The sequence below is a fragment of the Tasmannia lanceolata genome, unplaced genomic scaffold, assembly GCF_043159265.1.
Source record: "Tasmannia lanceolata isolate RefF3 unplaced genomic scaffold, GAP_Taslan_0.1 ptg000025l, whole genome shotgun sequence".
Taxonomy (NCBI): domain Eukaryota; kingdom Viridiplantae; phylum Streptophyta; class Magnoliopsida; order Canellales; family Winteraceae; genus Tasmannia; species Tasmannia lanceolata.
In genome coordinates, this window is record NW_027518702.1 from 14,561,419 (window position 1) to 14,671,104 (window position 109,686).

The window sequence follows — 109,686 nt, forward strand, 5'->3', positions numbered from 1 at the left end:
TTCAGCCCACTTAATATGATGATCCAAACCGTTGAAGTATACAAATTGGGCCCCTCTTCAGCCCACTTCATATGAACAGTTTGGATCATCATATCCTATAGGCTATAGTTCGACCTCAGATTTCTTAAATGAATAAGACAAAATCTGGCAAAAAATCAATCGGTGTGGCTTTTCTCACATGCAAAAGCCAGCAAGTTTAATGGCTTTTTATGAAATTGGCTTTTCTGTGCTTGCCTTATAGTCTTTTCTTGTGCAGAAAATAAGAGGTGATGGGCAAGCCCGAACTCGGCCCGAAGCCCGTTGTATAGACATGGGATGAGCTTGAGCACCTCAGGCCCACCCAAGCTCGGCCTGATTGACAGTCCTAGTTGGGGCACAACGTAAATAGGTTGTGCCCCAAAAATCACATCCACGAGCTGATCCTAATGCTCCAATCTATAGAGGGACTTTACATTGTAGAGAGGGTTTGGGTCATCATATGGAAGTGCTTTTTGTGGCACAATGACCCAAGAAATGGACAGCTTAGATCGTCCTATGGAGTGGGTCGTATGGTACTTTTTGGAAAAGGAATTTCCTATGTACCGTCGCTGTGATTGTGAGGTGAGGGGGTCGTTATGTATTCTTGAATATTTTTTTTAAGTATATTTTTAGTTAAGTATATCTTTGGTATGATGTGGAGAATGTGCTGACTTGGAAGGAGTACTAGGCCATGGCACAAATTGAAGGCGTTATTCATCTTTTATACTTAAACACAGGGTCACGTGTGGCCCCTCTTTCTAGGGTTGACCTGCACGACTGCACATGTCACATTGTTATGTGCTTATGTTGTGGGTAGTTTTAATGTAGTAGTTATGTAGATAATGGTATGTAGTTTAGGGTGGTGGGGTTAGTTATTTGTGATGTGTCTTGTTAGTGGGTAAGTGTGCTTGTGATGTGTCACTCTCTCTTGCTTGTATTTACGTAGTAGTAATCCAATGAAATGAAAGAAGAGAGGATTTTTACAACACCAAAGGAGACTTTGTTTTGGAGAGTCATGGCTCCTCTCAATTTGAGCCAGTAGGAGGTCTGATTGCCTCGAATCAACCCCTTTCCTCTTCATTCCTATTTTCTTTTTATTTATTTGTATCAGAGCCGTCGATCCTGCGCCATGGCCATGTCGTCGGAGTTTTGGAAATCGATACGTGAAGATTTGCAAGAAATTAATGCATTGGTTTTGAAAATGATTGAAGGACAAAAACGATTTAAGGAAGGCATGGAAGAAATCCGCAAAACGATTAAGGAAATGCAAAAAGAAGATCAAAAGTTAAAACTTGAGCAAGCTATTGTTCGTGTATAGAAAAGTTCAAGATTTGATGGCGACAAAGATAGTTTTGTTGAATGTTTTTCTAAGAATCTTAATGATTTTTTCCAGCCATTCTATCATTTCATTATTTCGATGCAGTGACTTGAAAGAACATATTTATGTTTGAGTTTGATTACAGCGAATTTTGAAGCCGAGGTTAAATTGATCGTGACCATTAAGATTTGGGACCCTGACGGACTACAATATTTTCTTCAATAATTCGACCTTGAGGACAAGGTCGATTCTATGGGGGAAGGAATGTTATGTGCTTATGTTGTGGGTAGTTTTAATGTAGTAGTTATGTAGATAATGATATGTAGTTTAAGGTGGTGGGGTTAGTTATTTGTGATGTGTCTTGTTAGTGGGTAAGTGTGCTTGTGACGTGTCACTCTCCCTTGCTTGTATTTATGTAGTAGTAATCCAATGAAATGAAAGAAGAAAAGATTTTTACAACAGCAAAGGAGACTTTGTTTTGGAGAGTCATGGCTCCTCTCAATTTGAGCTAGTAGGAGGTCCGGTTGCCTCGAATCAACCCCTCTCCCTCTCATTCCTATTTTCTTTTCATTTATTTGTGTTACGGCCAATTAGGCACGTAACACACATGAGGCCCCCTCTTTTGGGCATGCCCTAGGTGACCAAATATAAAGAGAACAGCAAAAAATAAGAATCGGATACGAGTTCCGATAAACCCTAGCTAGTTTTTTTTATTATTATTATTTGAAAGAGGTGAGCCCTAGCTAGATTTAAGTGTAGTTTTTGGAAGAAAGTTGAGAAATATTGAAAGGAAACATACAGAAATTTCAGAAAGGAGGAGAAACTTACCGATTTTCGCTCTCTAATTCCTCTTTATTGTATTCACCAAGTTTAGGGTTTTTCTGCTTTGCTCTCTCCCTCCAATCCTACTAAGAGCTTTCTAGTCGGGAGATGAAATTTACATGGATTGGGATTTGGGAACCGCCTCGTAGGATATGTAGAAACAAAATTTACTAAAGGGAGATGATATTTTCACCCTTCTGCAGTACGCATTCGCCCCCTGTTAACGTGATTTGACTTCAAAAAGCGTTAAAGTTGCCAACTGCTCACGTTATAAGGGGGCGAATGTGTACTGGAGCGGGGTGAAAATATCATCTAAAATGGGCCCATAATTACTCTCAATGACAAAGCTAGAATTTCAGCATGGAGTGTGGGCGTGTGGCCGTATTGTCCAGTATTTTATAAAAACGTACTGTACGGCCACTCCATAGGATGATCCAAACCGTCTATATGTTGGGCCACATCATACATAGGTTGTACCTAAAAATCACTTCCATAGGATAATCCTAACCCTCCAATCTATAGAGTTCCCACTCCATAGGATAATCCAAACCGTCCATTGATCGGGCCACATCATGAATAGAAACAGGTTGTGCCCAAAAATCACTTCTATATGATGATCCTAACCCTCCCATCTATAGAGGTTTACATGATCTACAGTCCCTCATAGATGGGAGGGTTAGCATCATCCTATGGAAGTGATTTTTGGGCACAACCTAATTCTATTCATGATGTGGCCTGATCAATGGACGGTTTGGATCATCCTATGGAATGAGCTGTACAGTTCTTTTTGGAAAATACTTGACTATAAGGCCACACACCATGTAAAACTCAGTGTGAGCTTATTGTATTAGGGCATACTCAGGAAGACAATCACAGTCATCATTGAAATTAACAGCCACCTTTGAGTCCCATGAAGAGATGTATGTGCAATAGAGGCCTTTGATCTTACAGGATATCATCACCAGACCTAAAGGGTCATGGGCCCATTCCTAAGATAAAGGGCTCAAACTAGTTGGATTCTCATTTCTATACTCTCCCTTTTCTCTTGATTTGAGTAGGGGTGTTAGCGGATTCACCAATATCTCAGTCACAATCCATTCAAATCTCTTTAAGTGCTATTCAGATCCTACTTTTTGCGTCTTGGTCACGATCCATTTCAAATTAGACAGACCATCGGAGTGTCCTAATTGCGTGTGTTGATGGGTCCGGTTATTACATTGTATTAAAATAAATATTTTGATTTTTTTTTCCTTTTTTGCATTATACTTATTTTGCCTTTTTTTTTTTTTTTTTTTTGGTAACAAAGGGTCCCCACCCCCTTCCCTACGGATGCGCGCAATCACCCGGAAACCACGCGCATCGGGTAAGCAAGGGGGGATTCGAACGCTCGTCACTGGGGAGCAAACCCATGACTTTACGCCAAAGAGCCACACCCTTCTGGGTTCACTTACTTATTTTGCTTTTCACCTTGCATTAAGGCAAGGTTTAAAATTTCGGTTTCGGTAACCATTTCGGACCCCACCAAAAACTGAAATTTGGTAATTTGGTTCCAAACTCAGGACCCAAATTTCGAAATTCCGGACCAAAATTTTGTAACACTTTTTTTTTTTAATAAATAATGTCATTAAACCGAAAATTGGTAAAGGGCGAAAAATTGAATTTTGGAAATTTTCGGTTTCGGTCCCCACCGGTATCCGAAATTTCGGATTTCGGTCGAAATTTTAAACCATGCATTAAGGTCATTATTGTACAAGTCACACTTTAAGATTACTCTTTGCCTTTTAATTTCTTTAATATATATATATATATATATATATATATATATATATATATATATATATATATATATATATATATATATATATATATATATAAGAAAAATAGTAAAATAATAAGGCGTGCCTCTTGAAGCAATCTGGTCCGTTGATCGGATGATCTATCCCCTTGATCCATCTAGCCTCGTTGAGGACCGTGTGAATCCAACTGTTGATTTCTGTTCAATATGGTATTAGGACCATATGGATTGCCATATGAAGGTTTTAAGATCAACAGTCTAGATTGCACATGCATGTTCATGGAATTCATATCACCCGTTAGATTGATACTAATGGTGACGCCCACCTAGTCGAATAAATAAGTGTAAATATCAATGTAAAGAAAAATAATGCGGGAAATAGTGGAGAAAAAAGTGCAAGACATGGGGATCCAAGCCGTTCATCTGCTAAGATGATGGATCACAAACTAAAAATCTCATTGCATTGGATAATCCTAGCCCTCCACTTTATGGAGAATTTCGTACTATTTATTTGCTACAATCGGAACCGCTAGTTTTACAAACCATTGTTCCAACTTTTCAACCATTTATGTTTAGGGAAATGATATATTTGCACCTATTTTTTAGGACAGCCGCTGCTAGTCTAAAAGAGTACTCATAAATACACTAGAGGGGGCTGTCCGAAGTAAAAAGGGAGCGAATATATCACTTTCCTTATGTTTATTGGGCATGATTTTGGCTAGTTGTGGTTGCCTGCTGGATCAACGGATCTGATAATGTCCACGTCGTTCGCTTTGGCTTAAGAGATGGCCTCACAAGTCTATTTTTAGCAAATTCCTAACTTGAAAAATCCGTTAGAAATTGCTTTCCTAGCATTGTACGAAATTTGTTTAAGGAATTTTGTGCGGAAAATTTCCCTCTCATTTGTGCCTATAAATAGGCCCTAGTTCTATTTGTTTAGGGTTGGATTTCTAGATTTCGGATATCTCTCTCTCTCTCTCTCTCTCTCTCTCTCTCTCTCTCTCTCTCTCTCGGCATTCTGTTAAGTACTTAAGTCCTTGAGTGGGGGCCCGTCTAGGTATTGGGACTGGGTGGGACCCATCCTGGTATGGGACAGGTTTAAAGGGCCTTGCCTAACGCGTTTCATCAGCTCTGGAACTTTAGGCGTATTGGTAAAGTACCTAACAATATCTTTCACTCTTTTCTTTTTCGTTATACAAGCCTTTTCGACGATGTTGTCGTTGAACTTTCATTCATTTCCTTCAAACAGGGGGGCTCTTCTATCTTTACACCAAGCAAAAGTGTCATCTTATTAAACTTCACATCCATAGAAGCTAAATGCCCTTTTATCTCTCTCACTGACTCATCCCACTAATCCATTATTTCTTTGATTTTCTTGTCCAAGAAGCCTGATCGTGCTACTCTGATACAAAATGTTGGGTGATCCAAAGCTGATGGAACACGTTAGGAAAGGCCCTTTAAACCTATCCCATACTTGGCTAAGTCTCACCGGTCCCATACCTATGCGGGCCCCCACTCAGGACCGTAACACATTCAAGAATCCATGGATAAATCGTAATATTTTCTACTTTAACCGAAAGTAGAGAAATATCACTTCCCTTTTTAAGGCTCTATTCGGATTGCATGAATTTTTTAGAAAACTTTGAAAAGGAAAAACTTTTCCAAAGTATCTTGTTTTTCTTTTGTTTGATCACACATGAAAAAAGATTGACCCAAGCCACAATTCAAATTTTATCTAGCAAGACCTTCGATTATAATGATATCCCTCTAAAAAAACTCATAACTACATCTTTTACCTTTAAATTGCAGAAACCGAAAAAAAAATTCCCAGAGAACATAATCCACAAGAAATATTTTTCTTGCAATCACAATAGAGGCTAAGATATCAAAAATTATTTATAATATAAGTAAATTCTACCCACCATAACGTAAATGTGACCGTGCCGGAGTGGTTATCGGGCATGACTAGAAATCATGTGGGCTCTGCCCGCGCAGGTTCGAATCCTGCCGGTCACGTTTTTTCCCCTCCATATTTTCCTTTGAAAAATGATATTTCCAACCCCTTTTGTTTGTCATTTCAGACCGTTGGATGGCAGAACCTTGAATGGGAAGGGTTGATCTTCTTTTTTTCTTGTCCATTTCTGTTCCTAAATGCTATCTCCGGCCTTTTTTTGTCTGTCTCTTCAATATTAACAGAAAATAGAACAAAAGAAAACGTTGGAAATACCATTCCCATTGTGGGCATCTTTGGAAACCATGAAAAATTATTCCTTGGAATATTTGTGGGACCAGTTGTCAAAGATGGGTGGACAGTAAGAGATTTGAGAGGTGGGACTAGGGGTATCAACGGATCCACCTATGTCTTAATCACGATCCATTCAAATCCCATGTCAGTCGGATCGGATTCGGAGTGTTCTTCGAATCCAGCTTTGCATGTCTTGGTTACGATCCATTTGAAAATCGGATAGTCCATCGGAGTGTCCTAGTATGTCCTACTTATGTTGTACACACTTAAAATTCTCAAAAGAGGAAGAGGGAAAATTACAACAACACAGAGGATTAGGGACTTAAAGTCAATGGTTAGAGAAGGAAGAGGACGGTGGCTCGTGACTTATTTTTATTAGTGACAAAATGCTAAAAATAGAAATCGCTAGGAAAATGAATATGGCTTATTTTTATTAAAATACCATTGAAATAATAAAATGTGACAAAAATGGATGGTATTTTCATAAAATAATATAATAATATCGGATTTAGGACTTTCCCACGGGCTTTTATTAGTTGTGTGGATCTGATCGGAATTTCTTTCTGAACCTATGACTGTGATCCAAAATATGTCCATGGATCCTAGACTCCTAGTAATGTGTCTAGGTCCATTTAACATCGGATTCGGATAGTCCATCGGACTACCTAGGTCCATTGGCAACCCTAAGTGGGACTGTAGGAGGTATGGGAGCATGAAAAACCCTCATAAATCAGGGGGGGGGGGGGGGGAAATGCTCAATTTGAATCAGTGTATTAGTTGTTGTCGTTTTTTAAGGATTTCTCGTGCTCTCTCCACCCATGCCCTAGGATTGCAAGAAATTTCGGGGAAAGTTTGGAAAAGAAATTTATAAAAAAAGCTTATTTTTTTTTAATTTGATCCAGCCCTATTCAATTTTTATTTATAGTGACCTTCAATGTATGATGATTTCCTTCTAAATTAACCATAATTATATTATGTCCCTCTTAATCGTGAAAACAAAAAAAAAATCCCACGAAAAAAAAGGGAAATGATTTCAGCCCTCGAATGTTTTGATAAACATGCGCTCACTTGTTTGTCGTGTAGTAAAGGGCTTTAAGAGCTTTTTGAGAACCGTAATATCCTCTAGCATCCCTTTAAATACTACACGACAAACAAGTGGAGCGCATGTTTATCAAAACACTGGAGCGCAGAAATCATTTTCCAAAAAAATCCCTCAAAAATGTTTTTTCTTGCAATTCAAACACGGCCTAAAGTCTCTCCCCTCACTCTACAACTCTTCCTTCGGATTGGGCCTATAGTCATGGATGCCAAACATGCCCTTTGTGTTAAAATACAGACACACCCCTTCAACTTTCTGACACTTTTAACTATAACCCTGACTTTTAAAAGTCACCAACTACACCCCCTGAGGTTTCAATTTGTATAAGGTAGACCCCCTCAGTTGTTCGTCAACAGATCGAAGAGTTAGGATGATCCTATGGAGCTGATTTTTTTGGGCACACCCTATCTATGCCACGGCCCATCAAATGAATGCTTTGGATCATCCAAACAATGTGAGCCCACTGTGTTTTTGGTAGTGTTTTGATTTGCTTTTGGATTTGGAGAGGGGTTATGTGCCCTTATGGGGTCTTCATTAGCATTGATAGTGTTTCAAAAGAGGGGGTCTACCTTATACAAATTGAACTGAGGGGTGTAGTTGGTGACTTTTAAAAGTCAGGGTTAGAGTTGAAAATGTCAAAAAGTTGAGGGGGTGTAACTGTATTTTTCCCTTTATTATTTTTAGTAGTCAGAAATTCAGAACCACGCCAGCTTTGCAGAAATAATAAGGAATTCAGAATTTTAGAGTTTACAGTGGAAGATATTTAAGAGCATGTGCATCTTTCACTGATTTTTCATCTTTCTCTGACTATTTTTTGAATATTCAAAGTAACATGTACGATCAGTTTTGGACTCAAAATCAGTTCTCAAAATCCAAAACGAAAGAGTGTCAAAGTAATGTCATTAATTTTTCGATCGCACTAAGAGAATAATGATCATTCTCATATATTGCTAAAATTCAAAGACAACGAACAAACTAATGTTATTATATATCTTCGCTTGTATAAGTTGAAACCCTAAACCCTAAACAATAAGCTGAGGACTTCCCGCCTCACCTTGGCCAAGTTAATGCATGGCCATGTTTTCGGCTGTTTTTGGTATATCCAACTATTAATGTACCCAACCAATGCGCCAAAAGCCTCAAGACTGATGTAACACAATAGATTAAGCTCTTTAAATTCGTCCTCTCAGGTTGGGTCCTGCCTAGTAACATACCAAGTGTGTTACTAGGCGCCCAACACCCCAAGGGTGTGCACAGAGCCACCGGTGAAGGCAGCAAGGACATGGGAAATATGCTTTGCAGATTGTTTAGGTGATGTGGTCAACCCCAAGCATGGAGTGTAACAGCAGTTTAAATCACATAACAAAATATCTCATCATATTGATATTATATGGGTGCGCAAGACAACCATCACCACTAACAGAAAGTAGAAAGTACATAAGCCATCAACAAGGCCATCTTAAGGTTCTATCTGAAACAGCAAGGGATGCCAAAACCAATCAAGAGGAAAGAGTTTATAGCGGCATTAATCTTATCCAAAAAGCAGTTTGTCCACTAAATGTGTGAGGAGCATGCCACTGTAGCAGTTGGGATAGCGCCAGAAAAGTCCTGCGAGAGGGGGTCTCCATATGAAACACTGTTGTCGTGCCTTGCTTGATCAATCAAATGATGATTGAGAAATGAGAAAGTAAGCCTCCTGGAAAAAGAAGTGATTACCCTTTGGGTGAAAGATCACTCTCATAAAGGCCGCTTTGGCACACTTGCCACCATATATTATCTCTTTACACAATCCCTGTGAAGATGGCAGAGACAACAGAAAAGTTACAAAGGGAATTTTTATGAGGGAAGACCAATAAAAAGTTTGAACTTCTTATGAAATGCAAGAAGGCATGCAGACTAAAGAAACATGATTTAATTGAAATTGGTAAAATAAAATTGTGACTATTGGGGAAATGGCTTTGGAGATACAGTGAAGAGAAAGATGTCGTGACTATTGGGGAAATAGTTTTCAATCAAATCTCATCATCTAAAATTTGAAGTTTGAAAATAGGGAAAATCATCTGAACTTAGATATTTACTAGATCTCAACATCACATGCATTTCCAAGTACCCTAATAGAAAAACCTATTACCAGCATATTTTAATATAAAGCATGAATGAACACACAGTGGCAACAGAAAAACTTAGATATTTACTAGATCTACGGTTAATGTCCTCTCCGCTGCAATGCAAACATATAGCCAACATAGGTATAAATAAATCCTTATAAACTGTACTTAAGGGAGATTAATTGTAGCCATCTCAAAACAAAAAAAAAGGGGCGATTAAGTGTACATGGAAAGAGAAAAAAATAAGAAGTGGCATGCTTTACCAGTCCATCAGAGGCCTCTTTCTGCGTCAAGCCTACTGGCATACGGTCATTCAGGATCAACAGCCTCCTTGATAATCTGGCTCATTCTCTCCCATCTCCATCACCTTCAGCTGATTCTTTGACATCAATCGTAAAATCATATTCCTGGTCACATCCTAGATAAGAATCACACATAAAATAGACTCTGTATAACTTCTTTCCAACTTCTGTGGGAGCAGTGAAGTCAAGTTTGACTTTAGCCTTGCGTTGCAGGGGTACCCTCTTAATGGCAACTAAGTGATTACTTTTAACATCGCCCACTACTAGCCACCATCCTTCTTCTTTAGATTTGGGATATCTTGGGGCATCCACTGGTCCCGCTTCTGACCGACCCTCAAGGTCCCGTTCGAGGGTGACTTGCATAGTAACATTTTCCCCAGCCCTCACATCATCGCTATCCAAAACCTCATACATGATCTCAATGTTAGGGAAACGGTTGCAGAACCGAACAATATCCAATAGCTGTGCATCAGGCAGTTGGAGAAGCTCTCGCCTTTCATCATCCTTCATCTCCACCAGATCAAAGACATTCTCTATACTTTTTCCTGGATTTTCTTGGCATTTCTTTGCTAACTCCTTTGTGAAGTGCGGGAGTTGTAGAAGAAAAGAATCACGCTCCCACATGCCTTGTGTCACCATTTGACTCACCTCCATTGCAAGAAGTGCTAGGCCAAGCCATCCATTGCTGGAAATAACATCAACCATTGCCAGTAGTAATCTATTGGCTGAAAGGAGCACCTCTCTCTGGTCAACTGCTAGATTCCAAATCGCTCAATGTATTCTCCACAACCTCAGAAAGGTGATCCGAAAGATGCCGGTGGCTCACACCTTGTAGATTGTAATAGTTTGGATGAGCATTTTCTCGCCCGCCATAATATTAGGTTCCCATAACCACCACCAAGTGAGCTGATAATGGCACTCCCCAGCACATTGGCGCAGTGGGGTTTGGACACTCCACATTCTCTTATTGACCATCTTGGACAAATTCAAAGCCTTTTCGGCTAGCTGTGCCCACCCTCTTTTTAACACAATCTCAAAAAGAGCCCGTAAAAGGCGACCAGCACTCTGCAAAAATAATTAGCAGCAATAAGAGATGGTTGAATTGAATCCACTACAAAAACACAGAATACTAAAACATAATGACCCATTCAAAAAATAATAATAATAATAACAAACCTGGGTGATGTACACCATATCTGATGTAAGTGAAAGCCCTTCAAGCTTAAGTTGCGAGATGTATGCCTGGAGCAGAACGTTGATCTTTGCACTAGGCTCTTCCAAGCGTTCTTTAACTGGAATAGGCACACGATCCAAGAGCTTTGCCAATTCCATCTTCTCATCTTGTCTCACCGTCACATATTTAAATTCTTCACTGAGAGAGAACAATCGACAAAGTTCAATGTCACCCATTGTCAGCTTCAAATGCTCATTGTATGTAGATATTGTCCCATGGGTTATATAGTAGTATCTGGCAATCCGACCAAGGTCGGTCACCGGAAAATACCCACTTTTCCTATCATATTTAACCAAATTGTTTTTGTCCAAGATATTTGCAGCCGAATGGATCTGCAAAGAACAACAGATAATCAGGATTTATTATAGATAATGTCTTGAGCCCATTCACAATAAATTAAATCAAGAGAGAAAGAGAATGTGACCACATGAATTTTAAAGGACACAAATGAAAAGAAGGCAATTAGTTGCATGTAATAGTGCTGAGAAGTGAGAACTACTATTCTACAAACAAACAGCCCATGCATGTACATCATCAACACAGGAAAAGGCTTTTGGGGAAAGTTACAAAACATCTGTGCATTTTAATCCAATTTGATACAAGTAGTCAGCAGGTTATTTCTTCGTTTGTTCTAAAATTTAGGTCAAATGATCAGCTAGGTGATGTTCCAATAGACAAAAGAACATCGGCTTAGCTTTTTGGGGAAGTTACAAAACATGTGTGCACTTTAATCCACTGTAAGAATAAATGGACATGCTGGTTGAATAGACTCTTTAGAGGCCAAATAATCCCCAACAGGAAACTCATGTGAAACCAAAATGGAGAAAAAATTCCAAGATAGCGGTGAAAAGATGTGCAGAAAAAAATGGTTGGAAGCTTTAGGAAAGGTTCTAAGTGTGAGTTTTGGTATGCATTTCGAACTCTACAGAAATGAAAACATGTTGGTTTCAGCACTTGACACAAACCCAGATGTAATTGAAGAAGGATTTGTGGAGTTCTTCAAAAAAATCCTTAATAACCCTGATATTGGAGATAATAGACATCTCATTCCTGATCCTCTAAAGAAGCTATCTAATGAAGATGCAGATTGGCTAACAAGGCAGGTCACTGGGGAGGAAATTGAAGAGGCTATAATGTATCAAGATGGAAATAAAGCTCCTGGACCGGATGGGTTTAATGGAGATTTTTTCCAAAAATTTTGGTACCTAATCAGGAAGGACATTACAACAGCAATTCTGCACTTCTTCAAAATTGGAATCCTTCTCCCTGAGGCAAATAATACTTTTATCTCCCTGATTCCGAAGAGCAACAGAGCAGTCTCCCCTGATCAATTTCGTCCAATATCCCTGTGCAATTTCCTCTATAAAACAATCTCAAAAATTATTGCCTCCAGGCTGAAGAAGGTGATAGACAAGATCATCAGTCCGTTCCAATCTGCATTTATTCGGGGAAGATCAATCCAAGACAATATCCTTCTATCTCAAGACTTATGTCATAATTTTCATAGGAAAAGTGCCTCCCCTGCTATGTGCTTGAAAATGGATCTGCGCAAGGCTTTTGATAATGTTAATCATGAGTCTCTCCTTACCTTCATGGCAAAGCTTGGTTTTGGTGCAATTGGATAACCCAATGCATAAAAACTCCTTCTCTGTCTGTCCTCATTAATGGAGTCCCCTGGGGGCATTTCAAAATTTCAAATGGGCTTCGGCAAGGCGATCCCCTTTCTCCACTTCTTTTCTGCTTAGTCATGGAAATGCTTACAACAATTTTGGAAGAAAATCTAGAGAGAGGTGAATTCAACACCCCTTTCACCAGAGAAGATTTAACTATTTCTCACATCTTCTTCGCTGATGATGTAATGTTGTTTGCTGAACCTACCCTGAAATCAGCAAGAGGTTTGAAAAAAAGCATGCTCAGATTAAAAAAATGTTCTGGTCTTGAAGCCAACATAAGGAAAAGTGAAATTTTCTTCTCCGGAACTGACAGAATTTCAAAAGCTCTGATCCTATCAGTCCTAGGCTTCAAAGAAGGTACTCTGCCCATTAAGTATCTGGGTCTTCCCCTTATCACAACCAGATTGTTGATAAAAGATTGCAACCCCATTCTCGATAAATTGAAAAGAAGAATCACCTCCTGGTCCAATAAATTCTTATCGAGAGCAGGCATAATTGAACTTGTTAAATCGGTTCTGTCCTCTTTCCAACACTTTTGGAGTGCAGCTTTCAACCTCCTTTCCTCTGTTCTGGATGCAATTGATAAAATCATTTGTGATTTTATTTGGTCGGGGGCCCTGATCTTACCAGATGCTTCCATTCATTTTCGTAGAATACTATATGCATGCCAAAGCGGGAAGGAGGCTTGGGTCTCAGATTAGCTCGAGATGCAAACAAGGTGGCTAAATGGAAGCAAGTTTGGCAAGTTATATCCAATGAGAATTCCTTATGGGCTAAATTGTTCTTCAGCAAATACATCAAAGAGAAAAATTTCTGGCAAATGAGCACTCCTCGCAATCCATCGTGGGGAGCTAGAACTATCTTCAACAACAGAGATGATTTTAAAAGCCATGTCTGTTATATTATCGGAGATGAGAAAATTTTGAATTTTTGGACGGATCCTTGGCATCCGAATGGGCCTATAGATAGTCAAACTTCGGTCGATTCCTTCATCACGACCATTCCAAGACACACTACAGTGGACAAGCTGATTCATGAGGATATTTGGCATGATTCTCTATCAGGCCCCCCTTATGCATAGCTAATTCCTATTCTCAAATCGGCTATCATTGTGCCTCATGAACCAAATCAGGTAGTCTGGAAGCCAACTATAGATGGGAATTTTACTTACAAAAGTGCCTGGAACGTGCTCCTCTATTTGGTTTAATGGTTTCCTCCCTCGTCATAACTCATGAACACACTAAAGTGGGTGGCCCGGGGAAGAAAAGGGGGCGAGATATCACTTTCCTTTCCCAGGGTCTGCTTACTTTGTACGGAATTTTTTGAGGTTGGGAGCAGCGAAGAATGAAAGCATTAAAAAAGGGTCGTTTCAGTTTCTAGGGCATGTAATGAATATACACTATTTGCGTGTAAATTCTAGTCAAAGTAGACCTTTATTTCTTTGTATTCCAAAGGTTATGAACTGAAGCGATTAACAACAGAAGGACACTTTGCCTTTCCATTTCCATTCAGTGAGATTTGTATCTCTCATTATTGTACTGTTAATTTTATTATAGCATTTTTTCCATACCATCTTGATACTGCTTTTTTCCATTAGATTTTTCTTTATATTACTGTTCTTGAAACATTTTAACCCAGTTTCAAATAAGTATTTTTCTTGGTTTTGCTCAATGTGTATTAGGGTTGAAGCCTTCATGCCCAAAGCTGTAAAAGAGACAAGAAGAGGAGGTAGAGCGAAAGAACGGAGGAGGGAGCATTGGAAAGGTAAAGAAGATACACACAAATTGTGTGTAAATTGTAGTAAAGAAGATATACTTTTTTTTGGGTCAGTCAGGCCTATACTTAACAATTCTGCCTCTCCATCTCCTTTGAGTGAGTCTATATCTTTCATTGAAAAACCATACCATTTTCATGCTGCCTTTTTTATTAGATTTCTCTTCTTATTGCTGTTTATGTTTAGAGGATTTGAAGTAAGAAGAGAGGGAAAATGAGAGAGAAGAAACATAAGAAGAATAGCTACAGGCGTTTACTTGAAAGGTATTGTTTCCTAATTTATTAAAACACACTTCAGTTTGATTCTTGCAATGAAAAAATGATAATTACTCCACTGTTGTTTTGATTGATGCACTCCCTTTCCTTACTGTATTTATTTTTTATCTTGTTATCCGTTGTTGCATTGCCAATAGGGCGGCAAACAATGCATAGAGTTTTAAAAGTGAGGGCCCTCCCTGTGTAACAAGGGGGTGTAAATATCAACCTGTATAGAAATAGAAAATTCAGTAAACAAGGAGAAATTTATGATTAATATTTTATTTTGTACTAAATTTCTATTCTGTAAATTTTACATGTTTTGAGATTGTCTATTTTCCATTCTTTTTTTTGTTTCATTTTTATAGTAGTTTTCTAATATTTCTTCAAATTTATGGAAATGATATCGTGCCCACTTTTTTCGATAACAGCACTCCATACTATGCTCGTTACGATTTACGAAGGTGCACATAATATTTTGGGGTGTCATTATTAAAACAAGGGGGTGTGGAAGTCTTCTTCTTTTTTTTTTATGGGTAATGTCATTTTTAATAGCTTTATGTTTGGGCATTGGTGATCCAAACCATTCATCTGCTAGGGCCCAACAATCTTTATGCATCGGACAATCCAAGCCCTACACTTTGTGGAGATTTTTATACTGTTTCTCCACTTACTCTTAGAACCGTTGATTTTTTTTAACCAAAGTTCAAGAGTTAGCGGCCATTTGGACCTCAGGGGAAAAATGGTGGCTCTTGTTTGAAAAATGAGCCTAAAAATAGCTTCCCGCAGAATTGCCTAGCAAATCCCTATTAATAAATAAGAGGAATGCTAAACGGAAGTTTCCCTTAAAAAAACATCTATAAGGGTGCCTCCATTGGACAGTCTCACCAAAGTGCAATTATTATTCTATGTACTCTATATTTTTCCGTGCCATTATTAATATACTTTTGGTTAGATTGTCAAAGGGCATAATGAGGGTGCCTATTTTTTGCAAGGGTGCCCTTCATTTTAGCATTCCTCTTTAGTAAAGAAGATGGTGAGTAGGTGACAACATAATCACAACTCTTTTATTTATTTTTTTGTCTAGGCCCACTTGTTTCTTATGTGGGCTTCTTATTCTTCAGTCTCAACCACATGTGTTGGTGAAGACAAAAAAGTGGGTTGAAAGAAGAAGCTCTCCCCAAAAGAGAAAAAAATAGGGCAAAAAGTGGTTATTGAAGGGGTTTTGTGGTAAAGCAAAATCCAAAGCTTTATTCTTGGCTGTCATCTTCTTCCATGCTTTGCTTTTTTAGGTTTGAGGCTGATTCGTGGCTGCATAGACGGTTGGATAGAAGGGTTTTTTGGCAGGTTTTACTGCCTGTCTAGGTAATATTTTAAAACTTGTACTATTTTGGTTTTATATAGTGGAATTGTGATGAACTTCGTATATTCTTGTCTTGTGGCTGCTTGTGTTTATTTTCTGCTGCTCTTCTGACCGTGGTTGTTAAGTATATATATAATTTTCTCCATCTTATATGTGCAAGATATTAGCGAACGTCTACTCTTGCTCATCTGAACGTGGTTGTTTAGTACATATATTTTTCTCTATCTTATTTGTGCAAGATGCTAACGAGCGTCTATTCAGATTGACCGGTGTTATTAGCGGTGGATTTGGCCGTAATACAAGAGCTCTCATGGATGGTTCCTTTACAAGGATTGAACCAAACCCATCAATAAAAAGGGTTTAGTTGGGGGCATGGCTGCAGCTTTTTCCATGGTTTTCCACCATGGAGAATGTTTTAAAGAGGCAATTCTCAATAAAATGGATACAACATCAAGTGTGTGCCAACATCTTGGCACTTTTCCTGATCCCTAAATCCTCTGTCTGTACTTCGAAAACCCTAGAGAGAGATACGCCGTTTTTCACCCTTTTTTTCTTGATTGATGTCCGGTTTTGTGTCGGTCACAAAGGGGCGAAAGTGGAAAAATAGGGCAGAGAAATCAACCCTCTTCTCTTCTTCTTTTGCTATATTCTTTCTAAAAATGTTTCATGTGTCATTATAAATAGTGAAGATGACGCTTCAATTTTCTTTTAACCCTAGAACTGAAAAAACCCCAAATACGTCACTCTCCGAGAAAGCCTAAAAGATGATCTTTCATAAGTTATTTTATTTTTCTGATATGGGTTTTTAACGCAGTCTGCAAATATTCTGCCATTTTTTCTGAGTTGGGTTTCTAAGAACCCTTAATTCCAAGCTCTCTCCAGCTTTCTGACTGCATTTTGGTACAGAAATCAACTTTTTATTTTTTTAGCTTTGCTTTTTCTCAGATGGGTTTTTAGAGTTCTTCAATCTGAGCCTTCTCAGTTCTCAGCAGAGTCTTATAGTAAAGCTTCAATTTTTGTTGTGTTGGTGAGATGGTTTTTTGAGAAAAATGGGTTTTTGAGAAATCTTTCAGTCCTAGTTGCATGTTGGTTAGAAAAATGGGTTTTTGAGAAAAAAATGGGTTTTTGAGAAATATTCTAAAGCAGAGCTTAAGAAGTCTCATTGTAGTTTTTTTGCTTGCGTGAGTAGAAATTCTACAATGAAGAGGGGTAGGAAAAAGAAAGAAGAGATTGCAGAGGATTATTGCTTTATGTGCAAAGATGGAGGATTGCTACTTGTCTGTGAATATAAGTGAGTTCCAGAAGTTACAAGCTTTATAAAGTTCCTAGCTTTCTTTATTTATTCATGTTTTGATGTCTTGTCTGCATATCTCACTTGTTTTTTTTTTGTTTTTTTATGAGTAATCTCATCTCACTTGTTTCTGTAAATGGGGTTTTGCACATTTTTTCAGAATTGAGAACTTTTCTTTATTTTTTCATTTTTTGATGTCTTATCTTTATCATCTGACTTGCTTCTGTCAATGGGGTTTTGTACATTTTTGTCAGAGTTGAGTACTTTTATTTTATTTTTCATGTTTTGATATCTTATCTGCGTCATCTCCCTTTTTTCTGTAAATGGGGTCTTGCACATTTTGTCAGAGCTGAGAACTTCTCTTTTATTTTTCATGTTTTGATGTCTTATCTGCATCATCTCACTGTTTTATGTAAATGGGATCCCCGCTCCCCCGTCTCCTTTTAAAGTGAACTTGGTCTGCTTATGAATTTGTTTTTCTGTAAATGGGGCTTTGCACATTTTGTCTTTCCATGACTGTCTTCAATTTTTTTTTGCGTGGTCTTGGTCTAGTAGTAAATTTCATTTTGCATGCTGTCAATTTCAATGTCGGACGTTCTCTCTCATTTTGGTCTTTATATTGGGATGTGGTTATACCATTAAAAAAACATATTGGGATTTGGTTATTTAGTGTGGTTTTAACCTTGATTTCTTTTGATGCTTCTCCCCTTGTGGAGTAATTCGATTTTTGAAGTTCTATCTTCAAGTATGGGGCTTTTTATTACTGGAGTCAGCAAGTATTCAAGGTTGAATGGATTCAGCCTTAGTTTGATACCTAAAGTGGGTGTTTATCTTGGTCAATGAATTTGGTTGTTTGTGATTATTTTGATATTGAAGTCCTTTAAATGTGAGTTATCGGTTCTTGTTCCAATTTTCGAGTAGCCGATGATAATATATTTGATTGCTTGGTCGAACGTGCTTAATGTTTTGGGTTGTGATGAAGCAGATAGCCTTTAATTCTTTTTTATAAGCTCCTTCTTTTCCTTTTCTTGTTTTGCATGTCATCTGAGCAGTTGGTGTTTACAAGTTAATGCTTATGGGTGCTTTGGCGCCCTTGCCTTCGGTTGATAGGCAGAGTGCAGTTAGATCCTCACTGTCTGTCGTGGTAAAGAACATAGGCTGTAGTTCAATTGCACCGTTTGGTACACTTGGATCGGGTCTCATGTAATATTTTAATTCTTAATATTCTGGTCATTGATTTCCTGGTATTTTGGTTAATATAACGAATAAACACTTTGGAACTTAATCGTGAATTATTCTTCGTGCTTCATACACTATGAAGCGGAAAGATATACCCAACCGAGTACGCTCAAGTCTTAGGAACTAGCTGCATTCACTTGCACCATTGACTCTGGAGAATTTATATTGTCATTTATAAATATATAATTACTTACAGATCTAGATGTCTTAATTACGATGCTTGTAATGTGGCCAAATGATTGCTGTAATCAATGTGGCAAAAACATACAATTTGTTTCAAATCCCGAAGACCACTTATCAAAATTCTACTTAGTCTCTATATGACAATCATACATGAATATTGCTACAGGTTAGAGTGACTTAATGATTTTCAAGTTTTTTTCGCATGAATTGCAAGAACGAGAAAAAGTAAAATACCGTGACATACTTTTTTTCTTCTTCTAATGTCTGATTGATCCGGATGCTGTATGGTCTAGATGCTCTGAATAGTTCATCACTACGTAGAAATGTTTAGTGATTTTAGTTAAAGAGTGCCATGATACATTTTAAATTTAATAAATTTGGCATGGAAGGTATTAATGAGTTTGGTTTGTACTTGGACTTGTCTCTTTGTTTTATCCCTGTTCGTAACATTTTTGTATCTTATTATTCTTTAAAAAAAGCATTTATGTATTCTATTAATTTTCTTACATATAATAAAAAAAGCATTTATGTATTCTCGCCCTCTTAATATGATTTTGTACGATTTTCAGTACCTTAATTATGGGCTTGGTTTTGTATTACTTGATGTTAAATCATGATTAGGTTCTTGTAGGTCTATTACCCATGCCCTTTCTTTTATATAGCATTTATTTATCAGGTGCTCAATCATCGAGAAGTGAAAACCTCTTAGTCTTCTCCTGCATTTTTGTGTTTGTGCGCCTTCTCGTCGAAATGCAATCAGAATGGAATGCTGTTGCTTTTTAACTTATGCCCATATTTAATATCATGTTTTATCGTTTGCCAGACATTGTCTTAAAGCTTATCATCCTGAGTGCGTGGGAAAGGATAACACATTCTTGGAGACAAAAGATCGGTGGATTTGTGGTAATCCACTTGGCACCTATTTGTATAGATTTTGTCTTTGTATAAAATGGATTCATTTTAACGTATGTTAAAAAATTAGGCCAATCCAAGTGGAACTCAGCTAAGTTGACTTGGTTTTGTACCTAACCAAGCACCGACAACTTATGTAGTGGCTGAGTTGCCAAAAATCCAGGAAGCTTTTCACTGACTTAGTTGAGTTTTCAACCCTACCAGGTGTTTTGTTGATCCATCCTAGTCAATGAAAACCTTGGCGAAGTCAATAAAAAATCCACCCTTTCTCTCTCTTTTGAATTTTTACCTTTTTTTAACTATTACTATTGACTGGTATGACTCACTGACCACTTCATGCCCTCGTTCATTAGACCTGTTTTCTCTTCCTAAATATTTTTCTTTTCAAGCTTAATCGAACTTTAATTTATTTGACTATTTGCTGCTAACCTATCCTAACATAGTTTGATATGGTGTCTTAATTCTTGTGCAAAATTTAACGTTCCAGCATGAATTATTTTGTTACAGATTGGCATACTTGCTTCATCTGCCATAAAGATTCAAAGTTCCAATGTTTTTGCTGCCCGAGCTCTATATGTCGTGGATGCATCAAAGTTGCTGAGTTTGTGCATGTTAAAAGGAAGAAAGGCTTCTGCAATAATTGCTTAAAACTTGCATTACTTATAGAAGAAAATGTGGATGTTGATTCCGACGGGGTATGACTTCAATCTTTGTTTATCATATGCTCCATTTATTCCTATGATAAATTACTTTGAAGTACTGCGGTTGAACTGGGTTTAGTGCATTGACTGGCTTGAACCAAACAAGTGTGGTTAGAATTATTATTATTATTATTATTTTGAATGGATGCAAATTGCATTAGAAAAAGGGACTGAGGTGGTCAAATACAAAGAAGAAAGAAAGAAAAATACAAAATACAGAAAAGAAAGCCTCAAGGAGGCAGAAAGTCAAAGAGCTCCAAAGCAGCTTTCTGAACCCTTTCTCTAGCTAGCTTGTTAGCCACCTCATTAGCGGATCGATGAACATGCTGGAAAACTATAGAAGATGACCCTTCCGAACAGTAAGATCTTATATTCTGCTCTCATCATCAAATTCTTACCTAAGCACAATCTCGTCAAAATTAAAACCCTTGGATCCATGGTCTTTGGATGAGCGTATTGTCCATTCCTTCCAAGCATATTAATGCACTTTGAATTTACATGATTCGGTTGAGGAAATGAATATTAAGGCAATACTATTGTTAGACCTAAATTCAGTTCATGATGTATCTGTGCTTTCATGCGTAGCTATTGTTTACAAGACTATTATGTTCGGTTTCTCTATGTCCATGAAGTGCCTGGGGTTTGCCATCCACATACAGCAGTTTACATCATTGTGCGAACACATTTCTTTGTGAAAATTCCCGATTGCTTCCGCTATTGAAAATTCTATCTATTAGCCTGTTTGGATAAAAGTATCCACCTTCCTACTGATATTCTTTTCCCACGCTGCTATGTTGGGGAACTCTGCATGTTGAAAATCGCTGGGCATAAATGATTAAGCTTGTTGTTGGTTAAAGTTTATCACAAGAGAAAGCCTCTGATGAATTCAGATTCAAAGACTATCTCAGCCAAAGGACTTCAATTAGAAGTCTCTGCAAAGCAATCGAATTGAGTTGTAACAATCAATCTTGGATAGAAAAAAAATTCACTTGATGTTGTTTTGTTTAAGCATGGGAGAAGTTGGAACTATTTTGACTGCTAATGGCCAAATGAAAAGGTCTTATGGCAGATGATAGTTTTTGTGTTTGATGTTTGCCTCAGAGGGAATGGTAGTAGCTTTCATTAATAGGGAAGGGAAGACTGAGAAAGTCCACCCAAAACCATATGTGATTACAGCCAATTAGAAGATAAAAAAAACAAAAAATAAATAAAAATACACCGAAATAAACACCTCCTATGGAGGCAAGAAATCTATTGAAATTCTTGACTGTTAACTCCTTCCCTTGCTAGCCTATCTGCAACCCCATTTGTTGATCTTCCGACATGAACAATGGAAACAGAAGAACCTTCCACTCTATCTCTAATCTCGTCAAACAGATGAACAAGCCTCCATGGAGGAACCATAGAACCCTTAAGCCATCTTATCACATTGAGAGAACGCCCTCCACTATCAGCTGATCTAAACTATTTCTATTCACAGAAATAATGCCTTTGTGGGCAGCCTTGAGCCATTACAGTTCTTAAATTCGATATTTCATATTGAAGAGTGGAAGTTAAGAGACGCAGGGTGTTGAACTAAATTGGTCATTTGTCTGAACTGTATGCATTAAAATATGGTCATGAATTAGCATCCTGAACTGATATCCTTACAGATAGTTTACCATCCAAAATTGCGTCAAATTCAACTCCTTTTTATTGAAGGAAACCCCTATTCAAGAGTCTTCTTGTTTTAGTCCCCTGTCACTTCTAATTTCCTGAACTTTGTGGCTGATTGCAACCATTTAACCCCCCCCCCCCCCCCCTCAATTGGGTTGGTCTAATATTTTAGGCTCCTGCCCATTGCCCATTGCCACCTGGATCAAATTTTTTTTTTTGACTGGTTGTGACTGAGCTGCTGCCTTTGGTGATTTGGATGGAAAAATCTGCTTGCGTTTCAGGATCATCAGTGGGCTGATAATGTGCGGAAACCAATGTGGAAGGTTGCATGTTGCTGACATACTTGTGGAATCCACTGTGGGTCACATTGAAGATTCAAATATTATCAATGTTGCACTGGTTGTTGGCAGTAAATAGGTTTCAATGGTTTCTATTAGTATTTATAATGGGGAGTTACCAAGGGTACTTATTAAAGATGGGAGCCCATTCAAACTAATACAAGATCATGCTTTAGATGACAGTGCAGAGAATGATAATGGGCCATGCATTGATAATGTCATTCCTCTAAGTGATTCTGAACTTTCAATAAAGTGGCTTGGTGGGCTGTTTGGGTAAATTCATTACAATTTTAGCAGTAGTTAAAAATTCTGGGGAGTTGATGCAGTATTTTTCCTATGGCATATCAAACTTATATGTTTGAACTCCGTTAGCGTAGGATGCCTTGTAGCTACTTTGTGGTTCATCTTGTAATTAGGCCATAAGGTGATGACTTTAGTAGGTCTTAAATCTCATCAAAAGAAACAAGCAAATCTCCAAGGATGAGGGTGGAGGCCCCTTAGCCAACGAATCACATTTAGGGAGTCCCCTTCCACTATAAATTTATGAAGGATATTTTTTATCTATCAACTTGAATCCCTGATGCGCCGCTCTAACCTCTGCTTCATTTGAATCCGCCACACCAATGGGACCCGCAAAGGCCCAAATCACTTCTCCCGAATAATTTCTTAAAATCCCCCCCTTCACGCACGCACGCACTAGCGAGCAAGCTAGACCCGTCAAAATTGAACTTCAATAATCCGTTAGCCAGAGGTTCCCACACCTGTACCACCTTCGACTACGATTCCACACTATAGCACACCTCCCTCCACCCATTACAAAGGTCTTAAGCGGACACAAATCTGAAACCAGGAAGATTTTTTACCCAAGAGATAACCAGAACCTCCACTTACCAATAAAGGAAAAGAGTTGTCTCTTTTCATTGTCGTACGATCACATCCACTAACCCAAAATACATTGCTTTTAGCTGTCAAATTGAAGCTATGCTTTTGGGCCTTTGCAACTGCTTATAGAACACTTGATCTGACGAGATGAACAATTACATAAAATGCCATTGTGTGTTCCACAAAGTAGATAAATTGAATGATGTAATAACAGTCTGTTTTGCGTTTTGTGTTGCATTGATTTCTTTTTTGTCCTTTTTATACCCGTTTCTAGTTTCTACCATTAATTTTCACTATCTTCATCTTATTTTCTGCAGGGTAAGATAGACTTCGCGGACAGAGAAACATATGAATTTTTGTTTAAGGAGTATTGGGAGCTGTTAAAGGAGAAAGAAGGCTTATCATTGGAAGATCTCCATAAGGCAGATGAACTATTGAAGAAGGGCGAGAACCGGGAGGATGGATTCAGTTCAGATAAAGATGAAGAGGCAGTAATATCTGATGTTGATGATATGGATAACGAAATTGATGACCGGGTCCCAATCGTTGAAGAATACGAGGGACAATCTCTTTGGATGAAAAGGACATTAAAAAGGATCAACTCAAGAAAGGAGGCATTTATTGGGTGGGGATCAAAAAAGCTCATTGAATTTCTTACATCTATTGGTAAAAATACAGAAGAACCTGCTTCCCCATTTGAAGTTTGTGAGATCATACAAGATTATATAAGAGAGAATAATCTTATTGATCCTCGTAAAAAAAAGAAAGTCTTGTGTGATGCGAGGTTGCACTCTCTTTTTGGGAGAAAATCAGTGAACCGCCTCAAAATCCCTAACTTGTTGGAAGGACACTTCATTGAAAACCAGATATCGGAGAGTGAATCAGAGGACGAGAATGTCTCAATGGGTCATAAGAGGCTGCGAAGGTCAAGCTCGAATGGTAAAACTCACGAGTCGGTGCCCTATACTCCCATGGAGAAGATTCCAGAAGTTCCAAAATATTGCTATGCCTCTGTGACAAAAAGTAATATTGAGCTAGTTTATCTGAGGAGGAGCTTAGTAGCGAATTTTCTGAAGAACCCTGAGACGTTTGAAAATAACGTGACAGACTGTTTTGTGAGGGTCAAATCTGATCCCAAAGATTACTACTCAAAAAATCCTTTCCAGCTCTTGCAAGTTACAGGTTAGTGGTTTTAACAATAATGCCTTTGATATCCTTTGATTTAGAATTGCATTTTCTGTTTGTGAAACATGTAATTCATGGAGAAATTATATGATGCCCGACCGTCAAACAACAAGGGCGGAGAGAGTGAAAACTCCCCGCCCTTGATTTCCGATCCAGCAAAAAGTCAAAAAGGGTGGATTTTGCTGGATCGGAAATCAAGGGTGTAGGGGTTCTCTCTCTCTGCCCTTGTTGTTTGACGGTCAGGCACCATATAATTTCTCTAATTCATGTTATCTGTTGTCCTTTCAGGCGTGAAAAGGGTTTCAGAGGCTTATAGGATTGGAGATACTAGTACAGATATTGTCCTGCAGGTTTCAAATATGGTGAGGGATATTCGCCTCTCCATGGTTTCTGATGATGATTTCTCAGAGGTAAATTTATTTGATAGTGTCGAATTAGTAGGCAAATATATTTGACCGTTGATGCTAGTTTTCTAGAACTTCTAAAATCAACTTGGAATTCGGTTGTATCAGCATCTTTTGTCTGTCCCTCTTCTCCCTCCTTTTGCTTGAATCTTCATGTTGTAGAAAATTCTCCGAAGCAATGGTTGGCTTGGTGATTTTATAAAAGATTGGCATATTCTGTATTTTTATCTACTTGATGAACTTGAACTAGGGGTGCAACTCGGGTCGGGTTGAGTCCAACCCGAACCCAACCCGAAGTAGCATGTAGCCAACCCTAACCCGAGCCCTTTACCCGAGGTAGAGGTCAATCCTAACCCTAACTCAAACCCGAACCCAACGCGAACAAAGAAAGAAAAGTATGAGTCTGCTGGTTTTTTCCACCAGGCACAAATGTCAAAGGAAAGTTGTAGCTACCATTGTTATGCAAAACAAAAAAAACAACAAGAAGAAAGAAAAAAAAAACCAGCAACATAAAACACTTCCTACAGATCATTGCGATTAAAGAAAAAATTCCTGAAAATAAAAGGAGGAAGAATTCTCAATTCGAATATATATATAGAGGAAAATGATTGTGAGCTTGAAGCTCATTTAGCTTATATGAGCTTGAGGGCCCAAACACATGGGTCCCACATTTTTGGTGGTGATCCAAACCATTCATTTGCAAGGCCCCATCATAGATAGGGTGTGTACCAAAAGTCAGCTCCATTGGATCATCCTAACCCCTCGAAAAGCGGAGGGCAAAAATGGGCAGATTTGTGGCAAACGGTGTCTGTCCATTTTGCCATCCACTTTTGGATGGGTTAGGATGATCCAATGGAGCTGATTTTTTGTACACACCCTATCTATGTAAGGGCCTGTCAAATGAATGCTTTGGTCATCATAACAATGTGGGCCCACATGTATTTGGCCCTCAAGCTCATATAAGCTATGTGAGCTTCAAGCTCACAATCTTATTCCTTATATATATATATATATATATATATATATGAGAGAACATTTCCTACACACTTGTGTAGGTAAGTTACCTACACACTAGCTTAAAATACAGTGGGGGCCCACATTGTTTGGGTGATCCAAACAATTCATTTGAATGGTCCTCACATAGATAGGGTGTCCACAAAAAATCAGATCCATAGGATCATCCTAACCATTCAAACTGTGGAGGCAAAAAATGGACTAATTTGTGAAGGTTTATACACGTCCATTTTACCTCCACAAATCGTAGGGTTGGGATGATCCTATGGATCTGATTTTTTGTGGACACCCTATCTATGTGAGGACCATTCAAATGAATTGTTTGGATCACCCAAACAATGTGGGCCCCCACTGTATTTTAAGCTAGTGTGTAGGTAACTTACCTACACAAGTGTGTAGGAAATGTTCTCTCTCTCTCTCTCTTATATATATATATATATATATATATATATATATATTATTTCCAAAATTAGAATCCATGAAAAATTACCTTTCTTCGATTATTCCACGTTGCATTTGCACAGTGATGCACACTAATTGTAGAAAGAATTAAAAACCGAAAATAAATGCATACCTAGAGTTTGTAGTCGAATCCCACGTAGCGTCAACATTCTAATCGAGAGAATAGTGATACTGCCAGCGTAGCTTCGTGCTCGACATAACCGAAACAACACCAATGTTTGCATATTCTTTTTAAATGATCTCTTTTAAGTCATTCAATTAGATAATGTCAATTGTTGAATCCATGCATATGCTTACCTTCTTGCTCAGGCTCGCATGGTAACTTAGACCATCTTTTTACCTGGATGGCAGGAAGAATGTGAAGATCTACGTCAAAGAGTGAACACAGGCCTTCTCAAGAGGCCTACTTTGGTGAGTTTTATCTTCATAATGAATTTATGATATGAAAATGAAAATTCCTTCTTATTTCATGAAATAATGGTTATCAGACGTGGCCTCTTTATTTCAATTGATTATCACCTCAAGTGACCATAACAGACATTGATTTTTCATATATTGCAAACTTGAACCTTTGCACGTAGAGTTCTGTGAACTCTGCTGATTTTGTACCAAAAGTAAAGCAAGTTAGAAGGAATTTTCGAATGTGCATTTTTGTTATGGTTATTTCATTGTACTATAGTCTCAGAATATCCAAAACATACTTTTCTTTTTCTAGATGCTTTGGACTATTGGATAGAAAGGGATTATTTCTAAAAGCTCTGAACCATTGGATAGAAAGATTATGTTTCTAAATTATTCAAATGTATTGGTATGATTGGATGTATGATGGGTATGGGCTTCATGAGGTAAGCAGGAATTACTATTGCTGCTTGAGCTTGAAGTCATAAACCAATTCACGAGCAGTAATTATGTGCTCAATTTAATGCTCAAAGAAATTTCCGAGCTGCGTTGCCCAAATCAAATTACCGATCAATGTCCAAGGTCATATGTGGGTCCCAAAAGCCCACTTAATCACCTTCCTTTCTTGGTCAAGGTCACCATGTTTATATTAAATTAAGTTGTTTCATATGGTTGATTGAAAGTTTGCTTGTGTCGGGGGGGGGGGGGGTTGTTAATACTCACGGTTTTAAAATTTCATTGAAACCAAAACGAAACAACTGAAATATTTCCATTTACATCCCCACCGAAACACATACTGAAGCCGAAATGCATGCCGAAACCAAAACTGTAAGTTCATTAATGTCATACTATATCGGTATGCGTTACATACTTATATGAATTGCATGTGAAATGTGATGCATATTATGTATAAATGTTTATATAAATTACATGTGAAATGTCATGTGTGTACTGAATTATCAGACATGCGCGTCAAGACATGTCACTAGGTGTTCAATTTTGTTAAACCATTATGGATGACTGCCTTGCTTATGTTATGTTCCTAAGTGTATATTTATGCTTATATTAACATTTCTTAAATTTTCATTTTAAAATCCTATCATTTACATATGTTTTGATATGTTTTCCAACTGAAATTGAAATGTTTCCATTTCTATGCCAACCCGAAACCGACCCTGAAATTTAAAACCTTGCTTAAACTATGTAAGATGAATACAGTGAATTTCTTTGACTATTGGATAAATAGCGGTTTCTGCCCTTGTGGAAATACTTATTGCTCATAATCCCAGCGTCCATTGCACATTTATTTTTTCCATTTAAAAAAAATAAAACCCAATTCTACATGGAAGCACTAAACATATAAAGGTAGATCGGTATTTTTTAAAGGAGAAGTTGAAGGACGGATTGAATTGCACTCCCTGCATCACTACACAACTGCAATTGGCTGATATTCATATTCTTACAAAAAGGGTTTATAAAGCAAGGTTGTATGAGATTCTTGGCAACTTGGGCTTAGTTGTTAATCATTCCAGCAACTTATGTGGGCGTGTTGAGATGTAGTGGTATTTAAATCTTAGTGTGAGAATTTGGTATGTGTTATTTTTCATATATCTGAGGGTATGCTTTTCATTTTAGTATAATTGGAATTACTGAATAGAATAAACAATGGGACATGAGAACATAATTTTCTTATTTTCCCATTTTCCTTTCTTTCTCCCTGTTTTCAAACCGTAAAGACTTCCAACCCCTTTTCTATTTTCAGTTATTAGTTCTATAATTGTCCTTCATAAATTTCGGTTATATTTCACTATATTTTTGTATTATTTTGGCTCAATTCTTTCATCGTGTTCTTCAAAAAGAAGAAATGTAATTCACATTTGGCAAATATTTAATGGTCTACTTTTATGTAAGACTTCTATTCTTTTCTTGGCGAGCAGCTTATATTTGGTCGGTGAATTTGTTTTAATGGGCTAAGAGCCTATGTTTCTATAATTTACTCTTCGTTCTTTCGTATTCATGTCAAATGATTTGTTATATTTTGTTTGCCATTCATGTCCAATTTGCACAAATGGATGAGTGGGTTAAACTCTATACCCTGCATGAATTAATGTCAATTTAAGGGAAGTAAGGTGTACCCTACAATATGTCTTGTTAATTCTTCTTCTGTGGATAATTTTCAAAAAAATAAATAAATAAATTCTTCTTCTGTGGATGAACACTGCGAAAATGCACTGATTTAATGGTCCTAACCATGTGTTCAGTGGCCTTCAAATAGAGATAGTTAAAATAAAAATTCTACTAGGGTTTAACTTTCTATTTGGAGGTACATGAATAGGGTTTGAAAATTACTATGGTTTATCTTCTTGCGACTTGGTGGGTGATTTGGAAAGAGAGAAATTCTAGAGTATTTGTGGGGATAGCCAAATCTCCGTATTGGCTATATGTGAAAATTATTGCTCTCACTATATCTTGGGCAAGAAGCCTTTCGGCTTTCCGTTTTGTATTGGCCTTTGACTTATGGGATGGTTGGAGGGAAGTATGTTTTAGTAGGGACGATTGGCCTATGGTAGTGCAGCGATGGGAGGCTCTACCTATTGGGATGCTCAAAGTTAATTTCGATGGGTCGAGTCTTGGTAACCCAGGCCCAGCTGGGGTGGGTGGTCTTTGCCGTGATGCTTGCGGCAATGTTACTTGGGCTTACTCCGGCCCTCTTGGTGTATGTGATGCCTCGGTGGCAGAGGTGAAAGCGGCATATCAAGGAATTAAAAGGATTGATAGAGGTAGTATGGATTGTACTATTGTGGAGCGTCATTCACTTAATGTGATTTGATGGTTTCGTGGATCGGTGTTGCCACCATGGAGATTTTCTTCTATTTTTTATGAAATAGACGATCTAATCTTGGGTTCTTCTATTTCTTTCAATCATGTGAGAAGATCTGCTAATGGGGAGGCAGAGGGCTAGGGATGGGGTTAGCCGTTAGGAGTTGGAGTGGTTTGACTTTCTTCCTCCTTGAGAGTTTTCTTGTCTTCTTTGTATTTGTTCTTTCTCTTGTATTGTTTTTTTTTTTTTTTTTTTGGGGGGGGGGGTGTCCATCTCGGCCCCTTTCTCTTTTAATGAATTCAATTTGCCATTTCAAAATAAAAATAAAAAATGAATAGGATTGTCTGACTGTGCACTCTTTTCACCATGAACTATCTATGGTAGGGCACAGTAACGGACGGTTTGCAAAATTCCGCACATTTAAGTTTGTAAACCTATTAGGAGTTACACTTTCCTTTTTGGGGTTGCTGTGTACCGATGTGATACTTGACTTCTACCTTGTAACATGGCACGTGGACCAACTTATGGATTTAAATTTAAATTTCGGTCCCGACTGAAACTGATTTTTTATTTCAAATTTCGGCAATTTCAGCCGAATTTTTTTCAATTTCAGTAAAAATGACCCAATTTCGGCTGAAATCCAAAATCTTCAGATTTCGGTCCAAACTGAAATCTTAAATTTCGGATTTTGACTGAAATTTAAAACCATGGGCATACTTATTTTCGGGTTTTATTCAAGATTCTCTTTAGTAACTTGCTGTAGCTCACCATCTTAAATTGCAAAATCTTTTGCAGGTCGAGCTTGATCAGAAGGCCAGGAGTCTACATGAGGATTTAACAAATCATGTATGTATGTATGTTTTTTTTTTTTTGAATGGTTTAACATATCATATATGTGCCTCGATTCTTAATGAAAAATTGAAAAATATAACTATCAGATCTGTTACAATGCTCATCAGCTTCAAACCTTTGATTTCTTTGTTTTGATTGAACCTAGTAAAGGGTTTTTTTTTACTCTTTTTCGTAACTATGAAAATGTTAATTCAGTTGGTTAGATGCTTGAATAATATTTTGAATGTGATGGACCATCAATTTGTTACCATTTTGATAGTCATGATTGATCTCATTTTCTCAATCATAGTAAAGTGTATATCGATTATTTTGAAAATCTCACTATCTTTTGTGCTAGTTTCAACTTTCAAAAGAGAAGTTATTCTTGCTATGGGATTTTCTTAATAATTTTCTGGGCAATCACTATATTATGACTACTCCAATCATCCTATTATACATCTATTATTAATTTTTATTTTTTTAGTTATTCATTTAATTGTATTCCATTTTTATTGTTATTTCCCTTAGATTTTCTTGATATTATCCCAATAAATTTTCAAAATTTGAAAATTTCACACGAAATTCCTGATATTAGGAATCCAACAATGATTTCACTATGATGTGAATCATGGGCATCTTCAGTAAATTCGTTTTTTAGTTTTTCTTGGTTTTTTTGTGCTATTATGCTCAAAATTCCCCTATTGACTTGGACTTGACTGAGTTGACTTGGATGTGTCACAATACTGAGTCCCATCTCTAAATTTTTTGTCAAGTTTGGTGAGAGTTTCATTGACATGGCCATGCCAAACTCTGAAACCAAAAGAAAGATTTAGTAGTTGATTGAGATGTTTAATCTTAAATGTATTTATTTTAACTTGCATTTCCATTTAGTTTATTAGGGCTGCTGACATTTTTTCCCGTTGTTGTTTTTTTGGCTGGCGACTTTCCACAAACCGGCTTATTTTCAGTGGATTGATAGAGAGATCGTGAAATTAAAAAACCAGATTGACAGGGCAAATGAAAAGGGATGGCGCAGAGAATATCCTTTATGTTAGAGGTGGATTGCTCAAGTAGGGCCTTTTTTTGCTTTGCTGGAAATTGTCTCAAAAGCTCACAAGATGAATGTAGCTTACTGAAGTTTCAAAAATTGATGATTCACTCACTTTTTTGGGTGATATATTTTGCATGTTTAGAACAATATGTGCAATATAGATGCCAGAATGTCTCAATGTGGCATTGTGAAGTTACACAGGTCCTGGGCTGTGAACGTTTCTGTGTGATTGTCTCGGGTTTTCCATTTTCCACGGTCACATTTTTGGGCGCCTCATCTCTGAAACCAAAATGTGTAGACGTCTGAGTTACAAACTATGTTGACCCTATTATTTTAATGAATTGATGTGACCCTTGACCTGTTCTTGGTTCTACACTATTTGAATACATAGAGAAAAAACGGTTGCTTCAAACACCAGCAGAACGATCACGGCTTTTGAAGGAGCTTCCGAAAGTAGTTGCGGATACAGAAATAGTACCTGAAGCCACCCCAGATTGTATGAAAGATGCAGAACGAGTTAATGAGGGTATAAATTTGGTTTCTAGACCTCACAATTTTCAAGAATCCATGTAGTCTGCCTTTAACATGACCCAAGTCTTTTACTAACTGAACAATTTTGTTCATATCTTTTAGCAGGGAATGGAACTGTTTTTAATGATATAGCTGGAGAAGAAGATGAAGGTTCACTATGCTAAAACTATACTATCGTTCTGTTTAGCATAGCTTCATTTTTTTACCTTAGGCTTATGCTATTTTGTCTGGTTCGGCAGGAAATGGGGCTGTCCCCCCTCAAAAAGCTAGAAAGAGAGGACGCCCTAAAGGTTCAATGTTTTCAATCTATTCATTTCATTTTGTAGACATTTGCTTCCATTATTATGTGTACGTTCAGTGGGGTTGTGGTGGTGGCTGTGTGGGGTGAACTCGTTTGCAGATTCCCTGCTTATTAGGGTAGTTGGTCTCCCTCAGCTGTGTATTGGAGATGCTAACCCACTTAGATTTCAAGCCCACTGCATTTGATTTCTTAGTAACATGTTAATTTATTAAAAGAAAAAGGGATCTCAACATTTCCTAACAATCTTTTTGGATTCTAACAAGTTGAGTCACAGCTTTAACATGACCCAAGTCTTTTACTAATTAATTAATTAATTTTGTAGCAGGAAAAGGAACTTTTTGGGATGAAATAGATGCTGAAGAAGATGAAGGTTCGCCAAGCTGAAACTATTCCATCTTTCTGTTCGGCATTACTCCATTTTTTTTTCATTAGGACTTATACTACTGTCTGATTTGGTACGAAATTGGGCTGTCTCCCATCAAAAAGCTAGAAAGAGAGGATGTCCTAAAGGTTCAATATTTTCAATTTATTCATTTTATTTTGTAGACATTTGCTTCCATTTGCAAATTGCTCTTTTCTCTTTGTAAATTTCTGAGACTTAGGATTGCCATGATTATGTGTGGGTTCAGAGGGGCGTGAACTCTGCAGATTCCCTAGTTATTAGTGTGGTTGATCTCCCTCAGTTTTGTATTTGAGATGCTAACCCACTTAGATTTCAATCTCACTGCATTTCATAGTAATAAGTTAATTTATTAAGAGGAAAAGGAATTCAACATTTCCTAGCAAACCCCTTGCTCCATATGATATGACATTATTAGGATAGAAAATGCCCAACATCTAATAACTAATTATCTGACCAGTCGTCTGTCCCCAATTGTGTTCAATTTTTTTCAGAGAATGTAGCTTTTCTGACCAAGGCCAGCCCTATTGATGGTGTCTGGAAAATGATTTGAAGGAGCTGGACTTTAGGAATCTAATAATTTTAAACCAGAGGCTCCTAAGTTCAATTCCTTTTTTATAGGCACAATATTTTAATTGGTGGGAATGGTGTGGACCTCTATGAAAAATCCCAAAAAGTATTTGCTTTTACTGTTTCTAAAACAAATATATTTGATTTAGCAGGAAGCGAAGCTTCCTCCAATGAGATAGCTGCTAAAAGAGGAACTAAGGGTTCATCCTACTTAGTTTACTTGTTTCAGCTATATTTATTTCTTAGCTTATGCTTTAAGACTTGTAAATTTGTATTTTATTCAACGGATATTGCGGTTGCTTGTATAATTTCAAGCCACTATGACACGGGTAAGATTGACATCTTGAACACGACATCAATTTTTCTTGATGACAGGGGACGCGGAAATTGGAACTTTCCTATTCATTTACTTCCAAATTGTCCCCCCTCTCAAAAACACAATTTCTCTCTTGATAAATTTTTCTATATCTTGCTTTTCTGTGAGCTAAAGTCGTAAATTGTTTGGACGTGGATGCAGTAATTTGTAATGTAAACTGTTTGGACGTGGATGCGTATTGGATTTTCTAGGGTCAGTGTGTCTGACACCTGTTTGTTTACAACGGACATGTCTGTTTAACTTGCATGGATCCTTGACATTAAATCCTATACATGTTTTGCGTTTATGTTATTCTAATACGGACTTTTAGTCACAAATATCTCTGAATTTATAAAAAAAAAATGCTACCCTGTTGTGATATTTTGATAAAACAACAAATTGAAAATTTTCTGAAAAATTTCAAAATAAGTGCGGTGTATTCCTTGTTGTTCCGATATCATGATATCACTGAAATATCCTGATACATTTTTGAAATGGAATATCAATACATTTTTTTAAGTCTTTTTGAGTTCTTTTCTTAAGTTTATGTTTTTAAATATTTTATTCTTCCAAATTTTGTCCCGATATAAACCTGAAAATAACAAATAAAATTAAAACTTCCCAATATGTGTTCTTCCTGCGATATTCCTGAAATAAACATTTTTGACTTTTACTGATACATTTAGAGCAGCTGAAGGTGTTTCAACAAGTAGTTGCTGATAGATACAGAACTTGCGTCCACCCTGAATACTCTGAAATATTCAGGAAAATTAGATGAGGGTTCAATATGCTCAATTTGTTGAGTCTTGTAAAACATGGTTTCAGAAACTTTTGCGCTACTAGCCTGAAACTTCCATTCCCAATTAATCACAAATATTTAAATGCTTTTGTAACTTGGAATTTATATAAGAACCCACCCCGGGCGGCACCTTAACTTTTATTGCTATGATAAAAAAAATTACAAAGAAGTGAAACCTTGCATTTAAATGCTTGAAACTCTACATTTAAATGGTTGGAACTTAAAATCTAAAAATGATGGGGGGTCCAGTCCGAAATGACTCAAATCTCTGTTTTGTTTTCTTTTTAATTTTTTGAGAGAGCTTACAGTGTAGCCTATTCTTTTAATCTTCCAAATATCAAACCGTGTCTTTTTGGGCTATACTCTAACTATGAAAAAAACCATGTTAGTCCTGTGAGCTCTGTAACACTAGAGATCAAGTCAACTCGGTGAATTGTTTCAAGTATTTGATCAGGTTCCTAATCACTTCTGAACAGGGAAAGGAGCTTGCTTCGATCAGATTGGTGTAGAAAGCGACATTGAAGGTTCACCAAGCTATCCCTTTTTTTCTGCTGAATGTAGCATTGAATTTCTGTTTTAGTCCTAAACTGACTTTTTGATATAGCTGGAAATATAGTTGATTCCCCCCAGAAAGTTGGAGAGACAGGAAGTGGAGAACTAAATGGAGTTGATTCCCCTCAGAAAGTTGGAGAGACAGGAAGTGGAGGTTCTGTGTGTCATATATAGGCCTATTTTATATTAACCTGTTTGTAAATTTCTATTCATATGGGAGAACTACATTCTAATTTAAGTGCTTTGTGAGGAGCTGTTTGCAAACAAGCCCCAAATAAATATGCCTTCTGAAGTTGTCATATTTGATTTAATAGGAAATGAAGCTGCCTTCATTGAGAAAGTTGTGGAAATAGAATCCAAAGGTTCACTTATCTCAAATCTCATTCTTTTAGCTGGGCTTACTTAGTGAACTTTTCTTTTAAGACTAAGATTCCCATGTTTGATTGATAGCAGACATTGGTGCTGCGCTCACAGTTCCGGGATCTCTTGATGTGGGTAAGACTTCAACTTCCTGCTCTCTCTCTCTCTCTCTCTCTCTCTCTCTCTCTCTCTCTCTCCACACACACACACACACATAGGGAAATGTGAGATGCAATTATTGGGCCCATAAATGCCTAGTTGTGTCAACTTTTGGATTATAGGGTCTCCACATTGGCGCCCACCAGATCAATGGTATACATCATCCATAACATCATGGGGTCCAATAATTGTGTCACTCTCACTAGTGCCACAGATAAGTACATTTTACACATGTTTCCAACTATTGATTTGCACCATATTGAGAGACCAACCTAAACCAATTTGATATTCTGAACTGCCAACATGGTGTGCACCACCTTCAAAATTATTTTTCTGATTGGTGTCCCACCTTCAAAAATCCATGGTCCAAAGATCTATTTGATCAGGGGATCTTGACTTTCCAACCAAGATCCAGCAAATGGATGCAAAGGAAATGTATGTCAATGTTCACATTTAGTGGGTAGGAACTCAACTGATTAGATATTAGGATCTGTTCAAATCGAATTTTCAACCATGGGCAATTTCAAGTGGGGCTTATCACATGAATGATTCAATTCATTTGAGGTAGACTCCACAAAAAAGATTGGAGCTAGGCTCCACACAATCATAGCTAGTTGTATCGTCGATATGTAAGATGTTGAAATTTTCATCTCTATATTTCCCTCCTAAAAGACATTAATAGCTCTTAATCCCATGACTCCCATTTGTCCGTGATTATGGGCCCTCAATCCAGCTGCATCGGAAGAGGGAGAATTTATTGATATCATGTGTTTGGAAGAGGAGAATTCATTGACCACTTCTTTCTCTTTAAGGTGGGATCTGCTATTTGGCATTAAGTATACGATTTGTTAGGCATCTGTTGGGTCATTTCGGTGTCCATTATGAATTTATAGGAAAATTTGTGCTCTGGCCGATTTGGTTCATAGGGAGCTGATTTGCTTCATTGTGATGTGGGAAGTTTGGGGAAAGGACTCACTCTTTTGAGTAGAGACTTGGCTTGTTTGGAAGATTAAACTCAATGTGCTTGTTTAGCCCTCCCACTAGGAAAGAGTTTCGGGGATACTCGATTGATCAAATTCTTAGGAATTAGAAAGACATTGTGATTGGAAGGGTGCCTAAGATGAAATTCATGGCTAGGTGGCAACTCCTGTCGCCCTATTCCACCAAGATGAATTTTGACAATTGCTCTCTTAGGTAGAAACAGTGAGGAAAGATTTGATGGCTAGGAACATAATAGAGAACATGACCTTGGATAGGAGAGAATGGAAAAAAATGATACATGTAGGTGAACTCAACTAGTGTCAGGATTAGACTCAGTCAATTTAAGTCGGGTAGACTATTTCACCTTCATGAAAATTTTCTAAAGGGGATTCATTAGCCGACCCCAATGAGTTTGGGACAAAGGCTTAGTTGAGTTGAGTTGAGTTGAGTTGAGCTCTCTTGCTAATCTCAAACCGAAGGGTATTGACAGACCTTTTAGGGATGATGAGGCTCATACTTTATTCTCCTTTTGTGGTTTGATGTCCCTATTGATTCTTCTAAGGCTTAGGTTATAGCCTTTCACTTTAGGCTTACACATTCATTAGCAGATGGAGGGAAGACTTGAGGTATAGGGATACTTTTCCAACATGATTTCATGGGTTCATGTGATCAGTCCCGATATATGAAGGCTTTCTAGGCTCATAAACGAGATTGGTGAGATGGCCAATGGGTGTGAGATTTTGTTTACTCATATTCCGAGTTATAACGACCTCGATAATAGGCTAGCCAAACATGGAGTGGCTAAATCACTTATTTATTTGGGGCCTCTTTTGTCCAATGAATTGCCTTTTTAATCTTGTTTGTTTTTTGTAGAATTTCTGTTATCTTCATCATGAGGAACTTTGAAGAAAAGAGTCCTCTTTGGGTGGACTCTTTCCATAGAAATTAAACAAAGTGTTCTTTCAAAAGAGATCGAACAAAATGTACTATGAGTGGACTTTTTCCAAAGAGCTCTTTCCAATTTGTGTGGATCTTCTCTTATATAGACTCTCCCAAACTACTATCAACAAAGGACCTTCCTAAGGTGCTTTCATCACCAGTCTTACACAATAAAGAAATTGTCTCCTAATGGACTCTTCGAAACTTAAATTCAAGTAGAAGCTCTAACACAGCAAACTCCTTTCTCGCCAAGAGTCAACCTGAAGTGTCCTTCCTGAAGAACCCTTTCTAAAGGTACTGCAATGTAAATCGAAGAGTACTGAGAGTCCTTTTCCAGGATACTTTTAAAGTTCCAATTAAAGTTCCAAAAGAGCTAGTTATGTGAATTGGAAGAGGGACTTTTCCGAGAGGACTCTTCCATCAGTTCCAAAAATCTAAATTATATGAACTAAGTGTTCCTCTTCCTAGAGGACTCTTCCAGAAGATTACAAAGATTGAAGTTATACAAACTGAAAAATCTCTCTTCTAAGAGGAATCATTGGAAGGTTGTGCGTGAACCAAAGTCTCTCTTTTAGGAGTCGTCTTCCAAAGGTTCGAACAAAATTTTGTGAGTTGGTAAGAGCCCCACTCTTAGTGGAATTCTCCAAAAGATTCTAAAAGAGGGTCTTCGCCCCAAAAACTTTTCAGAGAGTCCTCCCAAAATAGGGACTCTTTGGATCATGCAACTTTCATCTTCAGGGCATTCTAGAATCATCCTCTTGAAAGTGGAACTCTTTGGTTTACATGTCTTTGCTCTGTTTCAAAGGTTTCTAAATTTGTCAGCATATAAATCTAAACTAAAGATATCTGAAATAGGGTGTCCCTTTAGATGGACCATTTAAGAAAGTTCTAAGATCATGCTGTTAGAAAGGGGACTTCCAAAGATATGAACTAAAGTTCTCTCCCAATGTGTTCATGCTTGTGCATCGACAATTTCCATTTAATCTCTTGTTCATTTATGTGTGAACTTTTTGGCTTGCGAAAAGCCTCTTGATTAATTCTTTCTTATCTAGAATTCGATTAATGGTTTCAAAGCAGAATTGTAGAGTTCACTTAAATTAATAAAACTTATATTTTAGCAGATAAATTTGTTCTCAATAATTCTCATGTGTTTATTTTATGCATCTTTAGTGTTCTTTTGCTCTGTTTGCTGGATCAAACCGTTTTTTGTGCTAGTTTTAGTTTGCTAGATTATTTCAGTCTTGGTTTCCTTGATTATAAATTCCTTCTGATTTATATTTTGAAAAGTTATAGTTTTCAAATTTTTTATTACAAGCCCAGTTTATCTGTACCAAAATTTTGATTAGCAGCCTTACTAATTTCATTTTTATCTTTACATATGTATTTGAAAAGATATAGGGACATGTAAGCACTTTGTGAACTGTGAGAAGCATTATACATTCATGTCAGCTATGGCATCAATGTACATTAAAAGTATCAAGGATGTCCTGGCATCTGCTTATTAATTTTGTTTAGGGCCATGCAAAAAGGTCTTTCCATTTTTTACTAGGTAGAATTCCTGCTGTTGGTAAATCCCCCTCTTCTTGAATTTTTAGCCTACAACTCAACTCAACTAAGCCTTTGTCCCAAACTAGTTGGGGTCGGCTTGAATTTTTAGCCTAAATGTTAAGAAAATAGAAATGATTGGCATTCTGCTAAGAAATTTCAAAACCAGATATTATGGGCACTACATTTTAATTTATGAGATCTGTGAGGATCTGTGCTTTAAAAGTCCCCAAAATTAATATAGTGCTTCTTCTGAACCTATTATATGTGGGCAGGTGATGCGGAGGCCATCAAAGAGAAAGCTGTTAGAATGGAATCCGATGGTTCGCCTCTTCATTCTACTCCTTGCTAGATTTTCTTCAAAAAACATTTACTTAAAAGACTTCTAATATTGTTTTGGTTAATTAACAGGGATTGGAACTGCCATAGTAGCCTCGGGACCACTCGACACGGGTAAATGCTTCTTACTCATCTGATTATTCTAAATCTCATCTTCCCATATACATCTTTATTTGATTTCTTTTATTCTTCCCTTCTGGGGTTTTGCTTGATTTTTATATTGTTTTCTTCAATTAACAGGGATTGGAACTGCATCAGTAGCTTCACAACCGCATGACATGGGTAAAAACTCAACTCATCTGGTTGCTCTATTATTCATCTGGTTGTTCTAAATCTCATCTTCCCATATTCAGGTTTATTAGATTTCTTTTCTTGTTCCCTTCCAGGGTTAACCTTGGTTTTAAAAGTACGTTTGATCACTGTATGTTTTGTCTTAGTCCTCTGAGTTGACTTTTCCAAAAAAAAAAATAATAATACTTGCATAGAGTTGATGTGATTCAATCGTGTTAGCAGCCATTCGATTTATTTTTTTCCTATCGACTATTGGGAATATAATATGTTCTTTTATTAGTATTTTATTTAGATTATAAACATTTTTTTTGCATTAAGTGGGATCAGAGCCTAGGGTCCATACCAATTTGGTATATGAGCCTCGGATTTGCAGTAATTGTCTAGGATTTAGGCTTGGTTTTTGGAGTCTAACTCAATCACCAATTTCCAATTTTATATTTTTCATGACATTGGGGTTTGAGTTATTAGAATAGACTGGGTATGCATGCTATGTTCTGTGTAGGATTTGATTGATTTGCTGGTAATTTTTCAGATGCCAGGCAATTGTATATCCTATTCTAGTTTTGAGGAAATTCGATTTATTCATATTTGTATGCCAACAGAGGTCGAAGAAACCAGCAGAGGGAAAGATGTTTTTGGGTTATTTGTGGAAGCAGAACATCAGTCTGCAGATATCAAAGACAGCACCAAAGAAAACAATATTATTGATTTGGTTGATAGTGATGACGAAGATTTAGTGTCTGGAGTCACAAAAATGGATTCCAAGGTCAAGTTTATTGACTTAGATGATGACAATGAAGACGTGGAAAACGATAGTGTGGAAAATCATGTTCTATGGCACTATGTGGACCCTTCTGGTCACATACAAGGGCCATTTTCAATGGCGACGCTGAGACTTTGGAAAAGTAAGAATTACTTTGATGAAGAATTCAAGGTGTGGAAAATGGGTCAGTCTCGAGAAGATGCAGTTTTGTTAACTGATGCGCTTAGAATGACTGAATTCAAAAAGTAAGTGTTTTGTTTTTCAGTGCAAAGTTCTGTTCACCAAAATGAAATGCAATGTTTGTTTATCATCTGGGTGTTATTTTGCTGAACAGAATTTTCTGATCCAGGTAACAATGATGTCTTTTTTGTACATCAAGCTTCATCAGGTACAAATTCAAATGTTTTTTCGTGGGACACTATTCTTGTTTTCTTGTTGGAACTTTGTTTATTTTAGTTTGTAATCTCTCCTACTTGCAATTTTCAGCTCAGTTTGGTTGCATCAGTTATGTCACTGAAATTTCATCCCCGTTTTTGGTTGCCTTCCCTCCACCAGTTTCCTTTCCCCATCAGGCAAATTTGGCGACAAATGGGAGTAGAAAAATTAAGAATTGTGTAGGAAAACAAAGGCGTTCACCCTCTGCTCTTCACCACAGGTGGTATTATCTCATATTAGGGTTTTGGCGGATATTTCGACTCTAATGGATGTGTTTTCTCTGGTTTCTTACTTCCTAGGAGCTATTTAAGTTGCAGAGAATCTCCTTAGCCAAAGTATGTGCACTTGTTCAGAGCCTCAGAGACCCGGTTTTAAGGTTTAAGGGGTTGGAGATTGGGGTTTCAGAGACCCTGAATACATGAACAAATTCTACTTCCTAGGAACTATTCTTCTTGTAGGTATTGATGGACTTGAATTTGGGTAATAGAAATCTCTGTCTAAACTGATCTATATCATTCTGATGTAGTGGGATTAGAGGTTGTGGTGGAGCTGGTTGTGAACCTGTGAATATATGGGTTTGGAGATGGATTTTGTAGAAGATTTATAATGGATACATGTAAGCTTATCAATCTTATGGGATTTGCTAAGGATCATCGCAGAAGGCATTTCGCGGATGGGCTGTTGCATGTGAGGGCAGCCACCTCTGGTGAATTAAATGAGTAAGACAAAGTCTCAGCCTGTATGGCTGCTCTCAGATGTAACAGCCCATCCGTGAAATGCCTTCTGCAATGGTCCTTAACAAATCCCCAAATCTTATATAGTTTATTAAGTAGTCAGCTGGAAGTCTTAGGAAAAAGAATGGAAATGATATATTTCCCTTATTTACTTGGGAAAGCCCCCTTCAGTGTAACCAAATTTTCTGTAGGTAATGAATTACACTATTCACCTGGTAGGTTGCAGTTGGATTTTCAAATCAAGCGCTCACATCGGTATCCTATTCTTCTAGTTTTGCCTCGTTATGGCTTTTGGGTTTGAATTGTACACAGGCAACTTAGATGGGGAAATCCCGAAATATGTTTCCAGTCCGATAGGTGGTTTTCTGATACTGCCCCGGTTGGAATTGAATTTTTGTTTTGTATTTTATTCTTTAATTCCATTTACACGGGAATCGGAATATGATTCTAATTCCGATTGTTAGTTCTGGGAATCCAAACATACCCATAAGGTTGAATATGTTGGTTCTGCAAAAGTGATGTTGATAGTAAAAGCACATCAAGATATAACTTAACTTGAGGATATCATTTACTAGTGGGACATGATATCTGCACAACTATCTTTTAATAGCTGCACAAACTGAGGTTGTCTTTTTTGTTTTAATTGGCTTTGGAGGGCTTTTGGGGAATTGTAATAAACTTTTACAGCTCTTAAAATAGTAAGGGCCTGTTTGGATATCAACATTTTAAAGTCTTGGATTTTCAAAAAATCCTGGGAGACAAGGAGGAGCCTGTCCCGTGTTTTCTAATTTCTCACCCCCCCCCCCCCCCCCCCCCTCTTTTCGTCGAGCAAGAGAGTAGGAGATCATTCCATGTTGTAAGGTTTTAGAAATCTCAGGATGGGGGAGAGATTTCTTAAACCTGGATTTCTTACTTAAAATTTAGGATAATGGACTCTAAAATCCAGAATTCGACACCACTTTCAAATAAAAACATGGAGTCTAAAATCCACGTATCCAAACACCGCCTAAAAGAAAAGATGAGTTAGCCTAAATATCCAAACATGGTGAGAAAGCATGAGAAATCCCTAAAAACAATGAAGAAAAATATGCTACTTCCAATTGGGATTTCCCCTCTGCCTTTTAGGGACTATTATGCTCCCCTCAATCTCTCCCTCTGAAATCTCTCTCCCTCCTCCTCGTCTAACAATTGGGTTCATTAATATTCCATGGAATGTTTTTTCATGGTTGCTGAACATGTCCTATTCGCGGTTGCCAAACATGCCCTAGAAGTAAGAAAAATTAGAAATCTATAGGTCTCGAGAATCCCAAGTTTAGTAAGAAGAATAAGAAAACTATAGTTCTCAAGAATCCCAACTCTTTACTCCCAACCAATAAACCAAAATGTTATCTCCCCTCTCTCATTCTTCCACTCATGTTCTCTCTCCCTTTCTCATCTTCCCTCTCCCTACTCAATCTCCCAAAGTTCTTAAATCAAAGATTGCAAACCACTCCTCTCATCCTCCCTCTCTAGTGTTTTGTACCTATTTATAGTTGAAAAATAATTAGGTAGCTTTATTTTTAGAGGAATTCTAGACTGAAGAGAGCCCTTGCTATAAAGAGGTGAAAGGGCTTCCCCATTGGCTGCACATCACCATCATATTTCACTTTTCAGCCGTTATTAATGCATGATGTTAATGTGTAGCCAATAGGAGAGCCCTTTCACCTCTTTTTTGCAAGGGCTCCCTTCAGTCTAGAATTCCCCATAAATGAATCATAATCCTATCATTTACTCTCACCAACCATACGGTTTAAAGTCTTTCCTCTCCCCCACCAACCTGTAAAACTTATCTATTCAGTTTCTTCCCTCAAAAACTCTCAATTTCTTTTGGAAATTAGCACAAACCCTAGAAACCTATTCCGCGACCAATCAAGAGAAGGAAGAAAACCCTTAAACCGATACCCAATCTTCCTCTCCTTCAAAACCCATCTCCCAATCATGTCAATCTTCAAAACCCTAATTGGGTTTTGCCTAATCACCTCTTTTTTCATGGTATCTGCAATAACACAAGATTCAAAAAACCTAACAGCCTATGAGATGCTTGAGAGTTACAATTTCCCAAAAGGGATTCTCCCACAAGGTGTGAAAGGCTATGTATTAAATCAAGATGGTAGCTTTGAGGCTTATCTTGATGGAGAATGTAATTTTGCTGTTGAAGGAGGGTATTCTTTGAGTTACAGAAAAACAATTTCAGGAAAAGTCAGTGTTGGGTCTTTGAAGGAATTGAGGGGAGTGAGTGTGAAGGTATTGTTCATATGGTTGGGTATTTCAGAGGTGAGTAGTGTTGATGGGCAGTTGGATTTATATGTGGGCCCGGTCTCTGCATCGTTCCCGCTCTCGAATTTCGAAGAATGCCCTCGTTGTGGTTGCGGTCTAGATTGCGTGAATATGGTGTTTGATTCTTAGGAAAGAAAAATCAGGTTTTGGTTTTTGGGGCTTTGATTTGATGCATATTGTAACCCTTTTGAATAAATAAAGATGGTGTTTTTCATGTGTTTGTGGGGTTTGATTTTGGTAATGTGGTTAGCACTATAGGAATTTAATGTGTGAGTCTCATGCTTTAAATAATGCAACTTTCCCCTTTCATTTTCTGAAAATATTAAGAATACCCATATTGCAGAAGTAAAGTTTAGGGTTTGATTGTAGGCTATTGGTCTTGGTGGGTCTTTCTTGCTTTAATATTTTATAGATGTTCTTAGTCTTTTAATATGGTACTTTGTTGTGGAATAAAATTAATTGTGTTTTTTGTGGGTTTGAATGTTTGATTTTAGTTACAATGTTTTAATTCGTTGTGTATATAATATTGCATAAATCAGTAGCTTGAATTTTCTCGGAAAGGTTAGATTATTGAATTTTGAAGAAAGCCCTTGCTGTGGTTGTGGGCTAGATTGCGTGAACATGGTGTTGGATTCTTCGGAAAGAAAATCAGGTTTTGGTTTTTGGGGCTTTGATCTTGGTGGATGCTTCTTTCTTTTGATGGATATTGTAACTCAGTTATACTGAAATTTGGTTTTTGAATAAATAAAGATGGTGTTTTTCATGTGTTTGTGGGGTTTGATTATGGTATTATGGGTAGCACTATATGAATTTGATGTGTGAGTCTCATGCTTTAAATAAGGTAACTTTCCCTTTTCATATTCTGAAATAGACTTTGATTGTAGGCTATTGGCCTTGGTGGGTCTTTCTTGCATTTTAATTTTAACAGATGTGTTATAATCTTGCATAAATTAGTATCTTAATTTTCTAGAGATAATTAGATGAATCCTCTCTTCTTCTAAAAATAGTAGGCTAATTTGTATGCTCTTTAGTAGTGTAGTGTTGATGGGAAGCTGGATTTCTATGTTGGTCCGGTTTCTGTGTCTTTCCCGCCTTCAAATTTCGAAGAATGGCCTCGTTGTGGTTGCGGTCTAGATTGCGCGAATATGGTGTTGGATTCTTAGGAAAGAAAAATTAGGTTTTTGTTATTGGGGCTCTGATATTGATGAATGTTTCTTTCCTTTGATGAAAATTGTAACCCAGTAATACTGAAATTTGGTTGTTGAATAAATAAAGATCCTTTTTTTCAAGTGTTTGTGGGGTTTGATTCTGGTAATCTGGTTAGTACTGTATGGATTTGGCTTTAAATAAGGTAACTTACCCTTTTCATATTCTGAAAATATTAAGCATGCCCATACTGGGGAAGGAAAATTTAGGCTTTGGTTGTAGGCTATTGGTCTTCATGCGTCTTTCTTGCTTTTTAATTTTTATAGATGTTCTAATCTTTTAATATGGTACTTGATTGCGAAATAAAATTAATTGTGTTTTTTTTGTGGGTTTATGGGTTTGATTTTAGTTACAATATTTGAATTCGACGTGTGATAATCTTTCATAAATCAGTAGCTTAATTTTCTAGAAATAGCGAGATGACTCCTCTCATTTTCTGAAAATAGTAACTACTTTGTATGCTCTTGAATTTGAAAGTTCCTATTGGTTTGTTAAGTATAATTTCTTTGTATGTTTTGATTTTGGTAAACTGGCTAGTAACTTGTAAATTTGGTGTGTGGATTGTGTTTGAATGGGCTTGAATTTTTGTAGACTGATTTGATTATTGTTTTTTCTCATTTTCTGAAAAATATTAGGGCATACCTGATAAAATTAGGTCCAAGAGCTGTTGTTTGTTTGACTCTTGCAGGAACTTGTGAGGTTTTCTTCAATACGACAAAATTATCAGCATTTTAATTTGATATGGTGCTTGAAGGACCTTGATTGGTTTTCATGAAGTTTGTAGTTTTATTCTAAACTACAAAAAATGTATATGAATCAGAATTTTTATTGTGACAGTAAAGTGTTCTATTTTTTTCAGACTCCTCAGCTGTAGGTATCAAACTAGTGATAACTGAGTTAGAAGAATCGTTTAACTGCTAATTTGATGTATTTTCTTAGGGAAGTTTATGCTGTTCATGAACTAGTAATTGGGTTAGGAACATGTCTCCTGGATCAGTTTCATCATTTGGGGATGCTTCACCTACAGAGAGAATAGAATGAGCCATTATTAGAGGTGTGTCCATTTTGTAGGTTGGTTTAACAGCGTTCACTCATAGTAATTGCCTTGATTGTCTGATATCATTGAGAAATAGATAGGGACTTAGGGAGTGTTCTCCAACTGTTTCAGCAATGAGATACCCCGATATCATGTTAAGAATAGCTAATATCTGTAGAACTCTAGATGTCATTCGTTTGATGAGAAATATAACAGAATATGCAATTTTCAATTGGATGAATCTGGAACAACTAATGTCAAACAGAAAAAAAAACAATGACTGGAGTGGGAAAGTTAAGAGGCAAAAGGAGGATTCATTGCTTCTTGCTCTCCTTCAAAACTCCACAAAACTAAGTGATGAAATAAAACAGAACTTATCTTCTCACTATTTAATTACCTCGCTTGCCTTTGGGGAGAGTTCTCTTTCTGGATTGGAGCAGTTTTAATACAGTATCCTCAAACACCTGCTTTTACTGCCCCCCATTTTAGTAAGGAGCATGATTATGGATTGGTAGCGCGCTCTGCATCAGTCAGCGCTAAATGAGTCAATCCACTTCCTTATTTTTTGAAGACTGATAAGAGGCGATTATATAGATGTTTTTAATGCAATATCCTTAACTAGGGTATAAAAGGATTAGCTGAACTAACTCATTTCCAGATAGATGAGTAATTGATAGGATAATGAACGGGATTTGTGTTGTGACTCGTATCTCTGTATCTAAAGGTTTGAACTTTGAACATATAAAATGTATTGTTTGTATGGGTTTTAAATTTTAGTCCTTCCTTTCATCTTTTAAAATTTTAGAGTTGCCATGTAGTTAGGTTTTGAAGGATCTTATAAATGTGGTTATTTTTTGGGTATTTTTGGGATTGGTTTAATTATAGAAAAAAGTCAATATTTTCTTTAGTTATTTGATTCTTGCAACCAGATTATTTTGATAACATTGTCTAGAATCTACATGATTTGACCAATTGATTTCTCTAATTAATTTATCCTCCCTGTATCTGCTTCTTTATTTTAAAAGGTTTGTTGATGTTAAGTGATCTTGTCAGATGGTTTCTAAAATACCATCTTAATTTGTTCATTTTGAGGAAGTCAGTGTGTTTGGTCTGTTTGGAAAAAAAAATCAAGGGAATTTATCAAGATTATATTCTGATTATACTTCTGAGAGTATGCTAATTAGTTTTAGGTTGCATTTTTGCAAGCATTAACACTTTTTCTCAATATCATCGTTCTTCTTTCTCTATTTCGAGGTTTCGCAAATGATTAATATCAGAATCACTATACAGTAGGTTAGAAAACCACTAATATTTTGGGTCTAAAGGATTATGCCCCACATCCACGTGATGTATTAAATTGCAAGTGATTAAAACAGTTGTTAGAAGCTTTGATGGCCAATCTGAATTTTAATAGATGATTGGACTATTGATGCTACCTTAGCTTTAAGGATTAGGATTTGTGTGTTTCTCGACTTTTACACTACATATATTCATCTTACTATTTTGAGCCTTTGGTGACTGAAAATACCAAGTTGAAGCCACTGCACTACATATATTCATCAAACTATTTCAGCTTTTGTGACTGAAAATACCCATGGTATTGTTTCTGCTTCACAATTCCACGGTGTTTGCTCCCACTTCTGGTGATTAGGGTATAAACACATTCTAAACTACAATTAAAAGTGGAGTACAATAATCTACCTAGGAGATTGGGATCACATAATTCTTGGAAATTTCTCTGAAAAGACCAAAAGAATTATGAAAATCCTATGGGACATCTCTCTCCTAGCCACCATGTGGGTTTTATGGAAGGAAAGAAATGCGAGGCTATTTAAGGGCTATGTGAGAAATCCCGGCTTTCTATTCATTAAAGTGATAGCCCTTACTATACCATGGGTGAAATCTCTTCTAGCCTTTTCATTTGTATCAGTGTATGACCTATGGGAAGGATGGAAGGAAGTTTGTATGAGCATGGAAATGAAGCAAACAATAGCTCTACAATGGGAACCTCCGCCTTTGGGTTTTTTAAGCTAAATTTTGATGGATCTAGTTTGGGAAATCCGAGGTCGGCCATAATAAGGGGAGTGCTAAGTAACGAACAAGGGAATGTTGTTTGGGCATTCACAGGCCTTATTGGGGTCGCGGATGCTTCGGAAGCCGAGGTACGAGCATTTGACTTCGAAAGGGTTGGATAACGTGGTGGTTAAAGGTGATTCCTTAAACTTCATCAAGTGGCTTCAAGGATCCCAAAAGAACTATGGAGATTTGATAGTTACTTTGATGAGATATTAGATTGTACGAGAACCATGGCTCTATCCTTTAAGCATGTTCGTCGATTGGCAAACGAGGTGGCCAATAGTTTGGCTAGATTGGGGGTATCGAAAGAAGCTTTGGCTCTTTTTGATTCTCTTCCCCCATAATTTCTTTTTGCCATTCTCGCTCTTATCTTTATTGTACCTCTCTTTGTTTGTACCATGACCATCTCAGTCTCTTTTTAATAAAATTGGCGATCATTCAAATTTTTTTTTGAAAATATATATCCATCCATGCTTCCCTCTTCCAAAAAGAACAGTACCCAAATAAAATTTCTCGGAGAGATATGGCACTTGAGAGTGTCCAATGTAAACATTGGGAGTAACTAGCTTCATGAACATAGAATCCGGTTCGGCTCCCAAATCAGTAGATTACTGAGGACTTTAGGCTCGACTTTGAAGGATCATTACACTTTCTTCTTTTACCCGGCTTGTGCAATTTAGACATGCTTTAGGAGTCTCCCATGTTGTTAAGCTCTTTGTGGATTTCCCTTTGGTTATCTAATTTGGGGAACTACTACAGGTTTCCTGAGTAGGAGTTCCCCAAATTTGGAGCTCCTCCCACAGGTTGCTTTTATAACTTCAGTTGCATGGAAACTTCTTTCAAAATGTACATATGGAACTGAGAGGCTTCTCTCATAGGATGTATTTCTAACTGCAACCAAATGATTTGTTCACTTGAGTAGAAGCACCGAGTGGATGTTAACATGAATCATTCCTTCAAAGCATTTTTTTTATGACATTGGGTATCCCCACCCCAATTTTTAGGGCGGGACTATTCCCTACAGATGCACACAATCACCCGTAAACCACGCACATCGGGTAAGCCCATGGGGATTCGAACTCGCGACAATGGGGAGCATACCCACGACTTTAAGCCAAAGAGCCACACCTGTAGGCTGAAGTGCACAAGAAAAATACTCTCAAAATCTGTTACTTTCCTATGATTAGTGGATTTGTGGAAGTTGCTATATTCTTTTTTCTTTTTTGAAAATTGGAAGTTGCTATATTCTCGAAATGTAGTTCAGATAATATATAAATTCTGAAGTCTGCACGGGGACATTTATGATGGGTAAATCTCTGAGAACTTTTTCTAGTGTAGACGGTATCTTGGTGGGATCTCAAGGTTGTGTTGAGAGGGGCTGAGATGGTGACTGGTTGTAAAGTTAATATAGGAAAAAGTGTCTTGTTGGGATGCAACCTGGATGGTGAGCGGATTGATATATTGGCTACGGAGTTCGATTGTATGAAGGATAAGTTTCTCATTATTTATCTTGGGGTGCCCTTGGGTTTAGGGGTTCCCAATGCATCTCTTTGGAAACCAATTTTGAAGAGGATGGAGAGAAATTTGTGCGGTGGAAAAGGTTGTATCTTTCTTTAGGGGAGTTGTATTAGCCTAATAAATGTTGTCCTGCCAAATCTTCCTACGTACTTCATGTCATTGTTCAAGATGTCCACATCAGTTGCTAATCAGATGGGAAAGTTGCAAGGGATTTTCTCTAGGAGGGGAAAGAGAAAAGAAGGGACACAAATATTTGGTTGGATGAGACACACTGTGTTTCTCCAACTCTAATGGACCCTTGGAATTGACAAGCTCACTCTTCGAAATGCTGACCTTCTTGGAAAATGGATTTGGAGATTTGGAGAGAAAAGGCAAGCTCTTTGCTGGAAAATCATCTCAGCTAAGTATTTATGTCTACGCGCGCGTGCAGTAGGGTCCATGATTTTAGATTTCCATCGAAACAGACACGAAACGAACAAAATGTTTTCATTTCCATTCCCACCGAAACGATACTGAAATCAAAATGCGTACTGCAATCAAAATCATTAGTGCATTAGTATTTTAGTATATCAGTACATGTTGCATTATCATGGTTATATGAATTGCATGTCAACTATGGTATATGAATTATTTATAAATATTTATATGATATTGTATGTACTGAATTATCAAAAATGTACGACAGCACATGCCACTAGGTGTTCAATGTTATTACACCATCAATGGTTGTCTTGCTTATGTGATGGTTTCTAAGTGTGTTTTTATTTGAGCATTTCTTAAAGTTTCATCTTAAAATTCTATCATTTGCATATCTTTCCATACGTTTCTATGATTTTATAGAATTTCCTAAAATTCTATCATTTGCATATCTTTCCATAAGTTTCTGTGATTTTATAGGATTTCCTCCAAAAATTCCAACCGAAACCGACATTGGGGAGAGGGGGTACAAGGGGAGGAAAGTGTCTAGAAGTAGGTGTTGTGAGAGCTTGGCGGTCTGTTTGTAGAACTATTGTGTCATTTACCCTTGGGATTAAATTTAGTATTAGGATGGGAAACGGGATGAGGTTCTTGGAGGATAAGTGGGTAGGAGTGTGTCCTCTTATCTAAGATTCCTTTATAGGATAAGTAGGGATAAAGAAGCCCTTCTGTCTAGCTGCTATGAGAGTGTGGGGGAAGGGTCATGTGGGGCTGGGCGTTTATCGCATTCTAAAAGATGTAGTGTTAGACTGTTTTCTTAAACTTCTTTGTCTGTTGGAAAATGTTTTTTTCTCTCAGCAGTGAAGAGGTTAGGAGAGAGTGGGCTCCAGATCTGAAAGGGCCTTCTCCGTCAAGTCGTTCTTCAAGTTTTTTTGCAACTAGGAATGAATTGCTTTAAGGTGGCATAAGTTTTGGCATGCCACAGTCTCTCCACGTATCCAAGCGTTCGTTTTAAAAAAAAAACGTTTACACTTTTGATAGGCTTCAAGGGAGGGGTTTCTAGCTGACCAACTGAAATTCCCTAACCTTAGAAGTGGGGAGGAATCTATTAGTCATCAGCTTGTTCATTTTTATTTATTTTTGATGGGCAAGCTGGGGTTAGGCGGACCCCTACCAGATATCTTAAAAAATCAACAGAGATACAGCATGAAAGAAGGAGAGCAAGCCCCCTCACATCTGTAGAGGAGGCAAACAAAAGACCAAACAAGGTGGCCAAGGGACACCCAAACAAGCAGATACAACACAACAAAATAGGAAAAACCGAACAACAACGATATAAGGAGACCAAAAGAACACAACACAGCCTAGACCAGGCAGCCAAATACAAGCAGCCAAATACAAGCAGCACCAGAAACAACACAGCAGGCCAAATCTCAAGATTTCAAACCTCCCGGAATGAGCCCACGAAATGGGACCCGGATTCCAGGGGAAGAGATCGAAATTGATTTTGGAGAGATGGATGGCAGCACACAAGATGAAGGTGGCCGAAGGAGGGAAGCATTTGGTTTTCCTTTTTTATCCTTCTCGTTCTGAACTATGTTCCAAGGACCTTCAGGGGAATGGGGAGCTGATGGGGGGTCATTGTTGGAAGGGGTGAGGTCCGAATCTTGAAGGGCCGAAAATTTATTTTTATGGATCCTAATTTGCGGTGTCCCGATCCAATTTCTATTCCTTTAGAAGATTCTCTGATATTCATTGATATGAGGTTGAGCCTTGCTTTGATATGGGGCAGTAAAACCCACCTTATCAGGCACTGTGCTCGACTTTTTTACATCCCATTGACTCTTTGTGATCTGACTAGCTTGAGGGCATCTCTGAGGGCAAATCAGGGGGCAATTATCAGTGGAGTGACTGAAATCTTCACAAGGGATACATGGATTGGGCTTCCATTCATATTCAACTACTTGGGTCTCATCACCTGTGGGGGTTTGAATATGGATGATATCGGGAAGGGGAGAGGTTGCAGACACTTCAACACATAATCTGGCATATTTAAGCCTTGAGGATTCAGCTGTTTGCGTATCCATATATAGGGGCTTGCCAATGATGCTGGCTAGTTTACCTAATCCAGTGGGGGTCCAGTATTTGAGATGCAGAGCCGGGAATTTTATCCATATTGGAATCGAAGAGAGCTTCAGTTTCTCAAGGGTGCAACCCGGGGACCATTTTTGCAATATCAGAGCTCTCCCACCATATGTTGTGGAAGTTTCCAAGACTTTAGTGCAATCTTCCTCCAAGTTGAATTTGAAAAGGTAGAAAACTGTTGTGAAGGGCAATAAGTTCAAAATCCCCTTTTAACTGCCATATTCTTGAGAGATGGTTCTTTAAAGCTAAGTAGTATGGCCTGCGACCCAAGAAGTACCCAAGGAGACAGTTGTACCATTTAGTTTTTGCTTCATTGAAATCTCCATCCCTGAAAGCTGCCTTTTGGACTCCATCTTCAGAGGTAATGGGGGGAATGAAGGGAACTGAGGTGTCAACTGGTTTGGAAGGACTTTTGCCAAACAACTCTTTCCATTTGCCATGAGCAAGATCTTTCGATGGGGAGGATAGGGGAGGAGAAAAGGTGGGGAGAGTTGGAATCTGAGGAGGAGTGGGATCAGAGCTTCGATCAGTAGAGGAAGCAATGGGGGCCCTAGATGGTGATGGAATCTCCTTTGGTGGAACTACAGCCAGAGGGAGGGCATTAGGGACAAGAGAGCTCCTAGATAAAATAGGAAGGGAAAACTCAGCAGCTGAGTCATCGGCTTGTTCATTGCAGGGAATCGAGCAAGGTGTGGTCTTCTATTCTTAGATGGTTCAGCGTTCAGTGGATTATGCCTAAATTAGTTATTGGTCATCTTGAAGGCTGGAGATGTGTTCATCTTGGATCGCTAGAAAGATGTCTATGGCAGATGTTGGCATATACTTCTTTTTTTGCCTTCGGATTGAAAGAAATATGAGATCTTTCAAAAATTAGTCTGCGAATTTGAGAAAATTTGTTGGAATATAAAGGTGTTATTAGTTGGTTTGCCTCTCTCAAATGAGTTCTTTGGTTTCTCATTTCAGAATTTAGTCTTTATATGGGGTGAGATCATTCACTCTTACATTCTAAAGAAGGTTTTTGCTGCATGGAGTTGTCCCCCAATTTCAGTCATTAAGCTTAATTTTGACGAATATACGTTTCGAAATCAGGACCCTGACAGGAATGCGAGGAGCCTTCAATTCCATTGGGACTTATTTTTTCATTCTCTGGACCATAGATCTGACTCTAATGAGGAAGAAATCAAGACCTTGTTTGTTGGATCGAGAGTGTTCCTCTCATAATTGATAATGATTCATCAAATGCGATGTCGTGAAGATTACTCTCTTTTATTGACGAGATTGTTAACGTTTGTAAATATTTTTTGTTTCCTTTTCTTGGGTCCCTAGATCTTCCAACGATCTAGCGAATTCGTTATCCCCATCTGGAGTTTGGAGGGACAATTTATATGAGGGCCTGCCTCGGCTCTGTTGTAATTTTTCTTTTCTTTTTTGTATTGTATATTTATTATCCAATCAAAAAAAGTAAAGACAAACAGTTCTGTTCTGATGGGTGTTTGTGATTGGTGATGGATGTACTTTATTTATGTTATCTCCATTAGAGATCTTAAGAATTTGTTATGTACAACCATTTTCTTTGGAACGACTGTATTTTGGGTGCTCCTCCTTCTGATTTGAGTAGACTTGTCGGTTCAATGGCAAGTGTTAAATGGGGGATGACAGCTACCATATCTAGTGTATTTTATGTCTACTCTTTCTCGGTTCGATTTTGAAAAAAATATCAAGCCTTTTTGCTTTATCATAGTTAAATGATGGGAATAGAGAAAGCTACTACTATAGTAAGCTAGTATACACGCATTTGCCCACTCGCTTTAACAGCCGCTTTACCTCAAAGGAGAGACAGAGATGGACAGAGTGAGGAGAAGGTGAGAAAAGGGTGACAAATAAGGAAAAGTAAAACTCCACTCAAAATACAATTTATTTTTTCACCATCTCCTCACTCCTGTCCTCTCAATTCTCTCCTCCCACCGTCCCTACTCTTACCTCACTCACCACTTGATAAACTAAGATTTCAAGGAAAAAGATTTCATTATTGCCACCACATGGCCTAAGGACCAGTTTGCTTTGGATTTTGACAATCAATTTTGAGTCCAAAGATGATTATTGGACTCAAAATTAAGGTCCTGTTTGTTTTAGGTTTTAAGAACTGATTGTGTGTCCAAAGCTAAATAATGGACTCAGAATTACTTTTAATTTTGAGTACAGTGATGAGTTATGGACTCATAATCAATTCTCAATATTATTACAACCGATTGTGAGTGTCAAACCTATTATCGGACTCAAAATTGCGTTCAAATTTGAGTCCAATAATCGGTTTGGCACTCACAATCGGTTGCCATAATCTTAAAAGGACAAGGCTTTAATAATTTTGAGTCCCATCATCAATTCTGGATTCTAACTGATTTAACGAGCAATTCACAAAATTTCACAATGTGAATAAGTTCATACTTAATCTTTGAGAGAAGCAAATAAGTAGTGGCAGGATCAAAGAGGTAAAAGTTGATTCATCAGAACAAAACAAAAGAAGAATTAAGTATGCCTCCCTTAATTCTGGATTTTGAGAATCGATTTTGTATTATTGGACTCACAATTGATTTTGAGCCCAGTAATGGGTGTCTCAATGGATTCTAAAAATCCATAACAAACAGGTCCTTAGGTGCTCATGATACAATCCAGTGAAAAAGAGATTTTTTTTTTCTTTTTTCCACTCTCTCTCTCTCTCTCTCTCTCTCTCTCTCTGCCGAAATTCCCTCCCCTTCGCCTTCATCGTCTTCTCCAACTCCACGCCCTTTTCCCCCTCCTATGCATAAAACTCTTAAAATTTCAGGAAAAATCCATCTACCTTTGTCTTCCTCACTCTCAAACCACCCATCTTTAAAATGATTTTGGCTTTGGCAAATCATATACCTTTGTCTTCCACCCAAGGGATCTACGTCTTTTCTCTCGAGATAAATATGAGGATTAACGTCTTTTCTCTGCAAGGGATTTAGGTCTTTTCTTAGCGCCCCCCAATCTCTCTCGGTAAGTATGAGAAGTAGACAAATTTTTAGTGGTATGTTCATCTTGGGTATATGTTCTTTTCTTCTTTTTTTGTATCTTCTTGAAACTCTGCCATAGATTTTATAATTTTACAGACATATTTTCTCGGGAATACTTTTTATTTTATTTTATGCACACCGGGTGTTTGATGGGATGCTTCAACAAGATATTGTTACATGGATTCGAATATTGCAGCAATATTTGTTAATGGATGTTTGGCACAGTTGTTTTATTGGTTTTCGGAGTTGAATTCACTGCAGCAAGTGTTGTCAGCATCCTGCTTGCTTGCGAGATTCTTTTTTATATGATGAAAGTTTTATCCTGAATATGACGTATGTTATTTAAAGTCATTGATGGGATTCACAAAGAGGCAAGGAAAAGGAGTGGTCTTGGTTGATTAGGGCACTCATTTTTTGCTTCTGTTGCAGTGATGGATATCAAATTGGGTATATACTTAAATTAATCCATTTGGTTATTCTAAAGCCCTGTTCATTTTAGATTTTGACAACTGAATGTGAGTCCAGTTATCAGTTTTGAACTGACATTCAGTTGTCAGAGTGATTTTGCAATCAATTTTATGCATAGCATTTGAGTTGGATATGAATTGAATTAATGCATTTTGTTATTTTAAGAAATGTTATATGTTAGGTTTTCCAATGAATGGTCCTGACAAATTGATTTGGGCTTCCCAGGATTTCCAATGGAAGAAGTCCTCTTTCTTTGCCCATTCTCTTTTCTAATGAGATGTAAATTTCAAATGGGGGGTCTTGCTGCAGTTTCATGAGATTTCTTCTGCTTCATGCTATTAATTACGGGAGTCTAGATTCGGACCCAAATTGTTCATTACTTGGAATTATATTATTTTTGTTTAATCTTATTAGTTTATGGGGGCATTAAGTCCTCTGGAAGCCATTAGCTATATTTCCTTAAAACTATTGAAATCATTGTTTGTAATAATCATATTCAACCTCAAAACCATTTGCATTTAAGTGGGCTATTCAGCTATAAATTTAAGACGTGATTATCTATGTATATATTTTTTAAGCTTATAGCAACAAGGCAATGCCCTGGTTTATATAGCAACGTCTTTTTATATCGATGCTTTACAATGCAACTTAACCATACCTGGAAAGAGGTGATAAAATGAATTCTACTACTGTTTTTTTTTGGTAGGTAAGCTGGGATTGAACCTGCAACCTAAGGTTGAGATAGAAAACCTCAACCTTTCAGCTACAGGCCCAACCCCATTTCTACTACTGGTCATTGATTCCTTTTAATATAGATGGCCATATAGTTAGAAACATCTATAGATGCATGGCTAAATGCATGTGATCTCTGAAATTGTTCAGTAGCTCGGCCATAGGTATGTTGTTCTCATTTTTATTGTATCAGTCTGACACACACATGCACAAATGTGTGCATTCTAGGACATAGGTGACAAAATAATTTATACTTTTTGTTGTTTGATTCAGTTTAATGTAGATAGACATATTGATTCAGTTGATTCAATTTTGAGTTTTTGCCTTTAGTTGTAATGTACTTATCTTTTTCGTTTAGCTGGTTTTTGTTCATATTAGTAGGTGAGCCCTAAGCATGGTTTTCTAATTTTATTTAGGTTTGATTTAGATTGATGTTGTCTTCTTATTCTGTTACTAATTACATCCTTTTTGAGTAGTAGGTTTCACGGCAGTTTCATTATTGTATTTTAATATATACACCTACAAAATGTTCGTGGGCAGTTGAATTTTTTACTTTCATTTATTTATATATATTGGGCTTTCACATGTAGATTTTTCCAGTTCAATTTCTTATAGTTTTTTAATTATTTGATTGAAAACTGACTTTCAGAATTATTTTTTCAATTTGGAGCTGGTTTTCACATATCCACGGGATCGGCCGGCGGTGTTTTATCTAGGGTTTTGTTTTTGGGAAAACTTATTTATCTTACTCGGTGAGTAGCCTTTGGATTATTCTAAAACAAATGAAATCCTTTCCTTTAGACTACCCTCATTACCCTTTTACCATCAACCCCTTTGGTGATATTCTAACATCTACATCTATGACAAATTATACCAGGGTAAAATGGTCACTTTAAGGACCTTATCTCTCTCTCTCTCTCTCTCTCTCTCTCTCTCTCTCTCTCTCTCTCTCTCTCTCTCTCTCTCGTGCCTCTCCCCACGCCTCAACCTCGCTCTCCCATTCCACCCTCTCTTTTAAGATATTTTCCTAGGGTTTTATGCTCTAACCATCTTCAATCTTTCCCATCCGAATATTAAGCATTAAAGGATTTGGTTTGACATGGCGAAATATAGACGGATATATAGGATATCTTCACCAGAATGGTTGCATCCTTTCGTGTTATAAGAAATTTTCATATTTATACAAAAATTCATTATGTTATGTTACTGATTATATGATATATTGGAAATATGTTTTAATACGTATTACTATTATTATTGTTATTCATATTCATTTTTTTCTTTCTAAATCGTTTAAATTCATTTTTTTATAATTACATACATTTTATTTATCTCCCGTGCATCGCACGGGGTTTCTTACTAGTTAACATTAATAGTAAGGATCTTGTTTCCTTGGACCTTATCCTACACGCCCATTGAAGGATCGAAAAGACCATAATACCCTCATCTTCCTTACACCCCCAACATTTGCCGAGAGGCCATTTTAGTCACTTCGTAACGACTATTTTAGGATAACTGAAAATCAGGCGCAAGATATAAAGTGGTGCGTACGATTAGAACTCCAGTCTCATCTGCGTATGTTAGAAATACCCCATCTCTCTCTCTCTCTCTCTCTCTCTCTCTCTCTCTCTCTCTCTCTCTCTGGATCTACGGAAGCTACACTCCTCTTTTTTTCCTGCAATGGAATCCGATCAGTTGTTTTTCAGCACATATTTGCAGATCCCGGAATGATTTTTCAACGTGATTGGGGTAAAAGATTTTCCACCTTTTCAAACCCCTTCATGTTTTTCTGATTGGTTTATTATTGTTGGTAAAGGAGTTCGAAATTTACTTCATTTCCAGCTCTAAATCGATTTTGTTTTTAGGTTGTTTGGTATTCAAGATATCGTTAGAGACAAAAAAAATATTGTTTCTTTTTTCAACCCTAGTTCGAAATACAAACAAAATTTGGATGACTTGTGACCTTGTTCACCCAAGAATGGTAAGGTCATGCAACCATTGAGGTTTTACGATTTTGTTTTGTGGCTAACCAAATCCCGAAGTTTTGAAGGTTAGAAATAGGGTTTGATGATAAATTGATTTTGACTTCGATGGTCTTAGGGTATATCTTTATAATAAAGTACCCAGTCCAAAGTGTTCACCCAAATGATGAACTCCTTGGGATGCATTTTCCATATAACTTAAAAATTTAATCGTTAAAAGAGCATCTTACTTATCCACAAAGGTAGTCACGCTCATGATTTTTTGGGCAAAATCTCTCCCTAGTTTTAATTGGGTCTCTGCCTTTGACTTGTGGAATGGTTGGAGAGCGGTGTGTAATAGTTCCGAGTTGAGGCATCCTATTATTCAGGTTTGGGAGCCTCCTGAAAAGGGTTTCTAAAATTCAATTTTGATGGATCTAGCTTGGGCAATCCTGGTCCGGCCGGAATTGGGGGAATGCTAAGGGATTCGGAGGGGTTGGTGAGGTGGGCTTTTGTGGGTCCTATTGGTATCGTTGATGTGCGGTTCACCAAGGTGAGAAGTTTCTAGTGGGAGAAGATCTTAACAAAGTGGTGGTGGAAGGCGATTCTTGCAATGCCATTGATGGGTTTCCGGTTCTCGCATTTTTACTTGGCATTTCGCAGATCTCTTTAATGAGATTAGGGATATTGTGGGCTATTCTAGCATATCCTTTGACATCTTAGGAGGTCAGCCAATGGTGAGGCGGATAAGCTTGCAAAAGCTGGGGCGAATCTGGAGGATCTGGAGCAATACAATTTCCTTCCACCTTGATTGTGGCCTTTTATTTTTTCTCATTTTCTTGTATATTCCTCTATAGCCTCCCTTTCCTGTACTTTTTGACCATCTCAGTCTCGTTTAATGAATTTTTAGTCATCCAACAAAAGAAGAAAAAAAACATTCATATGATCACACATTCCTTTGTTGAGCCTAATGTAACCGCCTCCCTTAATGGGGGGCTCTTCATGTTGAGCTCGATCATAGAAATGATTGAACTATCCTTCCAACTCACCACCGATGTCATGATGTAGTGACAGTTCCTGCCTCATAAGGCATTGGGTGAGTTCGCCTACTTGCCTTTGTAGATCTTCAGTTTCCTCGTCACGGTTATCATAAGGTACATTTTTTCTTGCAAAAACATGTCCACGTATTTGTATTTATCCTTATTTGTATTTTTCCTTCTTGTAATTTGTAGGGGGACTTTCTCGGTCTTCCCTTTCTTTTAATTCAATTGGCTTACCATTTCAAAAAAAAAAAAAAAAACATGTCCACGTACGCTCCAATTAGCCATGAAATAGTAGAAACCACAATATCCTCAAATAGTAACGACTAGGCTCTGATACCAAATGATGCAAATTTAAAGCTAAATGTTTACGAATAAATAAGACTTGGGTAAATAATATCCAAGGAGGGTTGGAGATGAAGAGAATCACAATGTTAAAGATGAAACAACTTCTAACATTATCCAAAAGTTGAATGGAAGATAAGTTGGATGCCCACTCTATATTCCTTCAAAGTACAGGCTTCAAAGCTTAAAGTATAAAATGTTATGTAAATCAAATTTCCCTTACATGAGCTCTCTTTGCATACATACACAGCCATTAAATAATTGAGACAAGTCACACAACATAGGAAAAGATAGAAAATAAAGGTTAGCAACCCTAAGAACAACCTGCAATGAATGGAGAAAAGTATGGTTCATTGTAGCCAACCTTTGGAAAATGAAACTCTCATAACTCTTGATTCGGGCTGCTAACATGTGGTGAAAGTATACGGATCATCATTCTGCCCTCTTTTATTATAATTTTCTTTTATGCACTTTCTTTTGTCCTTTCCCATTTCGTTCCGTTTAGCATGGTAAATGATGAAAAAGCCCTACATGTTAAGTTGTGAACCTTGTTGACTTGTAATTTTTGGACTGCATAGATGTCTTAATCACATATGAATAGGAATCAAATTTACTATTTTCTTTATAAATTGGAAGTCCATGCCATCTTAATCTTGATTTATCTGTTCTGTGCAATGAATCTCACTATTTTGCTAAGGACCTCTTTTATCATGTTTTTTTTTGGGTGGGTAAGCTAGGATCGAACCTCAGACCTCAAGGTTGAAAACCAAAGCCATTGCCATTGAGCTAGAGGCTCAATCCCTTTTATCATGTTTGTACTAGCATATATAAAAATGCCAGGATCTTTAGTGGCTTGTTAAGTTTTAGTTTGTTGTAAGTCAGAATCCTAAGAAATTGGAGCATAGTTGTTAATGAGAAAGGGAGGAAGCTTGGAAAAGCACCTAGATGGTGCTCTCCACCCTTAGGGGCTGTTTGGATACATGGATTTTAGAATCCAGGTTGGAGTTTGAAAGCGGTATAAAATTCTAGATTTTACAATCCATTATCCTGGATTTTAAGTAAGAAATTCAGGTTTTAGAAATCTCTCCCCCATCCTGAGATTTCTAAAACCTTGAAACACGGGATGATCTCCTACTCTCTCGCTCGACAAAAAGAGGGGTGAGAAATCATAAAACGATGGACTGTCTCCTTCTCTCGTCTCCCATCCAGGATTTTGAGGAAATCCAAGATTTTAAAATATTGATATCCAAAAGGCCCCTTAGGGTTGGTGAAATTGGATTTTGACGGGAATTCTAAAGGCAATCCGGGTGGAGTTGGCATTGCCAATCTCTTCAATGATAATAGTAGTCGCACTATATTCTCCTTTTCCGGACCAGTTGCGATTCCAATGAGGTGGAAGCAAAAGCCCTCCTTTGGGGCTTGAGATGGTTCGTGAATTTGATGGAGGGGCCTCTAATTATCGAAGGGGATTCAACAAACGTGTTGGCGTCGACATGCAAAAAGTCTCATGGTACTTGGAAACTGGCTAGTATCCTATCGGAAATCCTAAATTTAGCATCAATTCTGGAAATCCAAAATTTAACATCAATTGTCCGCCAGGAATTCATTCATATGAAGAGGTCTGCTAATGACCGAGCTGATAAGCTTGTGAAAGATGGACCAGACATAGAATAGGTAGTGACGTATGATGCGAGGTAACTTCAGACTATGTGTGATTTTGGTGGGCTGAAGATCACGTTCTTAGGGCAGTTGGGGGGTCTTGCTGTAATCATTGTGGGAGACATCTCGTCCCTGAACATTGTATTTTGGTTTCTCCATCGAATAAACAGTTACTTTTCAAACAAAAAAATGGTTTTAGTTTTGCTGTTATCTCCACCCAATGCCATTTTTTTGGAAAATGGATATATCTGGAAATAAGGAATTTTATGTCAAATTCATTTGTAATTGAAGAAATAATTTAGTTCTGGGGAGACATGGTGATGAAATAATATAGTTCTGTTCGTTCAAGATAAGGGGTATGTGAAAGTAATAATAATATACCTACTCTCTCTCTCTCTCTCTCTCCGAAGAATTATATGTCAATTTTTTTAATTGAATAAATAATATAGTTTTAATAATTCCAGATATGTGGTAGGTGATGCACATTATAGGACCAGTTGTATACCTAGCCTCCTCCTCTGTCTCTCTTTGTATTAATTATATTTTCTCAAATTATGAATGTTAAGTAAATATTCTTTTTCTTCATTACCTTTTCTTTCTTGGTTTTCAGTTTCATCACAATCTTCAGATGTTATATTTGTTTTAATTACCAAATCTGCACACAGGTCTTACTTTTGATCTCTTTTATTTGTTACCAAAAAAATGTCTGAAGACGCTATACAAATGTTAGAAGGTTATGATGATCCGTCGGATCAAAGATCTTTATCTTTGGATGATACTAGCAGCACTGAGGAATCACCAGGGGACTCAAGGCTCTCACTAGAAACCTCAAATGATGCAATTCCATATATTGGCCAAAGATTTGTCACCCATGATGCCGCTTACGAATTTTACAGCGAATTTGCAAAGAGATGTGGTTTCTCAATTCGGCGTCATAGAACCGAAGGAAAAGATGGTGTTGGTAAGGGACTTACAAGGCGGTATTTTGTCTGTCACCGAGCTGGAAATACACCGATAAAGGCATCAAATGAAACTAAACCACAAAGAAACCGAAAATCATCTCGCTGTGGGTGTCAAGCATACTTGCGCATTAGCAAAACTATGGACATGGGGGTCCCAGAATGGCGTGTTACCGGCTTTGGGAACCACCATAATCATGACCTTTTAGAACCAAATCAAGTGCGCTTCCTTCCCGCCTATCGAACCATATCGGAAACCGACAAAAATCGCATATTCATGTTTGCAAAAACCGGCATCTCTGTGCAGCAAATGATGAGACTAATGGAGTTAGAAAAGTGTGTGGAGCCTGGATATTTGCCTTTTACAGAAAAAGATGTGAGAAATCTTTTACAGTCATTTAGGAAGGTGGATCAGGATGAGGACAGTATTGACCTTCTTAGGATGTGTAAGAACATCAAGGACAAAGATCTAAACTTCAGATATGAATTCACGTTAGACGCAAATAACAGGTTGGAGAATATTGCATGGTCATATGCCTCATCTGTCCAGGCATATGAGGTCTTTGGCGATGCAATTGTGTTTGACACAACTCATCGTTTGACCGCCTTTGACTTGCCACTTGGAATTTGGGTTGGTGTGAACAATTATGGAATGCCATGTTTTTTCGGTTGCGTGCTTCTACGAGAAGAAAATGTGCGCTCTTTTTCATGGGCATTAAAGGTAAAAAAAAATTTGGTAGTTCTTACTTTGGCATTGTTTCATACTTCTAATAACGTTTAATGTGTATGGTAGGCATTTTTGGGCTTTATGAATCGAAGGGCTCCGCGTACAATTTTGACCGACCAAAATGTGTGCCTTAAGGATGCGATAGCCATTGAAATGCCGAGCACCAAGCATGCTCATTGTATTTGGATGATCGTGGCGAAGTTCCCATCTTGGTTTAATGCTGTACTTGGTGAGCGATATAATGAATGGAAGGTTGAGTTCTTTAGGCTTTATATTTTGGAATCAATACAGGATTTTGAAATAGGATGGAGAGAGATGGTCAATTCTTTTGGACTTCATACAAATAGACACATCGCCAATTTGTTTGCATCACGAACGCTTTGGGCATTACCTTATTTGAGAAGCCATTTCTTCGCTGGAATGACTTGGACAGGCCAATCAAAGGCGATAAATGCTTTCATTCAACGGTTCTTGAGTGCACAGACCCGATTGGCCCATTTTGTGGAGCAAGTATCTCTCTCTCTCTCTCTCTCTCTCTCTCTCTCTCTCTCTCTCTCTCTCTCTCTCTCTCTCTCTCTCTCTCTCAAAAAAAAAAAAAAAACAAAAAAACACACACACACACTCACAAGTACTCGTATGCTGACCTTGTCACTACCATAGTTAGCCTAACACCACCCATTTTAATGGTTAGCCGTTTAATACTCCATTTAAAACTTTTAGAGTAAAAAAACTCCGTGTTTTGAGGAAAACATTTTAAACAACTTTTACAGTAAAAAAACTCCGGTTTTTGAGGAAAACATTTTAAATGCTTTTTTTGGCCAGTTTTCCAACTTTACTCCTGTGAAACCACCAGTTACTCCAAAAGCTTAAGCTGTTGAAGAATGCGTTATTTAATTCTTTTATACTTTAACACTCCCCCTCACGCGTGGCCACTCTTTCTTTGGGTTGGCCTACACATGTCACATGTGGCCGCACTTTTGGGTTGACCATTGTATCTCGATTTTTGACATCAAGGATGTTTGAACTCAGGACCTTTGATCTGATCCTATGTGAAACTACCTGTTACTCCAAAAGCTTAAGCTGTCGGAGAAGGCGTTAATTAATTCTTGTATACTTTGACAACTCCTACTATATTTTGTATTTTTTTTTTTTTTGAAAATGACTTTTGCAAAGGGAAATGATAAATGCGCCCCTTTTCATCACTTGGGACACCCAGCAGCTGTATCAATGACCGCAGAGGGGCTGATGTACTTCACGTCAGAAGGATTCAATGGATTTGATTGCCACATACACTGCAGTTGGGTGTCCCATGTGATGAAAGGTGGCCCATTTATCATTTCCCTTTGTAAATTACAAAATTTTAATCGCATTTTTTTGTATTTCCATTTTTTTTTAATTAAAGCCGTATTAAACTTGAATTTTCCCATCCCTTTTTTTGCTGAATCACGTTCTGCCAACTATGCTCACTATCTTCTCTTTGTAGGTGGCTGTTGCTGTTGATTTTAAAGATCAAGCAGGGGAGCAGCAAACCATGCAGCAAAATCTCCAAAACATCTCTCTCAAAACAGGGGCTCCAATGGAATCACATGCTGCTACTATTCTCACACCTTACGCCTTCTCTAAACTCCAAGACGAACTTGTCATAGCTGCACATTACGCGTCATTTCAGATGGAAGAAGGTCGTTATCTTGTGAGACACCACACGAAAATAGATGGAGGGCGTGAAGTGATTTGGGACCCACGGGATGAGGTTGTTACTTGCAGTTGCCTTCAGTTTGAGTTCTCAGGGATACTCTGTAGGCACGCTCTTCGTGTCCTTTCAACAGGCAACTGCTTTCAAATCCCAGATCAATATCTACCTATACGTTGGTGTCGTGTCAATGCATTGCCCACAAAGCTTATTCAGTCTACAAGTGAACATGCCGAGCGAGTTCAGCATTTACAGTCCATGGTTTCGGCTCTTATCACAGAATCGGCCAAGACAAAGGAGCGCTTGGATTATGCTTCTGAGGAAATTTGTGCACTACTTTCCCGCATAAGAGAGCAGCCCATTTCCACCCAAGGTACAAGAGATATTGCCCACAAAAGTCGATCCCGCTGAAAACCGAGGCCTTTACCAGTCAATGGTGGCTTGGCATCGTTTACAAAACTATGGCATTGCCGGTAGCGCTGACTGTGCTTAATTTCTGTCAAAATGGTGTGACTCGCAACCGTTGAAAGGATAGAAAGATGGGGCTGGATGGAGTTTTTGTTGAGGGTGGAGTATATTGTTTAGCAGTGGGAGTTGGTTCTAAGCTGATCAAGGATCACTCAATAGCAGTAGAATTGAAACATTTTTGTAGCATTTCACATGCAATTATACTAGTTATGTTCTGCCGCTTTTACCATTATAGAAATCAGTTGAATGGATTTTTGTTTCTCAATTTTCTTTCAATAGGCCAGCTTTTATGAAAATCAAGTTGATCTAAGTAGCAAGGTTAGAAAATCCCATAGAACAGTTAACAGGAGGCTTGTTGCAGCAAAAATAAATAAAAATACAAACAAACAAAATTGATCCAGCATTGCTTTAAGAATGGATTGAAATTGTATTCTAAGATCAGCTGTTCATATTTGCCTTTACAGCTCCTATATTTATTGCTAGAGTTTGCAGAAATGAAGAATTACCTGTTAGGAATGTGCAGCCAAATCTCCTACCTACAGTTCGTAGATAATACTTCTATTTTCAAAAGAGGATGTGAAATTCACGAGAAATTTTAAAAGTCTAGATGATTTAATATGTCACCGGGGCTGAAGATAAACTTCTCAAAGAGTTTGCTCACTGTTATTAATATGCAGACCGAAGAGGTGTTGGGTCACTCTAATAAAGACGGCCAAGACAAATCTACTTGTCTACTTTATGTCTCTCTATAAAATTCCGGTGAAGGTCGAAAAAAAAGGAAGTTACAAAGGGATTTTTTATGGGAATGAGGGGGTCCAATAAAACATGTAGACATCTATTGAAATGGAAAAATGTCCATAGATTAAAGGGGAAAAGGTGGAATTGGAATAAAAAATATAAGAGCACGTAACAAGGCATTATTGGGAAAATAGTAATGGAGATTCGGCGAAGAAAATGATGCCTTGTGACAAAATTATTGGAGATGGGGAGAGTAGGAACTCGTCGTTAGGAAAATGCTCGGATGCATGGAAGTCCATTTGTGTTTCTTGACCCCTAATATGAGTCTCTAGTTAGATTCAGAGTCAATAGTCTTAAGATGAAATAGTCAGCCTCTCCTCTTTACTCGGCCTCCTTAGCTCCTATTATTGTTCTCTGAACCTGCTGGATTGTAAATTGTGAATCCCTGACACTCAAGGTTCATTCTAAGTTCATTCTTTTCTCCATAGGTTGATCGCTATGGGCAGGGAAGATTCTTGAAGGATTTCGAAATTGAGCCTTTGCATGGATGGTGGCGAATAAAAGGATCAACAGTAGTGACCATCTCAGAAAAAGAAAGTTTCACCTTGCCGGCTGGCATGTTTATATTTTTATGCAAGAAGAATGAAGAATCTTTAGATAATTTAATGGTGCATTGTCCATTCTCTCACCGACTATGTTAGCCTACCATTACAAATTTTGTGCTCTCTTGGGTGCTTCAAAAGATCTATCAAGAATATCATGTCCGTTTGGCGGAGCAGGACAAGTTCTTTAGAGATTAGTTCCATTATGTTTTAATTTAGCACATACGGAAGAAGAAGAGTTGCATTTTTAAAGAAAAAAAGACGCGGGGACACATTTTTTTAGAGACTAAAATCGAGGCTCAATCCAGATTACCTAAAAAAAAGGGACATTTTGGTCTTCTACGAGTTAAAAAACAAAGGAAAAAAATCTAGGGAAATAATAAATGCGCCCCTCTTCATCACTTGGGACACCCAGCTGCATTGTACGTGGCTGGAACACTTAATAAGAAATCACAAACCCCTCTCCTGTTCTCGTATTCTTACCATAGACCTCTCAAAACCAGATTAAAAAAACCTTCTTGTTGAGGCTTGTGAAGAGTTTGGATTCTTCGAGGTGTTCGACCATAACATTCCATCAGAATTCATGGACAGATTGGAATCTGAAGCTACGCACTTCTTCTCTTTAACTACGGCCGAGAAAGAAAAAGCAAGCCATGCCAGTCCATTAGGGCCTGGAAATAAGAGAATTGGTCCTGATGGAGATATGGTTTGGGCTGAATGTATCCTCCTCACTCAATGAGAAATTTATTTCTCATAAATACATTTACGGAGAAAAGGCAGAAACATGTGGTTAAGAACCAATTAGACACCCACCTTCTTTTTTCTTGCAAAAACAAACTCAATTGAATTTTTCAGAGATTCTTTGGTTCAGTGCCATGTTTCTTCTACGATATTACATGTATTTACATGGTGGTTTGATATGATATAATCCTTTAACCTTTTGTCTTTTGGTGGGGTTTTATTGCAGGTCTTGTTTGAATGATTACATATAGGCTGTGAAGGAATTTGCTTGTGAAGTTCTTGAACTGTTAGCTGAAGAGATAAGATAAAACCAAGGAACATTTTCAGTAAGGTTCTGATGGACGAAGAGAGTGACTGTTTTGAGGCTTAATCACTACCCACCATGTCCAGAGCTTGAAGCTATGAATTGTAATCTGACTGGATTTGGAGAACACAGCCTCTCTCTATGAATTGTAATTTTCAACACGGTTTTGGGATAATTTTTCATGTAATGTGAAAAATAAGGACTCGCTATAATCGGTTGCAATAATAGCAATCAGTTGAGAAATAATCCCAACCATATAGGGTAGCCTTTTACTCGTGTGGATGACAGAGATTAAAAAAATGGTTTTTAGTGAGAATAATCTCTTCCCTTCACAAATGAGTGAAAAGCTGATTTCTAAGCGCGACGGAGCAGAAACAAGCTTGTTTTTTATGCCTTCATTAGTTATGATCTTCATGTGAGATTTACAACAAATTATTAGTAATTCCGTTTGTTTGGGATTTTGAGAACGGGTTGTGTCCAAAACTAATTATTAGACTAAATAATTTAACACAAATTAGAGTCCAATAATCAGTTTTAGACCCAGTTCTCAAAATGCAGGGCATTAATTTTGAATCTAACAATCAGTTTGATGATAAATTAGCACCCCCTATAGGATAATTCACACCCGTTCTTTTTTACTCCAATTCATGTCAAGGGGACGCGAATTATCCTACAGGGGGTGCGAATTTATTATTACCCTATTCACAAATACCAAACACCCTAGAGAGAGGCTGTCCCAGGTAAACAAAGGGGGTGAATATATGACTTCCCTTATAAAATGCATCACTTTCCGTTTCGAGAGACCGTTTCTTCTCTCTACTCTTGGTGCCGCTTAACCAATCTTAATGACGTAGACATAGAGAGAAAATGAGAGAGATAGAGATTCTTCTTTACATGTCTGATTCAAAACATTTAACGATGAAAAATCATCCATTTCTCAATTTCGATCACTGATTCGTCTTAGCGATCCTTGGAATCCCTCACTTCTCTCAGAGATTTCCATTTCTCTTGATCAGATCTTCATCGAATATCCTAAATTCATTCCGAATCGAAAAGATACTCCAGATTTCCAGTTCCACGATCGGAAGCTTCAATCAAACCGACAGATAACGAGAACGATTCTCTCTTCTAGGTCAGTTTCACGCTCCTAGGGTTTCATTTTCAAAGTTCACTAGCCACTATTTTTTCAGACTTTTTTGCTTTCCTAGGGCTTTTTTTTTTAATATTTTCAGTCGTGAACTCGAGAGTCTGAATCAATTTGCTGCAACGGATTGATTCGAATTCGAATTCGGCCTAGATCGAACGGATAGGGATTTTTATTTTTTTAAATCTCGAGATTATGCTGATTTAGAAGGTAATTCAATCTGCGAGAACATATCAAGTAGATTCGAACTTGACGTAGATCTTTTGGCACGGAAAGTCACTAGATTATGCTGATTTAGGAATTAGTTGTAGTTTGTTTGTCTTTTTTAGAATTAGAATGTTATTTATTGCTCGACTGAAAGCACTCCGTGCAACTTGTAATTTTCAATCTTTATGAGTGGAATCTGAAGTTTGATCTTGTTGATTTGAAGAGGATTTTCGGACGAAATATAGTTTGAAGAGTTGGAGAATTTTTATATAGCAACGAATTTCTATTATCTGTGCTTTCATTTTCAAAGAAGTAAACCTTCCACGGAATGTCTCAGATGTTGATAAGTTTATCGGGATGAGGATTGTGTTTTCATGTGCTATCAGTATACAAGAGTTCTTTCATGAGTGGATTTATTTTTGATGAAATCGGAACATTGATCATGGAATAAACTGCAATAACCGTTCTAGAATTATTTCTAGAGGAAAGGGAGATGAAGCACACGGGGAGGAGTAGAGGAGAAGAAGTAGAGGCAGATAAATTTAGTGGGTTAATAAAGGCTGTTTCGTTTTTTGTTATTTTCGTAGCTGGGGTTGTTCTAGGATTGTCGGCGAGTACACATGTTACTAGATACCTTACATCACAAACTGAAGCAGAGTTGTTCTTCCCCACGACTCGTTATGCAGCAATTCCTCAGAAGGAGTGTGAGAAAGAGGATCTTTTGAGTATAAGGAATTTCATCAACCCTGGACAACTGAAACACGAGATGGCAGACGAAGAGCTTTTCTGGAGGGCTTCAGTGGTGCCAAAGAAAGAAGAGTATCCATACAAGAGAGAGCCAAAAGTGGCATTCATGTTTTTGACGCGAGGACCTTTGCCGCTCTCACAATTCTGGGATAGGTTTCTTCAAGGCCATGAAGGGCTGTATTCTATCTATGTTCATGCACTTCCAGGGTACAAGCTCAATGTCTCTAATACCTCTGCTTTCTATGACCGCCAGATCCCTAGCCGGGTATGATCTCATTTCTTGGGTATGTTTTTAAGTTTGTTGATATTAGGCCATGTTCTCTTGAAGAAATGTTTGGGATAGTTATTTTATATTTGCATTTAGTCTACTTTTTTTGGATTGGGTTAATGAACTGAAATAAGGAGCAGCTCAAAAAAATAAAAAAAAATGAATTGATGAACAAAAACATCCCATACTATGTAAATTGAGATCATAATGCATGTATGGGAAAACATCTGGTCCAACAATGCCACTTTTAATCCTTCTAATGTGAAAAATCATGATACATCCAATTGATGGAACTAACTTAAATGTAGATGTCAAACTTGTTAACATTCCTCTGTCTTACCAGAAAAGGTGCCATTTTGTATCTCAGAACATACCCCCATCTGAAATGTGATTTATTTTAGAACTAGAAATTTTATTGCAATTGGGAGCATACTCAAGAAATACCTGAAATATATAAAAGCTACCTCCGTATCCCAAATTCTCTTTGATACACAGGTCTTCTGATCAATAATCTATGCTGAAGAACCCATGAGGAATCTTCTTACATATTGATGCAAAGCCTCCTAGGCATTTACACATGAAAGTATTTCCTTTTCCCATGCTCCATACATTCAACAAATGCATGTGAATGTAATAAAGAAGATAGATAGAAGTCCCCAGATTCTAAAAGTATCCACAATACCCTTAACCGTATTTCCATGGTCGTACCATAAAATTTAAAACACCCCTGACAAGTGAAACATAAAAAGGAATAATCGGTCAAATGAAATAATTAATCTTTTGCACATGAACTTCCTCATGGACATTAGTTAGCTCTGGGACCACTGTGCAACTCTGTAGTATTTCAGCTAAAAGGATTAATTTATCTACCTCAGACCCTCAATATGAAGTGTAAGCTAAATTTGGCAGCTTTCATTTGAGAAGTTTATTATGATCTTTCACCGTGTCATTTCTGATGAATATATTTTCAAGATGAAGCTATGAGGGGTGGTAATGCATCTTAAATGACCTCCACCACCACACACACACACAAAAAAAACAAGAAAAAGAAAAGAAAAGAAAATAACCCAACCCTGTCCTGAAAGACAGTCTGAAGCAATATGATTATTAGTGGTGTTACATAGCATAGATATATCGATTGTAACCAGGTCAGTCATGAAGTAGGTAGTAGTTTGGTTTCTTGATGATTAGGAAAATAGCGTGATGTGGTTCAAGAAACAATGTGATGGTAACTAGATCAGTATCTATTGCACATATATCAAAGAATTCATGATTTCTCAAAAAATGTGATTCCTTGTCACTCATAGTGGAGGGACTTATTTTTCAAGATTTTTGTTTCATGATGAGACTGTTGAAATTTGCGAGCAATATGGTTAATGTGATAGCTTTGAGGAGGCAAGTAATGTACTATCACAACTTTGTGTGAGCCAATATTTTGGAATGTGTGAGTTAGCTTTGAGGAGGCAAGCCATCTATTATCGCAACTTTGTGAGCCAATAATTTGGAATGTTTCGAGAAGAGCATGTTCGGTATTTGATAGTTCCTTTAGCAGTCTAATGAGTGATTTTTGTCCTCCTGCTAGGCTAAGAACTTCCTTCAAAGAAAGTAACAATCATATTTTCCAAGTGTTAAGTGAAACATGTTTACAAGTTGAAGTTGTGCACAGAAATAAGGTATCTGATCGATCAACTTACACAAATGAAGTGAGAATGAACTCAAATGCCTAGACTTTTCATTGAAGCACAGGCCTTGAAGTGTGTGATTGGAACTGGCATTATGCAAAATGTATAGAAGCATGATAAGATTTATCAAGCAATGAATAGTTAGATGAATTAGGTTCTGGGATTTGATTTGTTGAATATGTAGGATTTTTAATTGAGTCAACAACCAAATGCACACAAGCTATAGTGCATGATGTCTTGAATAATTCGAATCCCAAATATCCCATTGTAAACATGTACCATATATATGTTGTTTAAGTATATGAAGAAAAAGGTTGCAAGGGTAAGATAACTGTGAACATATGGCAATATATGAAGGAGTGGGAATGGGAATGGGAATGGGATGAATGTCATCCAATATGATCTGTATTGGAATATACATCTCGGCTTTGCCACTACTTGAGACATGGTATAAGGGGTAGTCTGTATACACCCATGTATCATCTTTTATTTAACTTGTTTAATTAGAGGCAGTTTGCATATCAGGTAATAGAGTTTGATATGCCAAAGACTAACGAGATCTCTACACTCCAGTCAGGCCCCCCCAATACAACCCATCTAATTAAATTGAATGTAAGGCAGACCAGGGGTGCTCCACTTTTCTCCCAAACTCCACTGATGCGAAGAACATGCAGAATGCTGCCTCATGTGCACGACTTCACGTAGAGAGTGCATGACCAAAAACTAAGAAGCAAATCGAGTGGTGGTAGGGTGCCAAATCTCACCATGCCTGTGATCCTGCATTCAGAACCCATCCCCCTCTCCCATCGAATTAAATTAACGTAAAGCGGACCCTCTTATCAGGGATGCATGACTTTTCTCCCTAAAGCGGAACTAATCCACTTTATTGTATTCATCATCGATTTCATGGCATGTGACAATTTCACTGGTTACCTTTAGATGAGAAATTACTGTAGGGTTTGTATTTGGTACTTCATAAATCAAGATCTTCTAGTTTGAGATTGTTGAGAAAATCTGCCGGGCAAATCTAATCCAATCGTGCACAAATTAAACGGAAAAGTAAAATAGACAAATCAAGCCACAAGATGAACACCAAGATTTTACGTGGTTAGGCCAAGCCTACTCCACGGGCAAGAAAACACGATCTTCCACTATGAGAAAAACAATATACAAGGATTACAATGGATTAATCTCAAACCCAAAACCCGCAACCCTTTCCTTGCTTCTCTCAAACCCAAGACCGCACAAGAGTACCCTGAGAGAAACCCACAAGAGAAAACCCAAGAAATAAACCCGAGAAGAAAACCCCAAAGAAGAAACCCTCTTTTTTCTCCTCTCTTTCTCTCTCCCTTTGCTCTTTCTCTCTCTCTTCTCTAGGGCAGCTGTACTCACCCAAGCCTCTTGTTGTTTCAAAAGAGAATTAACGATCTCTTTTTTCATAGGTTTTTGCCAAAACCTACAAAAACTTACTATATTTGTGTTTTGCCTTCCCACCCAAGCAACTCTCACAGGTGGGAAATAAGGCAACTTTCCCCAACAGAGATCACATGTTATGGGTCAACTTCTACAGGACGAATATACAGTAAGAGTTGTTTTTTCCTCATGATGATATTTGGCTGTATGCTTTTAGCACCGCAAAATTAGGAGGCAAAACCTTCAGATATGTAATTTATGGACTGTCGCTCTAAGAGAAAACGACAGCTAGAAAGTTTAGAAAATCTACCTTTGATGTAAAACCTGATCCAGGGCTTTCATGCTGCTTGCTATGCTGGTGCGTCGAATATGGAGATACTGGAGCCACAGTGCTAGGGCCTTACCATGTGAGGATCTTCTGATCTAACAAATTCTTTAGGAGTACCAACACAAAACGTCTTGTTCGAGCTCCCTTAATCAGCAACTCATGTACTCCAACCCCTCGCACTTTGCAATTGCTAGTAGTCCCTAATGAGTACACTAATGAGTATAGGTAGTTTGTCCGCCTTCACGGTCGATGCCATTAGAGATTTTTAGGGGTCATTGTGGCTATTTTGTTACTGGATTGCCATACCAATTAAAATTTGAAGCAGTTTTACAGTTGAAATTCTTGCTCTGCAGAGGGGTAACCTTTCTTGTTAAATGGTTTAGTGGTTTACAGTGTATTATAAATGAAAGTGAATTGACAATTGACAGTGAGATGTTCTGTGAAACTGCAACAACTCAGATAAGGTTCAGTTTTAGGAACATGCAGATATACGTTGGATGAGATGCTCAAAGAAATCACATTCTCATGTTTATAGTGATAGGAATGAGAGTATGGACAGTTTTGAAAATATTGGTTGGATTGATCATGTGGTCTACTCTCCAACTAAATGAACGGTTTGCTCTGTTAAGGGTGGTAATGACTGATTAGGTTTGCTATGTTTTTTTCTTTTACAGGGTAACTCACTATTTCTTGACAATTGACTCTTAGTTTCTGCATAAAAATATTTTTTTGGATCTGTAGATTTTTCAAATAATTAACTTTTTCTGGTGAGTTTCTAGACCAATTTGGCCATTGGGCGGGCTCTGCCACATACATTTTAACCTACATTCACTAAAAAAATTAGTTATCCGTGTTTTTATGTATCAAACATTTTAAATGTTTTAAATATTGATCATGGGGATGATTTCTAGGCTCATCTGCTGCTTTCCTGGCTTCCATCTTATCATTAGGGTTTGTTTCTCTCCTCTCTAATCTATAGCAATGCCTCCTTACTAATTTATGATCTAAATGATTTATGAGCTCCAATGAAAAACTTGATTACCGCATGACAACCTGATACAAGTGTATGCCGTAATGAACTGTGCAAGCCAAGAACCTGATCCTCTTTCTCCCATCCCTATATCCATATCTCTGAACTCTTGATCTTGTTTTCTTTTCTTTTCTTGTCTTTTCTTTTTTTTTTTTTTGAAAATTGAATTCTTGATCATGTAACTGCAAAAACGTTGCATCCATAACTTGTTGAGGTTGTAATTTCATATTTTCTTATCATGCAAATGCGAATAAAGGACCAAATTGAATTCTTGATCTTGTTTTGTTGGCTGGAAATTTCGGTGGAAATTCTGTAAAATCACGGAAATGTATGTAAACATATGCAAATGATAGAATTTTAAGATGAAACTTCAGGATGTATTAGAATAAGCACAAATACACTATTAGAAACCATCACATAAGCAAGACAACCATCCGTAATGATTTAATAACATCGAACCCCTAGTGATGCTGCCAATGTCTGATAATTCAGTACATAACACCCATCAGATATGCCATTAAAAAAAACACCTATCAGATATAATTCATATAAATATGTATATGTTACGAACCCAATTTGATTCGTAATGTCATTGATCTTCTTATAGGAAGATCGGCCTCTTGATCCACTTCGAGGGAAGGATCAATTCTCCTTTGTGCAAAAAGCCTAAGATGATTTCTTCTTTCATTGATGTCCATTACAGTAGCATGTGCTTATATAAAGCACTCCAAGATAAACATAGAAAGATCTTATAATAAGAATAAAAATAACTAACTAAAGATTATTCTAATCTAAATTAGTATTCTAATCTTTCCAGCTACTAAATATATCAGATATAATAAGATCTGATCTTATTCTCTAAAATAAGAGAGTAATTTATTCCATTCTAAATGGGACCCATCTAGGCGCGTATCAGTATACATAATACATATATTCAATTTCACTTGCAATTCATATATAAATATAAATATGTAATGCAACATATACTGAGACAATGTACTAGTACCTTATGATTTTGGTTTCGGTAAGCATTTAAGTTTCTGTGTTGGCTTCTGTAGGGAGACAAATAGAAACATTTCAGTCGTTTCATGTTGGTTTCGGTGGAAATTTAAAACTATGAACATGACAATTACCCAAAGGGAAGTCCATAAAACAAGTTTAACAGGGTATAATTAGGATTTTAGTAAAGATTGCAAGCACATTCACTAATTTTTGTATTGATTCACATAGAATGCCGGAATCCTAATATAATTCTCATTTATCTCCTTTTATCACGTACCACTTTTTATATCAAAATCACATTCTTCCTATCATGAATGCTGTCTTAACTCAACTGAACAATTATGTTTTATTCTTTTGCCGCTTTTCAGGATGTTCAATGGGGATCAATATCATTGGCTGATGCAGAGAGAAGACTCTTAGCCAACGCTTTACTCGATTTCTCCAACGAGCGATTTGTTCTACTCTCAGAAAGTTGCATTCCAGTCTATGATTTCCCCACAGTCTACAAATACCTCACGGGTTCGTCTCAAAGCTTTGTAGACTCCTATGACGACCCCACCCGTTACGGTCGTGGACGTTACAGCCGCTACATGTTACCCGACATCAATCTCTTCCAATGGCGAAAAGGATCTCAGTGGTTCGAACTAAGTCGCATTTTAGCCATAAATATAGTTTCAGACACCAAATACTACACTCTCTTTAAGAAATATTGTCGGCCTTCTTGCTATCCGGACGAGCATTATTTGCCAACTTTCTTGAACATGTTCTTTGGAGCTTTGAATTCTAATCGAAGCGTGACTTGGGTCGATTGGTCGAGGGGTGGGCCGCACCCGGCAACATTTGGAGCCGCAGATATTACAGAAGATTTCATACAGTCTATAAGGTACAATGGGACTGATTGTTGGTATAATTCAATGGAGACTTCTGTTTGTTTCCTCTTTGCGAGGAAGTTTGCCCCCAGTGCACTTGAGCCCCTACTCAACCTCACTTCAACGGTGTTGAAATTTTGAATCGTTTAATTTATATCAAAAAGAATTTTTAAAATTTTATCTCCCAGTATCCTTTTTCTCCTTATATTTTGTAGTGTGTTTTTATGTAGCTACTCTATTTTTGGTGGTGGTGTCCATATGATCTTATAGTAGTTTCTCTAGAAGCATTGGGGGATGTATTTGGGTTTTCCACCCTAGAGGAGATTACTGAATCCACCAATTTGAAGAAATCCCTTGGTTGTGAATCCCTAGACTTGCTTTATCTATTTATTAAGGAAGCTTGCCTAGTTTTCGTGTTTTTGGTGTGTGATAGCCTCTCCAGATTAGAGAAGATTGATTTTAGTTGTCAGGCACAAACCACCACCAATTTGGACAAACCCTTGTTTTTTTTTTTTCTGAATAAGGACCCAAAAGTTCCCCACAAAATTGGTCAAGTACTCGGTCGACACCGCTGAGTATTCGGTTGACACGGTCATAATGAGTCGAAATGAGTTTTTATTGACTTTGTAGGGCAAAATGCGGAACACAGTCAAAAGAAAAGGGAGTTGACACAGGGGAGTCCAAGATGACGTGGGGAAGTCCTTATAGTGTAAAATGGTGGTACCCTCGCTTTTCTACACGGCCCTGTGCATGGATTTGGGTGGAGATGGGTAACGATGATGACCCTACCATATCAAAATATGATGCCCCACACATGTTATGCATGAGGTGTTAAAATATCCCCCAGTAGAAAAAATTGCATTTAAAATTTTTCATGAAAATGTTTTCCGACAAAAATTTTCCATGAAAAGAAAACAAAGGAGAAAGGAAAGAAACATGTTTAGTATATAATATAGATAAATAGATAGATTTAACTTCAAAACTACTCGTATTTAAAGATTAAGAAAAGTATGAAATTGAGAATGCAATTTGCTTATTCAAAAATATTCAAATAAAAAATTCAACTTGGTCTGATCGATCATGAAGTATTATGAGGATAATTATATTTGATTATCACGCATTTGTTGAGCGCTCTAAATGCACTCAAATTTAAATATAAAATAAAATAAAATTTCATAATTAATTCTTCAACTTCGATCGGCACATTACAATGAGTCCTAACATGAGCATTCATCACTCTCTACCATGTAGTGTCCCATATCAAAGAATTGTATTACGGTGCATATACGAGAAAACGTATATAAACCCAATTCCGTTGAATTACTTATTGGATCACCTCACGTGTGTGCATTTTCAAATGTTCTAGTGTGGGACACACCAACACTCGAACCTCAAAATACATAGGGTCGACAATCTCTAGGAGTCAATCCCTTTAGAAAAACTCTAGTGCAACATACTAAATCACATTCGGAGCTTAAATTCCATCCCCATCTCCCATAGTCCTCTCACAGTGTGATGTTTTTTGTGGTCTTGTCCCGACACTAATGAGTCAATTCACATTCCTTACACATGACGTGGTCTGCAAGGCAAGGAGTTTTGAAAACTTCTAAATCTCCCAAAAGTATCCAACGTCTCTTTCTAAAATTGGGAAAAGAAAGGAAGCAGTATATTTTTAATTCAAAGCAATTTATATTTGAGTCCGGTTAAATTAAGGAACTTAGTTATTTGTTGCTTTTTTGGACTTTAGGTGGTAGTAGTTGATTTAGAAAGTAGAGTTTTACTTGGAGAACAAGTTAGTGTTTTATAAAAACCTATGTGCAAGGGTTGTTGCACAGTTCATGTTTGTTTTTTAAATCAAGGAATTTTCTTCTTTCTTGGTAGAGAAGTTATTTATCTTGTTCTTTGTGGATTCGAAGGTTTATTCCGATTGGTGTTGACATTGATCAACCTCGACTTGTTCTTCACGCTTCCGGCTACGCCAGGTGGTATCAAAGCCCTGCTACGTTCCATACATGGCTTCCCATGGAGAACGGAAAAATCAAGAAACCGTGACGGTGGAGATGTTTAACACTCTCCAGGCTACCGTTAATCAAATAGCGGAGCAATTGGCGCGGTTTAATCCTACTGAGCGCGAGCAACCCCAAATCGACGACGGTGATGGGCAACGGCACGCTCAAGCTCTACATCGAGTTCCACGCTCCAACCCTAGAGTTACATATTTTCCTAACGTTTATTACTCTAGCGATGAGGAATTCGAAGACATCATCCATCCGAGGTATATTCGTGACCGCGCTCCGAAATCTGCGGTTCGTAATCGCGATTATTGTATTAAGGTGGATTTGCCCAATTTTAATGGCCAACTCCATCTCGGAGATTTTCTTGATTGGTTAGCGGCGGTCGAGAGATTTTTCGACTACATGGAAGTTCCCGGGAGAAAAAGGGAAAACTTGTGACCAACAAACTTAAGGGAGGTGCTTTGGCATGGTGGGATCAACTACAACTCTCACGTACAAGTATAAGGAAGCGATCAATCCGGACATGGGAACAGATGCTTCAAGTCCTTTGTGAGAGGTTTCTACCCGTTGATTATGATTATATGACTTTTTACACGAGTCAAGCCGTGGTAGAAACACCACAAACGGTAAAAGTTAAGGTGACTTTGGATCTTCCTGTTGGGACAAGCAAGCCGGCCGAGGCATTTCCAACACAAGGAAAAGAATGCGGAGATGTTCTTTCTACTTTGGCAACGACCAAAGTCCCATGCCATAGTTCATACGAGTCACATTTCAAGAAACAGGTCATGTGCTACAAGTGCAACCAATCGGGTCACAAATCCGATCAGTGTCCCCTAGCCATTGGTGACGAGCTTGAAGACGATGATCAGAAGCAGTGTGATATAGAGGAGCATAAAGAGGAGGAAAATAAGAAAGAAGACCTCATTCCTGTCATTTGTGCTTCCGAGCAGTACTTAACGATGCATTCATCAAAAGTAGAGGAGAACCCCAAACCCTTTCAAGTGGAACGGCAATTATGTTTGATACTAAAAGAATTTCTTATCAACTCAAAGAAGGAAAAGAAGAAAAAACGAATCTACAGAGGTGTCAAAAAAAAAGAAAAAGAAGCTCGACGAGTCCAAATCTAAGTACAATGACCAAAGGGCCAAACATCAATTTAGTAAGGTCTTTAAAGTTGGAGATTCTATAACAACATCACCAATGAACTCGAGGTCGAGTTCTCTTCAAGTGAAGGGGAATGACGTGGGCTATGACGTGGGCTGCAAGGCAAGGAGTTTTGGAAATTTCCAAATCTCCCAAAAGTATCCAAATTCTCTTTCTAAAATTGGGAAAGGAAAGGACGCAGCATATTTTTAATTCAAAGCAATTTCTATTTGAGTCCGGTTAAATTAAGAAACTTAGTTATTTGTTGCTTTTTAGGACTTTAGGTGGTAGTAGTTGATTTAGAAAGTACAATTTTACTTGGAGAAGAAGTTAGTGTTTTATAAAAACCTATGTACAAGGGCTGTTGCACAGTTCATGTTTGTTTTTGAAATCAAGGAATTTTCTTCTTTCTTGGTAGAGAAGTTATTTATCTTGTTCTTCGTGGATTCGACGAGCGCCCTTCATGGTTTCGAAGGTTTATTCCGATCGGTGTTGACATTGATCAACCTCGACTCGTTCTTCACGCTTCCGGCTATTCGCGCTTCCGGCTACGCCAACACCCCAATCACATGATTATATTAGAGCAAGATATGAGATTATTGGATTACTAACAATAAAATTATCTTGCACAGCCACATAAAATGCCATAAATCTGAATAAACACCTCAAACATTGGTAGGAAAAATCTCACAGCAACCCTGCCCAAAGCTCCAATCAAATAACAAATTGGCGTAGGAGCCCACCACCACAACACCTACCACAACCAATAAGAACACTAATTTGGATGAACAACCTTTGGACATGTAGATTAAGGTGACACACACAATTCAATACAATTAAGGCCATAATCACACATAAAAGCATATTCATCACCTCACCAGAAGAATAATCCCAATGAGCTTGTGATAGAGAATCCTCAATGATAATAGAGGCATTGATTCCAGCTACAATTATCTCCACATGTGGATCTAATCATCAAATATTGAAACGGTATGCTCGTCCAATAGATCTCCCACATAACAGCAAAAGCAGTAATCCACCACATGATCTTACCCCGTTTTTTTTAGAGCCCAATAAGGTGTAGGTCACTCCACAACTCTTCCGAAGTCCTCAAGAATGGACAATGAATCCCAACGCCAGACAGGTGAAAAGCCAAATTTAGTTGCCATCTTACAATGAATGAAAATATGGTTAACCAATTGTTCCTGCTTACCTACAAAGGATGCCCCGGTTAGCCTATCTGAATTTTTTCTTCTGCAACATGTTGCGAGTGTTCATACTTTAACAACACAACTCCAACTGAAGACTTCAACTCTCCAGGAAAGATTTTCAAAATACATGTACATTTTCAATAATCATGCCTAGCAACATAGATACATAACATGTGCCATGCCATGCCATACCATAACCATACATATAACAAATCATGCTTGTTTTTATTCATTCCTGCAGGCAACCCATATTCTTGTCATGCTTAGTTGCATTGACATGCCAAAGCCCATAACATACTTCACATGCACAAAACGATAAAAGCAACCAAACAGTCATCCACTTGATCATACATGCATGCTCGTATGTATACATAGACAGACCATGCATGCATTCAACCTACCATTCATCCATTCGCTCATGCATCTAAGCACCTATTTACTTAAATCCATCCTCATATATCAATCCATGCATGTATTACATAATTACAGTGAACATAGAAACCATTCTCATTCTAAAGAAATTGGTAAATTCCCCAAGCTTGTAAAATATGATAAAAATAACAAAGGAATCCCTTGACTGACAAAATGTGTAGTAGATCATCATCTCTGAAAATGAAAACAAGGCCATAATAAACATTAAAAAAACAAGACTAAGCTTGATGAAACAAGTTCATTCCAGTTGGATACTTAACCATATCACTCTCGTATCAGGGGGAAAAAAACAATAAAAACAGAACTTGTGTTGCTCTAATGGGTCAACTCCTGGAAACATCATACAGACACAAAAGTATAATAATGCATGGTGCTAAAAAAAAATTGTTTTTTTTTTTTATATACCCTAGTGCTCTAAACTGATTCATATAGATTGTTTGAAACTAATTCACCATTTGGCTTAGGCCCTGTTTGTTTTGGATTTTGAGAACGGATTGTGAGTCCTAAACTGATATTGAACTCAAATTTACCTTTAATTTTTAATCCAATAATCAGTTTCAGACTGCCAATCGGTTCTCAAAATATAAAACAAACAGGGCCTCAAATTGACTAATCAAATCTGCAACTTCAATATCCTTGAATTCACACAAACACTGCCTCATTGATTCATATCTCTATAGACTTGAATGCACTGAATGCTACAAAAGCTTAGTTATGAACAGACTTGAACACAAAACTGAGGTTCGAATCATTTGGGTTTCTCTTTACTTATTAGTGGCATACGTTCACAATGTTTCCAAATCACGAATGCGGGTCAGAACACCCTACCCGAGTACTCAGTTGATGGGGCAATAACTAGGGAGATTGAAAGAAGTTTTGATTGACTTTGTAAGGCAAAACGCATCTAAGGTAAAAGAGAGTCGACTCGGGCGTGTCTACGATGACACAGGGGAGTTTTGAAACTACGCATTTGAGGCCATTGATCAAATAGATGGTGGCACAGAGATGGTTGAGATTCTTAGGCCACAGTCCACTCCCATCTAATGGTGGTGGGTCCCACATGCCAAAATGCGCCACGTGTGAGCTGTGACGGAGACGAGTTTTGTAGGGCTGGGGGTAAAACATAGATTGCATGATCAAATCATAAGCATACGACTTAAAATGCCCTATCAACAGACATGACTAAGGTGTTCCCAACTCAAAAACTTATTGATCACTAAACAACTATGAGCCAATCTAGAATACTCTTTACTGTGATCAAACATTCTCTACAATCCGGTCTTCACATAAGCCAAAACATGTGCTATTCAAGTCCATTAAAAGTCTAACACTGCGCGCATCCTATCCAGACCCTACATATGTGTGTGTTCACACTATACATAAATATCCATATATAATATAAAATTGTTTGCTTAGGGCTTCACCAAATGATCCTTCAAGATCAAATGGGTAGCTACCATGAGACCAAAAGCAGATGTAGAAAGACATTGATTTATCACTGGTTTAAACTTCACAAGAAATGTCTTCCCTATGTGAAGCTCCTTAAACAGTGAATCAATAAACTGGAAAATGGATGTGGGAATAACAAAATCAAAACCCAGAAATTTAAAACTCTGAAAGGAGATATAGAATCAAAAGAGAGAGAGACACCCAAATGAATTAGTCCTCACTTTCACAAACTCTACATTCCTAATGAGAATGAAACACTGATTAGAGTTTTTCATGTGGAGAAGAAATATCTTACTGTGATTTTCTCCACAGCAACCAAACACCTGCCATAAGGAAAAAGAAAAAACAAAGGAGAAAATCTGATACCAAATCAAAAAACCCTAAAGTCTCCCAGTATGAGATGAACATGGCAGATACAAGTACTTTTATAAGCTATGTTTAAGGTACAATTTGATATGGTGTAAGCCCGTATAGTCCAGTATTTTTGGAAAAGTACTGTAGGGCTTACACCGTAGGATAATCCAAACCGTTAATTTGAAGGGCCTCTATAAAAATAGGTTGTGCTCCAAAAATCATTTCCTTAGGATGATCTCAACCCTCAGATCTATAGAAGTTCCCACAATATGCAGTTCCTCTATAGATCAGAGGGCTGGGATTATCCTATGGAAATGATTTTTGGGGCACAAGCTATTTTTATTGAGGCCCATCAAATGGACGGTTTGGATCATCCTATAGTGTGAGCCGTACAGTACTTTTTCGAAAAAATACTGGAATATACGGGCTTACACTACATAAAAGGTAAGGACAAAAAATATAAAAAAGGTTCCACCGAGACTTGAACTCGGGTTACTGGATTCAGAGTCCAATGTCCTGACCACTAGACCATGGAACCGTAGATGTAAATTTTTATAATTTAATATTTAAAATACAAAATAATTTATTGTCATAACCTTATACATGTTCATAGTCTAAAAATCTTAAATCCTGACCTTTGGATCAATGAAATGATTAAGTAATCAGATTAAATCTATGTAAATCAATGGTGGACCCACATGAATGAAATGGATTGTTCTGAGATCACATGGTGGGCCTAATCAGAAGGTGATTCTCATGGTTGCTCTCCAAATTAATTTGTTAATTAGGTAAATATTAGTACATGAAGCATTTTTAGTGATTAGATCTAGACCATCCAATTTTTTAGCCAACAATCTTAATTATGGAATCTTAGAACTGGGCATTCAATGTGATTTTTGCCCATCCACTGAGGTTGTTGGCCTACTCAGGTTGGAGGGGTTGGGGTTGGACCAACCGACCCTCTCACTCCCTAATAAAATCCTAAAATAATGTCTCTTTCTCATCATCGATTGCACACCTTTTGCTAATGTTAAAAGTGTCCTTTAGGAAGAGCGTAGAGTGGCTTTCTCGTAAGCATTTTCCAATCAATTGATGTGGGATTAAGACTTTGAAAACAAGTTATAAAATAAAAGAAATAATATAATCTATTTTCGAAATTCGCCAAGAAACATCCATAGTTTTCAAAATACACCCATAGTTTTCAAAATAAGAATTTGGGCATGTGAGAAAAAAGGGATTTGCTTGGGACCATCGCTGAAGGCATTTCGCGGAGCGTCTGTTGCATGAGAGAGCAACCACCATGAAAAATTATTCCATGGAATATTAAATTATTTTTTGTGGGGTTTTAAAACATTATTTTGATCCGAATAAAGAATTTCTTATGAATTTTAGTAATTTTTATTTGAATATTCAGTTATTTTTTCTTGGGTTTTAAAACACTGTTATGATCTAAGATTTAGTGTGAGAGAGAATGGTTTGGTGTAATCACTTCATCTGAAATCCATGTATTGCCCCTTGATTTCATAAATGAGTAAAATACTACCTATGATGGTAGAGCAAACCAAGAGAAAATGCCCCACCATTTTTTTTTTTCAAGATTTTCTATGGTGCATAGATCCCATCAATCTACAAAGATAATTTTCATGTCTGATCAAATCTAGGGAAGCTACAAAGAGTTCTCTTGAATATAATTACAGAGATGAACTTATGCTTGTAAACTATAATCTTGCCACATACAACAGACCCCATTTTACATACTCATTACTATGTACAACTTCAGTGAGGTGTAATTCACCAGTTATTGTATGCCTTCCTTGAGGGGTCCAGAATCATGTAGTAATTTCATCACAACTTTAACCTGCAATATATAAATAAATTGATAAAAGAAAAAAAAGTTAGGTTATCATCTATTATATAAAGAGCTAGAATCAAATGAAGCTTTTAGGATCAAAGCTTCATAGTATGTCTAGAGAGAGACCCAGAATGTTTAGAATATAAATCCTGACACAACTTTTTGTTACAAGCTTAGTGATGAAAGTTAATGAAATGTAGGCTCCTCGGTCGCCAAAAGCCCAAACTAGAAATGAGAAGGGGGAACAAATTTATGGAAGTGAAGATAATTGATGGTGCTTAGAGGATTCAAATACATTTAAACCAATTATATTAAAATACTAGGATTTGTTAGTCAAACCTATTTGCTTACATCTAAACTATGGTCAGCATGGAGTCTCATGTTATCTTATCGACTGGAGCGATGAAATTGAATTACAGAAATTCAGAAACCAACTCTTGTTTCCAACATTTGAGTGTTCACATATATGAATTCTTATATACAGGCCCATACAATCCCCTATAAAATGTATAAAAAATATAATATAAACAATGTAATGATGGTCCACACTGATTCTCAGACACGTCACATTGCAACAATAACTCATTAGAGACTCATGCAAGCAACTGATAATGATACTAAAACAATAACTCTATTATTCTTGATTGTCAAATATCAAAGTACATTTATTTTACAATTTTCATCAGTAATGAGAACGTGTCACGGAAATTATCGCCAAACTGGGGCCTTGGGCACATATTGCATTCTGATACAGGCTTAAGTCACAAAATTTGAATCGCAATTCAAAATGCACTCTTCTCCACAAGAAATTGTTCTATAAATTCTGAAGACCTTGTACAAAAAGAGGTCTCTAACACTACAACATCCCTGCAAAGATAGGGATATTTCTAGGTACAGGACTCAAAAGCTTCATGAAATAGCTGGTTTAAATACTGCAATATTGCCTGAGGAATTTCAGAAATATGTCTATTTCATTTTTGCTTTCCTTGATTGCAGAAAAAAAGATTTAAACACATTTTAGCACAAACATAACATAACATGTTTAAAAGGATGTAACCAACATAGCTGATATCCACCGGAAAAGAATTCAAATACATTTGGCCATAAAATAGCTAAAGACTTTCTGGGTTAAAAATCAGTTGCAGTCACATCATTGAAATGACAGGTACTCCAAAATGGTTATCATATCCTTATCATTAGCTATAGGAACATAATAAGATATTTCCTAATGAGTCAGATGATATAGAACTACTGTTAATGAGACTAAAATACACATTAAACAGGTAATGTCCGGAATACAATGCAGTGCAGAACTACCAATAAAGGAGATTCTTATTAGATCCGGAACTTACTATCAAAATCCATACCTGATCCGTCTCACGCACTAGAAATTCCCCTATGGCTTTTTGGAAAGCATCATCAAGAATGTAGTGGCAGCTGTATGTTGTCACAGGGAGATAACCTCGCTGAATTTTATGTTCTCCCTGAGCGCCTGCCTCTACTTTATGTAAATTTAATTCAATGGCTGCTTCTATTGCCTGGAATATGGTTAAGACGGTTATGAATCACTTGTGTCCATTTTTAGAAATAAAGGTTGAATTAATAAAAATAATAGATACAGATTTGAGTATTTAAAAGGCCCAATCTAAAAATAAGTTATTTTCTCACAAATCAAAAACACCTAGATCAACAAAAGTATAAAACAAATCAATCTATGAATTAATATCCATTGCTTTTGACACAGTGAAGGTAAAGGGAGACAAAAATTGTGTTTACATGGAATATACAATCAAGTGTAGTGGAAGGTTATATATTTTGGTTGGTATCCAGGACTCCAGGGTACCTAAAAGAAAATGTTGTCATTTCAGTCATCGGATGGGTGATTTGACACGGTTCTTTGAAGATCCAGATGGGGAAGGGTACCAGTTTTCCATCATCATATTTTCTACTCCACTCGAGGTCCTTCAGGAATTTAGTCATTTATCAATGATTTAAGTAATTTCATGGTGCAGAACCAAAAGTGAAAAGGCCACAAATTTCTACTTAAATGCTGATATGGCTGGTTTTATGTCAAGGTCGGGATTGATGTGATGAAACAGGGTGTCAGGGTCCAGATTGAAGGATTCAAAGGGGAAATCTCTAGGTTGATGTAAGGACCGAGAAAGAGGAGTCGAGTGGTGAGAAACAGGTCGTAAAGGTTCAGGTTTCAACTGAGGATTTAGGTCACAAGGAAGTGGTCGGATGGCAAAGGTTAGGGGTGTAATGAGGTTAAATCTGAAATAAAATGGCGGAAGGTAGAGGTCGAATGGTATAGGAGGAAGATAGTAAGATTAAGGTTTATTAAGGAAAAAAGGTCTCATACCCCCCACGATGGCAAGTTGGTAGTTACAAGGGATTTTCCAAATCTTCATTAATTTTTCGATGCTGAAAAAGAGGTCTTTACATACTGAAAACATCTTCACACTTCCCTAAGTGGACTCCTAATCAAATCAAATCACATCAATCCTACTTGGAGACAGTCCTAATAGAAACAAAACAACTTAAAATTTACTCCACTAAAAAAACTGATAACGTCTAAAAAAATAGACTATTGCTGAGAGAAATAAGTAACTTCAGCTAAAGTAGTTTTTTTTTTTTTTTTGGCTTGGGGGGGGGGCATGTGGACCTGTCGATACTAGTTGAAGACTAAATGAGGAAGATACAGTAATAAAGAGCCTCTACTAAAAGGAATACATACGTACATATGATAAGTAATACACAAATACCAACACACAGAGACATAAGAAGTGGCAGAACGTCTTTGTTATTAGTATAAGATTATCATCATTCACTTCTGTGTTGATCTATTATTTGATATACGACATTTGTTCCCTTTCTACTTTTGGAGTTCTCCCTTTTCTAGTAAGTTACATTTGTAGTTCTTTGAATACAACACATTGGCATATTTCATGAACCAATCATCTGAATGATATGGAGTTCAAGTAAAAGACAGAAATGACCACATTCATTTGTTTAATTCAAATTTAAATTTCCATTGTACTACATTAAGCCATTCTTTCTCATCTCCTGATTCAAAAAGAAAAAAGTAAACACAAACCTGGTAATAGCAGGCTTCAAAATGCAAACTTGGGTAATAGGCTCGTGGGAGACATCCCCATAGGCGCCCATACAAAGTATCTCCCCCGATAAGATTAAGCGCTCCTGCAACAAGTTCATCCCCATCTTCAGCAATGACAAGGAGTAACTGATCTCCCATCTTTGATCCCATGTTGTGAAAAAAATCCCTTGTTAAAAAAGCTCTACCCCACCTATAAATAAATCAATGGACAAAGAATAGTTATATAAGATAATAAGTTGACAGCACAAAAATAATTATGATATAAGCTTCACAACATGCATCATACAAAATCTTAAGACACATTTTTTCCATCTGACGTAGAATATATTATTGCTAACTTATTGTAATAGAAAAAAACTTGCATGCTGAATTTTCTTTCTGTTGATAGCTTAGGTGGGATCTATCCAATGACCCAAGTGTTGTGACCCTTACATACTAACCACTGGACAAGAGAGAACCTAAATTTTTGTGCTGAATTACCAAAACAACTGAAACCACATAGATTTTATAGAAACTCCAATAACTAAACATATCGGCCAAGGATAAACATGTAGACAGTAGTACTTACTCCTGACTGGAAATTATATGAGGTGTGATGTGTTCATCCTGTTAAAGATCTATATTCCTAATGCAGTAGGTACTGGCACTGCTAATATACAAGAAATTTGAAATGAAGGCTAGCCCCACATAAGTGCTTACTCCAACCATTTTACTAAAATAAAATGCCTCTGTGGGGGGACAACCTGCTAATATGCAATGCAACTCAACTCAACTAAGCCTCTGTCCCAAACTAGTTGGGGAACCTGCTAATATTCAAGAAATCTGAAATAAAGGCTAGCCCCACATCAATCATTTTACTGAAATAAAACGCTTCTGAGGAACAACAACAATGTAGGATAAACCGATAGACATCCCTCAGAGTAAAGACACTGTCAAGAATGAAATACATACTGAAATATATGAAAACAATATGAAAAGACAAAAAGAAATGGACTGAACTTGTTATCTGTTGTGTTCCGGTAGAACTCGTAGAAGGAATCCCAGTGCTTAGCCTGCCAGAACAAAATATTGTAGTAAGCATTCTGTGCTCGAGAATTTCTCAGCCTGATGATAAAAATGGGTCATACGAGTAAAAATTTAAATCTGGTAATTGTTAAAGATAGAATAAAGGGAGATGATCCCCCCCCCCCAAAAAAAAAAAGAACCATGAATTGTGGGCAGACTTTAGCGTTTTGACGTCATATCACGTTAAAAGGGGTGCGCATTATTCTTTTAGGGTTCGTCGCCCTAAAAGAAAACCTGATATATTGTATCTCGTGTGGTCAACGAAACTTAAATAAGTTAAACCAATCAAGCTCATACGGTTATCTACAAAAGAAAACACAAAGTAAAAGAACAAATTCATATTACTATGACGAAACACCAGGGACTTCACAGCAGTACGCATTATAGAAGCCATTATAGAAGCCCAATGTGAGCATCAAAATTTTAAATCCAATAATCTTAGAAATTTGGTTTTCTTTCTAGGATGACATGGTTTGGAAACAAAAGGTGCAATGCAGTGATAAAGGTTTAACTATTTCAGTAGTCATCGATAGAGTTGTAAATAAATCTTTGAAGGAGTAAAAACATATGCATAGATGCTTTAGAAAATTAAAGATATTTTGTCTTGGAACTAAAATAAAATAGAAAGAGCATTTTTATTGAATGTTGTGAAACTACTGATTACTCCAAAAGCTTAAGCTGTTGGAGAAGGCGTTATTTAATCTTTTATACTATGACACTCCCCCTCACGTGTGCCCCTCTTTCTCTGGGTTGGCCTACACGTGGCACATGTGGCCCCCACTTTTGGGTTTGGCCACTGCATGTGGATTTCACTATCAAGGAGGTTTGAACCCAGGCATTTGCTCTGATACCATGTGAAACTACCAGTTACTCCAAAAGCTTAAGCTATTGGAGATGGCGTTATTTAACCTTCTATACTTTAACAAATGTAACAAGTACTAAACACTCTATGTAGACCATAAATGACAAAAGTACAAGAAAAATCTAAAAAATTCAGCAGCAGCGAATGATAAGCCCGTTATCCATATATGTTGCTTGAAATAAAATCTTAGACATTTTGCATTCAAAGGTTCTATCCAACATAAAACTTTGAATAAAGCCAATGTAATGTTAAAAGCTTGAGAATCGTTCAGGTTTATCCTTACATTACAAAGATCAACACGTAAGTACCTTTATCTCATCTCCTCGGAGGCGTTTCATTGTTAAATTTTGAGCTGAAATCTGCACGTGGAAATTTCATTATAAAAAACTAGTCTGCTAAATGAATATACCAAGCCAAATGATTTCCAAAAGATGATTACAAAGAATAACAGACAATTCAAAATGCTGAAATCATCAAGCTGTACAAGAATGAAATGGGTAAACATATTTACGTTTGAAGTTCGGTGTGAGTAGAAAGCTGAGTACCAACTCCCTCAACCGAACAGACGTCATCTGTTGATGTATTAATGCAAATCAGACAACTCTATCTTGCCCCCACCCTACCATGTTACCATACATGTTTTAGGCAGTCCTGCAAGATGGACGGGCCACAGTATATATTTATAGGTTCAGGATGTTTCTGTTATGTTAGACCAATGATTCTACGAGGACCTTATTCTACACCGTCAAGGAGAGAGAGAGAGAGAGAGAGAGAGAGAGAGAGAGAGAGAGGAGGAGGAGAGATTGATGCTGGTGGCAACATTTAGAAAGCCTTTCAATGCATTTCTAAATCAAATCCTTTTGGCACACAGTAATAATGAAATTGACTAAGCATTCTGTTTCATACACGAAATAAAAATTCTCAATCAATAGTGAATTTGGTTTTCTTTTGGTGTTGGAGATGCGCAGAGACCATACATAAATATGCATGGCATGCAACTAAGTTGAGTATATTATTGCATTAGAACTCCTCTACATTTAGATAAAGAAGCATGCAAAATGCATAGTGTCAGAAAAATATTATAATACACACAGCCCAATAGCGACAGGTTGGGTGTGAAAATTTATCTATGCAATTAGTTGTAAAAATGAATATCAAATCATATCAAAAAGTGGTTAGACTACACTAACCTTTTTGCGCTCTTGACGGATATTTTTCCGTTTGTTTTGCTTCATGTCCATCAAGAATTCATCAAAACTGATGCAAAAAAATGAAAATTTTGTAAAATTGTGTATAAATTACACAGTATATTGTTTAAAAGATAAAATAAATTAAACAATATCTGAAAATACTTGCAAAAATAAAAGGTTTACTAACCATCATAGAATAAGCAGCATGGTTATAAAATGACACATGAAACACTAGATTGGGAAGGAGAGAGGAGAAAGAACGGCGAAATAGATTAGAGACAACGATGGAGGAAAAGGGGGATGGGGGGGGGTGGTTTCTTTTCACATTTTTATAAGATTGGGGCTTTCGGTGGGGTTCATGGATATTTATATGGAGGAGTTAGTTATTTAAGTGGTGGGCCTCACATACTTGACCATTACATAAGAAGCTAAGTTATTAAAAGGGCTTTAAGTGAATTTTAGGGATTTAGCCAATAGGAAAAAAATAAGTTGGTCAGGGCTAAAAGGCTATAAAAGATGGGTTTAAGAGGATAAGTGGGCCATGGAAATAGGGTAAGGCTAATGTGGATATTCTTAGCATCTAAGCTAAATAAAAAGCTAATAAATCATATAAAAATACTGCCTAAAAGAGAAATAACGTGTGTCCAATAATCCCATAAAAAAATAATTCTAAAGGCTAAGATGATGGTTGGATCACATCATTGTCTCAACTAAAATTGGTGGTTGTCGCAAGTTTTTGATCAAGTTGAAGGATCATGCTTATTCTAATTGCACACGGATGATTTCCAACGTCTTAACTATGCCATGTATGACCGCTATATCTCATTTTACTCAATCGGGTCGATTTCTTCCAACCTAGGGAGAGACGATGAGGATAAGATACAGCCTTTAAGGACCTATAAACGGAGGCCACATGGCTTAATGTGATGTAGGATAGGGAAGAGAAATAGAAGAAAGGGGATAAAATAGAAGAAGAAGAGAATAGATGAGAAAAGAAGAGAAGAATAGAAGATGAATAGGGGAAGAAGAAGAAGAGAGACGAAGAATAAGTAGAGAAGAAGAGACGAAATTAGGGAGAAGTAGAAGAAGAAGAGGAGAAGAGAGGGAAGGATAGGAGAAGAGAAGTAAAAGAAAAGAGGGAAGAATAGAAATCTGGGGGAGAAGCTCTCAATCAATTCAATTAATCATCAAAGTTCACAATAAAGCTATAAAGAGGCCTATAAATAGGCAATTAACAACCTAAAAGATAGAAACCTACTAACATAAGAATTCCTAAAAGACTAAACTTCCTAATTCTAAATAACATGGAAAATAAAAGCCTAAAAACTAAATAACATTGAAAATAAATGCCTAGAAATCCTAATGGGCAAATATGCCACTTATTGGCCTACGATCTACATCATAATGCCAATGTAATTTGGCATCATTATCATGATGTGGGCCCATGTAGGAACTTGGACGATGGATTAGTGTTTTAACAGTCCTAGTAGCAATAGTTACTCTAGTTATTTCATGTAGTTTTGCTGCTGGACTTGGTTGATTGAAGCTTTCTTTAATTCTTTAAGTGGGGCACTTTTTAAATTTTAGTAAAATTATGGTGACTAGTGATGTGAACAACAAAGCCTATATAAACTTATATTTCCTTCAGTTTATTATTATTGAATGAAGATTTCTGCAGTTTTTGCTAATGCTAAGGTGTGTGATTGCATCCCTAAGTGAGAATACCTAACCCTGAGTGTGATTGCTTAGATTCCACTATCCCTTACAATATTTTTTTCTTTATTTTTTTCTCTGCACAAGTCTCATCCAATAGCAACCATACACCCTGTGAAACTACCAGTTACTCCAAAAGCTTAAGTTGTTGGAGAAGGCATTATTTATTCTTTTATACTTTAACACTCCCCCTCATGTGTGGCCCCTCTTTCTTTGGATTGGCCAACACGTGGCACATGTGGCCCCTCTTTTGGATTTGGCCATTGCATGTGGATTTTTGCTATCAAGGAGGTTTGAACCCAGGACCTTCGCTCTGATACCATGTGAAACGACCAGTTACTCCAAAAGCTTAGTTGTTGGAGAAGGCATCATTTATTCTTTTATACTTTAACACACCTATTTTCCTCTTAGTGTCTTTCCTAAAACCCTAGTTATAAATCCCAATCAACATCCCTCACACCCATTCAACCACCCTAACCATGAAAACCCTAGGAAAAGTGGATCCTAAGCAGCCACCCCCGTCCCTTTGATGTTCCTTACAAACCCTTGTCCGTCGCTTTGTCCATGTTTCATCTAGAAACCCAAACCCTAGTTAAACCCTAATTGATGCACCTATTTTCTAAAGAAACTTCTGAACCGGAATTTCAAATCCCTTTTAAACCATCAGTTCCTAACGTATCTCCTACAGTTTTAGGTACTAAAATCATTCCTTAATCAAACCCTAAACCCTTGCATTGGTTGCTTGTTTCTACTTTGTGGAGCAAACATTCAATTATAAGTGTTGAACCTAAAAGATCTGACATCAATGGGCTTAGTTACTCCCATCGGAATTGATGCACGTGGTTTGGGCTTTGATGCCTAAGTAGATGTAGTGGCACAAAATTTGCCAGTTTCCAAAGGAGTTTTGAATATTGTACGTGATCTTGCATAAAAAATTTCAAGTCGGAACCGCTAAAATTAAAAGTGATACAAAAAATTCCAGCGACCTGTTATCTTACTAATGTGATTTGCATGCCCAACAGATTCAAAGTGCATTTAAGAACATACACTCTAAACAAATTAAACAATAAACTAAAATTAGAGGTCTCATGCCGCCGGACCCATTGTTGTCAAAAAGTTTGAATGAACAAGTGAAAATTTATTTCTATTACTCACTTCTTATAGTTACGATTTTTCCAATGGTACTGCATGCCTATTCTTTGCAGAAATCCCTCTTCTTTCATTTTGTGCCACTCGAGTTCAGATGGAAAAGTAATGTGCAATGATGACACCTGCAACTATCAAAAGATACAACAACCATGGTAACTACTAACACCATACTGCCTGTTAAAGGATTCAATTCTTTGGGCTTTTTGACAAATTGAAATGATGATACTAGATACTCTTTTTATTTAAATAAAAACAGAAAAATTGGTAGCAATTCTACTGGCCTTATGACAAGTATAAATTCTAATTATGAACTGTAATCATCCTAAAAAACAGCATAAACTATGTAGAATAGTTTCAGTAGAAAATAGTACTTAAACTCATTAATGATATCTAGGACTGTAAAGGATCCTTCTTCATGAAAATTTCTAAAGGATTCATTTAGCCGACCCCAACTAGTTTGGGACAAAGGCTTAGTTGAGTTGAGTTGAGTTGAGGACTGTAAAGCATCATTTGGAAAAAAAATAAGCCACATCCACCCATGCACATTATCAAATGAGATGGAACTTGATTTTTTTGTTATGACTCTGAATTTCTACTTTTTCTGTTTTTTATAGCTAGGTCTAAGAATAGAAAAACATGAAGCCTCTCAGATGAAAGAATACTCAACCCAAGTCAACAAAACCTTTGTCCCAAACTGGTTGGGTCGGCTAAATGAATCCTTTAGGAAAATTTCATGAAGAAGGTGACCTCTCAGATGAAAGAATCAAACAGAATATTTTCTCCACCAATACAGGTTGATCAGCAAATTTATAGCATTCCTCTATGTCAGCAACAAGAAAATATCTTCTAAAGTTTGATTAATTATAACAAAAACCGATGAGGATGAACAAAAAGACTCGAGAACTTCCAATTGGCTCTTAGATTTGAATTTCCAGACTGAGGAATTTTCATAACATATAATTAAAGTGATTAATCTTTCTTTCAAAAAATAGAGCCGATGGGTACAAGATGTAGGCTTGAATCTCATTCATCTCTAGTGAATCTTTTAAGCATGCTTCCAAGCATACACAATGTAAATTATACAAGAAAGCATTTATATTTCAAAAAGGACAACGTATTTATACACCTCTTTCCTTGGACAAAAATCCTACATTTCGAAATCTTATGACATATATTTATTACATTTGTCTTCCAAGGAAAGAGGTGTATAAATACATTGGTGGTCAAGGGTTCAAGTCACGGAAACAGCCTCTCTGTAAAGCAGGGGTAAGGCTGCGTACATCTAGCCCTCCCCAAACCCCGCAATGGCGGGAGCCTCGTGCACTGGGCCGCCCTTTTGTCTTCCATATGCTAGTACTAGATTTACCACAACTGAGCTCTCAAAAGAATTGCTAAAGACCAAAAAAAATCTATTTCGCAAGCGAAAGATGGACAGAAACCTATTTGCAAAACCCAAATAATTTAGATTAAAAGAAATGGACCAAGTATTTGTACATCAACCCATTTTCTCATACATGGTTTTACCATTCAAATAAAAAATCAAAAAAAAAAAAAAAAATGACAGTAAAAGCAGAGAAGACTTACAAGATACATGGACTGAAAAATCAAGAAGAAGTATCCTTTTTGGTTTATGTAATACCTTAGCAGTCAGTTCCTTCAATGCCGAGACTAACTTGACAAAGACCTGATCCCTATACCAAGTGTTACGGAGTAGTATCCGTTGGCCTGTTACTGGAGTAAATGGCACACAGCATTGCAACTTTGGATAATATTTAGAACCATAGTTGTAGTAGGCATCAGCCCAAGAATGATCAAATACAAATTCCCCATACGAGTGGCTGCAAAAATCAAAATAACTAAAACATTTCAGCCACCAATAAAAAGATAAAGCAATTAAAATCTAAAGTGAAACAAATTTATACAAGAAAAGAAACATGTAGAGAACAATAACAGTGATGTAGATGCTAAACCTTTTCAGATAAAGTGGAACAACACCTATGATATTTTTGTATTCATCCTGCGCAACAACGTGCCGGGGTAACCAACCCGTTTCCTGAAATAGGTTCAAATAAGACATCAAAATAAAGGGTGAAAGTTCAGGTTGATGCAGGTAACTATATGATGTGACAACTTATTTGAGTCGTGCACACATGGAAGACCAAGATACCGTGCAATAAAAAGAAAAGATCACAGAAAGACACCGGAATGATCACAGCCTACTCATGGATGCCACACCATCACTAGACCTATCAATGCTAGATAGAACAGATGAAAAACACACACACATAGGATTCCACTTCTGAGTCCTATGATCCTAAACATTCTAGAAATAGAAACTCTAATAAATCAATGGCTAAAGATCCGATCTCATTTTGCTCCAAATAATTAGGTATGTTCATACAAGACATTTAAATCCAAAAGGACTAGGAAGATGAAATTTCGTAAAGTTTCTGAAGCGGTTGGAACCCACAGATGATGTAAGCATTAAATCATGACATGCTGATTTCATCAGAAAACCCTCATTAGAGCCCCAACAAGAGAGCACGGATATCATTTCCCAATAAATAATTAAATTAGAATCTGCAATTTTTCAACCAGTAAAATTCATAGATAGTAACTTTAAAAGCAGGACAACAGTGTCTGATATAATAGCTCACCTTCACAGCACAACCTGACTCCTCTAAGCTTGAAAGGAAAGCATGTGTAACAAATGGATTAAGCTTTTCAAGGCCTGATGCATCTAATGCGCATGCATCCCAGTCCTGTGGTGAAATCTCTGAAATTGATGAAACCACTGAAAGAAATATTTTCTGCGGTTTCATCTCATTAGTTGAGACTCCCTGTGCATATAAATGCAATGACAGTGTCAGATTTAGTATAAGAAAGCATCTATAATTCGAAGATATTAAAAGAACCAAAAAAAAAAAAAAGGGACACCTCCGGAGCTGACCCTGTCAGAGTAAACGCCCCAAGGGAAATATCCATTTCGTGTGGCTCCACAGTTTTCCCGTGCCCCCAAAATAATGCACTAATTTTTAATGAAGGAGATGAGCTTCGAAAACTGTGTCCAGAAGGGAGCTTTCCCTACAATTTAATCATAAGCGAATATTCATCCACATGATAATAGCTTGAAAAATTAATGTTCCACAAAGAAAATAAATAAGAAAAATACGGTAAGTGAAGAACAAAGGAACAAGAAACTATGATGCTCGTTTTTTAATAGCAAGAAACCATGATGCTTATCAATGAAAAATGGATGGATAATACTAACGAATTTCAATCAATTGGAACAGCAAATAATTTCCATGTGTTTTGTAACCTAAATGTGAGTAGCCATGTGAAAGGAAAATTTTGCCTCTCTACCACGAACATCAAGCTAAATCAACATGTTTGTTGTGAAGGCTTTTCCTCTTGACCCATATATTTACATATAGAAGACACCTCATATGCATAGTCAGAAGAAAGAAAAAGGTAATCACTAGGCCATGAGCTCTGGTTGTGAAGGTATTGTCCTAGTCTCCTTAGAGCACAACTTGGAGAAGGTGCCAACTTCTTCGGATTTAGGAAAAGATGGATTTTAGTCTCAAAAGGGTGAAGTGACCGATGTCTCCAGGTTACCTATCAAGATTTGTAATTTAAACACTCATTACAGGGACCAGTTATGGAAATAGTGAAAAAAAATATCGGTGTCACTCTATTTTCTCTAGCAGAATAGCATTGCAAAAGGAAACATTATCCAATATTCCAATTTACAGTTCATCGTTATAGTCAGATAACAAAAGTAAAAAAAAACACCCAGAAACTGAAATATGGTCTAGAAGAAATTCCCAAATGAAATTTTAGCAACACTCTCCCTAAAACCACAAAGAGAGAGAGAGAGAGAGAGAGAAGAAGAAGAAGAAGAATTAGAAAGTACTCAGAAGCTGAAATATTTTCTATAGAAATTATCATTAATTATTATGTTAACCCCAAGAGTTAACATAAAAAGAAGAACCCAGAAGCTGAAACCTACGAACAAAATTCTGAGATAAAGTGTGATTAAATTTACACTCTATAGAGCCAGAACTCAACCTAAACTTAATTTTAAAAAAAGAAGAAAATGAGATTGGGGTCAAAATGCTCACGAAATGACGCGGGGCTTGGCCGAGAAAGGGAGAAATAACGTGTCTGGTGAAGTCACTTGCAGAGTAACAGATGCAGAGAGCCATCCTAATTTCAGACTGAGGATGACTCCAACCCTTTTGTTCGAGTCGAGAATCTCTGGTAGAAACAGAAGCGCTATTTATACATTTAGAAGAATACCACGTGGCGTGTGAAGGACCACTGTATTTTTTTCTTTTCTTCTTTTTCCCCGGAAAGGAAAGGAAAGGAATCCAAAGAAACTGACTAGGAAAATGTTTTGTTTTATTTGAAAAGCCACTTTCCGATATATTTAATGGGAAACTAAACCTCAAGAAACAGGAAAAAAGTCAATTTTCACGTCATTTTCAGTTTTTAAATAACAAATTCCACATCTGATAATATTTTTCCCTGGAAAAGAAGTGAACACAGAAATTCTGTCTTGTCAAGGAAAAAAAATGCTGTTTTTCAGAAAAAACAGCACCAGGGAAAAGAAGTGAACAGATTTGGGGGAGTAATATTCCGCCGCTGATGGATGATGCCCCCACCCCCGTGCGAACACACACCCAAAAAAATACAGATGACTTGCAAAATCCCTTTTAGATTACAACAAAAAATGGTTTTACCAACGCCCATGAACACCGGTAATATGCGAAAGTTAAAAAGTGGCCCCCCATGACCAATGCAGCCATAGCGTAAATTAGTCCGGCCCTCCCAAGTGTAAATTCCTGGCTCCGCCCCTACGCATGTAGATCGGTATTAGTGGTACAACGGAAGTACCACCCTTGACATTTGATCCAACCGCAGCACCTTAAAAAGTTTGCTACTGTTGGATCAAATATCAAGGGTGGTACCGCTGATACCTGTGACAAACAAGCAGGAAATGGCTTTCCACGAAATTGGCTAGCAAATACCATAATTATTTCATAGGATTTTCAAAAAGAGTGGATCTCAGCCATTCACTAAATGGCTGATCTAGAGGGTGATGCACTTTGAAAGGACACAGGTGAAAGTCTCTTTCAGCAATAAATTTCTTAATCTATAAAATGAGCTTTTATAAATTTCACCAATTTGGTAAGCAAGAAAATTACAAAAATGAAATTCACTTTTTACACTCCTCGCCAAACGACACCAAATGGGCCCTACTTCTGCCTTGTTTATGTGACCAGTCATTGATCCAAACGACAAACATGAGTCTGGCCAATTGCCTTTGAGAACACCTTGATTGGAGGATTCTCTGCCCTTGATCCATCAAGCCTTTTGTACGATTCCTCCCATAAAAGCTAAGCCGTTGATTTTTGTAGTCCTTTATCCTACGAATGTGATGTTCGCTCGAGATGACCAAGAGTCCTGTGATGAAGTTGTACAAGATCAATGGTCAAGATCTCCCATACATATCCCCGCTCCGCCCTTTAGAACCCAAAAATTGCCTTTTACCATTGATCACAAAAGTGACTTTCTTAGTAATCTCTCTTAAACAAATAAGAGAAATGATCTCACCAGAAGAAGAATATGTAAACTTTGCTGATTAGAGCAAGAGGATGAGAAGTACAGTGCAACTGCAGAGCAATAAGAGAAGCCAAGCAGAGCTTGACCTACAAAATTGATCATACCTACATAATCTACAGAAGACACTCGCTAATGCATCAATGAATAGCTTCATGACAGCTAAACATCCAAAAACAAAACTTACAAAAATCACCACAACACCTTTGTTCTCCATCTCCACCTGATCGTGCCGAACCGTTTCCACTTCCGATCTGCAAAAATTTGCACCCAAGTAGTAAGCATGCAACAAAAGTATAATACAAATTGTTGGAGAAAAGAAACATACAAAGGATACAGTAAGAGTAGGAGAGAGAGAGAGAGAGAGAGAGTTGAATGCCGCTCCCATGTTCGGTAATCAGTTATGGAAAATTAGGCACTGCTCGTTTGAGATTATGACAACAGATTGTGAGTCCAATAATTGGTTTTGGACTGACGATCAGTTATCATAATTGTAAGCGAACATGACCTTAGAGTATGTACAGACAGTCACAAATATTTCCAACATTTAGGAAAGGCTACTGATGTTGTTGGCACTGCCATGTTCTAATAATTGCACTGACCCATCTTGTCTTTTATTATTTAAACTGCTGTCAAAGGTTATTACAATTCCCAAAAAGCTCTCAGAAGCAGATTTTAAAAAAAAAGAAAAGACAAGCTGGGTTTGTGGAATTATTAAACAATTGTAATGTAAATATCAATAGCCCTTTGAAAATATCACAATATTTTGTGTGTTTTATATTTGGTAAAATGATAAAATCCTAGAATTTTTCATGGATTTTGAAAATAACCAAGATATCTTCATATTTTATTTTTATCACGAACATATCATGAAAATATCCTGATAAATTCACGGTATTACTTGTTGCCCTAATCTTGTTCTTGAATTTTATATTTTTATATACTTTGATATTTTATTTTTGCAATTTTTTCACGATCCATACTCAAAAATAATAATAATGAATTAAAAGATCTGAGATAAAGGAGAAATTCCCGAGGCAAATAATTGTGACTATATATAGAGCTTAAATTGATATTCATCAAAGCCAATTCAGCATTCAAATTGATGATTTGCTCGAAAATTTCACGGGAACTTTGTTTCTGCTCGAGCTCTGAATTTGCTTGGCATGCCATATTTCAGTTGTGGAGCAAAGTAGGGGTAATGTCAATGGATTTTGTGTCACCTCAGGCATTTAAGCGTGGGAGGGGATCCTAGCAACATGATCGAGTGGATGCAATCTAAGGCTGTTTTCCCTTGGAGATCTGTAGACTTTCTCGATGAGAATGTAGATCTTGTTGAGGGCCACAGAGTCCCTTTTCAGAACATCTACAGTTCTTCTAGCAAAATTTTGGATGTTCTTGCGAGGGAAGGTGTCTCTAGAGCTGCCTTAGTTTTTTAAGATTCATACCTATCTCAATCAGATAGCTCTAGTACTTTGTGTAAGTTTCCTTCTATAGTTAATCTATCCATCTAACTATCTATCTAATGAGTGTTGTGTCTTCTTTCTAAAAGGGTATTCATGGTCCAGATATGTTAAGTGTTGTTTTTGCAAAACTAAAACTGCTGGCTGCCTACTCAGTCAATGTGTGGACAGCATATTTTTCATGAGCTCTTGAGGAAGCTTTGGGAGTTACAGAGAACCCTAAAAAAATCTTTGAAGATAAGGATGAGAAGTCGTGCACTGGATGACGGGAATTGAACATATCATTTTGAATTGTAAAGCCAAATTTCTCATTTACATTTTAGGAGACAAAGGAGCTTACTTAATTGACGAATATTCGAAATTAAAAAACATAGTGAATAAGATTGTGAAAAGCAACATGTCTGTATTTTGGGTTTGGTAACTAAGGCAACAACAATAGGTATGCCTTCATTCAAGATGTAATCAGTCTTAAAAGTTCGAATAAAGAAAGCCTGCTTTCAGTTAAGCAATCACTAACCTGGTTTGGTGGAAAGAGTAGGTAAAGAATTCTATTTTCTATGCTGAATCTGGTTATGTTTTCAGATTTTTGTCACTATATTATTAATTCTATTTTCTATGCTCAATCTGGTTATGTTTTCAGATTTTTTTTTTCCTTTAAATATGTCGTGTCTGATCTCATGGTATCGGATACCCATATTTGTATCAATGTTCTGGAAATTTGAAAAAGTTGTCGTATCTCCATTCCCACACCCTTGTTTGTACCCGTATCTAGGTGCTGTTGGTTTCAACCAATAGTAATTTGTTATCAATAATGAGATTTGCTGACTATGACATTCCCCAATCCCTACAGGAAATACATTGGAATTCTGAAATGAGATAAATCAAGGGATAACAATTGTGAAATTTTGCCCAGCCTGTGACATCAATATAACACATTATATAGAGAAACACGGTAACGATAAGAAGTGTTGCAAACCCTACTATACCAGCTCCTCACCATCAAATACCCTTCATCCTGGACTTATATTGAACAACAAGATAAAATAGACCCTAATGTGAAAACTTATTTAAGGCATATTTGTTTCAGAACTAAGAAATTATGAATGGCAAATAATCATGTTGTGTGAACAGATCTTTAGCTTTGCAACTACAAAAGTTGCAGAATAACCACTTATTGTCACAGATGTATATATTCCCAATTATACTTCCAATCATAGAATGATACCAAATATGATGTTCATTTGTAGTACAACAAAAAACAGATTTTTCTTCCAAAAGCATGGTCCAGGGATTTTGAACCCTTTTTTTTTTGTTCATTGCAGGACTCAATCTAACATATGCCTCTAGTGCACTCAAAGCTATGTGCAGAAGTTAATTCTCGGCAAGCTACTAAATCCAATAAATAATATGTTATACGGGATGAGAATAAAGTAAATAAGCACTATGTAGAAAAGTCAAAATGAACGAGTCCAACCTAAGAATTGCATCGTCTCTGACTAATGTATCCACCTGTGAGGAAACAATAGATTTCCACAAGACGAGCTCCCCAATGTCTTTGGCCTGAAACAGGGTAAAGACACCATATGAGTTGAAGAGATAATGATGACTAGAGAAAATTGTAAACGAGCCAGATATTGAGAAAAGGACATACAAAGACCTCCTGGCCATCAACTAGATTCTTTATCTGCAGTTTGATTTGCTCCAACAGTAATTCCTTCACATCCATCTCATCATCAAATTCTTTGAAAATATTGACATACCTGGTGTTCAATTCCTCCAGGTAATGCTCTAAAACAGATAAACTCAAATCCAGGGATTCGAATTTCAGCATCAATATCTTAAGAACACTGTCTCCAGGCATCCTTCCAATATGCTGAGGCCATTTTTCCATAACTGGATCAGGCACACTATTCTTTGGAAATTCACGTATAGAACTAAGGCCTTCTAGTCCAGAATCAAATTCAGTTTCAGTAAGAAGCTTGCGATAAAGATCATCCCCATCAGAGGGCACTAGCTTAACAGGAATCCGTATAGGCTCAGCATGTGTTTCCTCATATAAATACAGACTATCTTGAACAGAGATCAAATCCTCCAGCATCTGCTCCACAGCATCCACTCCATAAACTTCCACAACACTCAATGTGCAATAGAATTCTGTACCATAATGACTCAAAAGATTAAGTTTTAGATATCTTGTCCATTTTGGCTCCGGGAGAGTAAACCTCTGTTTATGCTTTCCACTTCCAGCAGTGAAATTGCCGAGTTTGACCCAGCTGTCTGTCGGATAAGCCAAACTACTTAGCAGCTCCAAACCCTTCAAGCTGGATGAGTAGTACTCGAAACTTGCTATTTCGATGGTATCCACTAAGGTTTCTTCTGAAAGCTCTATGACAACAAATTTGTCTTTTGCAGAACATGGATTTCGAAGGTACTTATCCTTGTTTTTGTGTAAGATGTTGGAGGCACCGTTTGCTTCTTTGTTAAAAGCCAAGACTTTTGCTCCCTTGGTGGCAGAAGCATAGTTGTATACTCTTCCATCTGGCTCCATTTTGTGTATGATAGTGCCAGAGTGACCAGTTATTGTTCTCCCCTTTGAATGGATTGCTTTATTTTTGAACTCATCAAGACCAGGAGGTGCACCACGAGATAACAGGTCAATCTTTTGAGTTTCCTTTTCTGCCTTTGCCCCAAGAGGTGTAGTTGCACTCCCTACTTCTGTTTGTTCTTTGGCAGCAGGGGATGAATTTACTTTAGTTTCTTCATTGACAATAAATTCACTGCCACTGATTGTGGTCTCACAATTTGTAATGGTTGTATCTTGATTGTCATAATTAGAATCTATATCTTTGGATGATAGTTCATTTCCACCATAGGATTCTTTATTTGGTTCTGCCACAACTTCTTGCCAATTTGATTCACCGACCTCGACTTCCGATCCATCTGCACCCCCTTGCAAGAACAGCAAATGACCCATTATGCATACAAAGAAGAAATATATAACGAACAAGAAAATCTGATCTGACTAATGTGGAGAACTTCAATCCCAGTTGATTTCTCTAAATCCCATTACGAGACCAAGGGAGAATAGAATCAAGAACAATAAAAACAGTACTGCAATCCATAAGAAACAGAGGAAAGAGCCGAATTTTTTAGACATGAAAGAACATGAATCCAAAAAAAGCCACCAGCAAACTTCATCCCAGATTGATGCACTTAAATGAATTGCAAGATCGGTAAATGACCCACAACCAATAAAAAAGAAGAAAGCCAGCATAACATAAACAAGAGTTTTTATATGGTGACCGACCGTCAAAATCCAAGGGCAGGTGGTTTGCCACCTAGCCCTTGTGATTTTGTATAATTTCTCCATAAACAATATAAAAGATAAGATTTCTTGATGCAACTAATCAATGCATACCGGCATGAAGATGCATTTTTCTGGCATTCAAAGCAAAAAAAAGAAGGGAATAAAAGGAAAGAAAACCCCAGATGCGAGCTTACCTCTATAACTGTCACCGTGGATAATCCAAAAGTTTAAGAGGAAGGCAAGCCCCCACAAAACTAGAGACACTTTATACAAGTGTTTCCTTACCAACATTGCAATCTCCAAAGCTTCTCTTCTTCGCAGAAGAGCTCTACGTGATTTCTGAATAGCTCATCAATCCAACCCACAGCTGTAGAGCAAGAGAAAAGGAAGAAACAAAGTAATTTGGTTAAAGCGCTTTTATTCAAGAAAATAAAAATAGAATATCTTTCTTTTGCCTTGTAACTGACTCTCCCATCTGATAACTAGATGCAATACAATTTTATGCATTATCCAGATATAATTCTATATTACTGGGATAAATTCACCTTTGTGGTTAAGGGACTTACTTTGAATTCCAAGAAAACCAACTGCCATGATGTTTGATGGAGAGATGCCAAAGATAATCAAGTTTTCATGCGGATTATAAGCAAAGTGATGGAAAGAATTTATTTTTATTCTTTTTTTATGTTGTCTTAACATAAAAGAAAGGAAATTCTGAAAATTGCTTTTTCTTCTTCTCTTTGCATGTTCTTTCTACTGTTTAAAGCCTTCCAATCTGAATTCAATTTTATTTACAGATAGCAAAGACAGAACTTGAAATCAATGAATCTTTTATAATTATTCCTCTTGAAGTCACATATTTGGCACGATAAAATTCCAATTCAATTTAAAGAAAGGAACACAAATCCTTTAGGCCCTGTTTGGATTGCAGGAATTTTCATGAAAAGTTTAGAAAGAAAAATTATTTCTAAAGTTTTCTACTTTTTTACAGAGAAGAATGATAATTAGAGCGAACCCTATACAATTTTTACTTAGAAGGACCTACAGATTATTATAATACCCTCTAAATTGACCATAATCATACCCTTTCCCTCTAAATCTTTTGAAAGAAGAAAAGCAATAAATGCTAATTTTGTGCAATAAATGCTAATTTTGTGCAAAAGACACAATTCTAAGATAATTTCTTCATTATTTTATAGAAAAGCAAATGAGTGTTTAAATAAAAACACTCAAGCGATAAATATAGAAAGATCTCATGATAACAATCGAAATAACTAAATAAAGACTAATCTCTTCAGAAACATATGCAAATTACAAAAAAAAGTAACTGATCAAAATGATGCTTCTTGTACTCGTAAAAACTCACGTATTTCTCGCGAGATCTTCAACAAATTTAAGATCTACGAAGAGTAGATCAGTAGATCGCGTGCTCCAGTAGCGCAAAAAACGAGAGAAAATGAGAAATAACATTTTTCGGCTCCATTTTTCTCTCTATCTCCTTCTTATCTTCATTTTCCATCTTTATAAAGACTCTAGGGTTGCTTTCACGGACTGTCTGAACTCGCTTCGAGTTAAAATAAAAAAGCGAGAGACTTCGTTTCTACACGGCCATTTATTTTTCTTCTTTTTTTATTTTTTTACTCGATTAGGTAAAAACAGGAGAGTTTTTCACCAGATCTGGTAATACAACAGAAGTTTCTAACTCTATCAGCAAAAGTAGAATTTCTCATATAAAAGCTATAACAGCCTGAAAAAAAGGGTAAAGTCTAGGGTTCTTGTACTGATCTTCTTAAAATAACAGTGACTGAGATCGTTTTCTCTACAGAAAATTCTATTTGGCAAAAGAAAACAAAAGATCTGAGTTTCTCGAGCTTTTTTAATGTCCTGAAATCTTTGGAATCGGAAGATCCGTAGAGTATACGAAACTTATAGAAAAAATAGGATTTCTGTGATTCCAGTCACAGACATGAATAAATGATATGAGGTTTAAGAACTAACATAAGAAAGATAAGGCTCCAGCAGGTGATATTATTTTCCCGCGGAAAGCAATTTTCGTAGAAAGCTATTTCGCGGCTGACTTTTGCATCGGAGAACAGACACACATGCTCAAATGGGCATAAAACTTTAACAAACAAATTTTTTAGAGATTTGCTATGCCATTTGAGGAAAGTCATTTCACGGCTGGCTTTTGCATGTGAGACCAGCCACCTCATTCTCTCAGGCAAAAGCCAGCCTCAAAATGGCTTTCCGCGAAATTGCCTAGCAAATCCCTTTTTTAACTTAAAAATGGGCATAAGACAAAAGAAACACGGCCTGAATTGACAACTCAAACCACAATGGTATAGTCAATTGGATCCATTGTTGACAAAATTGTATGTCGGTAAACCTAAGCTAGGGCTTTGTAGGGCATTTGGTGGGAGATTTTTCCATGAGAGATTAGTGCCACCGGGATGCAACTGTATTAAAAATGTGGCGCCCCATCTTCAAAAGTAGTCTTTACATACATTTGGAGGACACTCCTGATTAGGAGGGTTGGTTGTCTAATCTCTTTAGGGGGAGTTGCCCCGTTTTGCTTGTGGGTTGTGCCAGGACTTGCTTATGCAAGTGAAGCACATACCAGCTCATATGCGTGCCTTAAGGGAGCTTTGGAGGCGAATTGTGAGTTTTCCAAATGGATGCTCCAACTTCTTTGATCGAGAGGGGCCAAAGATCATTTGCACCGCGGTACGTCTTGTGTTTAGGCCAATCTCTAGGCTTTTTCATGAGTTCGCGGTGGGTGGGAGGGTTGTTAGAGCATTTAGCGGCAGACTTTTGGCTGAGAGACCAGTGTCACGGGGATGCAGTTGGTATTAAAAATGTGGGCACTCCAATCTTGCCTCGTCTTGTTGAGTCTTCAAAAGTAGTCTCTACAGAGACGTTTGGAGGGCACTACTAGCTAAGAGGGTTGGTTGTCTAACCTCTTTAGGGGGAGTTGGCTCCATGACATGCTGAGTCCCCTCCCCCAGGGATTGTCTTAGTATGTGTGGACCGGAACCTTGGCGGGTTGCATGTAGGTTGTGCAAGGATTTGCTTATGCGTGTGAGGCACACAACAAGAAATCATAATGTAGCTCGTGAGCATGCCCTAAGAGAGCTTTGGAACGGACTGTGAGTTTTTCAAAGGGATGCTCCGGTTTCTTTGGTCAAGGAAGGAGGCAAAAAAACAGTGCATGTTGGGTTGGGTTCCCGCCTTCCACACATCGGTACGTCTTAAGGTTAAGCAAATCTCCAGGCTTTTCAACAAGTTTGTGTCGGGGTGGCTTCGACCGCCCTCTGAGGTGCAAACCTTGCGGATTAGTCCATGGGGCATCTTGCTTCTTGAATGACCAAGTCTTCGTGATTGGGATGTGGTCCAGTGCCTCATTCCTTGGTGGGCTTCAACTATCCAAATGGTCCATCGATGCGGTGGTATGAGCGCCTAAGACTTTAGGCCTAGTGGAGTGAGCGCAGTTGGCCACGCTTCAAGACAGTTGGAGTTGCCTTGCGGGACTTCGGCCCCTGCGCATTGGTTCATGGCATAAGTATGTGCCTTGAATTGCCGGGCTGTAAGACTTGGCGGATTGGTGCGTGGCATCATCATGCCTCGTGTTGGATGGACTTTGCATTAGGCTTGAGGGCCTTATGTTCGATGCACTCGTGAGGTGGGCTGATCACGAGAGTGGGTTCAAAGTTGGGCACAGCATGGCCAAGTTGAGTAGCTTGATGAAAGGCTCGGCGGTTGTGAACAAAGTGTCTATAGGTGCATTGCAAGATCTGAGCCTAGTAGCGTGTTGAACAGTTTGGAAATTGTGTGCGCAGGTGAAGCATCAAGAGGTGTTGGGTGTGTATGGCCTTCAGATCCTTGCACGGGTAAAGGTTGGCCTTAGCATATGCGTATATTAGGGCGCTGCATCGGTTATTCCGCTGCTAAAACAAAAGGCACGTAACACCAGCCATCTCATATCAGTAGATGAATAAGACATAAGCTGCTGAAAAATGAGCCTGTGAAGCTGTTCTCTCATACAGAAGTCAACCGTAAAATGCCTTTCCGAGAAATTCCCCAACATGGGATAAGGCTTTAAAAAATCTGTTTTGAGGAATATATATGTTTCCCTACTTGTCACACCTGAGTTCTATGGAATAGGCCTTTTTTGACAGAAATAGTCTATTTTGAGTAACGTAGTTTTCCTTTATTCCCAAATTGGGAATTTGGTTCATAGTTGTTGGATCGATTTTCGACTCAAATCAATTTTACATCCCAACAAAAAAATACACATATTATTGGCATGTAGAATCAATTTGAGTCCAAAATCTACACAACGAACCAAACACAATTGCCACACTAAGGCAGCCGATATGCATCATCTCATCCCCTGTTCTCGTCCTTCTCTATCTTATTTGGACTCTGGATTGCATGAAAATATTTTTTGTTCCACATTTTAGAGAGAAATAATAATTTTAAGCCATATCATTATAAATTAAAAGCCCCTATGAATTGTTGCCTTTGAATGGCTCGAATAAAACTCTCTCAAAGATGATACAAGTTGAAGCTTAAATCCAAACTCCTTTGAATCAATATGAAGTCAAGGCACAAGTTTCGAAGAGAGATTTTTTTTTGTTAAAAATGATTACAGAGTAAGTTTAGAAGGCTTAGGAGGGTTGGTAGATCATTAAGAGAAGGTTTAATGCAAGTGTATATGTATATATAACCTACAAACCTAAGAACTAGTTGTTGAGAGGCATTTTAGAAAAAAACTAGGTCAAATAGAAAACTAGTCATTATGCCCCATCGACTATAGATTTCTCACCAGACCTGGTCAGTCGACCGCCCGATGGGCACTGGTCGTTTTTTTATTTTTATAAGACACGCTATCTCGGTTGACTGTGGCTAGGTCGGTCAACCGAGGCGTGTCGACCTACATTCAACTTCTGGTCCACTGTGTTTTTCATTTTTTTCCGGGGCCAGTCGACCAAAGATTAGTTTTTCCCATTTTTTATTTTCAAAATCATTTGATGTTTTTGCAAACTTTTGGGCATAGTTTTGAACACATTTAAAAATTGTATTTCGAATGTTTTAAGAGTGCCTTGGCTTGAAAATAAAATGGAAGAGAAGGATGTACAATCTTTTGGCCTTCAACGATCTTCCTTTGAATATCCATTTGCTTGAGATGCATGAATTTGAGCTCCTCATTGAATGTACCTCCAAGGAATGATGATCCAAGTATGCTCCGGCTCCTTTAATAAGTGTATGGTTCATCCTCAAGCTCTGGCTATCCTGTGGTGGTGTGCTAGAATATATTGGCCTGTGAAGAACCTGTCTATAGCACAACACTCAAAGGCAACTCATTAATCCTTAAAACTTAATCAATTTGAGTTTGTTAATCATCAAAACAAGGTATTTCGTTGAACCCCTGGGCTAA

The 109,686-nt window shown here is 37.4% G+C and overlaps 5 protein-coding genes and 2 non-coding genes across 22 annotated transcripts; 5 read left to right on the forward strand and 2 right to left on the reverse strand.

The window, feature by feature from the left end:
* Positions 1 to 5,887: 5,887 nt before the first annotated feature.
* Positions 5,888 to 5,969, forward strand: TRNAS-AGA (transfer RNA serine (anticodon AGA)). Its single transcript has one exon. It is a non-coding gene; the product is annotated as a tRNA-Ser (tRNA).
* Positions 5,970 to 16,168: 10,199 nt separating this feature from the next.
* On the forward strand, positions 16,169 to 41,301 carry LOC143857945 (uncharacterized protein At5g08430-like). 11 transcript variants are annotated; one of them, XM_077368497.1, is made up of 23 exons: positions 16,172 to 16,905; positions 17,195 to 17,296; positions 19,542 to 19,621; positions 20,138 to 20,325; positions 23,525 to 24,389; positions 24,681 to 24,802; positions 26,624 to 26,683; positions 30,288 to 30,338; positions 31,292 to 31,362; positions 31,749 to 31,900; positions 32,008 to 32,055; positions 32,145 to 32,195; positions 32,532 to 32,576; positions 34,807 to 34,854; positions 34,935 to 35,036; positions 35,197 to 35,244; positions 35,333 to 35,377; positions 39,142 to 39,189; positions 39,278 to 39,319; positions 39,446 to 39,487; positions 40,099 to 40,504; positions 40,594 to 40,647; positions 40,746 to 41,301. In XM_077368497.1, exons 2-22 carry the CDS (start codon positions 17,205 to 17,207, stop codon positions 40,601 to 40,603), a joined length of 2,616 nt encoding a protein of 871 aa, XP_077224612.1. In that variant the 5' UTR covers positions 16,172 to 16,905; positions 17,195 to 17,204; the 3' UTR covers positions 40,604 to 40,647; positions 40,746 to 41,301. The 11 variants fall into 11 exon arrangements, with proteins under 11 accessions (XP_077224621.1, XP_077224620.1, XP_077224612.1 ...); XM_077368505.1 differs by having other exon boundaries at positions 16,171 to 17,296; positions 34,947 to 35,036; XM_077368496.1 differs by having other exon boundaries at positions 16,172 to 17,296.
* A 2,104-nt stretch (positions 41,302 to 43,405) lies between these two features.
* LOC143857682 (uncharacterized) lies at positions 43,406 to 43,873 on the forward strand. The gene has a single exon (XM_077368118.1). It carries the CDS (start codon positions 43,406 to 43,408, stop codon positions 43,871 to 43,873), a length of 468 nt encoding a protein of 155 aa, XP_077224233.1.
* Positions 43,874 to 54,810: 10,937 nt separating this feature from the next.
* On the forward strand, positions 54,811 to 65,491 carry FRS11 (FAR1-related sequence 11). Of its 3 annotated transcripts, none has more exons than XM_077368272.1 (4): positions 54,811 to 55,160; positions 62,048 to 63,062; positions 63,135 to 63,578; positions 64,552 to 65,491. In XM_077368272.1, exons 2-4 carry the CDS (start codon positions 62,085 to 62,087, stop codon positions 65,167 to 65,169), a joined length of 2,040 nt encoding a protein of 679 aa, XP_077224387.1. In that variant the 5' UTR covers positions 54,811 to 55,160; positions 62,048 to 62,084; the 3' UTR covers positions 65,170 to 65,491. The 3 variants fall into 3 exon arrangements, with proteins under 3 accessions (XP_077224387.1, XP_077224389.1, XP_077224388.1); XM_077368274.1 differs by having other exon boundaries at positions 62,095 to 63,062; XM_077368273.1 differs by lacking the exon at positions 54,811 to 55,160 and adding an exon at positions 55,475 to 55,624.
* A 2,930-nt stretch (positions 65,492 to 68,421) lies between these two features.
* Positions 68,422 to 76,476, forward strand: LOC143857819 (glycosyltransferase BC10-like). Of its 2 annotated transcripts, XM_077368323.1 has the most exons (3): positions 68,422 to 68,743; positions 69,186 to 69,974; positions 75,801 to 76,476. In XM_077368323.1, the coding sequence occupies exons 2-3, from the start codon at positions 69,456 to 69,458 to the stop codon at positions 76,440 to 76,442; spliced, it is 1,161 nt and encodes a 386-aa protein (XP_077224438.1). In that variant the 5' UTR covers positions 68,422 to 68,743; positions 69,186 to 69,455; the 3' UTR covers positions 76,443 to 76,476. The 2 variants fall into 2 exon arrangements, with proteins under 2 accessions (XP_077224438.1, XP_077224437.1); XM_077368322.1 differs by having other exon boundaries at positions 68,422 to 69,974.
* A 6,895-nt stretch (positions 76,477 to 83,371) lies between these two features.
* TRNAQ-CUG (transfer RNA glutamine (anticodon CUG)) lies at positions 83,372 to 83,443 on the reverse strand. The gene has a single exon. It is a non-coding gene; the product is annotated as a tRNA-Gln (tRNA).
* A 1,076-nt stretch (positions 83,444 to 84,519) lies between these two features.
* On the reverse strand, positions 84,520 to 106,196 carry LOC143857740 (acyl-CoA). Of its 3 annotated transcripts, none has more exons than XM_077368201.1 (16): positions 105,616 to 106,196; positions 104,444 to 104,616; positions 102,594 to 103,891; positions 102,417 to 102,502; positions 99,667 to 99,733; positions 96,792 to 96,938; positions 96,512 to 96,694; positions 95,825 to 95,907; positions 95,494 to 95,692; positions 93,861 to 93,976; positions 90,993 to 91,059; positions 90,111 to 90,161; positions 88,875 to 88,927; positions 87,855 to 88,065; positions 86,125 to 86,295; positions 84,520 to 84,763 (listed from the first exon to the last, which is right to left on the reverse strand). In XM_077368201.1, exons 2-16 carry the CDS (start codon positions 104,538 to 104,540, stop codon positions 84,704 to 84,706), a joined length of 2,889 nt encoding a protein of 962 aa, XP_077224316.1. In that variant the 5' UTR covers positions 104,541 to 104,616; positions 105,616 to 106,196; the 3' UTR covers positions 84,520 to 84,703. The 3 variants fall into 3 exon arrangements, with proteins under 3 accessions (XP_077224316.1, XP_077224315.1, XP_077224317.1); XM_077368200.1 differs by having other exon boundaries at positions 93,861 to 93,982; positions 105,616 to 106,195; XM_077368202.1 differs by having other exon boundaries at positions 93,861 to 93,982; positions 102,594 to 103,882; positions 105,616 to 106,194.
* Positions 106,197 to 109,686: the final 3,490 nt, after the last annotated feature.

Bases quoted from the DNA above. Each gene is read 5' to 3' on its own strand.
- FRS11 (XM_077368272.1), top strand. From the start codon at position 62,085: ATGTCTGAAGACGCTATACAAATGTTAGAAGGTTATGATGATCCGTCG. The intron at 63,063-63,134 runs GTAAAAAAAAAT...TGTGTATGGTAG, and splicing joins CTTTTTCATGGGCATTAAAG to GCATTTTTGGGCTTTATGAA. The intron at 63,579-64,551 runs GTATCTCTCTCT...TTCTCTTTGTAG, and splicing joins TGGCCCATTTTGTGGAGCAA to GTGGCTGTTGCTGTTGATTT.
- LOC143857819 (XM_077368322.1), top strand. From the start codon at position 69,456: ATGAAGCACACGGGGAGGAGTAGAGGAGAAGAAGTAGAGGCAGATAAA. The intron at 69,975-75,800 runs GTATGATCTCAT...GCCGCTTTTCAG, and splicing joins ACCGCCAGATCCCTAGCCGG to GATGTTCAATGGGGATCAAT.
- LOC143857740 (XM_077368200.1), bottom strand. From the start codon at position 104,540: ATGTTGGTAAGGAAACACTTGTATAAAGTGTCTCTAGTTTTGTGGGGG. The intron at 88,066-88,874 runs GTTCAGTCCATT...ATTTATTTATAG, and splicing joins CGGAACACAACAGATAACAA to GTGGGGTAGAGCTTTTTTAA. The intron at 84,764-86,124 runs GTATGGATTTTG...TATATATTGCAG, and splicing joins TAGTGCGTGAGACGGATCAG to GTTAAAGTTGTGATGAAATT.
- LOC143857945 (XM_077368496.1), top strand. From the start codon at position 17,205: ATGAAGAGGGGTAGGAAAAAGAAAGAAGAGATTGCAGAGGATTATTGC. The intron at 31,363-31,748 runs ATATCCTTTATG...TCTTGGTTCTAC, and splicing joins GAAAAGGGATGGCGCAGAGA to ACTATTTGAATACATAGAGA. The intron at 39,488-40,098 runs GTAAAAACTCAA...GTATGCCAACAG, and splicing joins TTCACAACCGCATGACATGG to AGGTCGAAGAAACCAGCAGA.
- LOC143857682 (XM_077368118.1), top strand. From the start codon at position 43,406: ATGTCAATCTTCAAAACCCTAATTGGGTTTTGCCTAATCACCTCTTTT.